The sequence below is a fragment of the Aegilops tauschii genome, chromosome 7, assembly GCF_002575655.3.
Source record: "Aegilops tauschii subsp. strangulata cultivar AL8/78 chromosome 7, Aet v6.0, whole genome shotgun sequence".
Classification (NCBI taxonomy): domain Eukaryota; kingdom Viridiplantae; phylum Streptophyta; class Magnoliopsida; order Poales; family Poaceae; genus Aegilops; species Aegilops tauschii.
This window is the reverse complement of record NC_053041.3, coordinates 613,010,983-613,155,161: the sequence shown is the minus strand read 5'-3', so window position 1 is coordinate 613,155,161 and position 144,179 is coordinate 613,010,983. Positions and strand designations below refer to the sequence as shown.

General features: G+C 43.1%; 8 protein-coding genes across 8 annotated transcripts in view; 3 read left to right on the top strand and 5 right to left on the bottom strand.

Annotated features, from left to right (window-relative positions):
* The first annotated feature begins 75,846 nt into the window (after positions 1 to 75,846).
* On the top strand, positions 75,847 to 77,956 carry LOC109746813 (acetyl transferase GW6a). The gene is made up of 3 exons (XM_020305914.3): positions 75,847 to 76,164; positions 76,394 to 76,572; positions 76,788 to 77,956. Exons 1-3 carry the CDS (start codon positions 75,862 to 75,864, stop codon positions 77,641 to 77,643), a joined length of 1,338 nt encoding a protein of 445 aa, XP_020161503.2. The 5' UTR covers positions 75,847 to 75,861; the 3' UTR covers positions 77,644 to 77,956.
* A 2,956-nt stretch (positions 77,957 to 80,912) lies between these two features.
* On the bottom strand, positions 80,913 to 83,362 carry LOC109746814 (ubiquitin-NEDD8-like protein RUB2). The gene is made up of 3 exons (XM_020305915.4): positions 83,090 to 83,362; positions 81,350 to 81,609; positions 80,913 to 81,241 (listed from the first exon to the last, which is right to left on the bottom strand). Exons 1-3 carry the CDS (start codon positions 83,180 to 83,182, stop codon positions 81,133 to 81,135), a joined length of 462 nt encoding a protein of 153 aa, XP_020161504.1. The 5' UTR covers positions 83,183 to 83,362; the 3' UTR covers positions 80,913 to 81,132.
* A 4,395-nt stretch (positions 83,363 to 87,757) lies between these two features.
* On the top strand, positions 87,758 to 92,816 carry LOC109746810 (uncharacterized). The gene is made up of 9 exons (XM_073505401.1): positions 87,758 to 88,018; positions 88,575 to 88,779; positions 89,044 to 89,245; positions 89,337 to 89,530; positions 89,894 to 90,047; positions 90,258 to 90,422; positions 90,797 to 91,239; positions 91,329 to 91,377; positions 91,770 to 92,816. The coding sequence occupies exons 1-9, from the start codon at positions 87,838 to 87,840 to the stop codon at positions 92,667 to 92,669; spliced, it is 2,493 nt and encodes an 830-aa protein (XP_073361502.1). The 5' UTR covers positions 87,758 to 87,837; the 3' UTR covers positions 92,670 to 92,816.
* A 1,339-nt stretch (positions 92,817 to 94,155) lies between these two features.
* On the bottom strand, positions 94,156 to 95,329 carry LOC109746812 (uncharacterized). The gene has a single exon (XM_020305913.4). The coding sequence runs from the start codon at positions 94,826 to 94,828 to the stop codon at positions 94,388 to 94,390; it is 441 nt and encodes a 146-aa protein (XP_020161502.1). The 5' UTR covers positions 94,829 to 95,329; the 3' UTR covers positions 94,156 to 94,387.
* Positions 95,330 to 103,351: 8,022 nt separating this feature from the next.
* Positions 103,352 to 104,243, bottom strand: LOC109746819 (uncharacterized). Its single transcript, XM_020305920.4, has one exon. It carries the CDS (start codon positions 104,016 to 104,018, stop codon positions 103,545 to 103,547), a length of 474 nt encoding a protein of 157 aa, XP_020161509.3. The 5' UTR covers positions 104,019 to 104,243; the 3' UTR covers positions 103,352 to 103,544.
* Positions 104,244 to 109,177: 4,934 nt separating this feature from the next.
* Positions 109,178 to 110,302, top strand: LOC141027504 (uncharacterized). The gene has a single exon (XM_073504565.1). It carries the CDS (start codon positions 109,178 to 109,180, stop codon positions 110,300 to 110,302), a length of 1,125 nt encoding a protein of 374 aa, XP_073360666.1.
* Positions 110,303 to 131,992: 21,690 nt separating this feature from the next.
* Positions 131,993 to 134,335, bottom strand: LOC109751550 (putative F-box/kelch-repeat protein At1g13200). The gene has a single exon (XM_020310430.3). It carries the CDS (start codon positions 134,333 to 134,335, stop codon positions 133,097 to 133,099), a length of 1,239 nt encoding a protein of 412 aa, XP_020166019.1. The 3' UTR covers positions 131,993 to 133,096.
* A 3,129-nt stretch (positions 134,336 to 137,464) lies between these two features.
* Positions 137,465 to 144,179, bottom strand: part of LOC120969165 (uncharacterized) — a 9,235-nt gene continuing 2,520 nt past the window's right edge. Inside the window, exons 2-5 of the mRNA XM_040396265.3 lie at positions 140,941 to 141,030; positions 140,338 to 140,373; positions 138,140 to 138,428; positions 137,465 to 137,811 (exon numbers count right to left, since the gene is read on the bottom strand). Coding sequence (XP_040252199.2) covers positions 138,177 to 138,428; positions 140,338 to 140,373; positions 140,941 to 141,030 — 378 coding nt within the window. The 3' untranslated portion in view covers positions 137,465 to 137,811; positions 138,140 to 138,176. The remainder of the gene's footprint in view (positions 137,812 to 138,139; positions 138,429 to 140,337; positions 140,374 to 140,940; positions 141,031 to 144,179) is intronic.

The window sequence follows — 144,179 nt, the reverse complement described above, 5'->3', positions numbered from 1 at the left end:
TCCAATTTTGATTATTCTTGTCAACAGATTATATCTTTAAGCATGCGTTCCCATTTTTTATCTAGTTTTGAATGACATATTTGACCATTAAAATTAATTAAGAAATAGCCATGCCAATTATTTAATCTATAATTTTGAAAATTGTCTAAATTTACCTACCGAATAACCATTCACTAGAACCCTCTATTATGATATTTATTAGAATGCATGCTTTAGCAAGCTCCATCAAGATGTTCAAGCATATTAGAATATACATGATCACACATACATACACTATACACATACACCATATAATTCCCAAAACTGTTACAAGTCAATTCATGGGCATGTATAATTTTGTCATTTTTATTCCTTTCCGCATTTAATGGATTTTTACGACAAGATATTTTTAAGGGGAGACATTTATAATGATGAATAATATAAAATTTCTAATAAAGTATTGTTCAAATGCAACACAAAAAATTTCATTTTTAATAATATGCAACAATTATATAACAAACAAAACCATAATTAATTTTTAGCAACATTCGTGTTTGGTTAACTATGCCAACTAAAAAAACATAAAACAACTAAATTACAATATGGTACAAACAAGGTTATAAAGAGACATAAAAGTTTAGTATAAATTTGATAGGTATCGCTCCCCAAAAAGTAATAAAATCAGTTCAGACATAACGCACAATTTCAAAAATCAAAACATCTTCTGCTGGCTCTAGGAAAATATATAAATTCTGTAGTACAATAGACATTGCACGCAAAACTAGCTACTCCAAAAAATGATTGATTTTCGTACGTACAGCTTCTCGAACATGAACCTGTTAAAGTCGTGGCTTTCATTTATCTCTCTCTCTGCGAAATTGTTGTTTTCATTTATCTCTCTCTGCGAAATTGTTGTTCGCTTGAACTTGGGGAAAAGAACATAAATCAGGCCAGGAGCCCTTTTCTATTGCCATAGGCACGAATGGTATCTTTAGTTTATTATTTAATTTTTGTTAGTACATAAGAAGCAACCACGTCGGTGCTTATATACACGCCTATATTAGGATTGATCCTGACTTCTAATCATGTGCAAACTCTAGAAAAGAAATTAAAAATTAAATTCACCTCCTTGGTCTGGTTGCCTCATTTCATTTCCATGGCTTGCACTCTGACTCTCATCCTCATCTCGGTAAACTTTTGTCTTTGAGGATGTCAGTGAGAGTATCAACAAGCTGGTTGTTCTTGTTCATATGCTGAAACTTGATCTTCAGCTTCTTAATGCACTCTCAGATGTAGTGGAACATTGTGCGTATGTGCTATCTCCTCATGATTAACCGATTTTTGCACAATGGGATTGTAGCCCAGTCATCGATTTTCAGTGGTTTGCAAGGTTGGTTGGAAGTATTTTTAGCTACATGCACCTTCACAAAATCGCCGTTCTTGCCGGTATGTATTATGCCTCACATGAAGACAAATAAACCACCTTTTTCTTTCGATAATTCCAATTGAAAGGTTTCAAAGCAAGTAGGCCAGCCCTACCATTTCAGCGGCCCTAGTGCGAGATGGGTTTAGTGGGCCTGACACACACACATGTATTGCCGCCCACCACCGCACGCCGCTACCACAAGTTCATACTAAGTATATATCTGACTTTCACGAGATACAATAATTTCAAACCCTAGAAAGTCTCATCATATTTTATGATCTACGAATACATAGCAGTTTTGATAAATAAAAAATATAGACGCCTTACATGCAAGAACAACAGAGAAATCCAATACCAAAATATCTAATCGTCATGTGCTAATTTGTTGATATTGGTCGCCGTTAATATGAGGCAACCACTTGCGCAACAATTTTGTGTGAGGATATCTATCACAACATTTGCGATCAACAAGGAAAGATTGGTAATCTAGAGGAGGAACAAGAGGAACAACATACCTGTGGACATGGGCTGCTATCAACGCCTCACCGGCCAGCCGATGAATATGTTGCATCCTCAGCTTGTTGTCGAAGACCATCGAGGCCTTGCCTTCCTTGGATACTTTTAAGATGGAAAAAAGGTTGGGGTCCTCCTTGGGATAATTAAGATGTTAAGGTGGTGATACAAAGAAAAATTTCATTCCTTGCAAGAATATATATGTGCACTGTATTCGTCCGTGCTCCTCCAAATTTTGGATGGAAAAGTTACTAAATTTTAGCTGAAAGGAAAAGTTACTAGTAGGATGCTGACACTTTTTTGCAAAGGGAATATTGTATTTTATTTAAATCAACCCATGCTCCTGTTTATTGGTATTTTACTATGAAAGTAAGTTTCTGACATGAAACAAAGTTTCAGCAAGTTTTTGATATGAAACTATGCACCAGAAAGTTTTCAGCCAACTTTGACATGTATTTTTCACCTAAGAAACTATGGGGTTTGACTTCTAGAAGAATCCAAGTGTGCTAAATTATGGAATGGCGACACCATCTGTAATTGCTACAACCTAGTCCTTCTTCCAATGCAATGATACACAAAGCTTTTATGTATTCATGAAAATAAAATAAAATAGAGGTACTACTGTTTGATTGGTATTTTATTTTTAGACAATAGGAAACTATCTTATTCTTTGAAATTTTGAATCATTTTACCATTTGAGTAACCGATTTTTTAATTCATAGTTATTTTTCATAAGGGATTATATAAATGAGTTCAATGTAACACTATCCAATTATCAACCACAAACCTAAGGCTAAAAATGTGTACAAAAGGGTTGTTCTTTTTAAGTTAAAAGTTATAACTACATTAAGAAAACTTTCAACAAATCCTTCAAAAAGAGTTAAAAGTTATAACTACATGTATCACAACCCGTGTAGCTAAATTTCTTAAACATAAACCATAAGTTTTAAATATAAATCCGACGACCCGAAGAAACCCTAAAAGTACAAATATTACAATTTATTGTTCGATTAAGAAAGGACTATCTGGGTGTTACTATATTCATGAACTAGCGTTAGTCTCACTGAGGAAAAGGTTTCTTATGTTTCAGGTTGTTGCTAGTATATTCGACATTCCAAGTCCTTCACGTAGTGCAGTAAGAGTTGCAAAGTCATGGGTGTGATAGGTGCAATGATGCATGATGTATGTCATCGTGTTGTAATGAGAATGACCTAGCAGGGTGCATGTCTCGGCGCTTTAACTCTAGTAGTCCTGGATCATTGGTTATCATACATATTACAATATGAAGTACCAAGAACAAGGTTATTTTTTGGAATATCTGGAAACAAAGAAGCAAAAAATATTTTGATGGTGTCCCCCTCCTTAAATGCTTGGCTTAATCTCTTTAGGGAGGGCTTGAGCTAGCTTAAGTTTAGGGTCTCCTCTGACTTGCCTGATTTCCTAGACTCTTATTAATTCTATAGTAACGTAGCTTGTATGTACACTGCAATCTACCCTTACCCCTGCTTGGCAAATGCCCATGGCCTTGTAATTACTTAATGTTAATAATGGTGGGAGCCTCCCCTATTGTCTTTCTGCTAAAAAACAAGAACATTTCTATTACATGAAAACATAGAAGTCCCTCAAGGCCATGTGGGAATTGAGTGCGGACTTGACCCTAAATGCACTTTCTTTGTTCATTGTTGATATAATCTGCAGAATGACGTTTGCAAGTAAGTACATGGAATGCACTTGCAAGTTACACCAAAATAATAACAAACTTAGTAGTATCTGCAAAGGAATTTTGAAGGGTGGCTAAGTAATTTTATTAAAGTCGGTTTATACAATGGCCAGAAATCAGATTGAATTATGAGTGTATTTGGTTAGGGTTTCAGCCTGAAGGCGTTATGTCGTTGCGATACTTCCATCATCGATGGGACGTATGTTATGAATATTGAGGGTAATATGATACATCCATAACACTGACGCTAAATGTCGCAAGACTAAAAGAATACCACACAAGTGTGGCACTACATTTGGTCACATTGGAGAAACCCGCATGGAAAATTCCATTATGATGGATTTTGAAGTCTTTTTGATTTTGAATCATCTAACACTTGCAACTTTCGTCCGAAAAGTGAAGTGACTAAAATACCGTTCACAGGCCATAAGGAATGAACAACAAACTTATTAGTGATCATACATTTGATGTGTGTAGTCCGATAAGTGTTGTTAGTGGTGGATTTATTTATCTTCAGAAATGACTGAAGTAGATATATGGATATTTACTTGATGAGACGTAAGTCTGGATCTTTTGAAATCATTCGAAAGGTTCTCAAAAATGAAGTAGAAGTTATTGTAACAAGAAAATTATGTTTCTGCAATTTGATTGCACAAAGGAATATTTGAGTTACATGTTTAGCGAATGTCTGATGAGTTGTGAAAGGGGTTTCATAAACTTGCACCTCCCGGAACACCACTGCAAGTGGAAAGTCTATGGAGATGTAATCAAACCATTTATGACATGGTAAGGTCAAAGATGACATAAATAAATTTGCCTTTATCCTTTTAAAGTGATGCTTTAGAGACTGCGGCTTTTACACTGAAAAGAGCTACATCGGGTCTGTTGAAATGAAGCCATGGTATGGTACGCCCAACCATGTTATATCTTTTCTTAAACATTTGGAATATGGGGCTTGTGTAAAAGGTTACAAACCTATTCCAAATCAGACAAGTGCTACTTTGTAGGTTATACCAAAATGTTGGGTATTCCTCCCTCACTATACCGAGGCAAATAGTTTTGCCGCGAAACGGTGTGCTTTTAAAGAGAATGGTTCTTTCAAAAAGGTGAGTGGGAGAATAGTGCAACTCGACGAGATAAACAGTATCTACGTCATCGGATCAAAGGAACGAGACCTTGGAAGTAATTCCAGAGTTTCCTACCGCGACTGATACGGAAGTCTCTACAATAAAATGTATGAACTTCGGTCGAACTTGCAGCTAAACCACGTAGGCAAGGCTCGTGCAAACCTCTCAGGTGCGCAAACGAGATATTGTTGTTAGACAACATTATACCTACGATACACAAGGAAGCGTTGATGGGCCCTGACTCCGGAATTGGCTAAATGCCAATACAACCCGAGTTAGTTTCCATATAAGTGATTCAAGATTAAAACCTTGATACACCTTTCGGAAGACTTAGAGTCTAAAGAATATTTATGGAACTTAAAACTAATACGGACAAAATGTTTTATCCATAAAGCTCGACTTGTTGAAATAACAAGTTCAAGAGTTGACTACGATGAGGTTGTTTTCATCGTAGCGATGCTTAAAGTCGGTTCGGGTTGAACTAGCAATTAATACATATTTCAATCATGAGATATGAAACATGGATGATAAAAGGATTTCCATCTGATGGAAATGAAAGCTAGGACTTGTATATGATACAGTCCAAAGTAATTTGTCGATCCAGAGGATGCTAGTAGGTATGCAAACTTCAGAGTTCCAGCAATGGACAGAAGAGAGCAAAATGGAGTTGGAATCTTCGTGTTTTGATGAAATGGTCAAAGGGGTTTTGACTTCATCAATGGGTAACGAAGATGCTTGTAATTCAAGAAAGTAAGTGGGAGCGTAATAATATTTCTAAAAACCTTATGTGCTTGGCACATTGGTAATTGGAAATAAATTTCTTGACACGAATTAGGACTTCATTTGAAAATAGTTTTTCGATGAAGTGCTTAGGCTAAATAGCCTCAATATTAGGCATGATGATCTATGGAGATAGATTTACCTTATGGGGCTAAGCAATGAATACATATTGACAAGATGCTAAAACCTTTTAGCATTTAAAACGCCAAGGAGTGATTCTTGCCAAAGTCACATGGAAAGAGTTTTTGCAAGACTCGGTGTCCCAAAACACTGATGAGTAAAATACATGATGTAGATTCCACACACTTTTGTGTTTGGATTAATCATGTATTCCATGGTATGTAAAACAACCAGATATGTCCGATACTCCCAAGGTGTTGCGAGTATGGATACCAAAGTGATCAAATTACTGATCATGGGACAACAGTGAAAGATGTCACAGAGTACTAGAGTAAGTACTGATGACATGGTTTTCTCGCAAGCAGAGATCATGAAGAGTTCGTTGTAAAATGTTACATCGATACAGTCTTCATCTTTTCTCCATGCGATTTTCGATTTAAATTAAGGGTTTTGTGTAACACACAATGTGTGGCACAGTTAGTTGGAATTTGTTCAAACTAGTTACTGTGGCGAATTCTATAACAAGGGCTAAGTATGTTGACGCTTTAGAAGTGACAAAGAAGATGTTGAATCATATAGTTCATTCATGAACTTAGTATAGTTCCAAGATGGCTTTTGACAATGGGACACTACTGCAGGTAGTTGCTCCATAACTCAGTCTGAGGAATCCAGGTTCGACCTGTGATTCACATACATACAAAGCCAAGTCCACACAAAATATGAATTTTGTGAAAACGCGAGGACATGCAAAGATACACACGGAACTGAAGTCATCAGATCCGTTGGACATCAGGCTATACCACAAGCGAAGCATAGTTACACCGGTGTGCCACAGGTGTGAAGTGCATTAGCATAAGCTAGATTATTGACTCTAGTGCAAGTGGGAGTCTGTAGGAGATATGCCCTAGAGGCAATAATAAATGATATTATTTATCTCCGAGTTCATAATTATGTTTATGTTCCATGCTATAACTGCTATGGTTCTCGAGTCTGCAATAACCACGAGGCTCGGAGGAAGACTCATATGCACGTGTGGAATAATAAACGGTAAAATGTATTCCTAGTCTGGCCTCTAAGACTAGCTCAAGTGTTGCATGATGGTTATGTTTTCCTGATCATGGGTATGTCTATGTCAGCAACCTTGAGGGCACAATGTTAAGAGAACATTTGTGTTGAATCGACCCGGATTGATGTTATGCTATGAGATTCATTCGTCACAAGTTTATTGGTACATAACACAGAGATGGTTAACGTTTGCATGATTCCTTAGACCATGAGAGTATCGAGTTTCTTCATGCTTGCTTCATGAACTTTGGGGTTTGTTAAACGTCATCCGTAAATGGGTGGCTATTACGGCGGCTTACGGGTTCATGGAAAAGTGTGTCAAGTAACTTGATAGCTCAAGATTGGGATTTGCTCCTCCGACGATGGAGAGATATCTCTGGGCCCTCTCGGTGTTACGGTATCCATCATCGTCTGGCCAGACACTTTGTGATTTGATCACGGGGATGCCGGAACACGATAACGAGAAAAGAGAACAATACCGGTAACGAGGTAACTAGCATAGTGGACAAGTTGTTGATCCACGGGAATGCCAACATGTCTCACCTCGGGTATTTGTAACATATCGCGAAGCAACAGGAATAGCACACGGCAACTGGAGGTTCACTCGAATATTTATTCGTGTGGGTATAGGGGTCAATATGGGTGTCCACGGCTCCGATGTTGATCATTGATCGGAAGGGGTTCCGGGTCATGTCTATACTTCACCGAACCTATAGGGTCACACGCTTAAGGGTCATCTATCTGCTGAATACTAGACAGGGAGTCTGAGAGAAAATCACCGAAAAAGTTTCGGACACCGAAAAGTTTCGGACAGCGGAATCGTACCGCAGAGAGAGGTCATCGGATAAGTTTCGATGATACCGAAAAGTTGTTTCGGGATACACCATTAAGTCAAATTGGTTTCGGCACATGCCTGATAATTCTTGGAGGATGCCAGAATCATTCTGGAAGCTTTTTGGAATTTTCTGAGATAAAAACCGGAAATGTTCCGGAGCTGCCGGAGCCACTTCAGATGCGTTTCGCAGATGAAAATCACTAAAACCGGAATTGTTTTGGAACGCGTTGAAAATCATTTTAGTGGGTACTGGAAATGTTCTTAGCCCACATAAATATTTTCAGTTCGATCAGACGCTGAAAAATGTCGTCGTGAATAGTGAAAATTAGCTTTATGGTTACTTTATGGAAAGCCACCTTTTGGGGCTTTGCTCCAAAAGATCTTGGGGATGACATGGATGGATAGGAGCCATTTTTTGGGCCCCTCATGGGGGTGTGGCCGGCCACATGGGGTATCCCCCCTTGGGGACCCTCTTGTTCCTTGGTTTCACTCCTAGGTCCTTGTGGAAGGACTTCATTCATGTGCATTTTGGGTTTTTTGTGAAACTACCCTACCCCCTTGGGATTTCCTATAAATAGAGGTGGAGGGGCAGCCCTCCACACTCATCCCTTGCTCTCATACACATGCCATGCATTATCTGGCTTCTTCTCTCCCTCCCACGAAAAGAGTTTCGTAGAGCCGTAAGGCTGTCTGGGTTCCGGCAGGAACTAGTTCTGGACGGCGAAGCCCTGCCGGATAGATGACACCGTATGTGTGCAACTCTGTAGAGAGATCGTAGTTTCGGTCTTAGTTCGTGAGTGCCTCCCGAAGGGCTGTCCGTGTGACCGTCCGAGTTTCGAAGGTCCTCCCGAAGGGCTGTCCGAGTGACCGTTCGAGTTTCCAAGGTCCTCCCGAAGGGCTGTCCGCGACACCGTTCGGGGGGCTGTTCGACCGCCTCCCGGAGGGCTGTCTGAGGAGCAGATGAGGGTATACATCCTCGCGGTTGGGAGGTTGTAAATCCTAGCTGCGGGGATCTGCACCGCCGATCGTCATCGACTCTACTTCCCGCTGCGCTACGAGTCGGTAACGAAAAAGATCAAACCATGTATGCAGTCTCCATAGTGGTCCTGGGCTGGTGCGTAGGTCGGAAATTTTTTGTTTTCTGCTGCGTTCCCCTACAAAAATATATTTCACAATGTATCTAACAATAATTATTTATTATGGAATATGTAGATAATTTTCTCTATAAAATTGATGAAATTTACAAATATTGATTGTTCATCAAAAAATTATGTGTAGTATAGTCTCATGGTATATGCGCAGTGAACAAAATGAGGTTTAGTTAAAAGGAGAATAAGAAATAAAAGTTGGTTGTCGAGTAACAAATAAACTTTGGTTGCTAATATTGGCAACATACCATGGGATATCTTTGGCGGATGCAAATGACTGTTCATAGATCTATAAGGAAATTAAAGGAAGCATCAAATATTATGGACAATTTTGCACAAACTATCTACTATACGAGTTTGTTGTATGGAACACCGATGTAATAATTTATAAATAGCTCAAATCCTCTATCAGTTAACTTGGTTGACATGATTTCAGACATTTGGATCCTACTTATAAATTCACACATGGGAAAAACATAGGTCGCATGAGAAATTTCAAATCAAATTCAAGGTTTTGGTTCAATATATAAAACTCTAAAAAAAAATCTTGTGAATCATATATGTACCCTTTGTTGTTTTTGGAATTTCTTGGCTCATTTGGACCACATGTTTTAGAGTAAATTATTTTATATTCAATTGGCTCATTAGATATTTTGGTTGGAATTTCATAATCTTCAAAAATGTCAGAAAAATCTATAGGCGAAACCCGATTTTTAGAAATTGTGACATCCAAGCTAAAGGGTGGATCCTAACTAGCTACAATGGATTACACCAATAGTATGTGTTCTCTACAACAAACACATGGAGCAGATAGTCAATTTCAATAGTTGGTAGTTTGTGTGATTTCTTCGAGACATATCTGTTCATACATATCTCACTATATAGGATCAGGCAATGCAAAAGAAAAAGAAGCATTGTTTGTACGTATGAACGTACCAATGGGGTCTCACTAGAAAGGATATACTCCCTCCTTTCCGGTTTATAGGGCTTATCTCAAATTTTTAATTTTCCCATTTTATAAGTCTCAATTTGATGGTTTTCCATCACCTTTTCTGATTTCATGGCACATTAAATTGTTGCGTGCAAAGGTTAAGAGAAAATTGACATATGCATATACTTCATGCATGCATGCATTACATTAATGTATTGGTAAACACAACTTTTGAGAAAAGCGAGCGCATTAATTGAGTACTTTGTAAACTACGAAAATTATTCCACCACTCTTCATCAACCTTGGTTGGTCAGATTTTTGAATTGAGCCCTATAAACCGAAAGGGAGTAGTACATAATCGAGCGGCAACCACACTAGCGGAGCTATGTCAAATTCAGGGGCAATGTCCCCCAGCCTTGGACCACTTTGTGAAGGATTTTCTTGGAGGGGCTTGGAAAAAAGTTATTATTTTTACCCCCAAATGCTCTGTTTTGCCATTTGCAGCCCCCCCCCCCCCCCCCCCCCACAATTATTTCCTAGATCTGCATTTGGGCGACCACTCCACGTAAGAGGTAGCTAACAGATAACATGAGATGAGTGGCTAACAATCAAACATCCCTTCTCTCCACATTTCTCCAATTTTTTAATGTAAATTTGACTGCTAGGATGCTACCATATTTATACAAAGAACCTTGTTTATATTAAAATCTTTCAATTCCATACTCCAGCTTTTAGGGTTTTCTATGAAACTAAGTTTCGCATAGAAAATTAAATTTCATCAATTCTTTAAGTATGAAACTATGTTTCACCAAGTTTGTAGATACGGATCTTGATTAAATTCATGTAACTTCTAGAGGAGATTTCATCATTGGAGAGGTAGAAAAAAACTAGGGGGGGGGGGGGTTTAAACATGAGTGTTTTGGGGCGGGAGGCTAAAAATTTCTAATATAAACCCTCCCTGGTCTTTTCCTTTAGAACTTGGTCCAAGGTTTGGGGGATAGCATGTTGGGTTTATTACCCCTAATGATATGGACTATGAGATCATGTTGATAAATGTATAAGGTTAATTTAAAAAATAGTAGCAGCCAAAGCCCAAAGAGGTAGAGTGTGGTTTCATTTTTCAAAATAAACGGGTTGTTTTGGCAAATATGCTAGTATAGCCTAACTTGTGCATGAATTTTGCATGTTGTTACATCCGGTGTATAGATTTGCCCGCTACACGTGATACATTGTTGACCTCGTGGGCCTCAAACGAGCAATTATTACTTATATGAATAATCTTATGGACTTGTTTTACATGATTAGGTGGAATCTTTTATGTGAAATTCAAGGAGGGGGAGGGGTGATCGTTTTATGTAGGAAATTGAGATTAGTAGGAAAGAGGAAAAGTTAGCATATAGATTTAGTTTGTAACAAAACTGCATGTGTGTCTAGGATTATTGGTCTCAAATATGTGAATAGAGATAACAAAGAAAATATCGACAGTGCAGTGCTCCATTCGCTCAGAAACAATAAGGTATATAATAAAACATACAATACATATTTCAGACTTTCATCAGTAGGATGTACATGTATTATGATGTATGCATTGAGGCTGCAAAAATCAAATTATTATGTCTATTTTACACAATAAGTTTAACCTATACTTTCTCTTAATATTTTTAGGCATACTATAAGAAAAAATTAGACAATTGGAAACAATCTCATTTCTGACCATTGTCTCATTTTAATATTTGAGTAACCTATTTTTTATTCATGGTTGTTTTGCATAAGAGGTTATAAAATGAGTTCAATGCAACACTGTCCAATCATCAATCACAAAAGTAAGCTTAACACTACACACAAAATGTTGCGTCATTACTACATTTGAAAAACCCCAAAGATTTCAAAAATTGAGCCGATGGAAAATTTCTTTGGAATATACACCACAAAAAGTAATTCTCCAAAAAATGAATTGAGAGGATAATCCCACAGATCACAACCGACATTACAAAATGTCTTAAGCATAGATTTTATTTTCTAAATAATAAGCCTCTGAACCAAATAAAAATCCTCTTAACCAAATATTTTTCGTTTCATTATTTCAAAAGAATGGAATAAGTGGGTGTTACTATTTTCATGAAATAACTAAAGTCTCACTAGGAAAAGGTTCCTTGGGTTACGTGTTGGTGTTATAATATTCGGTGTTCTAGGGCCTTAATCAAGTTTATGGAGAAAAGTATCAATCGAATAATACTAAAATAAAATTATATATATATATATATATATATATATATATATATATATATATATATATATATATATATATGTTTCGCGATGTATCTAATGATAAACCCACTATCCATTAATACATTGTGTTTTGGACTTTTTAAGCCAAACCGTATAAAGTTTGATCAAAATTACAAAGAAATTATTGACATCCAGAATACCAAATGAATACCATTAGATTTCCACGCAATATATTTAGTATTTGTAGATTTATATCATATTCTATAAAGTTGGTCAAAGTTTGTGAAGCTTGACTTTTGCGAATACCAATGCACACTATATTATGGGGCGGGCAGAGTATTATTTTGTATTGTATATGTAGATAAGTTTCTCTATAAACTTGATCAAAATTTGCAAATCTTAAATTTTCTGTAAAAGTATGCACTATAAATTTTTTGTCACTTCCAAAGTTTTGGCTCAAAATTTGAACATCTCAATAAAAACATAAAATAAATCCAGTAAATCATAGATGAGCCTGGATTGTTCCAGGAGAACTTCAAATCATTTGGAACACATGTTTTGGAGGAAATGATTCTTTTTCACTCACTCATTTTTTTTTTTGAGAAAATGCTAAACCCACAAGCAGGACCCACCCACTGGAAATCTTGTCAACCGAGCTAAACGATAGTTTAAAACTGGCAGCAACGGATTACACCAATAGTTGGTGCTCTGTGTAACAAAACTCGTAGAGTAACTAGTCAATGTAAAACTGACCCAAAAGTTGGTGGTCTCCGCGATTTCCTCGAGATCTCTATCTATCTATCCATGCACATCCCACTGTGCAGAGAGAATCAGGTGGCGCACAGAACCAAAACAGTGGTCGTACGTACGAACGTACCGCTGGGGTCTCGCCAGAAAAGGAGATACGCGATCCAGCGGCGACCACACTGTTTGCGGCTTGTAGTACTACGCACCTTCACAGCACTGCACACCGCATGCGGCACACAGTTTCCTGATCCTTCCCTCTGTCCGGGTCTCGCCGTTTACCCACCATGCATTTTTACTGGCATGTGCATGTGTGGTGGACGTGCCACGACAGGACTTGGCGCCACCTCAGAGGTGGCTGACAGTGGCGGGGGACGAGTGGCCGGCTGGCTTGCATGTGTGCATGCATGCGTGCTGATTGGACGGTCTGGATTGGCGCCACGCTCTTGGCCTGGCTCGCCATGCATTGTACTCCAGCTAGTACGTACGTACGTACGTTCTCATTGGCTTAGCTGGCCAAGCTAATAGCTGGTGTAGTGCTCGTATGAGCTAGGGTCATGTCGTACGTGAGCACACGCATTGAAACCTCCTTGTCCACAAGTGTTCGTCGACGAGCAAACACGTCGCCTGATTAGGGGCGACATGACCGGCACGGTCGCCACATATAGAGGTGGTTAAAGCTGCTGGTAAACTCAAGTCAATACAACCTAGCTAGCTATAGGTATAGATATATGTGGTGCATGTGTACGTCCGTCCATCAGTCCCATGCATGCAGCTGCTGACAGGTACTACGTGCGCCGTATCGTACCGACCCACGGACGGACGGTGCAACATGCATTGAATGCCAACAGTTAACTAACAATGGTTTTGTTTAGTGCCGGCAGTCAGGCCATGCCGGCAATAGTTAACTAAACTGTCAAGGAAGCATTAGGCAGGAAACCTAGCCTGTTCATACCCTGTCGAGTGACTCATGACTCGAGTCTCTCGTCTCTCCAACAAAGTATATATAATCTACTCTTGGGTTACAAAAAGTACTATGTTTGGCAAATGCAACTAGATTTGACTTGCTCGTCCACGTACGCGTTTGCCAGGAATATTCACACGCCAAGGTCAGCAATTACGCCGGAAATGCTTGGCAGCTGACCCCCGAGAAGCATGCATGCATGGTTATTAGTAAACCACAAACTTTCGACCCATATGACACACAATTATTGATATACAAATAGCCAGACGACGCCACACTCTAGAAGACTCTATAAACTATATATGCATGGCAAGGTCGGCAGGCACACAAGTGAGCGAGGCATGCAAGCTAGGCAGGTAGGCACTGTACTATACTCCTATAGGCCGGTACCTTGGACTATTCAGCCCCCAGGCAGTATCGCTAAACAAGCAAGACATCGCTAACCAATGCACACATACTATATCTTTTTGTGTCAAGCGAAGGGGTGCTTTTGGTTGTGAACTAATTTTAAACCACAGTTTGGTCGTTGACGGCTCCCGAGAGAAGCATGCAACGCAGTGCCCTCTAGGCTATTGCAAGCTGGCAAGGGTTGGACTATTCATGAGATACAATAGCACTAATCCAAGTACTCTGAACTAAACATTGTGTGATGGTTGCTTTTGTAGGCAGCAGTTCTGCTAGCTTTAGGTGCTCTTCCAATTTCAGCTGCCGATGATCTTTCTTTCCGGAACGAGGAAAAAGATTTGCGTGTGGATTAATAAAGAAGAATGTTGCCTGGTTAATTCGGAAAACCGGGCTAAGACCACCATCTTGGTGTCACTAAGCAAACTTTGTAACCTGTGATAGATGATTAAAACTCTATATGTAATCTCTGGTTTCTATTAAAAGAAATCAGAGAGAGGGAGAGAAACCCTCTCTTCAATAAAAAGAACAGTCCAAACTAAACGTCACTATTCAATGTGTATACTTGCGTCAATCAGACATGTACTTTTTGGACCCCCCCCCCCCTCACTCTCCCCAACACACTCTCTCTCTCTCTCTCTCTATCTATCTCTCTCTCTCTCTCTCTCTCTCTCTCTCTCTCTCTCTCTCTCTCTCTCTCTCTCTCTCTCTCTCTCTCTCTCTCTCTCCTTTCCATATGTCTTTGCATGCTTGTATTAATCTATGCCAAGCGAACACAATCTTTCTTACAAAAAGCAAGCATGCATTAGCTAGGAAAGTTGCAAGGCCACCCGTCATCGGTTGGAAAGCAGCCACGAAAGCTCGCGAGAGTCAAAAGAACGTGTGTCGTCGATGCAAACCAAGAAGCAACCGCATTGCATGCACTTGAGACACCGATTAGTCAAGTTAATTTGTTTTAGTGACTAGTTAATCCCCTGGTTACTTGACTAAATTGGTCCACACTCCACATTTGACTCCACCCTGCCTAGCATAATTTACCTATTTTGGGATCACTTGTTACTATAAAATTTAGCTTAGGTACCTACCTCTAGCTACTAGATGCCATCACTTTGCTAAACAATTGTGTTGCTTGTGGCCGTGTTGTTTGTGCAAAGTTCTTGACCGTTGAATAGGGCTTAATTTATGTATAAATAGAGTTCAATTAGCGCGGCTTTCTAACTAAACTGGCCAGACAAATACACTGAGAGCTCAGCTAGCACGTCACAGGCAAATTCTTTGCAATGATGTGTAAAGAGTGCGAGTACATAAATTAATGTCCAAGGAAACATCCTTATCATTCCTCTAAATATGTATAAACATAACAAACGAATAGACCAGTGGAGTTCTTTTTGGACCAAACATATACAAGTTAAGTTTGTTTTTAGCTGTACGCTGATTATGACAATGACTTAATTGACAACGACTGATTGAAGCATATTAACTACAATCCCTACTAGCCATTGATGGAGAGAAGCCAAGAGATTGCTCAAGCACACTAATTAAACACAACTTAACACGAGTCCTCGCTATCATGGGCCACTCCGTGGTTGTTGTTGTGGACTCTAGTTAGTAGTAAAAAACACCGTTTATAACATTAAGATTTTCCTCTAGCATCTATAAGATCATATGCTTTTGATGTAATGGTACCTCCAGATGTAGTTAAAACTTAAGAGTCAAGTAAAGAAAAAGTGAAGATGAAAGGAAAAGAAGGATTGGATGTTGCTAAATATGCTTGCGGTTCTACTTCCATCTGATTGGCTCATAAAGGTACCTAAGCAAATTTTGCCATGCAGCCAAAACTTTACATATCGATCTAGACACGTCTACGTGGCATCAATGGAAGGCATGATATATGTTGTACATCGATATATCCACCAAACAGTAAACAACAAAAAAGCTCTTTTTGAACAGAAGCGCATGCTAATAATGCAGGTGTGCTTCTTTGGGGTATGCGCATACAACACTGAAGTAGCCGTGTTAGTTATTTCCTTTTGCATCTTCACCCCCACCCTAAGCATTGGGACATATTATAAGCAGGTGCAAACAATAATTAAATAATATACAGCTTCATTATTTTCTTGTTAACATGTCAATAAAAGTCATACAACTGCAGAACTTTGAAACATTCTTTTGAGAGAAAATTCGAAGTTCGTCGGCGCAATCTACGATGTCATTTATTTTGGAGTGGAGGTGGTCATTATTGGTAATATTATGCTGTTAATAAATCATCAGACCCCAGCTCTAATTTTGGTCCTGGATATTTTAAGCAGTTTTGTTTGTAGACCCGATCAACGGTTTTGATATATATATTATGCCGCTTCTTCGATGGTATGGTTTTAAGTTGTTTAATCTATCTATCTATTAATTAATTTGACATGTTGGTGAGATGAAGGATGCTCTAACAGATCACATATCCAGAACTGCGCTTCACATGGAATATATGTTTGGATGCCCTAGAATCAGTTGGTTCTGCCCTATGTATTCTTATTTGCATCGGTACATACAATAATATATAAGCAGAGCAACTTAATGACATAAGTTAGCTTCGCTTACAAACATCAATCGGAATCTTACTTTGTTTAACGGAGTTCGTTATGCTTTATGTTACTATATAAGATAGGTAGCTAGAGGTTGATTTGGCGCCTTTAATTAACTATTAGCAGCGACCATTTCCCATTAATTAATAGCATAAGTGAAATTGAGCCATGGTCTTCATGACTAATTAGGCCCCAATTTAGTCACATTCACATTTGGGAGACATAGATGAACTACCAAAAGAGACCCTTGTCGATGTTTAATTTGTGTTGACCTTGTATACAATAGTATACTTGCTAACAATGTTGGTGAATAGGCTAGGAGGACCATGTTGATTGACTCTGGAGATATTGATGAGACATGATGTACCCAAGTTAGGCCCCGAGGTGAGTAACAAGTTAACAACCCTACTTCCATGCACCCAATTGGCCTTCTATATCTCTCGACAAAATTACAGTAGCATTCACGACTAATGTAGCAAAAGCTAAACCAATACCGACGAGTATGATGGTGTTGTGTTTTCGAACACTACTGTAAGTTTATCCTTAAAAGAAATAGTTCAACTGAACATTAAAACCACCAACTATGAACTATGTCAACATGTGAGGTCCTCTATCACAATGCAGATTATTAGCCTCAAGTTGTTTCATAACAATTGTTAAATATCTAGTACTTTTATGCTGAACATTCTAGTGATTGTTTTTATTAAGTTCCACAAGTTTATATTTTTAGCTCTAACCCATTAGCAAGTCTATCATAGATATTAACATTAAATCATGCACAAGTCAGGTCCAACGTTTGTACAAGTATAAGTGAAGCTCAATGAGTTTAAAGTGTCCCCTCTCATGTTTATGCTGAAAAATATAGGTGAAGTGCATAGAGTATACTAAAATGAGCAACAATAACTTTCATATGTGATAATTATCTCTAATAAAAAAACATGATGCTCCAAGAACTTACACATACTATGAGGAAAAATAAAAGCATAGGTTTAGAAAGCCATACATATAATGTTGAGGAAGATGGGTTGTGGCATCCTCAAGTTTAGTGCTTGAACATTTTGGGAAAAAAATGAGCATGCATGGCATCCCCAAGCTTGAATTATTTCGGTGTCCTTAATTTTCCTTTCGTCATCAATGTCTCCCCTAAATATTAATAACTTCATTCTCAGCAAAACTTGAACGGATTTGTGAGCAGGTTTATGCATAAAACAATAACATCCAAGCATGCCTTTGCTACAAAAATTTGGACCACTCATACTTATCAATTTCTGCAGAATATACCAACATATATGAGTCCTCATGATCCAAAAAGTCATATCTATATTTCTTAACACAAGTTAAGCAATATTATGTCTAAACGGCACAACCAACAAAGACGTAATTAAAAACATCACTTCGATTGATTAGAAAATTCAGAAAACATCAGCACATATAGAGAACTTATATTTACATATTATGTAAATTGTTTGTGATTCTGTCATGCTACAGAAAAGAGTTCTAATTTTTGTAAGAGCGGCAAACCTGCAGTAACTGCACAACACACTTGTAATCTAATGATGGTAATGTTAATCCATGCCACATTACTAAAGAAAATATAAATAACTCATTGCTAAGTTACCATAGCAAGTTTAACTCATGCAATAAAAATAAAGGATAACTATAGGGTGCCTCCCACAAGCACCTTTTTAATGCCTTTGAGCTAGGCATTATTGTACTAATGGTCAAGTTCTACTATCGTCACTCCCTACTACTTGTGAGTTGCGTTGGGATTTTCCCCAAAGAGGAGGGGAGATGCAGTACAGTAGAGATAAGTATTTCCTTCAGTAAGAACCAAGGTTTATCAAACCAATAGGAGAATCATGCAAAGCCTCGTGAATAGCAACTACACACACAAAAGCAAATACTTGCACCCAACGCGGGCAAGAGGGTTGTCAATCCCCTTGAACTCGTTACTTGCAAGGATTAAATCTTGTATAGATAGATATATAAATTGTAAAATAAAATAAAGGTAAATAAATTGCAGCAAAGGAATTTTGGTTTTTATAATATGATAAAGGTAGACCTGGGGCCATAGTTTTCACTAGAGGCTTCTCTCTCGAACACATAGCATACGATGGGTGAATAAATTACTGTTGGGCAATTGATAGAAAAGCGCATAGTTATGACGATATTCAAGGCAGTGATCATGTATATAGGCATCACGTCCGAGACAAGTAGACCGACTCCTACCCGCATCTACTACTATTACTCCACCAATCGACCGCTATCCAACATGCATCTATGGTATTAAATTCATAAAAAAGAGTAACGCGTTAAGCAAGATGACATGATGTAGACAAAGTAAACCCAATCAATATGAATAAACCCCATCATTTTACCCTTAATGGCAACAATACAAATACGTGTCTTGTCCCCTTCTATCACTCGGATATAGAGCACTGCAAGGTTGAACCCATTACAAAGCATCTCTTCCACTGAAGATAAATCAATCTAGTTTGCCAAACCAAACGGATAGATCGGGCAGAAATACAAAGCTATAACAATCATGCATAATAAAGTTCATAAAAGACTCAGTTACTTCTCATGAATATTTAGATCATAAACCCACAATTCATCGGATCCCAACAAACACACCGTAAAAGAAGATTACATCGGATAGAACTCCAAGAAGATCAAGGAGAATATTGTATTGAAGATCAAAGAGAGAGAAGAAGCCATCTAGCTACTAGCTATGGACCCATAGGCATGTGGTGAACTACACGCATCATCCGAAGGCAGATAGGATGATGTAGAAGCCCTCTGTGGTCGATTCCCCCTCCGACAGAGTACCGGAAAAGGCCTCCAGATGGGATCGCGGAAGAACAGAAGTTTGCGACAGCGGAAAAAGTGTTTTGGGTGGCTCTCTGTTGGTTCGGGAATATTTCTGAATTTATAGAGGTGGAATCAGGTCAAACGGAGCTACGAGTGGCCCATGAGCTCAGGGGGAGCACCTACCCCCCAGGGCATGCCTGGTGAACTCTTGGCCCTCTCGTATATCTTTTGGCCTCCTCCTGAAGCTTCTAGGGCCCCTTTTGGTCATGAAAAAATCATTGTAAAGTTTCATCGCGTTTGGACTTCGTTTGGTACAGTATTTCTGAAAAGCCAAAAACAAGCAAAAATAGGAACTAGCACTAGCACTGGGTTAATGGGTTAGTCCCAAAAAGTGATATGAAATAGCATATAAATGCGTATAAAGCATCCAAGATTGGTAACATAATAGCATGGAACAATAAAAAATGTAGATATGTCGGAGACGTATCACTCCTCGAGGGGTAATTTAAACTCATTAGAGTATCATGAGGTTTTATTATTCTTTTCCGTGGAAAGTGTTCCATTAATTTATCATGAAAAATTGGAATGTGATTTTTCCTTCTTTATATCTATAACAGCACCTACAGTTCTCAAGAATGGTTTTCCCATAATAATTACACATAGAGAATGACTTTCTATGTCCATAATAATAAAATCAAGAGGAACATATTTCATATTGCCCTTACAAGAACATCATTAAATCTTGACTGGTTTCTTTATAGTTGAATAAACAAGATCCAAATTCAATGGACAGTGTGATATTTGTTTTAATCCTAGAATTCAAAATAAGGATTTCGGAAGGGTTGGATATACACTAGGATCAAGATCACATAAAAGCATGATAATCATAGTTACTGATATTAATCTTCATTATTGGTTCTCGTCCATCCACTTATTTCCTAGGAATCATGTAAAATTGTTTGTATTTATCCTCTGTAGAAAGTAAAAACAGCTACCTTGTGCAATATGTTCAGTGAGTTGCTTGTTGCTATCATTAGCATACGAGCTTTGGTTAATTCTTGCAAAAACTTTTATTAATCTAGAGAGGGTAAAATCATCATGGTGAATTTTTATTCCATTTATTAAGGATGGACCAACTTTCATCTAAAGCTTTAAAATCTACACAGTAGGGCTTATTTTATGCATATGATACCATTGAGCCTTCTACCCTTTCCTTTAGTTTCATGAAGTCACCACAGGTGTGCATTAATTCTAGGCTAATATTAGGATTGTATTCTGGTTTTGTAACCATTCTGCTAACTAGCATAGCTTGAGTACCAACTTTTTCTAAGGTAGCCTCTATATGTGATGATTTTCTTGTAAGCTTCTTATGAATTTATTAATGGTAGAAAACTATTTACCTAGGCCTCTCAAAATGGATGCACACTTAGGTGCTTCTATACTAAAGGCTAGATTTTGTTCAATTTTTTACCATCAATTCCTTGATGGAGCTTTCAAGTGTATGTATGTCAACACCATTCAACATAACTGCTAAGTTACCCCTAGGATATTGATTATCTTTGACCTAGTTTTAGATTGCAGATAGTCCCTACCTTTTTCGCCAAGGGTGACCCTAGGTATCGAACCCACGGGAAGTTCTGCTAATAGACATGGATTCAAGCAAGATATCGTCGTCAAGTTTCAATTCCTAGACCTAATATCGCCTATTGTATGGAGAGAGATCAACTAAATGGCAATAGGCCTAGGCATTTGGAATTTACCTAAAACCTTATTTTTGCACTTTGGATCTTTTCTTGATTCCCAACAAAATCCTCGTACACAACGTTATGATGTGTTCTCAACATGTAGATGTGGGGGATGCATCCCGACAAGCAGTTTTCAGCAAGGTATTCTGTGCAAGCACTGAAATTATCGGTAACAGATAGTTTTGTGATAAGATAATTCGTAATGGGTAACAAGTAACAAGAGTAACTAAGGTGCAGCAAGGTGGCCCAATCCTTTTTGTAGCAAAGGACAAGCCTGGACGAACTCATCTATAAAGCAAAGCACTCCCGAGGACACATGGGAATTACTGCCAAGCTAGTTTTCATCATGCTCATATGATCCACGTTCGTTACTTTGATAATTTGATATGTGGGTGGACCGGTGCTTGGGTGCTGTCCTTATTTGGACAAGACACCCACTTATGATTAACCCCTCTCGCAAGCATCCGCAACTACGAAAGAAGAATTAAGATAAATCTAACCATAGCATGAAACATATGGATCCAAATCAGCCCCTTACGAAGCAACGCATAAACTAGGGTTTAAGCTTCTATCACTCTAGCAACCCATCATCTACTTATTACTTCCCAATGCCTTCCCCTAGGCCCACATCATGGTGAAGTGTCATGTAGTCGACGTGCACACAACAGCACTAGAGGACAGACAACATACATCTCATCAAAATATCGAACGAATACCAAATTCACATGATTACTTATAATTAACAAGACTTCTCCCATGTCCTCAGGAACAAACGTAACTACTCACAAAGCATATGCATGTTCATAATCAGAGGAGTATTAATTATCATTAAGGATCTGAACATATGATCTTCCACCGAATAAACCAACTAGCATCAACTACAAGGAGTAATCAACACTACTAGCAACCCACATGTACCAATCTGAGGTTTTGAGACAAAGATCGGATACAAGAGATGAACTAGGGTTTGAGAGGAGATGGTGCTGGTGAAGATGTTGATGGAGATTGACCCCCTCTCGATGAGAGGATCATTGGTGATGACGATGACGATGATTTCCCCCTCTGGGAGGGAAGTTTCCCCAGCAGAACAGCTCTGCCGGAGCCCTAGATTGCTTCTGCCCAGGTTCCGCCTCGAGACGGTGGCGCTTCATCCCGAAAGCCTCTCCCTGATTTTTTTTCAGGTCAAAACCCTTCATATAGTAGAAGATGGGCATCGGGGCTTGCCAGGTGGCCCACAAGGCAGGGGCGCGCCCAGGGGGGTAGGGTGCGCCCCCACCCTTGTGGATGCCTGGTGGGGCCCCTCTGGTACTTTCTTCGCCTAATATTTTATATATATTCCAAAACAATTTTCCATAAATTTTCAGGACTTTTGGAGTTGTGCAGAATAGGTCTCTCAGATTTGCTCCTTTTCCAGTCCTGAATTCCAGCTGCCGGCATTCTCCCTCTTCATGTAAACCTTGTAAAATAAGAGAGAAAAGGCATAAGTATTGTACCATAATGTGTAATAAATATTAGTATAAAAGCATGATGCAAAATGGATGTATAAACTCCCCCAAGCTTAGACCTCGCTTGTCCTCAAGCGAAAGCCAAAATTGATAAATATGTCCACATATTTAGAGATAGAGGTGTCGATAAAATAAAATACAGACATGAGGGCACCATGATCATCTTTAGAACAACAACATATATTGTCATATAATTTCTTATGCCAAAGTAACAAGTCGTTCACAAGGTAAAGTATGAATCAGAAACTTTATTGAAAACTAACAAACTATGATCTCAGTCATTGAAGCAATTGCAATTTATCATAATATCAGAAAGAGTCAACGTAAGAGCTTTTGTATAGCAAGTCCACGTACTCAACCATCTTTTAGTCTTTCATAATTGCTAACACTCACGCGATACTTATGAGTTCAAAGCCTCAGTCGGACACAGAGAAAGATAGGGGCTTATAGTTTCGCCTCCCAACCTTTTACCTCAAGAGTAATGTCAACAATAATACTTTATGATAACCTACATTCGAGTGGATATATATATCTGAATCTTTCTCCAACACATAGTGCTTGCCAAAAATAAAAAGTGTAAAAAGGAAAGGTGAATATCACCATGACTCTTGTATACGGGTAGAAGATAAGAGTAAAATATAGGCCTTCGAAGAGGGAAGTAGAGGTTGTCATGCGCTTTTATGGTTGGATGCACAAAATCTTAATGCAAAAGAACGTCACTTTATATTGCCGCTTGTGATAAAGAACTTTATTATGCAGTCTGTCGCTTTTATTTCTTCCATATCACAAGTTCCTATAAAGCTTATTTTATTTACACTAATAGATCGTATATATTTAGAGAGCAATTTTTATTGCTTGCACCGATGACAACTTACTTGAAGGACCTTACTCAATCCATTGGTAGATATGGTGGACTCTCATGGCAAAACTGGTTTAAGGGATGTTTGGATGCACAAGTAGTATCTCTACTTGGTGCAAAGGATTTAGCTAGCATAAGAGGGAAAAGCAAGCTCAACATGTTGGAGGACCCATGAGAATATAACTTCTATTCGGATATAAGCAAACATAACCCATTGTGTTGTCTTCCTTGTCCAACATCAACTTTTTAGCATGTCATATTTTAATGAGTGCTCACCGTCACAAAAGATGTCCAAGATAGTATATTTATATGTGCAACCTCTCTTTCTTTATTACTTCTATTAATTGCCACAATGACCAAAACTATGTTTGTCAACTATCAACAAATTTTATTCATCATACTCTTTATATGTGAAGTCATCACTCTCCATAAGATCATCATATGATCCTTTTAATTCTTTTTATTTCCTTCTTTTATTTTATTCCCTCAAGATCATAGCAAGAAAACAATGCCCTGAACTCAAAACTACTCTTTATTATATAACTCATGGACTCGATTACATAGATAGATCACAAAGCAAAACTCAAAACTAGATCATACTAAAAACTTTATTCTACTAGATCAAAATATTACCAAAAGGATTGAACTAACAAAAACGATAAAGGTAAAGGTGTGATGGTGATACGATACCGGGACACCTCCCCCAAGCTTGGCAGTTGCGAAGGGGAGTGCCCATACCCATGTATTTAGATCTCTTTCTTCGGAGGTGATGATGTCATATTCTTGGCGATGATGCCCCTTAGGATGCGGTTATCCTCCTCGAGTTTACTATTTTTCTGCTTAAGATCCATTATTTCCTTGCGAAGTTTACCCGTGACGGCTAGAGCTCCAATCACCCATGGATGTTTCATAGCTGCGGGGGAAAAAGCAACGCTCTTTTTCATATTTTCATAAGAGAGAAATCTAGCATTGGGAGGGATGCCCGAATTTGGTATTGCTGAGCTCTGAAGTTCCTCCAGCATGGCTCCAGGTTGAAGACGAGAGGTGGCTTCTTGATCCTCCTCCATGGCATCCACCCTTTTCAAGCCAGCCTCCATCTCTTCCTCCGTTGATTGCCCGAAATGGTCAGCTTCGCTGTTTGCTCTTGGGCCGGGTGTCGGATGAGAGACACGACTCTCCCCGGCCGACTCTTGCGAAGACATCTTGCTCTAAATATCCTGCATAAACAACTCAAAACGAAAACAGGAGATATTGCCGTGGTATGTTGGTCAAAACCTTCGGGAAATTATATAATGAATTTTTACCGACCAAAAGGAGTATTGTGCAAGAAAACGGAGTCTGGAGGGTACACGAGGTGGCCACAAGGCATAGGGGAACGCCCAGGGGGGTAGGGCGCGCCCCTGCCTTGCCGTTGATAACCCACAAGTATAGGGGATCGCAACAGTTTTCGAGGGTAGAGTATTCAACCCAAATTTATAGATTCGACACAAGGGGAGCCAAAGAATATTTGTAAGTATTAGCAGCTGAGTTGTCAATTCAACCACACCTGGAAATTAATTATCTGTAGCAAAGTGATCAGTAGCAAAGTAGTATGATAGTTTTGATAGTAGTGACAGCAGCAATAGTAACAGTAACAGTGATATCAGTGATTTTGTAGCAAGTGTAATAATAACAATAGCAGTAGTAACTTAGCAAGAACAATATAGGATAAATTCGTAGGCATTGGATCGGTGATTTGTTGGATGATATTCATCATGTGACAGTTATAACCTAGAGCGATACGGCACTAGCTCCAGTTCATAAATATAATGTAGGCATGTATTCCGTAAATAGTCATACGTGCTTATGGAAAGAACTTGCATGGCATCTTGTGTCCTACCCTCCCATGGCAGCGGGGTCCTATTGGAAACTAAGGGATATTAAGGCCTTCTTTTAATAGAGAACCAGAACAAAGCATTAGCACACGGTGAATACATGAACTCCTCAAACTACGGTCATCACCAGGAGTGGTCCCGACTATTGTCACTCCGGGGTTGCCGGATCATAACACGTAGTAGTTGACTATAACTTGCAAGATCGGATCTAGAACATAGATATAATGGTGATAACATAAACGGTTCAGATCTGAAATCATGGCACCCGAGCCCAAAGTGACAAGCATTAAGCATGGCAAAGTCATATCAACATCAATCTCAGAACATAGTGGATACTAGGGATCAAGCCCTAACAAAACTAACTCGATTACATGATGAATCTCATCCAACTCCTCATCGACCAGCAAGCCTACGAAGGAATTACTCACTCCCAGTGGGGAGCATCATGGAATTGGCGATGGAGAAGGGTTGGTGATGACGAAGAACGAAGATCCCCCTCTTCGGAGCCCCGAACGGACTCCAGATCTGGCCTCCCGATGAAGAACAGGAGGTGACGGTGGCTCCGTCTCGTGGATCGCGATAATTTTTTCACCCTGATTTTTTCTGGAAAAATAGGATTTTATAGCGTCGGTTTCAGGGTCTGCGGGGCCACTAGGTGGGGACAACCCACCTGGGCGAGCCTAGCGGGCAGGCGCGCCCTGGTGGGTTGTGCCCACCCAGGTGCCCCCCTCAGGTGTCTCTTGGCTCTAGAAATTCTCTTTTATTGTATAAAAAAATCCTCGCAAAGTTTCATTCCATTCCGAGAACTTTTATTTATGCACAAAAACAACACCATGGTAGTTCTGCTAAAAACGCCGTTAGTCCGGGGTTAGTTTCGTTCAAATCATGAAAATTAGAGTCCAAAACAAGAGGAAAAGCGTTAGGAAAAGTAGATACGTTGGAGACGTATCAACCGCTTCCTCATGCACTCTTCGGACTACTTTAAATTTTACTAATTTTTTAAATATTCCAAAATAGAGAAAAAATGCCATTGGAAACGTTTTAGAGTCGGTTTGCTTACCATACCACATACCTATTCCTTTTCGGAGTCTGAAACATTCTGGAAAGTATCCCTTATGTACTCCTCTGGTGTTATGGTATTAATAATATTTGTCTCAACATTTATGGGAGTACCTGAGATATAATTTTTGATTCTTTGACCGTTTACCACCTTCGGGTTAGTGCCTTCAGCGTTGTTAATTTTGATGGCACCGGAATGATAAACTTCCTCGATGATGTAAGGACCTTCCCATTTAGAGAGAAGTTTTCCTGCAAAAAATCTTAAAAGAGAGTTGTATAGAAAGACATGGTCACGTACATTAAATTCACGCTTTTGTATTCTTTTGTCATGCCATCTTTTAACCTTTTCTTTAAACAATTTGGCATTTTCATAGGCCTGGGTTCTCCATTCATCAAGTGAGCTAATGTCAAATAGCCTCTTTTCACCAGCAAGATTGAAATCATAGTTGAGCTCTTTAATAGCCCAATAAGCTTTATGTTCTAGTTCAAGAGGTAAGTGACATGCTTTTCCATAAACCATTTTATACGGAGACATACCCATAGGGTTCTTACAAGCAGTTATATAAGCCCATAATACATCATCAAGTTTCTTAGACCAATTCTTTCTAGATCTATTAACAGACTTTTGCAAGATCAATTTAATCTCTCTATTGCTTAATTCTACTTGACCACTAGACTGAGGGTGATATGGAGATGCAATTCTATGGTTGACATCATATTTTGCAAGCAATTTACGGAAAGCACCATGAATAAAATGTGAACCACCACCAGTCATTAAATATCTAGGGACTCCAAACCTCAGAAAAATAACTTCTTTATGCATTTTAATAGTGTTATGATCAGCACTACTAGTTGGAATAGCTTCTACCCACTTAGTAACGTAATCAACATCAACTAAAATATCTGTATACCCATTACAGGAAGGAAAAGGTCCCATATAATCAAAGCCCCAAACATCAAATGGTTCAATAACAAGTGAATAATTCATAGGCATTTCCTGATGTTTACTAATATTTCCAATTCTTTGACATTCATCACAAGACAAAACATACTTACGAGCATCCTTGAAGAGAGTAGGCCAATAAAAACCAGATTGCAATACCTTGCGTGCAGTTCTATCTCCAGCATGGTGTTCTCCGTAGGCCTCGGAGTGACACTTGCGTAGGATCTGTTCCTGTTCATGCTCAGGTACACAACGTCTAATAACACCATCTACTCCTTCTTTATAAAGGTGTGGGTCATCCCAAAAGTAATGTCTTAAATCATAGAATTTTTTTTTGCTGGTATGTGAAACTAGGTGGTATAAATTTAGCAACAATGTAATTAGCATAATCGGCATACCATGGAGTATTACGAGAAGCATTTATGATAGCTAATTGCTCATCAGGAAAGCTATCATCAATAGGCGGTGGATCGTCAAGAACACTTTCTAACCTAGACAAGTTATCTGCTACGGGGTTCTCAGCACCCTTTCCATCAATAATATGCAAATCAAATTCTTGTAACAAGAGAACCCATCTAATAAGTCTTGGTTTAGCATCTTTCTTTTCCATAAGATATTTGTAGCAGCATGATCAGTGTGAACAGTTACTTTGGAATCAACAATATAAGATCTGAACTTATCACAAGCAAAAACAACTTCTAAAAATTCTTTTTCCAGTAGTAGCATAATTTCTTTGAGCATTGTCTAGAGTTTTACTAGCATAATGAATAACATTCAATTTCTTATCAACTCTTTGCCCTAGAACAATACCAACAGCATAATCACTAGCATCACACATAATTAAAAGGGTAAATTCCAATCAGGTGGTTGAACAAAAGGTGCGGAAATCGAGGCTTTCTTAAGTATTTCAAATGCTTCTACACAATCATCAGCAAAAACAAAAGGAACAACTTTTTGCAGGAGATTAGTGAGAGGCCTAGAAATTTTAGAGAAGTCTTTAACAAATCTCCTATAGAAACCAGCATAACCAAGGTAACTTCTTATACCTTTAATATCTTTAGGACACGGCATCTTTTCAATAGCATCTACTTTAGCTTTATCAACTTCAATACCTCTTTTGGAGACATTATGCCCCAAGACAGTACCTTCATTAACCCTAAAGTGGCGCTTTTCCCAATTCAAGACAACATTAGTTTCTTCACATCTCTGCAAAACTCGATCAAGGTTGCTCAAGCAATCATCAAAAGAAGTTCCATAAGCGAAGAAATCATCCATGAAAACCTCAACAATCTTTTCACAAAAGTCAGAGAATATAGCAGTCATACATCTTTGAAAGGTAGCAGGTGCATTGCATAAACCAAAAGGCATACGTCTATAAGCAAAGGTACCTAAAGGGCAGGTTGAAGTAGTTTTTTCTTTATCCTCTTTTGACACAGGTATTTGAGAAAAACCAGAATAACCATCAAGCAAGCAAAAGTGTGTATGTTTGGACAATCTTTCTAGCATTTGATCAATAAAAGGTAGAGGGTAATGATCTTTACTAGTAGCTTTGTTTAATTTCTAAAATTAATCACCATTCTATAACCTGTAACAATTCTTTGTGGAATCAATTCATTCTTATCGTTAGGAACAATAGTAATACCTCCCTTCTTAGGGACACAATGGACATGACTTTCCCACCTACTATTAGCAATAGATAAATTATACCTGCTTCTAGAAGCTTTAGTATTTCATTTATTACCACTTCTTTCATCTTAGGATTTAACCGGCATTGGTGATCAACAACTGGTTTAACATCAGGCTCCATATTAATTTTGTGCTGACATAGAGTGGGAGTAATGCCCTTAAGATCATCAAGAGTATATCCAATAGTGGCACGGTGCTTCTTTAGAGTTTTCAATGATCTCTTTTATTCATGCTCTAAAAGGTTAGCACTAATAATTACAGGATATATCTTCTTTTCATCGAGATAAGCATATTTCAAAGTATTATGTAATTATTTAAGCTCAAACATGGGATCGCCCTTAGGTGGAGGAGGATCTCCAAGGATTTCAATAGGAAAATTGTGTTTGAAAACATGCATTTGGTTAAAGAATATTTCATCTAATTCCTTTCTTTCATTCATAAACATATCATTTTCATGGTCTAGCAGATATTGTTCTAAAGGGTCGGTAGGACGCACGGCAATAGAAGCAAGACCAATAATTTCATCCTTACTAGGCAATTGTTTATTATGGGGTTGTCTACGAAATTTGGAGAAATTAAAATCATGAGACACATCCCCAAAACTTACAGTAGCAATTTCTTTCTCATAGTCTATCTTAGCATTAACAGTGGTCAAGAAAGGTCTACCAAATATAATGGGACAAAAATCATCTTGCAGGGAACCAAGAACAAGAAAATCAGTAGGATATTTTATTTCCCCACACAAGACTTCAACATCTCTAACAATCCCAATTGGTGATATAGTATCTCTATTGGCAAGCTTAATAGTCACATCAATATTTTCTATTTCAGAAGGTGCAATATCATTCATAATTTATTGATATAAGGTAAAAGGAATTGCACTCAGACTAGCACCCACACCACATAAGCCATGATAACAATGATCTCCTATTTTAATAGAAACAACAGGCATACCAACAACATGTCTGTGTTTATCTTTATCATCGGGTTTGGCAATTCTAGCAGCTTCATCATAGAAATAAATAACATGCCCATCAATATTATCGACCAAGAGATCTTTAACCATAGCAATACTAGGTTCAACTTTAATTTGTTCAGGGGGTGTAGGTGTTCTAGTATAACTCGTACAAACCATAGTTGAAGCTTTAGCATGATCCTTTATCCTAGCAGGGAAAGGTGGTTTCTCAATATAAGCAGTAGGAACAATAGGATCAACATTATAAGTAATGGTTTCTTCTTCAACTTTAACAGGTTCTACTACTTTCACTTCAATGGGAGGATGATATTTAAACCAATTCTCCTTAGGGAGATCAACATGAGTAGCAAATGAAGAAGCTACTATCTCAGAGTCAAGTCCATATTTAGTGCTAAATTCACGAAAAGCATCGGTATCCATAAAAGATTTAACACAATCAAACTTAAGGTTTATACCCAACTCCTTACCTTCGTCGATTTACCAATCTTCAGAGTTGCGTTTAATTCTTTCCAACAAATCCCATTTGAATTCAATAGTCTTCTTCATAAAAGAACCAGCACAAGAAGTTTCGAGCATGGATTGATCATTACGAGAAAGCCGAGCATAAAAATTCTAAATAATAATTTCTCTTGAGGGCTCATGATTGGAGCATGAATATAACATTGACTTAAGCCTCCCCCAAGCTTGAGCGATACTTTCTCCTTCACGAAGCAAAAAATTATAAATATAATTTCGATCACGATGAACTAGATGCATAGGATAAAACTTCTGATGAAATTCCAATTTCAATTGATTGTAGTTCCAAGTCCCAATATCATCGCATAGCCTATACCATGTCAATGCCTTTTCCTTCAAAGATAAAGGGAAGACCTTCTTCTTGACTTCATCCTCAGGCAAGCCTGCAAGCTTAAATAATCCACAAACTTCGTCCACATAGATTCGATGCATATCAGGATGTAATGTTCCGTCTCCTGCATAAGGATTAGCTAGCAGTTTCTCTATCATACCCGAAGGAATTTCATAATAAATATTTTTAGTAGGTGCGGTAGATTGAGGAGCAACTCTTTGCTCTTCCGGTCGGGGTGAAGATACCCCGAACAAGCCCCTCAATGGATTATTTTCCATAGTGACAAGTAATAATAAATTTCAGCACACTATATAAATGTTTCCTTACCAAAGGCGCTTCACTCCCTGGCAACGTCGCCAAAAAAGAGTCTTGATGACCCACAAGTATAGGGGACCTATCATAGTCCTTTCGATAAGTAAGAGTGTCGAACCCAACGAGGAGCAGAAGGAAATGACAAGCGGTTTTCAGCAAGGTATTCTCTGCAAGCACTGAAATTATCGATAACAGATAGTTTTGTGATAAGATAATTCATAACGGGTAACAAGTAACAAGAGTAACTAAGGTGCGGCAAGGTGGCCCAATCCTTTTTGTAGCAAAGACAAGCCTGTACGAACTCTTCTATAAAGCAAAGCGCTCTCGAGGACACATGGGAATTACCGTCAAGCTAGTTTTCATCATGCTCATATGATTCACGTTCTTTACTTTGATAATTTGATATGTGGGTGGACCGGTGCTTCGGTGTTGTCCTTACTTGGACAAGCCTCCCACTTATGATTAACCCCTCTCGCAAGCATCCGCAACTACGAAATAAGAATTAAGATAAATCTAACCATAGCATGAAACATATGGATCCAAATCAGCGCCTTACGAAGCAACACATAAACTAGGGTTTAAGCTTCTGTCACTCTAGCAACCCATCATCTACTTATTACTTCCCAATGCCTTCCCCTAGGCCCACATCATGGTGAAGTGTCATGTACTCGACATTCACACTACACCACTAGAGAAAAGACAAGATACATCTCATCAAAATATCGAACGAATACCAAATTCACATGATTACTTAAAACAAGACTTCTCCCATGTCCTCAGGAACAAACATAACTACTCACAAAGCATATTCTTGTTCAAAATCAGAGGAGTATTAATTATCATTAAGGATCTGAACATATGATCTTCCACTAAATAAACCAACTAGCATCAACTACAAGGAGTAATCAACACTACTAGCAACCCACATGTACCAATCTGAGGTTTTGAGACAAAGATTGGATACAAGAGATGAACTAGGGTTTGAGAGGAGATGGTGCTGGTGAAGATGTTGATGGAGATTGACCCCCTCTCGATGAGAGGATCATTGGTGATGACGATGACGATGATTTCCCCCTCCGGGATGGAAGTTTCCCCGGCAGAACAGCTCCATCGGAGCCCTAGATTGCTTCTGCCCAGGTTCCGCCTCGAGACGGCGACGCTTTGTCCCGAAAGCCTCTGCCTGACTTTTTCTAGGTCAAAGCCCTTCGTATAGTAGAAGATGGGCATCGGGGGCCTGCCAGGTGGCCCACAAGGCAGGGGGCGCGCCCAGGGGTAGGGCGCCCGCCCCCCTTGTGGATGTCTGGTGGGGCCCCTCTGGTACTTTCTTCGCCCAATATTTTTTATATATTCCAAAATAATTCTCCGTAAATTTTCAGGACTTTTGGAGTTGTGCAGAATAGGTCTCTCAGATTTGCTCCTTTTCCAGTCTAGAATTGCAGCTGTCAGCATTCTCCCTCTTCATGTAAACCTTGTAAAATAAGAGAGGAAAGGCATAAGTATTGTGCCATAATGTGTAATAATAGCCCATAATGCAATAAATATCAATATGAAAGCATGATGCAAAATGGACGTATCATATCCAAATAATGGCACGACCGATCCATATGCATCGTGAGGCTATTGTCCAACAAAGGCCCTTACCATCGGGTTAATTACTAATGCCCTTTGAGATCTGGTTTGGATATCAGAAGGCTCCCGTACCTTTTCCCAAGGAGTGACCCTATATTATCAAACCTACAAGAGGATGTGCACTATGACAAAGAGTCAAACAAGTTATTGTTATCGAATGAAATTCCAACTTTTTAACCGGATCTTTAACAAAAATTTTGGATTTAAATATTGATATGCAAATAGACATGGGTATGAGTTCTTACTCTCACAGCCTTATATTTATGCTTGGGATCTCATATTGATAATAAACATAGCTCTAGAAGACAACCATTATGATGTGCTTGCTACACGATGAAGTGGGGGATGTGTCCAAAGAACGTCTTGACGTGTCCGTGACATGCATCAAGAGTCAGTTGTCCAACCAATGACCCTTGCTCTCGCGTGGGGTTACCTTGGTTATTAAGAATTATTTCAGACAAGAGCATTGGGCATGTAATGACTATACCTCATTTATCCCCAAGGAATTGTTTTCCGCTATCGTACAAACCCCTTCTCTAAGTACTGTTAAATAACATTCCATGCATCCTCGCTTCTTACCTCCTCCTTTATTGATCTACATGATCCTAGGTACCTTCATGGCCTTAGAATGAGAAGAAAACAAAAAGACAACTTTGTTGCAATCTGACACATACAAATAACGTCAAATGCGCAAAGTCATTCCAACGACCCCATGCACAAATACATATGGTCGCAAGGCATTGCCTCAACACATTGCCTTACCGAATTAATTACTCACACACACTAGTACAAAACATGGCTTTCGACACAGGGCAATATTCACATTAGTCCCGGTTCAGTCACGAACCGGGACTAATGTGAGCATTGGTCCCAGTTCGTGCGGCTAAGGCATTAGTCCCGGTTCACCTGGGCCCTTTAGTCCCGGTTGGTGCCACGAACCGGGACTAAAGGGTGCGATGCCCATTAGTACCAGTTGGTGGCACCAACCGGGACTAAAGGTTAGTCCTTTAGTCCCGGTTGGTGCCACCAACCGGTACTAATGGGCTTTGAGGCATTAGTACCGGTTCATGGCACGAACCGGTACTAAAGGGCCCATCAAACTCTCTCTACCCCACCCCCCCCCCCCGGACCGCCTTTTCAGTTTTAGAAAAAACAAAAGGAAATGATGGAAATGTCAAAAAATAAAATAAAATAAGTTTCCCATGTGATATGTGGTCTAGTTGTTGGGAAAATTAACAAATATGAATTTCGACTTTATTTGCAAAATCTCTCTGGAATTTCTTAAAATGGGCATAACTTTTGCATATGAACTCGGATGAAAAAGTTTTTTATATGAAAAATCATCTACTCGAAAAGTTACATCCGAATTTAACCCGGGGAACCCCGTTAAACATTTTTAGAATCCTCAAAAACCTAACAGAAAAAAAGATACGGGGCTTTTAAGATCTGGAGAGGCAAAAAAATTCAAAAAATTTCAAATTGTGGTCAAACAGTGGTCAAACTAATTATTCTAGAATATTAGTGTTACTAAATAATTATTTCAGTTTTTTGAATTTTGGTCAAATCTGGTCAAACAGTGGTCAAACAGTGGTCAAACAATGGTCAAACTAATTATTCCAGAAATATTAGTGTTACTAAATAATTATAGTTTTTTAAAACAATAGTTTCAAACTCAAACAGTGAAATGTGTCACTTCATGCTCAAGCTAAATTCCTGAGGGTTAATAGAATTGACATCTTACTATTGTCAGGAAAACAACAAGTGCGGACTTGGAAACGAGGGAGAATAGAACCGGGAAGTTAAGCGTGCTCAGGCTGGAGTAGTGAGAGGATGGGTGACTGTCCGGGAAGTTAGATGATTTGGAATGATGAGGGGTGATTAGAGATTAGAGGAAATTGAGCAGTGATGAGGGGTGGTGATTAGAGATTAGAGGTTAAACTAATTCAGAAATTTGAAAATAAAAAAAATTAAAAAAATTCGCAAAAAAAATTTCAAAAAAAAATATCATAAAATTTCCTTTAGTCCCGGGACTAAAGGTGGAGCTCAAGGCTGCGTCCACGTGGACGGCCTTTAGTCCCGGTTCGTGTAAGAACCGGGACTAAAGGGGGGAGGCATTAGTAACGACCCTTTAGTCCGGTTCAAAAACCGGGACTAAAGGCCCTTACCAACCGGGACAAAAGGCCCCTTTTCTACTAGTGACATGGCGATCCGATTGCAAGATGAACTCATTGAACATGACATAAAGATGAATGGTTGATTGATAATATGTATTACAATTGTTGTCGGTTGCACCGCCGATTACAAGTATGACTAACTTGGAGAGAATGGTTGCAGTGATGAAGGTGGAGTCGGCTATGGAGATGAGAAGGGAAATGGAGGCATCTAGAATTGGAAGATGGGTTCTGCTTCTCTATTTCGTGAATGGTGGCTCTCCTGTTACGATTCTGGTGTCGACCACTTTATAGAAGTTGATCAAGAAGACGTCCTGGAGTTGGTCACGTGTGGTACAAGCGCAGGTACTAGTGTGTGCGCTCATACCTTGCGCCGTCTTGCGCTCTGGATGGCATGTTTGTGCGTCCAATTTCCTTTCCTTCTTCTCCACACTTCTTGTTTCCTCCTATATGATGATATTGTTCCATATTTGAGCCCATCTCTTGTGGAAACATAATAAAGAAATGATTCTACATTTTCTTCCATTCATTCATTAATGGCAATATCAAAGTGATTATCTCAAAAATTCTGGGATTATCTGGTCTAAACAATGGTAGAATGAGCGCAAAATATCGCTCATCACTTACCTAAGTTATTAAGGATTATTCCAAACCAACGGATTGGGCGTCTAATAACTGCACCTCATAGTACCCAAGAAGTTTCTCTCGGCTACTGTACTGATCCTTATGATTAGCGGCATTTGGCTTCGCTTTCCATGTGCCCTCGCACTTTACCTCCTCCTGGATCGATCTAAGGGATTCCGGGTACCTGCGAAGTCTTAGAATGGGAAAGAGACAAGAGACAAATCTGTTATGAATAAGACATAAAAATATATGCCTTAGTCCATGGCCAGAGGGGATTACTCATGCATCGTAATCATTTTTTAGATGGAAACCGTTGTAGATGGCATTGATATATGAATGATTGTATAGAGTCCTACAATGTCACCATATGAGATGGATCGATTACAAGTTTGCAAAACTACTGGGAGTATGGCTATGGAGATGGAGATGGAGATGGTTGCGACAATGGTGAAATCTAGCATTTCTAAGAATAGTGGTGGTGATCCTATTCTACTCTTCACAATTCTGGAGATTATTCTGTTGTGAATGGGGCTTCAGGCCTTTTATAAAGTGTGTCAGGGATGACGTCAAGGAGTTGTTGGTAGGCAGTATGACCACTGGTACGACCGCTCATGCTCGTACCAGATGTCTTCTCCTCCTCTTGATCCTCTGTTATGCCTACAGTTGACTTGACCTGATCTCGACACTTTATATTTCCATGTATAGCTTCATTTCCTTCCATTTTGTGGTTCATTTCCTGCATAAACAAATTATGTAAACTGATTTGCAATCTTTTGCACTAATGAGTCATTAGTGATAAGATTAGAGTGGTTTTCTTAGAATGTCGAGGATTATCCGATTTAAACAATGGTGGAATGATTGTAAAAAGATACAGTCATCAGATACTCATTTCTAGTTGAAGGATATGGCCTAGGGTATTTCCATAGTTATTCATGTAGGCATTATTGTTGAAGTTGTGTCTAGTGACAAAATTGGCATCTACTTCATTTTTAGTTTATTCAACAAGTAGACCTATAGAAATATCATGAGAGGTGATGAGGCATTATTTACAATAAGCTTGGTCATAAGCATATCAACCTTTGCATTTAAGATCTCAACCTCCTCAATAGAATTGAACTTTTTAGTAGTTATAGCCCTTTCATATTGCCATTAGGCAAATGGTGGGGACAATGTTTGGGCAGTTGGGACTATAACCCTAAGTCTAGCAACAATAGCCATTGCAATTCCTTCTTACTAAATATACCAAAACACTAGAGTGCATCACTCAAGTTATATTACTCTAGGCATAATCCGATGCTAGATCGTCCATTGCATTGGGCATAGTTTTCCATCATGTTGTCCAAGAGTGTCATGGTCATGTGCCACCCATAGTTGAATCTAGCAAGTTTCTTGATATATGGTCAAGTCTAGCCTAAAAAGTGTGCAACATCATCCATCATGTATTCCATGTGTGGAACAATTTCTAAGCATAGTTTTCATGCATTCTCTCCAACCTTGAGCTAAGTTTCCATTATAAATTTTTCTAAAATTCATGATAAGATTTCTTAGTTGAATTATCTTAGCCGGCCGATAGTACTTTCCAATAAAATATCTTTGCATTTGTCTGAAGAATCAATACTACCTGTAGGCAAGGACAACATCATTCTTTAGCTCTTGACTTTAATGATAAAGGAACAATTTTAACTTGACATAATTAGCTTCAACTTCCTTATATTATTTGCATATCAAAAACTTCTACAAAGATTTCCAAGTGTGAAGTAGTGCCTACATGAAAAGTAACTTGAAATTGCTCTTTTATTACTAATTCAATAATGCAGGGCTAATTATTATTTTCAAGGGAATCAACCTTAATTGCAAAATAAGTGTACTCATGAAATCATCATTACCATTAGTTCTGAAGTCACACAACTTAGTATTCTCAATAGAAGAGCCTCTAAAACTAGATAATGGAAAATAAATCATGTGCTGAATTTTTGTGTTTTTTGGTTGTATACATAAAGTAGAAAATTACTTTGGGATAAATAAAATCAACTAAGCAAAGTAAATAACAAGGAAGATGAATAATCGTAATGGGTGCCTACGAGCCTTGCCTAAAAAGTTCAATAGGAAAATAACTAAAGCTTTGTGTTTTCTTCCTGGCAATGGTGCCAGAAAGTTACTTGATGCTACAAGGATATCAATCTTGCAGAAATTGTTGGGCCCCAAGCATAAGGGTTTGAAGCAAGCACCAGGTATACACTAGTTGACAAACAAAGGTATCAATCCTTAGATACAACTCTCTAGTCTCAACCAGCACCACTATCCCCCAAAACTCTAATGAATTTGTGAATTTCACTAGCTTTACTAACCGCAGCAAGTTATGAGCTTATCGTATGGTTGGAAGTGTTTTATATTTTTATAATAAATAATTACGAACAATAAGTGCATGTAGAATTGAAGTTTTGGTTGTTTTCATGAGGAAGATTGGACCGAGGTTCAAAGGTTCACTAGCAGCATCTCTCCAAATAAAGGAGGCATGATACGTCTCCAACGTATCTATAATGTTTCATTGTTCCATTCTATATTATATTCTGTTTTGGACATTATTGGGCTTTATTATACACTTTTATATTATTTTTGGGACTAACCTATTAACCGGAGACCCAGCCCAGAATTGCTGTTTTTTTGCCTATTTCAGAGTTCCGCAGAAAAGGAATATCAAACGGAGTCCAAACGGAATGAAACCTTCGGGAACATGATTTTCGGAACGAACGTGATCCAGAGGACCTGGACCCTACGTCAAGACAGCAACCACGAAGGCACGAGGTAGGGGGAGCGCCCTCCACCCTCGTGGGGCCCACATTGCTCCACCGACGTACTTCTTCGTCCTATATATACCTACGTACCCCCAAACTACCAGATACGGAGCCAAAAACCTAATTCCACCGCCGCAACCTTCTGCACCCGTGAGATCCCATCTTGGGGCCTTTTCCGGAGCTCCGCCAGAGGGGGCATCGATCACGGAGGGCTTCTACATCAACACCATAGCCTCTCCGATGATGTGTGAGTAGTTTGCCTTAGACCTTCGGGTCCATAGTTATTAGCTAGATGGCTTCTTCTCTCTTTTTGGATCTCAATACCGTGTTCTCCCCCTCTCTTGTGGAGATCTATTCGATGTAATCTTCTTTTGCGGTGTGTTTGTTGACACCGATGAATTGTGGGTTTATGATCAAGTTTATCTATGAACAATATTTGAATCTTCTCTGAATTCTTTTATGTATGATTGGTTATCTTTGCAAGTCTCTTTGAATTATTAGTTTGGTTTGGCCTACTAGATTGATCTTTCTTGCAATAGGAGAAGTGCTTAGCTTTGGGTTCAATCTTGCGGTGTCCTTTCCCAGTGACAGTAGGGGCAGCAAGGCACCATTGTATTGTTGCCATCGAGGATAACAAGATGGGGTTTATATCATATTGCATGAGTTTATCCCTCTACATCATGTCATCTTACTTAAAGCGTTACTCTGTTCTTTTGAAATTAATACTCTAGATGCATGCTGGATAGCGGTCGATGTGTGGAGTAATAGTAGTAGATGCATGTTGGGGAACGTAGCAGAAATTCAAAATTTTCTACGCATCACCTAGATCAATCTATGGAGTTTACTAGCAATGAGAGGGAAGGAGTGCATCTACATACCCTTGTAGATCGCGAGCAGAAGCGTTCAAGAGAACGGGGTTGATGGAGTCGTACTCGTCGTGATCCAAATCACCGATGATCCTAGCGCCGAACGGACGGCACCTCCCCGTTCAACACACGTACGGAGCAGCGACGTCTCCTCCTTCTTGATCCAGCAAGGGGGAGGAGAGGTTGATGGAGATCCAGCAGCACGACGGCGTGGTGGTGGAAGTAGCGGGATTCCAACAGGGCTTCGCCAAGCGCTGCGGGAGGAGGGAGATGTGTCACGGGAGGGAGAGGGAGGCGCCAGGGCTTGGGGTTTTGCTCCCATGCGCCTCCCCACTATATATAGGGGTGGAGGGGGCTGGTTTCTTGCCCACCAAGTCCATTGCGGCGTTGGCAAAGGTGGGGGAAAGAAATCCCATCATTTCCCTTCCCCACCGATTGTTATCCCCCTTTTTTAGGGATCTTGATCTTATCCCTTCGGGATATGATCTTATTCCTTCTAAGCTGGGATCTTGGTGCGCCTTGACCAGGAGTGTGGGACCTTGCCCCCACTACCCACGTTCATGTGGGTCCCCCCATGCAGGTGGGCCCCACTTCGGAACCTTCTAGAACCTTCCCGGTACAATACCGAAAAATCCCGAACATTTTCCGGTGGCCAAAATAGGACTTCCCATATATAAATCTTTACCTCCGGACCATTCCGGAACTCCTCGTGACGTCCGGGATCTCATCCGGGACTCCGAACAACTTTCGGTTAACCGCATACTAATATCTCTACAACTCTAGCGTCACCGAACCTTAAGTGTGTAGACCCTACGGGTTCGGGAGACATGCAGACATGACCGAGATGACTCTCCGGTCAATAACCAACAGCGGGATCTGGATACCCATGTTGGCTCCCACATGTTCCACGATGATCTCATCGGATGAACCACGATGTCGAGGATTCAATCAATCCCGTATACAATTCCCTTTGTCAATCGGTACGTTACTTGCCCGAGATTCGATCGTCGGTATCCCAATACCTTGTTCAATCTCGTTACCGGCAAGTCACTTTACTCGTACCGTAATGCGTGATCCCGTGGCTAACTCCTTAGTCACATTGAGCTCATTATGATGATGCATTACCGAGTGGGCCCAGAGATACCTCTCCGTCATACGGAGTGACAAATCCCAGTCTCGATTCGTGCCAACCCAACAGACACTTTCGGAGATACCCGTAGTGCACCTTTATAGCCACCCAGTTATGTTGTGACGTTTGGCACACCCAAAGCACTCCTACGGTATCCGGGAGTTGCACAATCTCATGGTCTAAGGAAACGATACTTGACATTAGAAAAGCTCTAGCAAACGAACTACACGATCTTGTGCTATGCTTAGGATTGGGTCTTGTCCATCACATCATTCTCCTAATGATGTGATCCCGTTATCAATGACATCCACTGTCCATGGTCAGGAAACCATAACCATCTATTGATCAACGAGCTAGTCAACTAGAGGCTTACTAGGGACATGTTGTGGTCTATATATTCACACATGTATTACGGTTTCCAGTTAATTCAATTATAGCATTAACAATAGACAATTATCATGAACAAGGAAATACAATAATAACCATTTTATTATTGCCTCTAGGGCATATGTCCAACAGTCTCCCACTTGCACTAGAGTCAATAATCTAGTTCATATCACTATGTGATTGTCACTCAAAGTTCACATCGCCATGTGACTAATACCCAAGAGTTTACTAGAGTCAATAATCTAGTCCACATCACCATGTGATTAACACTCAATGAGTTCTAGGGTTTGATCATGTTATGCTTACGAGAGAGGTTTTAGTCAACGGGTCTGCAACATTCAGATCCGTGTGTGCTTTACAAATCTCTATGTCATCTTGTAGATGTAGCTACCATGCGCTACTTGGAGCTATTCCAAATAACTGCTCTACTATACAAATCCGGTTTACTACTCAGAGTCATCCGGATTAGTGTCAAAGTTTGCATCGACGTTACCCTTTACGACGAGCTCTTTTACCACCTCCATAATCGAGAAAATTCCTTAGTCCACTAGATACTAAGGATAAGTTCGACCGCTGTCATGTGATCCATTCCTGAATCACTCTTCTACCCCTTGACTAATTCATGGCAAGGCACACTTTAGGTGCGGTACACAGCATAGCATACTGTAGAGCCTACGTCTAAAGCATAGGGGACGACCTTCGTCCTTGCTCTCTCTTCTGCCGTGGTCAGGTCTTGAGTCTCACTCAATACTCACACCTTGTAACACAGCCAAGAACTCCTTCTTTGCTGGTCTATTTTGAACTCCTTCAAAATCCTGTCACGGTATGCATTCATTTGAAAGTACTATTAAGCGTTTTGATCTATCCTTATAGATCTTGATGCTCAATGTTCAAGTAGCTTAATTCAGGTTTTCCATTGAAAAACACTTTTCAAATAACCCTGGATGCTTTCCAGAAATTCTACATCATTTCTGATCAACAATATGTTAACAACATATACTCATCAAAAATTCTATAGTGCTCCCACTCACTTCTTTGGAAATACAAGTTTCTCATAAACTTTGTATAAACCCAAAATCTTTGATCATCTCATCAAAGCGTACATTCCAACTCCGAGATGCTTACTCCAGTCCTTAGAAGGATTGCTGGAGCTTTGCATACTTGTTAGCATCTTTCAGGATTGACAAAACCTTCTGGTTGTATCACATACAACCTTTCCTCAAGAAAATCGTCGAGGAAACAATGTTTTGACATCCTATCTGCAAGATTTCATAAATAATGCAGTAACTGCTAATATAATTCTAACAGACTCTTAGCATCGCTACGAGTGAGAAAGTCTCATCGCAGTCAACTCCTTGAACTTGCCGAAAAACATCTTAACGACAAGTCGAGCTTTCTTAATGGTGACACTTACCATCATTGTCTGTCTTCCCTTGAAAATCCATCTATACCCAACAGCCTTACGACCATCAAGTAGTTCTTTCAAAGCCTATACTTTGTTTTCATACATGGATCCTCTCAGATTTTATGGCCTCAAGCCATTCGTCAGAATCCGGGCCCACCATCGCTTCTCCATAGCTCGTAGGTTCATTGTTGTCTAGCAACATGACTTCCAAGACAGGATTACGTACCACTCTGAAGTAGTACGCATCCTTGTCGTCCTATGAGGTTTGGTAGTGACTTGATCTGAAGTTTCATGATCACTATCATAAGCTTCCACTTCAATTGGTGTAGGTGCCACAGGAACAACTTCCTGTGCCCTGCTACACATTAGTTGAAGTGACGGTTCAATGACCTCATCAAGTCTCCACCATCCTCCCACTCTATTCTTTCGAGAGAAACTTTTCCTCGAGAAAGGACCCGTTTCTAGAAACAATCACTTTTGCTTCCAGATCTGAAATAGGAGGTATACCCAACTGTTTTGGGTATTCTATGAAGATGCATTTATCCGCTTTGGGTTCGAGCTTATCAGCCTGAAACTTTTTCACATAAGCGTCGCAGCCCCAAACTTTTAAGAGACGACAGCTTAGGTTTCTCTAAACCATAGTTCATACGGTGTCATCTCAACGGAATTGCGTGGTGCCCTATTTAAAGTGAATGCGGTTGTCTCTAATGCCTAACCCATAAACGATAGTTGTAATTCGATAAGAGACATCATGGTATGCACCATATCCAATAGGGTGCGGTTATGATGTTCGGACACACCATCACAATATGGTGTTCCAGGCGGTATTAGTCGTGAAACAATTTCCACAATTTCTTAATTGTGTGCCAAACTCGTAACTCGGATATTCATCTCTATGATCATATCACAGACATTTTATCCTCGTGTCACGACGATCTTCAACTTCACTCTGAAATTACTTGAACCTTTCAATAATTCAGACTTGTGTTTCATCAAGTAAATATTCTCAGCATCTACTCAAATCATCTGTGAAGTAAGAACATAACGATATCCACTGGGTGCCTCAGCACTCATTGGACTGCACACATCAAATGTATTACTTCCAACAAGTTGCTCTCTTGTTCCATCTTACTGAAAACGAGGCCTTTCAGTCATCTTGCCCATGTGGTATGATTTGCATGTCTCAAGTGATTCAAAATCAAGTGAGTCCAAATGATCCATCTGTATGGACTTTCTTCATGCATATGTACTAATAGACATGGTTCGCGTGTCTCAATCTTTTCAAAAACGAGTGAGTCCAAAGATCCATCAACATGGAGCTTCTTCATGCGTTTTATACCAATATGACTCAAGTGGCAGTGCCACAAGTATGTGGTACTATCATGACTATCTTATATCTTTTGGCATGAACATGTGTATCACTACGATCGAGATTCAATAAACCATTCATTTTAGGTGCAAGACCATTGAAGGTATTATTCAAATAGACAGAGTAACCATTATTCTCCTTTAATGAATAACCGTATTGCGATAAACATAATCCAATCATGTCTATGCTTAACGCAAACACCAAATAACAATTATTCCGGTTTAACCCCAATCTCGATGGTAGAGGGAGCATGCGATGCTTGATCACATCAACCTTGGAAACACATATCGTCATCTCACCTTTAGCTAGTCTCCGTTTATTCCGCAGCTTTTATTTCGAGTTACTAACACTTAGCAACCGAACCGGTATCTAATACCCTGGTGCTACTAGGAGTACTAGTAAAGTACACATTATTATAATGTATATCCAATATACTTCTGTCGACCTTGCCAGACTTCTCATCTATGAAGTATCTAGGGTAGTTCTGCTTCAGTGACCGTTCCCCTCATTTCAGAAGCACTTAGTCTCGGGTTTGGGTTCAACCTTGGGTTTCTTCACTAGAGCAGCAACTGATTTGCCGTTTCATGAAGTATCCCTTCTTGCCCTTGCCCTTCTAGAAACTAGTGGTTTTACTAACCATCAACAATTGATGCTCCTACTTGATTTCTACTTTCGCGGTGTCAAACATCGCGAGTTGCTCAAGGATCATCATGTCTATCCCTGATATGTTATAGTTCATCACGAAGCTCTAATAGCTTGGTGGCAGTGACTATGGATAACCATCACTATCTCATCTGGAAGATTAACTCCCACTCGATTCAAGTGATTGTAGTACTCAGACAATCTGAGCACATGCTCAACGATTGAGCTTTTCTCCCTTAGTTTGCAGGCTTAAGAAACTTGTCAGAGGTCTCATACCTCTTGACGTGGGCATTAGTCTGAAATCCCAATTTCAGTCTTTGGAACATCTCATATGTTCTGCGACGTTTCAAAACCGTCTTTGTTGCCACAATTTTAAACCGTTCAACATTACGCACTGAACTATCACGTAGTCATCAAAACGTGTATGTCAGATGTTCGCAACATCCACAAACGACGCTCGAGGTTCAGCACACCGAGCGGTGCATTAAGGACATAAGCCTTCTGTGCAGCAATGAGGACAATCCTCAGTTTACGGACCCAGTCCGCATAATTGCTACTATCAACTTTCAACTAAATTTTCTCTAGGAACATATCTTATTAGAACTAAAGCGTAAGCTACGACATTATTTGCAAAGACCTTTTGACTATGTTCATGATAATTAAGTTCATCTGATTATTTAATGAACTCCCACTTAGATAGACATCCCTCTAGTCATCTAAGTGATACATGATCCGAATCAACTAGGCTGTGTCCGATCATCACGTGAGACGGACTAGTCACCATCGGTGAACATCTCCATGTTGACCGTATCTACTATACGACTCATGTTCGACCTTTCGGTCTCTTGTGTTCCGAGGCCATGTCTGTACATGCTAGGCTCGTCAAGTCAACCTAAGTGTTTTGCTTGTGTTCCGAGGCCATGTCTGTACATGCTAGGCTCGTCAACACCCATTGTATGCGAACGTTAGAATCTATCACACCCGATCATCACGTGGTGCTTCGAAACAACGAACCTTCGCAACGGTGCACAGTTAGGCGGAACACATCTCTTGAAATTTTAGTAAGGGATCATCTTATTTATGCTACCGTCGTTCTAAGAAAATAAGATGTAAACATGACAAACATCAAATGTAAATCATAAAGTGACATGATATGGCCAATATCATCTTGCGCCTTTGATCTCCATCTTCGAGGCGCGGCATGATCACCTTCGTCACCGGCATGACACCATGATCTCCATCATCGTGTCTTCATGAAGTTGTCTCGCCAACTATTACTTCTACTACTATGGCTAACGGTTAGCAATAAAGTACAGTAATTACATGGCGTTTTCATTGACACGCAGGTCATACGATAAATTAAGACAACTCCTATGGCTCCTGCCGGTTGTCATACTCATCGACATGCAAGTCGTGATTCCTATTACAAGAACATGATCAATCTCATACATCACATATATAATTCATCACATCCTTTTGGCCATATCACATCACATAGCATACCCTGCAAAAACAAGTTAGACATCTTCTAATTGTTGTTGCATGTTTTACGTGGCTGCTATGGGTTTCTAGCAAGAACGTTTCTTACCTACGCAAAAGCCACAACGGTGATATGCCAATTGCTATTTACCCTTCATAAGGACCCTTTTCATCGAATCTGATCCAACTAAAGTGGGAGAGACAGACACCCGCTAGCCACCTTATGCATCAAGTGCATGTCAGTCGGTGGAACCTGTCTCACGTAAGAGTACGTGTAAGGTCGGTCCGGGCCGCTTCATCCCACAATGTCGCCGAATCAAGATAAGACTAGTAATGGCAAGCAAATTGAACAAATCATCGCCCACAACTACTTTGTGTTCTACTCGTGCATAGAATCTACGCATAGACCTGGCTCTGATACCACTGTTGGGGAATGTAGCAGAAATTCAAAATTTTCCTACGTGTCACCAAGATCACTCTAGTAGATGCTAGCAACGAGAGGGGAGGAGTGCATCTACATACCCTTGTAGATCGCGAGCGGAAGCGTTCAAGAGAACGGGGTTGATGGAGTCGTACTCGTCGTGATCCAAATCACCGATGATCCTAGCGCCGAACGGACGGCACCTCCGCGTTCAACACACGTACGGAGCGGGGAAGTCTCCTCCTTCTTGATCCAGCAAGGGGGGAGGAGAAGTTGATGGAGATACAGCAGCACGACGGTTGGTGGTGGAAGTAGCGGGATCCCGGCAGGGCTTCGCCAAGCGCAAGCGGGGAGGAAGAGGTGTCACGGGAGGGAGGGAGGCGCCAGGGCTTGGGGTGCTGCTCCCATGCGCCTCCCCACTATATATAGGGGTGGAGGGGACTGGTTTCTTGCCCTCCAAGTCCATTGGGGCGTTGGCAAAGGCGGGGGAAAGAAATCCCAGCATTTCCCTTCCCCACCGATTGTTATCCCCCTTTTTTAGGGATCTTGATCTTATCCCTTCGGGATATGATCTTATTCCTTCTAAGGTGGGATCTTGGTGCGCCTTGACCAGGGGTGTGGGGCCTTGCCCCCACTACCCACGTTCATGTGGGGCCCTTCATGCAGGTGGGCCCCACTTTGGAACCTTCTAGAACCTTCCCGGTACAATACCGAAAATCCCGAACATTTTTCGGTGGCCAAAATAGGACTTCCCATATATAAATCTTTACCTCCGAACCATTCCGGAACTACTCGTGACGTCCGGGATCTCATCCGGGACTCCGAACGACTTTCGGATTTCCGCATACTAATATCTCTACAACCCTAGCGTCGCCGAACCTTAAGTGTGTAGACCCTACGGGTTCGGGAGACATGCAGACATGACCGAGACGACTCTCCGGTCAATAACCAACAGCGGGATCTGGATACCCATGTTGGCTCCCACATGTTCCACGATGATCTCATCGGATGAACCACGATGTCGAGGATTCAATCAATCCCGTATACAATTCCCTTTGTCAATCGGTACGTTACTTGCCCGAGATTCAATCGTCGGTATCCCAATACCTTGTTCAATCTCGTTACCGGCAAGTCACTTTACTCGTACCGTAATGCATGATCCCGTGACCAAACACTTGGTCACATTGAGCTCATTATGATGATGCATTACCGAGTGGACCCAGAGATACCTCTCCGTCATACGGAGTGACAAATCCCAGTCTCGATTCGTGCCAACCCAACAGACACTTTCGGAGATACCCGTAGTGCACCTTTATAGCCACCCAGTTACGTTGTGATGTTTGGCACACCCAAAGCACTCCTATGGTATCCGGGAGTTGCACAATCTCATGGTCTAAGGAAATGATACTTGACATTTGGAAAGGCTCTAGCAAACGAACTACACGATCTTGTGCTATGCTTAGGGATTGGGTCTTGTCCATCACATCATTCTCCTAATGATGTGATCCCGTTATCAATGACATCCAATGTCCATAGTCAGGAAACCATGACTATCTGTTGATCAACGAGCTAGTCAACTAGAGGCTCACTAGGGACATGTTGTGGTCTATGTATTCACACATGTATTACGATTTCCGGATAACACAATTATAGCATGAACAATAGACAATTATCATGAACAAGGAAATATAATAATAACCATTTTATTATTGCCTCTAGGGCATATTTCCAACAGTCTCCCACTTGCACTAGAGTCAATAATCTAGTTACATTCTGATGAATTGAACACCCATAGAGTTCTGGTGTTGATCATGTTTTGCTCTAGGGAGAGGTTTAGTCAACGGATCTGCTACATTCAGGTCCGTATGTACTTTACAAATATCTATGTCTCCATTTTGAACATTTTCACGAATGGAGTTGAAGCGACGCTTGATATGCCTGGTCTTCCTGTGAAACCTGGGCTCCTTGGCAAGGGCAATAGCTCCAGTGTTGTCACAGAAGAGAGTCATCAGGCCCGACGCATTGGGAATAACTCCTAGGTCGGTAATGAACTCCTTCACCCAGATTGCTTCTTGTGCTGCCTCTGAGGCCGCCATGTATTCTGCTTCACATGTAGATCCCGCCACAATGCTTTGCTTGCAACTGCACCAGCTTACTGCCCCACCATTCAAAATATACACATATCCGGTTTGTGACTTAGAGTCATCCAGATCTGTGTCAAAACTAGCATCGACGTAACCCTTTACGACGAGGTCTTCGTCACCTCCATAAACGAGAAACATATCCTTAGTCCTCTTCAGGTACTTCAGGATATTCTTGACCGCTGTCCAGTGTTCCATGCTGGGATTACTTTGGTACCTTCCTACCAAACTTACGGCAAGGTTTACATCAGGTCTGGTACACAGCATGGCATACATAATAGACCCTATGGCCGAGGCATAGGGGACGACACTCATCTTTTCTCTATCTTCTGCCGTGGTCGGGCATTGAGCCGTGCTCAATTGCACACCTTGCAATACAGGCAAGAACCCCTTCTTGGACTGATCCATATTGAACTTCTTCAATATCTTGTCAAGGTACGTACTTTGTGAAAGACCAATGAGGCGTCTTGATCTATCTCTATAGATCTTGATGCCTAATATATAAGCAGCTTCTCCAAGGTCCTTCATTGAAAAACACTTGTTCAAGTAGGCCTTTGTGCTTCCCAAGAATTCTATATCATTTCCCATCAACAGTATGTCATCCACATATAATATGAGAAATTCTACAGAGCTCCCACTCACTTTCTTGTAAACACAGGCTTCTCCATAAGTCTGTGTAAACCCAAACGCTTTGATCATCTCATCAAATCGAATGTTCCAACTCCGAGATGCTTGCACCAGCCCATAGATGGAGCGCTGGAGCTTGCATACCTTGTTAGTATTTTTAGGATCGACAAAACCTTCCGGCTGCATATCATACAACTCTTCCTTAAGAAAGCCGTTAAGGAATACCGTTTTGACGTCCATTTGCCATATCTCATAATCATAGTATGCGGCAATTGCTAACATGATTCGGACAGACTTCAGCTTCGCTACGGGTGAGAAAGTCTCATTGTAGTCAACCCCTTGAACTTGTCGATAACCCTTAGCGACAAGTCGAGCTTTATAGATGGTAACATTACCATCCGCGTCCGTCTTCTTCTTAAAGATCTATTTGTTTTCTATCGCTCGCCGATCATCGGGCAAGTCTGTCAAAGTCCACACTTTGTTTTCATACATGGATCCTATCTCGGATTGCATGGCTTCAAGCCATTTGTTGGAATCTGGGCCCGCCATTGCTTCTTCATAGTTCGAAGGTTCACCGTTGTCTAACAACATGATTTCCAGGACATGGTTGCCATACCACTCTGGTGTGGAACGTGTCCTCATGGACCTACGAAGTTTAGTAGTAACTTGATCCGAAGTACCTTGATCATCATCATTAGCTTCCTCTCTAGTCAGTGCAGGAACCACAGGAACATCTTCCTGAGCTGCGCTACTTTCTGGTTCAAGAGGTAGTACTTAATCAAGTTCCACTTTCCTCCCACTTACTTCTTTCGAGAGAAACTCTTTCTCCAGAAAGGACCCGTTCTTGGCAACAAAGATCTTGCCTTCGGATCTGAGGTAGAAGGTATACCTAATGGTTTCCTTAGGGTATCCTATGAAGATGCATTTTTCCGACTTGGGTTCGAGCTTTTCAGGTTGAAGTTTCTTGACATAAGCATCGCATCCCCAAACTTTTAGAAACGACAGCTTAGGTTTCTTCTCAAACCATAATTCATACGGTGTCATCTCAATGGATTTCGACGGAGCCCTATTTAAAGTGAATGCGGCAGTCTCTAAAGCATAGCCCCAAAATGAGAGTGGTAGATCGATAAGAGACATCATAGGTCGCACCATCTCCAATAGAGTGCGATTACGACGTTCGGACACACCATTTTGCTGAGGTTTTCCAGGCGGCGTGAGTTGTGAAACTATTCCACATTTCCTTAAGTGTGTGCCAAATTCGTGACTCAAATATCCCCCTCCACGATCTGATCATAAGAACTTTATTTTCCTGTCACGTTGATTCTCAACCTCACTCTGAAATTCCTTGAACTTTTCAAAGGTCTTAGACTTGTGTTTCATTAGGTAGACATACCCATATCTACTCAAGTCATCAGTGAGAGTGAGAACATAATGATAGGAAAATAAAGTTCTTACGATCAGATCGTGGCATCTGTTGGGGAACGTAGCAGAAATTCAAAATTTTCCTACGTGTCACCAAGATCAATCTAGGAGATGCTAGCAACGAGAGGGGAGGAGTGCATCTACATACCATTGTAGATCGCGAGCGGAAGCGTTCAAGAGAATGGGGTTGATGGAGTCGTATTCGTCGTGATCCAAATCACCGATGATCCTAGCGCCGAACGGACGGCACCTCCGCGTTCAACACACGTATGGAGCGGGGACGTCTCCTCCTTCTTGATCCAGCAAGGGGGGAGGAGAAGTTGATGGAGATCCAGCAGCACGACGGCGTGGTGGTGGAAGTAGCGGGATCCCGGCAGGGCTTCGCCAAGCGCAAGCGGGGAGGAAGAGGTGTCACGTGAGGGAGGGAGGCGCCAGGGCTTGGGGTGCTGCTCCCATGCGCCTCCCCACTATATATAGGGGTGGAGGGGGATGGTTTCTTGCCCTTCAAGTCCATTGGGGCGTTGGCAAAGGTGGGGGAAGAAATCCCATCATTTCCCTTCCCCACCGATTGTTATCCCCCTTTTTTACGGATCTTGATCTTATCCCTTCGGGATATGATCTTATTCCTTCTAAGGTGGGATCTTGGTGCACCTTGACCAGGGGTGTGGGGCCTTGCCCCCACTACCCACGTTCATGTGGGTTCCCCCATGCAGGTGGGCCCCACTTCGGAACCTTCTAGAACCTTCCCGATACAATACCGAAAAATCCCGAACATTTTCCGGTGGCCAAAATAAGACTTCCCATATATAAATCTTTACCTCCGGACCATTCCGGAACTCCTCGTGACGTCCGGGATCTCATCCGGGACTCCGAACAACTTTCGGTTAACCGCATACTAATATCTCTACAACTCTAGCGTCACCGAACCTTAAGTGTGTAGACCCTACGGGTTCGGGAGACATGCAGACATGACCGAGATGACTCTCCGGTCAATAACCAACAGCGGGATCTGGATACCCATGTTGGCTCCCACATGTTCCACAATGATCTCATCGGATGAACCACGATGTCGAGGATTCAATCAATCCCGTATACAATTCCCTTTGTCAATCGGTACGTTACTTGCCCGAGATTCGATCGTCGGTATCCCAATACCTTGTTCAATCTCGTTACCGGCAAGTCACTTTACTCATACCGTAATGCATGATCCCGTGACCAAACACTTGGTCACATTGAGCTCATTATGATGATGCATTACCGAGTGGGCCCAGAGATACCTCTCCGTCATACGGAGTGACAAATCCCAGTCTCGATTCGTGCCAACCCAACAGACACTTTCGGAGATACCCGTAGTGCACCTTTATAGCCACCCAGTTATGTTGTGACGTTTGGCACACCCAAAGCACTCCTACGGTATCCGGGAGTTGCACAATCTCATGGTCTAAGGAAACGATACTTGACATTAGAAAAGCTCTAGCAAACGAACTACACGATCTTGTGCTATGCTTAGGATTGGGTCTTGTCCATCACATCATTCTCCTAATGATGTGATCCCGTTATCAATGACATCCAATGTCCATTGTCAGGAAACCATAACCATCTATTGATCAACGAGCTAGTCAACTAGAGGCTTACTAGGGACATGTTGTGGTCTATATATTCACACATGTGTTACGGTTTCCAGTTAATTCAATTATAGCATTAACAATAGACAATTATCATGAACAAGGAAATACAATAATAACCATTTTATTATTGCCTCTAGGGCATATGTCCAACAGTCTCCCACTTGCACTAGAGTCAATAATCTAGTTCATATCACTATGTGATTGTCACTCAAAGTTCACATCGCCATGTGACTAATACCCAAGAGTTTACTAGAGTCAATAATCTAGTCCATATCACCATGTGATTAACACTCAATGAGTTCTAGGGTTTGATCATGTTATGCTTACGAGAGAGGTTTTAGTCAACGGGTCTGCAACATTCAGATCCGTGTGTGCTTTACAAATCTCTATGTCATCTTGTAGATGTAGCTACCATGCGCTACTTGGAGCTATTCCAAATAACTGCTCTACTATACAAATCCGGTTTACTACTCAGAGTCATCCGGATTAGTGTCAAAGTTTGCATCGACGTTACCCTTTACGACGAGCTCTTTTACCACCTCCATAATCGAGAAAATTCCTTAGTCCACTAGATACTAAGGATAAGTTCGACCGCTGTCATGTGATCCATTCCTGAATCACTCTTCTACCCCTTGACTAATTCATGGCAAGGCACACTTTAGGTGCGGTACACAACATAGCATACTGTAGAGCCTACGTCTAAAGCATAGGGGACGACCTTCGTCCTTGCTCTCTCTTCTGCCGTGTTCAGGTCTTGAGTCTCACTCAATACTCACACCTTGTAACACAGCCAAGAACTCCTTCTTTGCTGGTCTATTTTGAACTCCTTCAAAATCCTGTCACGGTATGCATTCATTTGAAAGTACTATTAAGCGTTTTGATCTATCCTTATAGATCTTGATGCTCAATGTTCAAGTAGCTTAATCCAGGTTTTCCATTGAAAAACACTTTTCAAATAACCCTGGATGCTTTCTAGAAATTCTACATCATTTCCGATCAACAATATGTCACCAACATATACTCATCAGAAATTCTATAGTGCTCCCACTCACTTCTTTGGAAATACAAGTTTCTCATAAACTTTGTAAAAACCCAAAATCTTTGATCATCTCATCAAAGCGTACATTCCAACTCCGAGATGCTTACTCCGGTCCTTAAAAGGATTGTTGGAGCTTTGCATACTTGTTAGCATCTTTCAGGATTGACAAAACCTTCTGGTTGTATCACATACAACCTTTCCTCAAGAAAATCGTCGAGGAAACAATGTTTTGTCATCCTATCTGCAAGTTTTCATAAATAATGCAGTAACTGCTAAATATAATTCCAACAGACTCTTAGCATCGCTACGAGTGAGAAAGTCTCATCGCAGTCAACTCCTTGAACTTGCCGGAAAACATCTTAACAACAAGTCGAGCTTTCTTAATGGTGACACTTACCATCATTGTATGTCTTCCTTTTAAAATCCATCTGCACCCAACAGCCTTACAACCATCAAGTAGTTCTTCCAAAGTCTATACTTTGTTTTCATACATGGATCCTCTCGGATTTTATGGCCTCAAGCCATTCGTCGGAATCCAGGCCCACCATCGCTTCTCCATAGCTCGTAGGTTCATTGTTGTCTAGCAACATGACTTCCAAGACAGGATTACGTACCACTCTGAAGTAGTACGCATCCTTGTCGTCCTATTAGGTTTGGTAGTGACTTGATCTGAAGTTTCATGATCACTATCATAAGCTTCCACTTCAATTGGTGTAGGTGCCACAGGAACAACTTCATGTGCCCTGCTACACATTAGTTGAAGTGACGGTTCAATGACCTCATCAAGTCTCCACCATCCTCCCACTCAATTCTTTCGAGAGAAACTTTTCCTCGAGAAAGGACCCGTTTCTAGAAACAATCACTTTTGCTTCTAGATCTGAAATAGGAGGTATACCCAACTGTGTTGGGTATTTTATGAAGATGCATTTATCCGCTTTGGGTTCGAGCTTATCAGCCTGAAACTTTTTCACATAAGCATCGCAGCCCCAAACTTTTAAGAGACGACAGCTTAGGTTTCTCTAAACCATAGTTCATACGGTGTCGTCTCAACGGAATTGCGTGGTGCCCTATTTAAAGTGAATGCGGTTGTCTCTAATGCCTAACCCATAAACGATAGTTGTAATTCGATAAGAGACATCATGGTATGCACCATATCCAATAGGGTGCAGTTATGATGTTCGGACACACCATCACAATATGGTGTTCCAGGCGGTATTAGTCGTGAAACAATTTCCACAATTTCTTAATTGTGTGCCAAACTCGTAACTCGGATATTCATCTCTATGATCATATCACAGACATTTTATCCTCTTGTCACGACGATCTTCAACTTCACTCTGAAATTACTTGAACCTTTCAATATTTCAGATTTATGTTTCATCAAGTAAATATTCTCAGCATCTACTCAAATCATCTGTGAAGTAAGAACATAATGATATCCACTACGTGCCTCAGCACTCATTGGACTGCACACATCAAATGTATTACTTCCAACAAGTTGCTCTCTTGTTCCATCTTATTGAAAACGAGGCCTTTCAGTCATCTCGCCCATGTGGTATGATTTGCATGTCTCAAGTGATTCAAAATCAAGTGAGTCCAAATGATCCATCTGTATGGACTTTCTTCATGCATATATACTAATAGACATGGTTCGCATGTCTCAATCTTTTCAAAAACGAGTGAGTCCAAAGATCCATCAACATGGAGCTTCTTCATGCCTTTTTATACCAATATGACTCAAGTGGCAGTGCCACAAGTATGTGGTACTATCATTACTATCTTAAATCTTTTGGCATGAACATGTGTATCACTACGATCGAGATTCAATAAACCATTCATTTTAGGTGCAAGACCATTGAAGGTATTATTCAAATAGACAGTAACCATTATTCTCCTTTAATGAATAACCGTATTGCGATAAACATAATCCAATCATGTCTATGCTCAACGCAAACACCAAATAATAATTATCCAGGTTTAACCTCAATCTCGATGGTAGAGGGAGCATGCGATGCTTGATCACATCAACCTTGGAAACACTTCCAACACATATCGTCATCTCACCTTTAGCTAGTCTCCGTTTATTCCGCAGCTTTTATTTCAAGTTACTAACACTTAGCAATCGAACCGGTATCTAATACCCTGGTGCTACTAGGAGTACTAGTAAAGTACACATGTATATCCAATATACTTCTGTCGACCTTGCCAGCCTTCTCATCTACGAAGTATCTAGGGTAGTTCTGCTTCAGTGACCGTTCCCCTCATTTCAGAAGCACTTAGTCTCGGGTTTGGGTTCAACCTTGGGTTTCTTCACTAGAGCAGCAACTGATTTGCCGTTTCATGAAGTATCCCTTCTTGCCCTTGCCCTTCTAGAAACTAGTGGTTTTACTAACCATCAACAATTGATGCTCCTTCTTGATTTCTACTTTCGCGGTGTCAAACATCGCGAGTTGCTCAAGGATCATCATGTCTATCCCTGATATGTTATAGTTCATCACGAAGCTCTAATAGCTTGGTGGCAGTGACTATGGATAACCATCACTATCTCATCTGGAAGATTAACTCCCACTCGATTCAAGTGATTGTAGTACTCAGACAATCTGAGCACATGCTCAACGATTGAGCTTTTCTCCCTTAGTTTGCAGGCTTAAGAAACTTGTCAGAGGTCTCATACCTCTTGACGTGGGCATTAGTCTGAAATCCCAATTTCAGTCTTTGGAACATCTCATATGTTCCGCGACGTTTCAAAACCGTCTTTGTTGCCACAATTTTAAACCGTTCAACATTACGCACTGAACTATCACGTAGTCATCAAAACGTGTATGTCAGATGTTCGCAACATCCACAAACGATGCTCGAGGTTCAGCACACCGAGCGGTGCATTAAGGACATAAGCCTTCTGTGCAGCAATGAGGACAATCCTCAGTTTACGGACCCAGTCCGCATAATTGCTACTATCAACTTTCAACTAAATTTTCTCTAGGAACATATCTTATTAGAACTAAAGCGTAAGCTACGACATTATTTGCAAAGACCTTTTGACTATGTTCATGATAATTAAGTTCATCTGATTATTTAATGAACTCCCACTTAGATAGACATCCCTCTAGTCATCTAAGTGATACATGATCCGAATCAACTAGGCTGTGTCCGATCATCACGTGAGACGGACTAGTCACCATCGGTGAACATCTCCATGTTGATCGTATCTACTATACGACTCATGTTCGACCTTTCGATCTCTTGTGTTCCGAGGCCATGTCTGTACATGCTAGGCTCGTCAAGTCAACCTAAGTGTTTTGCTTGTGTTTCGAGGCCATGTCTGTACATGCTAGGCTCGTCAACACCCGTTGTATGCGAACGTTAGAATCTATCACACCCGATCATCACGTGGTGCTTCGAAACAACGAACCTTCGCAACGGTGCACAGTTAGAGGGAACACATCTCTTGAAATTTTAGTGAGGGATCATCTTATTTATGCTACCGTCGTTCTAAGCAAATAAGATGTAAAACATGATAAACATCACATGCAATCAAATAGTGACATGATATGGCCAGTATCATATTGCTCCTTTGATCTCCATCTTCGGGGCGCCATGATCATCTTCGTCACCGGCATGACACCATGATCTCCATCATCGTGTCTTCATGAAGTTGTCACGCCAACGATTACATCTACTTCTATGGCTAACGTGTTTAGCAATAAAGTAAAGTAATTTCAACTAGAGAGGGAAGGAGTGCATCTACATACCCTTGTAGATCCCGAGCGGAAGCGTTCAAGAGAACGGGGTTGATGGAGTCGTACTCGTCGTGATCCAAATCACCGATGATCCTAGCGCCGAACGGACGGCACCTCCGCGTTCAACACACGTACGGAGCAGCGACGTCTCCTCCTTCTTGATCCAGCAAGGGGGGAGGAGAGGTTGATGGAGATCCAGCAGCACGACGGCGTGGTGGTGGAAGTAGCGGGATTCCAACAGGGCTTCGCCAAGCGCTGCGGGAGGAGGGAGATGTGTCACGGGAGGGAGAGGGAGGCGCCAGGGCTTGGGGTTTTGCTCCCATGCGCCTCCCCACTATATATAGGGGTGGAGGGGGCTGGTTTCTTGCCCTCCAAGTCCATTGGGGCGTTGGCAAAGGTGGGGGAAGAAATCCCATCATTTCCCTTCCCCACCGATTGTTATCCCCCTTTTTTAGGGATCTTGATCTTATCCCTTCGGGATATGATCTTATTCCTTCTAAGGTGGGATCTTGGTGCGCCTTGACCAGGGGTGTGGGGCCTTGCCCCCACTACCCACGTTCATGTGGGTCCCCCCATGCAGGTGGGCCCCACTTCGGAACCTTCTAGAACCTTCCCGGTACAATACCGAAAAATCCCGAACATTTTCCGGTGGCCAAAATAGGACTTCCCATATATAAATCTTTACCTCCGGACCATTCTGGAACTCCTCGTGACGTTCGGGATCTCATCCGGGACTCTGAACAACTTTCGGTTAACCGCATACTAATATCTCTACAACCCTAGCGTCACCGAACCTTAAGTGTGTAGACCCTACGGGTTCGGGAGACATGCAGACATGACCGAGACGACTCTCCGGTCAATAACCAACAGCGGGATCTGGATACCCATGTTGGCTCCCACATGTTCCACGATGATCTCATCGGATGAACCACGATGTCGAGGATTCAATCAAACCCGTATACAATTCCCTTTGTCAATCGGTACGTTACTTGCCCGAGATTCGATCGTCGGTATCCCAATACCTTGTTCAATCTCGTTACCGGCAAGTCACTTTACTCGTACCGTAATGCATGATCCCGTGGCTAACTCTTTAGTCACATTGAGCTCATTATGATGATGCATTACCGAGTGGGCCCAGAGATACCTCTCCGTCATACGGAGTGACAAATCCCAGTCTCGATTCATGCCAACCCAACAGACACTTTCGGAGATACCTGTATTGCACCTTTATAGCCACCCAGTTACGTTGTGACGTTTGGTACACCCAAAGCATTCCTACGGTATCCGGGAGTTGCACAATCTCATGGTCTAAGGAAATGATACTTGACATTAGAAAAGCTCTTAGCAAACGAACTACACGATCTTGTGCTATGCTTAGGATTGGGTCTTGTCCATCACATCATTCTCCTAATGATGTGATCCCGTTATCAATGACATCCAATGTCCATGGTCAGGAAACCATAACCATCTATTGATCAACGAGCTAGTCAACTAGAGGCTTACTAGGGACATGTTGTGGTCTATGTATTCACACATGTATTACGGTTTCCAGTTAATACAATTATAGCATGAACAATAGACAATTATCATGAACAAGGAAATATAATAATAACCATTTTATTATTGCCTCTAGGGCATATTTCCAACAATGCAGGCAGGAGTCGGTCTACTTGTCGCGGACGTGATGCCTATATACATGATCATACCTAGATATTCTCATAACTATGCTCAATTATGTCAATTGCTCAACAGTAATTTGTTCACCCAGCGTAATACTTATGCTCATGAGAGAAGCCACTAGTGAAACCTATGGCCCCCGGGTCTATTTTCCATCATATTAATCTTCCAACACTTAGCTATTTCTTTTGCCATTTATTTTGCTTTCTTTACTTTGCATCTTTATCATAAAAATACCAAAAATATTATCTTATCATATCTATCAGATCTCACTTTCGTAAGTGACCGTGAAGGGATTGACAACCCCTTTATTGCGTTGGTTGCGAGGATTTTATTTGTTTGTGTAGGTGCGAGGGACTCGTGTGTGGCCTCCTACTGGATTGATACCTTGGTTCTCAAAAACTGAGGGAAATACTTACGCTGCTTTACTGCATCACCCTTTCCTCTTCAAGGGAAAACCAACACAGTGCTCAAGAGGTAGCAAGAAGGATTTCTGGTGCTGTTGCCGGGGAGTCTACGCAAAAGTCAACATACCAAGTACCCATCACAAACCCTTATCTCCCGCATTACATTATTTGCCATTTGCCTCTCGTTTTCCTCTCCCCCACTTCACCCTTGCCGTTTATTCGCCCTCTCTTTTCCTTTTGACTCTTTTCCGCGTGCTTCTTGTTTGCTCGTGTGTTGGATCGCTTGCTTGTCATGATGACTCTATCTAGATTTGGTGATCTTCACCTTAAAAGGTTAGAAGAGATCGAAAGCAACGTCAGGAGTTTTATGGTCTTACAATTTGAGCATAATAATTTCTTTAGAAACGAGCTTAAGGAACAAAAAAGCTTTATGGGTTATATGAATAAAGAGCTCGATGATATGTCCAAAGAATTTGATGGTTTGAAATCTCAGATTGCTCATCTTGAGAAGTTAATAGCTGAAGTTTCGGATAAGCAGGCCACCTTAGTTAATAAGATGGCCGCTAAGCCAGAATTTTTTTGGGAAAATAAAGTGGAAGATCTAAAAGTTATTGGTGTGTCCCCTATTAAATCTTTGTTTGCAATATGAATCTTGATAATGATGGGACTGAATATGATCCACCTTTACCTAGAAGGCGTTCCAAAAATGCGGAGTTTTTAGATCTTGATGCAAAAATTGGTAAAAGCGGGATTGAAGAGATCAAAACTCTAGATATTAATGAACCCACTATTTTGGATTTCAAGGAATTTACTTATGATAATTGCTCTTTGATAGGTTGTTTTTCCTTGTTGCAATCCGTGCTAAATTCTCCACATGCTTATAGTCAAAATAAAGCCTTTACCAAACATATCGTTGATGCTTTGATGCAATCTTATGAAGAAAAACTTGAGTTGGAAGTTTCTATCCCTAGAAAACTTTATGATGAGTGGGAACCTACTATTAAAATTATAATTAAAGATCATGAATGCTATGCTTTGTGTGATTTGGGTGCTAGTGTTTCCACGATTCCAAAGACTTTGTGTGATTTGCTAGGTTTCCGTGATTTTGATGATTGCTCTTTAAACTTGCACCTTGCGGATTCCACTATTAAGAAACCTATGGGAATAATTAATGATGTTCTTATTGTTGCAAATAGGAATTATGTGCCCATAGATTTTATTGTTCTTGATATAGATTGCAATCCTTCATGTCCTATTATTCTTGGTAGACCTTTCCTTAGAACGATTGGTGAAATTATTCTTGGTAGTACTTTTCTTCGAGGGCTAATAAATTTTTGCAATAAGTATATGAGTTCTTTATGACTAATGTGAGTCCATGGATTATACACACACTTACCTTTCCGCATTTTTCTAGCCTCTTCGGTACCGTGCATTGCCCTTTCTCACCTTGAGAGTTGGTGCAAACTTCGCCGATGCATCCAAACCCCGTGATATGATACGCTCTATCACACATAAACCTCCTTATATCCTCCTCAAAACAGCCACCATACCTACCTATTATGGCATTTCCATAGCCATTCCGAGATATATTGCCATGCAACTTTCCATCATTTTGTTTATCATAACACGCTCCATCATTGTCATATTGCCTTGCACGATCATGTAGTTGACATTGTATTTGTGGCAAAGCCACTATTCATAATTCATTGCATATCCCGGTACACCGCCGGAGGCATCCACATAGAGTCATATTTTGTTCTAAGTATTGAATTGTAATTCATGAGTTGTAAGTAAATAAAAGTGTGATGATCATCATTATTAGAGCACTGCCCCAAGTGAGGAAAGGATGGTGGAGACTATGATTCCCCCACAAGTCGGGATGAGACTCCGGACTAAAAAAAGAAGAGGCCAAAAAAAAGAGAAAAGGCCCAAACAAAAGAAATGAGAGAAAAAGAGAGAAGGGACAATGTTACTATCCTTTTACCACACTTGTGCTTCAAAGTAGCACCGTGATCTTCATCATAGAGAGTCTCTCGTTTTGTCCTTTCATATACTAGTGGGAAATTTCATTATAGAACTTGGCTTGTACATTCCAATGATGGGCTTCCTCAAATGCCCGAGGTCTTCGTGAGCAAGCAAGTTGGATGCACACCCACTTAGTTTCTTTTGAGCTTTCATACACTTATAGCTCTAGTGCATCCGCTGCATGGCAATCCCTACTCCTTGCATTGACATCAATTAATGGGCATCTCCATAGCCCGTTGATTAGCCTCGTTCATGTGAGGCTTTCTCCTTTTTATCTTCCCACATAACCCCTACCATTATACCTATTTCCACCATAGTGCTATATCCATGGCATGCGCTCATGTATTGCGTAAGAGTTGAAAAGGCTGAAGCGCATTAAAAAGTATGCACCAATTGCTTGGCTAAAACCGGGGTTGTACATGATATGAATATTTTGTGTGGGGAAGATGGAGCATAGCCAGACTATATGATTTTGTAGGGATAACTTGCTTTGGCTATGTTATTTTGATAAGACATAATTGCTTGGTTAGCATGCTTGAAGTATTATTATTTTTATGTCAACGTTAAACTTTTATCTTGAATCATATTAAATCTGAACATTCGTGCCACAATAAGAAGAATTACATTGAAATTATGGTAAGTAGCATTCCACATAAAAAATCTGTTTTTATCATTTACCTACTCGAGGACGAGCAGGAATTAAGCTTGGGGATGCTTGATACGTCTCCAACGTATCTATAATTGTTTATTGTTCCATGCTATATTATATTCTGTTTTGGACATTATTGGGCTTTATTATACACTTTTATATTATTTTTGGGACTAACCTATTAACTGGAGGCCCAGCCCAGAATTGTTGTTTTTTTGCCTATTTCAGAGTTTCGCAGAAAAAGAATATCAAACGGAGTCCAAATGGAATGAAACCTTCGGGAACATGATTTTCGGAATGAACGTGATCCAGAGGACTTGGACCCTACGTCAAGACATCAACCAGGAAGGCAGGAGGTAGGGGGCGCGCCTACCCCCCCGGGCGCGCCCTCCACCCTCGTGGGGCCCACGTTGCTCCACCGACGTACTTCTTCCTCCTATATATACCTACGTACCCCCAGACTACCAGATACGGAGCCAAAAACCTAATTCCACCGCCGCAACCTTCTGCACCCGTGAGATCCCATCTTGGGGCCTTTTCCGGAGCTCCGCCAGAGGGGGCATCGATCACGGAGGGCTTCTACATCAACTCCATAGCCTCTCTAATGATGTGTGAGTAGTTTACCTCAGACCTTCGGGTCCATAGTTATTAGCTAGATGGCTTCTTCTCTCTTTTTGGATCTTAATACCATGTTCTCCCCCTGTCTTGTGGAGATCTATTCAATGTAATCTTCTTTTGTGGTGTGTTTGTTGAGACCAATGAATTGTGGGTTTATGATCAAGTTTATCTATGAACAATATTTGAATCTTCTCTGAATTCTTTTATGTATGATTGGTTATCTTTGCAAGTCTCTTCGAATTATCAGTTTGGTTTGGCCTACTAGATTGATCTTTCTTGCAATAGGAGAAGTGCTTAGCTTTGGGTTCAATCTTGCGGTGTCCTTTCCCAGTGACAGTAGGGGCAGCAAGGCACGTATTGTATTGTTGCCATCGAGGATAACAAGATGGGGTTTATATCATATTGCATGAGTTTATCCCTCTACATCATGTCATCTTACTTAAAGAGTTACTCTATTCTTTTGAACTTAATACTCTAGATGCATGCTGGATAGCGGTCGATGTGTGGAGTAATAGTAGTAGATGCAGGCAGGAGTTGGTCTACTTGTCGCGGACATGATGCCTATATACATGATCATACCTAAATATTCTCATAACTATGCTCAATTCCGTCAATTGCTCAACAGTAATTTGTTCACCCACCGTAATACTTATGTTCATGAGAGAAGCCACTAGTGAAACCTATGGCCCCCGGGTCTATTTTCCATCATATTAATCTTCCAACACTTAGCTATTTCTTTTGCCATTTATTTTGCTTTCTTTACTTTGCATCTTTATCATAAAAATACCAAAAATATTATCTTATCATATCTATCAGATCTCACTTTCGTAAGTGACCGTGAAGGGATTGACAACCCCTTTATTGCGTTGGTTGCGAGGATTTTATTTGTTTGTGTAGGTGCGAGGGACTCATGCGTGGCCTCCTACTGGATTGATACCTTGGTTCTCAAAAACTGAGGGAAATACTTATGCTGCTTTACTGCATCACCCTTTCCTCTTCAAGGGAAAACCAACGCAGTGCTCAAGAGGTAGCAAGGCACATAAAGATAAGCATAGGTATGTGTAATGAACGATAAAATTATTGATGGCAAATAACAGCATATGTTGTGATGGCTTTACATAGCCACTACATCATGTATCTATGGACCGCCATCCATCTGCATCTATAGGTAATACTCCACCCAGAGACGGAAATTCATCATCCATCTTGAAGTACTAACTAATGAAACATAGCATTGCATTGAGTAATATGATATACAACAGTAGATAATAATATTCCTCTCACTCAACGCTTATCATCGTGGAAACAAGTCAACTATCCTTAGTGAGGTAAATCTATGTAATAGAACATGCCTGGAATAAGGTCCTCACGCAGCCGCCTCGTCCCCAAAAGACCCCTAGGGTTCTCTGCCTCCCGTCGGCACCGCCGCTGGTCCGCTTCATCTCCGGTGGCCTTAGGGCCATGGAGGCGTGGTGAATCCCGGCCCTTCCCGGCGGGAGGGCACTGGTTTTGGATGTTCCTTGTAGTTTTGTTAGGGTTTGTGTCCTGCTCAGGAAGACGAGACGACGACGGATCCATGGATATGGAATAAAATTCTCCCCGCCTAGCTCCTGTCCAAGTGGTACATCTAGCATCGTTGATGGGCGTGTAGAGGTGTGTCTCCAGCGGATCTATCCTTGGTGAATTTGCTTGGATCTAGTGGTAGTTCATCTACGTTCATTTGTCTTCAGGTTGTATTCTTTGATCTACGTTACTCTTCAGCGGCGACTTTTGTTGTTCTAGTGCGTTGGTCCTATGGGGCCTTAGCACAACGACTTCCCGACTATCTACTACAACAAGTTTTTCCTGGCTCCAGAGAGGGAGGGGTGATTACGGCAGCGTGCCTTCGTCTTGCTTCAGTGCTTTTCGTCGTCGCTAAGTGGTCTACGGATCTGAAGTAAATTTTTATTATTTCTGTTGTTTGTTGTACTGCCATGATTGAAGATGAATAGATTGGAACTTTTCCCCCAAAAAAGAGGTAAATATGTGTAAGCTTTTTTGCTCTTGCCATCACCAGAAGTACTTCGCTTATAAAGACATACTCCATCTAATGCACATCACTCCCACTATTGTTATTTCATCTAAACTGGCCAATGATTAGTCTAAAGAATCAAAGAGCAATATATATATATATATAATCAGACCATACAATACTAATTCATTATGTTGTAATAGATCACTACAACAGTTCATCATATGGATCACAATCATATTAGGAAGCTATTGTGATCATTGTGTTCAGGCATGGCCGAGAAGACGCTACATAGCTACTGCTACAAACCCATAGTCCAAGGTCGAACTACTCACACATCATCATGGCAGCAATGTAGATCAGTGTTGATGGAGACGGAGATGAATCCCCCTCCGAGAGAGTATTGTATCAGGGTATGAAGATAATTTCTGCCTCAATGTCATGAACATACGGTGGAGTAAAAATGCATGATAAATACGATGGAGGTTAGGAGGTATTTATAAGCATCGCAGAGAAGGGTGGGCAATGGAGGGCGCCTAATACCTCCTTTTATTGATTCGGTAATGGAACAGAAATGTGTATCTCGCACCTATTTCCCCAGAGGTGACTGCTACGTCTCCAACGTATCTATAATCTTTTATTGTTCCATGCTATTATATTATCTGCTTTGGAAGTTTATGGGCTTTATTAAACACTTTTATATTATTTTTGGGACTAACCTATTAACCCAGAGCCCAGTGCCAGTTCCTGTTTTTTCCCTTGTTTCAGTGTTTCGCAGAAAAGGAATATCAAATGGAGTCCAAACGGAATGAAACCTTCGGGAAAGTTATTTTTGGAAAGAAAGCAATCCAGGAGAATTGGAGTGCACGTCAGAGGATCAACGAGGAAGGCACGAGGCAGGGGGGCGCGCCCACCCCCTGGGCGCGCCCTCCACCCTCGTGGCTCCCCGGACGTATTTCTTCCTCCTATATATACCAATATACCCTAAAACGATCGGAGAATAGAATAGATCGGGAGTTCCGCTGCCGCAAGCCTCTGTAGTCACCAAAAACCAATCGGGACCCTGTTCCGGCACCCTGCCGGAGGGGGGATCCCTCACCGGTGGCCATCTTCATCATCCCGGCGCTCTCCATGACGAGGAGGGAGTAGTTCACCCTCGGGGCTGAGGGTATGTACCAGTAGCTATGTGTTTGATCTCTCTCTCTCTCTCGTGTTCTTGATTTGGCACGATCTTGATGTATCGCGAGCTTTGCTATTATAGTTGGATCTTATGTTTCTTCTCCCCCTCTACTCTCTTGTAATGGATTGAGTTTTCCCTTTGAAGTTATCTTATCGGATTGAGTCTTTAATGATTTGAGAACACTTGATGTATGTCTTGTCGTGCGTATCTGTGGTGACAATGGGATATCACGTGATTCACTTGATGTATGTTTTCGTGATCAACTTGCTGGTTCCGCCCATGAACCTATGCATAGGGGTTGGCACACGTTTTCGTCTTGATTCTCCAGTAGAAACTTTGGGGCACTCTTTGAAGTACTTTGTGTTGGTTGAATAGATGAATCTGAGATTGTGTGATGCATATCGTATAATCATACCCACGGATACTTGAGGTGACATTGGAGTATCTAGGTGACATTAGGGTTTTGGTTGATTTGTGTCTTAAGGTGTTATTCTAGTACGAACTCTAGGGCTGTTTGTGACACTTATAGGAATAGCCCAACGGATTGATTGGAAAGAATAACTTTGAGGTGGTTTCGTACCCTACCATAATCTCTTCGTTTGTTCTCCGCTATTAGTGAATTTGGAGTGACTCTTTGTTGCATGTTGAGGGATAGTTATGTGATCCAATTATGTTATTATTGTTGAGAGAACTTGCACTAGTGAAAGTATGAACCCTAGGCCTTGTTTACTAGCATTGCAATACCGTTTACGCTCACTTTTACCACTTGTTACCTTGCTGTTTTTATATTTTCAGATTACAAAAACCTATATCTACCATCCATATTGCACTTGTATCACCATCTCTTCGCCGAACTAGTGCACCTATACAATTTACCATTGTATTGGGTGTGTTGGGGACACAAGAGACGCTTTGTTATTTGGTTGCAGGGTTGCTTGAGAGAGACCATCTTCATCCTACGCCTCCCACGAATTGATAAACCTTAGGTCATCCACTTGAGGGAAATTTGTTACTGTCCTACAAACCTCTGCACTTGGAGGCCCAACAACGTCTACAAGAAGAAGGTTGTGTAGTAGACATCAAGCTCTTTTCTGGCGCCGTTGCCGGGGAGGTTAGTGCTTGAAGGTATATCTTTAGATCTTGCAATCGAATCTTTTTGTTTCTTGTTTTATCACTAGTTTAGTCTATAAAAGAAAACTACAAAAAATGGAATTAAGGTTGCCTCATATGCTTCATCTTTTTAATGTCTTCTGTGAAAATAAGGATTCCGATAATTGTGCTCAATTGCTAGAGGAAGAATGCATTAAAATGTTTGGCACTAAATTTTTGAATGATGAGCATGATTGCAATGTTGTTAGTATGAATTCCTTGAATACCCATGATGCTAATGATATGCAAAGCCACAAGCTTGGGGAAGCTATGTTTGATGAAGATGATATTTTTTGTCCCCCAAATTTTGATGAGCAAATTTATTATGATGAAAGCATGCCTCCTATTTATGATGATTATTGTGATGACACATATGCTATAAAGAATAAAGATAACCATGAAACTTGTCATCATGATTTTAATTTTCAATTGGATTATGCTTCACATGATAGTTATTTTGTTGAGTTTGCTCCCACTATTATTCATGAGAACAAATTTGCTTATGTGGAGAGTAATAAAATTTCTATGCAAGTAGATCATGAAAAGAATGCTTTATGTGCTGGTTATATTGTTGAATTCATTCATGATGCTACTGAAAGTTATTATGAGAGAGGAACATATGCTTCTACATATTGCAATAATATCAAGTTTCCTCTCTATGTGCTTAAAGTTTTAAAGTTATGCTTGTTTTGCCTTCCTATGCTAGTTGATTATTGTTCCCACAAGTTGTTTGCTCACAAAATCGCTATGCATAGGAAGTGGGTTAGACTTAAATGTGCTTGCCATGTGTTTCATGATGCTCTCTTTATGTTTCAATTTTTATCTTTTATGTGAGGATCATTGAAATCATAATGCCTAGCTAGGGGCTTTAAACGATAGCGCTTGTTGGGAGGTAACCCAATTTTATTTTAGTTTCTTACTTTTTGGTTCTGTTTAGGAATAAATAATCCATCTAGCTTCTGTTTAGATGTTGTTTTGTGTTTCAATTAGTGTTTGTGCCAAGTAAGACCTTTAGGATCTTCTTGGATGATAGTTATTTGATCTTGATGAAAATTCCAGAAACTTTCTGTTCACGAAAACAATTGTTTAAAATCACAAGAACGTGATAAAATACTGATTCCAATTGCAGAAGATCAATAAACAAATTTTCTAGGTCTTCCTATTTTGGCTGAATTGTTTGAGTTCCAGAAGTTTGCGTTAGTTACAGATTACTACAGACTGTTCTGTTTTTGACAGATTCTGTTTTTCGTGTGTTGTTTGCTTATTTTGATGAATCTATGGCTAGTAAAATAGTTTATAAACCATAGATAAGTTGGCATAAAGTAGATTTAACACCAATACAAATAAAGAATGAGTTCATTACAGTACCTTTAAGTGGTGTTTTGTTTTCTTTCGCTAACGGAGCTCACGAGTTTTCTGTTGAGTTTTGTGTTGTGAAGTTTTCAAGTTTTGGGTAAAGATTCGATGGACTATGGAATAAGGAGTGGCAAGAGCCTAAGCTTGGGGATGCCCAAGGCACCCCAAGGTAATATTCAAGGACAACCAAAAGCCTAAGCTTGGGGATGCCCCGGATGGCATCCCCTCTTTTGTCTTCGTTCATCGGTAACATTACTTGGAGCTATATTTTTATTCACCACATGATATGTGTTTTGCTTGGAGCGTCATTTTATTTTCTTTTGTTTTGCTTGCTGTTTGAATAAAATACCAAGATCTGAAATTCTTAAATGTTGGAGAGTCTTCACATAGTTGCATAATTATTCGACTACTCATTGATCCTCACTTATATCTTTCAGAGTAGTCTGTCGTTTGCTCTAATGCTTCACTTATATCTTTTAGAGCACGGTGGTGATTTTGTTTTATAGAAACTATTGTTCTATCATGCTTCACTTAGATTATTTTGAGAGTCCTACAAAACAGCATGGTAGTTTGCTTCAACAATAATAGGCATACAAGATTAGTAAAAGAAAAATTCTTATCAGTGTGTTGAATACTATGAGAAGTTTGATGCTTGATAATTGTTTTGAGATATGGAGATGGTGATATTAGAGTCATGCTAGTTGAGTAGTTGTGAATTTGAGAAATACTTGTGTTAAAGTTTGTGATTCCCGTAGCATGCACGTATGGTGAACCGTTATGTGATGAAGTCGGAGCATGATTTATTTATCGATTGTCTTCCTTATGAGTGGCGGTCGGGGACGAGCGATGGTCTTTTCCTACCAATCTATCCCCCTAGGAGCATGCGCGTAATACTTTGCTTTGATAACTTGTAGATTTTTACAATAAGTATATGAGTTCTTTATGACTAATGTTGAGTCCATGGATTATACGCACTCTCACCCTTCCACCATTGCTAGCCTCTCTAATACCGCGCACCTTTCGCCGGTATCATACACCCACCATATACCTTCCTCAAAACAGCCACCATACCTACCTATTATGACATTTCCATAGCCATTCCGAGATATATTGCCATGCAACTTTCCACCGTTCCATTTATTTTGACACGCTCCATCATTGTCATATTGCTTTGCATGATCATGTAGTTGACATCGTATTTGTGGCAAAGCCACCTTACCTAAATTCTTTCATACATGTCACTCATGAGTCATTGCACATCCCGGTACACCGCCGGAGGCATTCATATAGAGTCATATTTTGTTCTAAGTATCGAGTTGTAATTCTTGAGTTGTAAGTAAATAAAAGTGTGATGATCATCATTATTAGAGCATTGTCCCAGTGAGGAAAGGATGATGGAGACTATGATTCCCCCACAAGTCGGGATGAGACTCCGGACGAAAAATAAAAGAAAAAAAAAGAGGCCATAAAAAAAGAGAAAAGGCCCAAACAAAAAAATAAAATAAAAAAATGAGAGAAAAAGAGAGAAGGGACAATGTTACTATCCTTTTACCACAGTTGTGCTTCAAAGTAGCACCATAATCTTCATGATAGAGAGTCTCTTATGATATCACTTTCATATACTAGTGGGAATTTTTCATTATAGAACTTGGCTTGTATATTCCAATGATGGGCTTCCTCAAAATGCCCTAGGTCTTCGTGAGCAAGCGAGTTGGATGCACACCCACTTAGTTTCTTTTGTTGAGCTTTCATATACTTATAGCTCTAGTGCATCCATTGCATGGAAATCCCTACTCACTCACATTGATATCTATTGATGGGTATCTCCATAGCCCGTTGATACGCCTAGTTGATGTGAGACTATCTTCTCCTTTTTGTCTTCTCCACAACCACCATTCTATTCCACATATAGTGTTATGTCCATGGCTCACGCTCATGTATTGCGTGAAGATTGAAAAAGTTTGAGAATGTCAAAAGTATGAAACAATTGCTTGGCTTGTCATCGGGGTTGTGCATGATTTAAATATTTTGTGTGGTGAAGATAGAGCATAGCCAGACTATATGATTTTGTAGGGATAACTTTCTTTGGCCATGTTATTTTGAGAAGACATAATTGCTTAGTTAGTATGCTTGAAGTATTATTATTTTTCTATCAATATAAAACTTTTGTCTTGAATCTTTCGAATCTGAATATTCATACCACAATTAAGAAGAATTACATTGAAATTATGCCAAGTAGCATTCCACATCAAAAATTCTGTTTTTATCATTTACCTACTCGAGGACGAGCAGGAATTAAACTTGGGGATCCTGATACGTCTCCAACGTATCTATAATTTTTTATTGTTCCATGCTATTATATTATCTGTTTTGGATGTTTATGGGCGTTATTAAACACTTTTATATTATTTTTGGGACTAACCTATTGACCCAGAGCCCAGTGCCAGTTCCTGTTTTTTCCCTTGTTTCAGTGTTTCGCAGAAAAGGAATATCAAACAGAGTCCAAACGGAATGAAACCTTCGGGAAAGTTATGTTTGGAAAGAAAGCAATCCGGGAGACTTGGAGTGCACGTCAGAGGATCAACGAGGAAGGCACGAGGCAGGGGGCGCGCCCACCCCCCCTGGGCGCGCCCTCCACCCTCGTGGGCCCCTCGTGGCTCCCCTGACGTATTTCTTCCTCCTATATATACCAATATACCCTAAAACGATCGGAGAACAGAATAGATCGGGAGTTCCGCCGCCGCAAGCCTCTGTAGCCACCAAAAACCAATCGGGACCCTGTTCCGGCACCCTGCCAGAGGGGGGATCCCTCACCGGCGGCCATCTTCATCATCCCGGCGCTCTCCATGACGAGGAAGGAGTAGTTCACCCTCGGGGCTAAGGGTATGTACCAGTAGCTATGTGTTTGATCTCTCTCTCTCTCTCTCGTGTTCTTGATTTGGCACGATCTTGATGTATCGCGAGCTTTGCTATTATAGTTGGATCTTATGTTTCTTCTCCCCCTCTACTCTCTTGTAATGGATTGAGTTTTCCCTTTGAAGTTATCTTATCGGATTGAGTCTTTAATGATTTGAGAACACTTGATGTATGTCTTGTCGTGCGTATCTGTGGTGACAATGGGATATCACGTGATTCACTTGATGTATGTTTTCGTGATCAACTTGTGGGTTCCGCCCATGAACCTATGCATAGGGGTTGGCACACGTTTTCGTCTTGATTCTCCGGTAGAAACTTTGGGGCACTCTTTGAAGTACTTTGTGTTGGTTGAATAGATGAATCTGAGATTGTGTGATGCATATCGTATAATCATACCCACGGATACTTGAGGTGACATTGGAGTATCTAGGTGACATTAGGGTTTTGGTTGATTTGTGTCTTAAGGTGTTATTCTAGTACGAACTCTAGGGCTGTTTGTGACACTTATAGGAATAGCCCAACGGATTGATTGGAAAGAATAACTTTGAGGTGGTTTCGTACCCTACCATAATCTCTTCGTTTGTTCTCCGCTATTAGTGACTTTGGAGTGACTCTTTGTTGCATGTTGAGGGATAGTTATGTGATCCAATTATGTTATTATTGTTGAGAGAACTTGCACTAGTGAAAGTATGAACCCTAGGCCTTGTTTACTAGCATTGCAATACCGTTTATGCTCACTTTTACCACTTGTTACCTTGCTGTTTTTATATTTTCAGATTACAAAAACCTATATCTACCATCCATATTGCACTTGTATCACCATCTCTTCGCCGAACTAGTGCACCTATACAATTTACCATTGTATTAGGTGTGTTGGGGACACAAGAGACTCTTTGTTATTTGGTTGCAGGGTTGCTTGAGAGAGACCATCTTCATCCTACGCCTCCCACGAATTGATAAACCTTAGGTCATCCACTTGAGGGAAATTTATTACTGTCCTACAAACCTCTGCACTTGGAGGCCCAACAACGTCTACAAGAAGAAGGTTGTGTAGTAGACATCAGTGACCCTGGGTTATCAAACCCAAGAGAGGAAGATTTCCTTGAAGCGATGGTCTCTAGCAAGCTTTTGTCAAAGTGTCAAATTCACTTTTGACCGGATCAACAAGAAAATAGTGATTTAAACACTTATAATAAAAAGAGGTACGTGTATGAGGTATTAATGCTTACAACCTTGTATTTGCACTGGGATCAAATAGAGATGTGCTTGTTATGGATCGAAGTGGGGGATGTGTTCAAATAACATCTTGACCGACACGAGGCCTGCATCAAGAATCAGTTGTCCTACCGCAGACCCTATCCGTCGCGTGGGGTTACCTTGAAAATTAAGATAATGAAATCAGACATACTAACCTAATTGTACTTTTAGTAAAACTGCACCAAACTTTTATTTTCACATTCTTTATTATCTAGCAAACTTATCCCATTACACCTACAAAGTAGTTTTATTCTTATTCTAGGTAAAGAGAACGTTAAGTGTGCGTAGAGTTGTATCAGTGGTCGATAGAACTTGAAGGGAATATTAATTCTACCTTTAGCTCCTCGTTGGGTTCGACACTCTTACTTAACGAAAGAGGCTACAATTGATCCCCTATACTTTTGGTTTATCATGTTCCTACATAGGTCCACCATGACAAAGAGAGAGGACATCATTTTAGTCATCCTTAGGATGGCTGTAGGGCGTCTGACTCAACCTCTAGGTCCACCTCAAAGGGAATCCAACATGAACCCCAAGGCATTTGTGGGCCCTTTTACAAGATGACTTGTTCTCTAAGCTTTTGGATGCTCTCACCTCTTCAACCGCTCAACATTCTAGCTAGATTTTCCTTTTCAACATGCCTGGCCTGATATCGGAAGGACTAGGGTCTGGCAATGACATGATTCAGTTCCCTTCATAACTTGCTTGAGGTTGATGCCAATTTCCATGAGGCGTTCATATTCGAGTTTCAATTCGACCACTTAGATCTGGCGCCTCCATTGGGCTTCTAGCCGACGCGCTCGGTCTCTATTTGGCGGGCCTCGAATTAGGCAGGCCACATTACTATATTGGAAAATGGAGTTTGTGGAACCGCCCGATATAACCACTTGACCAGGAGCTCACTCTGATGAGGTCCTTAGGCCACCAAGACAGTCGAGAGTTTTTTAGGAGGTCATGGCGGTTCACGCCACGACAGGTGGATACTGAACACAAGAAGTGAGAACCCTTGCTTTCCCTCCAAATCTTCTATATCTAAATAGCTAGCCCCCACTAACCTACTTCTCTCAACATGCAAGCATGCCACATCATCATTGAACATGGATGGAAAAGGCCCACCTTAACATGCACCCATGCATAAGTAAAAGCTACCTCAACATGCAAACATGCGTGAGAATTTCAATTTATTCATATTTAATACCAAATATTTATAACTATATAGTATTATTACACAACAAATCATTTGTATTTTTAATTTTAGTTCTCCTATTATTTCAAATATTCATGTTCCATACAACCAAATATCATTAAAATATATTGCAAAATATTCCCGCAACAACGTTCAGAGTTTCATCTAGTTGTAACAACTCATATCTACTCGTCTGTTGCCGCAAATGTTTCCTTTCGAGAGGCTGGGTTTTTTTTCTAGATATGAGTGGAAGCAAAGTTGCACCCATGCATAAGTAAAAGCTACCTCAACATGCAAACATGCGTGAGAATTTCAATTTATTCATATTTAATACCAAATATTTATAACTATATAGTATTATTACACAATAAATCATTTGTATTTTTAATTTTAGTTCTCCTATTATTTCAAATATTCATGTTCCATACAACCAAATATCATTAAAATATATTGCAAAATATTCCCGCAACAATGTTCAGAGTTTCATCTAGTTCTAACAACTCATATCTACTCGTCCGTTGCCGCAAATGTTTCCTTTCGAGAGGCTGGTTTTTTTTCTGGATATGAGTGGAAGCAAAGTCGTTGCACCCATGCATAAGTAAAAGCTACCTCAACATGCAAACATGCGTGAGAATTTCAATTTATTCATATTTAATACGAAATATTTATAACTATATAGTATTATTACACAACAAATCATTTGTATTTTTAATCTTAGTTCTCCTATTATTTCAAATATTCATGTTCCATACAACCAAATATCATTAAAATATATTGCAAAATATTCCCGCAACAACGTTCAGAGTTTCATCTAGTTGTAACAACTCATATCTACTCGTCCGTTGCCGCAAATGTTTCCTTTCGAGAGGCTGGGTTTTTTTCTGGATATGACTGGAAGCAAAGTTGCCAGTAAGTAAAGGATTAAGGAAATAAATCAAAAAAATGATGTGTAAGTGTTTTCCCGAGATTCAGATAGTTGGTGCTATCCTACTGCTCATTGGTGGAGGTTTGAACACAATGTCCTAAGGCTTGCTACCACATATTTGAAAGCCTCGACAATGTCGCCCACAAAGAACTCACAAAGCGTATGCCCACCTATACGACCATGGCTTTTAGCACAGGGGTCAAAGCCTCACTCTTTGCCATCTCTATTCTTCACAAACTTCTTGGTTACTTCATACCTTCAAGGTTCCCAAGCACACCTAGCCTATCTAGGAGGCACACATCATTCAGAAGTAAGAAGATAGATGTTGCTTGGTGATGAATTCCTTGATTGTTCTTTAAAAGGTTATCTCATCCACACTCAAACTCTCACATGATGGATCCTTTTTTTTGGAGAGGTTGGGTGTTCAAAGGATAGGCTTGGATAACAAAGCGGAGAAGAGTTCAAAGGCTTTGCATAAGGGTTGGTGTTGAATGCCCTTCGAAACTCAGAACAAGACTTGATAGATCTTGAGTGGAAAGACAGATAAATCTGATTGTTTCACATTTCTTCCATACAACCCATAGGTTATGGTCCCAAGTGTTTCCCTTGGGGGAATCAAACCAAACTAAACGTGGTAAGTTTTGAAATACTCAGAGGGCCCGACTGAATCGCGTTTGGTGGGCCCAAATGGTTATAGATACATGGATTGTGCTATTGGATGCCTTTCGGAGTGTCTGAGTGAATCTCACTCGGAGGGACCTAGTAACACGTTGAGTTCAAGTTGGCTGACTCGGAGGTTCTGGACAAAACTCACTCGGAAGAACCGAACATGAGTTAGTGGTTTCTATAGCATCCTCAAATTATCGAATAGCTCTTGGATCATGTTAGTAGGCTACCTCTCTTAAAGGTAGTCAGTGGCTCCACATGGAATGGAGTTGGAGAGTCGGAACAGTTCAAGACACGATGAGATAGGCTAGGAAGAATGAGATGGAGGGGGTTTGGAGATTGATCTCTAAGCAATTTGCAAGAAAAGCTTCGCCTCACAATCCCGACATCCCCATTTGATAGTATAAGTATACCTAAGGACTCAAGTGATCTTTGATCACTAAAAGTTATGAAATTGTCCTTAACCATGCCGACACTTGATCCTTTAATACTGAGGGGCTCAAAAACCATCTTCGAAGCATACTATATTTTTTGGACGTAAGTTGACCATCATGTAGAGAGAATATTTGTAATGGATCTTAAAAGCCAACAGGGGGTCAAGCAGTTAGACATAGGTTGAGACCCTGAAGGTGAGTAACAACCTTTACTTCTTGTGTTCTGGCCTTCTTATATTCTCTCAAAGTCTAGCGAATGGCTAAACTAATATCAGTGAGTATGGTGATGTAAGATCTTAGGAAAATATCTCAATTTAGCTAAATTCACTCTGGTTATTTTAGGAGAATATCTAAATTTAGCTAAATTCACTATGGATATCTTTGGAAAATATCTAAATTTAGCTACTTATAAACCATACGCACACGGATTTTCCGAACACATTACCGGTGCATAACCGCTGGTGGATTTTTCCGCTACTCGGATAAAAACCGCAAGGGCAGCTCTGTGAAATTGTTGGAAGTAAATTAATTCATTTGAAAAGGAGAAGTATAAATAGCAGAAGGCAGCCAGTTGCCATTATTCAAAAGGCGGCATTGTTCTCTCTTTGCACCGATCGATCACACTTGTTCTCCCCGGCCCCACGTCAAAAGTAGTGGGGATTGAACCCAAGGGTCATCCCTAAGCCCCTCCCCTTCGTCTCCCCGCAGTATAAATATGGCGCCGCGCCCCTCATCGGAGCAGAAACAGAAGCAGATAGCCATTGAGAAGGCGGAAGAGGCGAGCATGGCCGGGAAGGTGGGCATGGAGAGGGCGGCGGTGGAGGTCACCGTGAGGGAGCTGGACGTGGAGCGGGACCTGCCGGCGGTGGAGGAGCTGGAGCGGCGGTGCGAGGTCGGCCTCTCCGGCGACCAGGCCGACGGCGGCAAGAAGAAGAAGAAGAAGAGCATGTCGCTGTGCGTGGAGCAGATCGGCGACCCGCTGGCCAGGGTCCGCCACGCGCCGGAGCACGTCATGCTGGTACGTACGTAGCAGTAATTATTAACTAACTAATCGCCTTCCTTGATCATGATCCATAGATTAATGCAGGCATGCTTGACCCCTGCTGTAGCTAGCTAGTAGCACTAGCTCATGCGTATATAGTTGGCTCATGATCGATCTGCATGCGGTGTAATTAAGATCGGTAACTACTCGCTAAGTAAATAACTAACTTGTGATCGATCGATCCATGGATGTCTTGTGCGTATAGGTTGCTGAGTGCGGGGTGGAGATGGTCGGCGTCGTCAAGGCCTGCATCAAGATGGTCAGCCGCGGCCGCGGCATCGGGTCTTCTTCCTCCTCCGGCTCGGTGGCGAAGCAGCAGCAGCCGGCGACGGCGTACGTGAAGGTGGCCTTCATCCTCGGCCTCAGGGTCTCCCCCTCCCACAGGTACTTTTGCTTCCCTCTTTTCAGTTTTCACACGGCCATGGCGGCCGGCACCGGCACGCGTGCGCAATGCATGCGCAGCCTAATCGCCGATATTTTTTTCCGTGCTTGCTTACAAGTGCGCTTTCTCTTCTTGCCTAATCCCGACTGGTAGAAGTTTCTTCTTTTGAGCAATGGCGTGCTGACGGCGGCTGTGTCTTTTTTCGGTTGTGTAATAGGCGGCTGGGGATCGCGACGGCGCTGGTGAAGGCGGCGGAGGAGTGGAGCCGTAAGCGGGGCGCGGCGCACGCGACCATGGCGACCACGGAGTCCAACAAGGCGTCGCTGGCGCTCTTCACCGGCCGGTTCGGGTACAAGCAGTTCCGGCGGCCGGTGCTCCTCGGCCGCCCAGTGCACGCGCGGTGGCTGCCGGTCACGAGCCGGCACCGCGTGCTCCAGCTGCCGCCAACGCTGGCGGCCGCGGCCTACGCGCGCCTCCTCCCGCCGCAGGACACCGAGTTCCTCCCCGCCGACCTGCCGGCACTCCTCGCCCACAAGCTCACCCTCGGCACCTTCGTGGCCATCGAGAGCTCCGACGGCCACACCGCCGCGGCCGGCGCGCCGTCGCCGTCGTTCGCCGTGCTGAGCGTCTGGGACCAGACCCGGTCGCTCCGCCTGCGCGTGGACGGCGCGCCGGCGCTGCTCCGGCACTCCCTGGCCGCGGTCCGGGCGCTGGACCGCGCCGCGCCGTGGCTGCGCGTGCCCTCCGTGCCGGACATCTTCCGCCCCTTCGGCGCCTACCTCATCTACGGCGTCCGCATGTCCGGGCCGGAGGGCCCGGCCCTGCTCCGCACGCTCTGCAGCCACGCCCACAACATGGCCCGCAACAACCCGGCCTGCGGCGTCGTCGCCGCCGACCTCAGCCCCGACGACCCGGCCGCCGCCGCCATCCCGAGCTGGCGCCGCTTCTCCTGCGACGAGGACGTCTGGTGCATCAAGAACCTCTCCGACAGCAATGCCGCCTCCTCCTCCTCCGACTGGCCGGCATCGGCGCCGCCGGGCAGCGTGCTCTTCGTCGACCCCCGCGAGTTCTGACGTAGCCGCCGCAATGCCATTGGCATGCACGGCGCAGGCAGGAGCAGGCAGAGTCGTCCTCTGCCCAATTTTGACAGACATGTACATTGCACCCGGTGGCAATTACCCTGCCTTTGCCACCGGTGGCATCAACTCCCCCAGGCTTAATTCAGTCGTGCTACTCAAGTAGAAATTTTAAAACTAGCTTAAACTTGATTTATTTAGTTTGTTTTTCAAGCAGCCAGGATGAACAATGCATCGCTAGCTACCTTGTTTATGTTAAATTGATCATGGTGCATACATGGCAGAATGAGTCAATATTTTCATCTTAAAACCGCACCGCGCAGTTGCAATTTTTCCCCAATGAAAAATTAAAAGGCAGCGCTCCTGTCAATTCCTCGAAGCAACGGTGATCGAATACAATGTGTAGTGAGCCAATAAGAAGAGATATCTTCCTGCAATCACCTCCAAACTACTGGGCTGGCTCATTTTTCATCTCAAACTTTTTTTTTTACTCACTTAAACCCCTAAATTACTGTATCCACAAACTCTTATTTCCTCGACAATTTCACTATCGCATAAACAGCTTCTGGAATTCAAAACTTTGAAACAATTTTATTGTCGCGCATGCATGATTCAAAAATATGAATTGGTATGATGATCAGTGCATAAAAATAACCTATAACCTATTTACCGCACCAGTGCATAAAGATAACCTATTTACCGCACCAGTGCGATTTTCCTTGAAACCAAAATGTAAAATGCATGTAATTCGTTCTGTATAATATTTAAAAACTTCTAAACTTTATTGTGGTACTTCCTAGAAAACTAGTCCGGAGTCCAACGAATTTGAAAACAAAAGCAAGCCAAGTCATTGGACTACTCAGATTGTGCCTCTGCATAAGAACAACACAGGATTGCATCCTGCACTAGTGGACACTTCACTAGAGATAATGCACCCAATTAACCATTTGGGTTCTGTGATGAGCTACACAGGACAGTGACATACCAAGATGCCCATCATATACTCACCTCACAGGAAATCTAATCTAAGAACATCAAAAAGACACATTCAACTACGCGTTAATTAATCAACAGTTTTAGGGAAAAACAAGCAGGATTCACCCGACTAATTTAACATATGACATCAGACAAATCTACCTTTGACTAATCAACCAGACCACTTGAAAGAGGTGATGCTGGACTTGACTGGCCACTAGGCCGGTCCAAGTCCCATCTAGTAGTAGTAATTAAGTGATTCCAGCTACTAGTAACAATTAAGAAACTTAACCACCCCTCCTACCTACCTGGTCTTGCACACATTCATATATCCCAGTTGCAAGAGGCAGATCTTCTTTAATCCTGCGCAAGATCAAACAAATATTCCAAGATCACGCGGAAATCTCAGCGCCGCGCCAATGACAAGCTCCATCAACTTTCAGTTCATGGAGGAGATGATGATGATGATGCCATGATGATGGTGGCCTGATGGTGATGATCTGATCAATGCCTGGTCCACTTGGACAAGAACCAATGAGCCAAGTGCTCCTCGTATGGATCCTAATATGGAATAGTATTATTGAGGAGCTCACTCACCTGCAGGATGGTCCATCCTATGTCCATGCATGGACCTGTCTATGGCAAAAGCAGGTGAAAATTACTTAGGTTTAGGGGAAATGCTTAAGGAATTGCCGCGATTAATGGTCCTGGGCTTCCAGCCAATCGATGAACCTAGGCGAAAGATAATTTGGTTAACATATATAACAATGGAGGCTTTTATAAAGTGGAAGTGTTTTTGCACAAAGTTGCAGCCATTCAGGAGCAAGGAGGAGAGTAAGAAATGTCATGTTCATGTGCTAGGGTTCTTTCTTCCATCTTTGGTCCCCAACAAATTACAAAACCCAGGAGGGGCCTACATGGCCACCTCACCAGCAATTAAGCGGGCGGTGCGGAAATTAGAAGCCGGGGGTTAAGGGTATGAAACGTGGGAATTTGAAACCATCTCTTGTGATTCTTTACTTGTTGACATCTTCCCTGAAAGGAGGTTAGAGGAACTGAATTAGCATGTAGAAATATGATGGTGGGACAACAGCTATGGGAAAGGGGCAGCAATCTTATAGACAGATCAGTATGTCATTCACTCAGTGTCATAGAATCCTCTCTTTTTACAGCATTCTCATAGAATCCTTCTAGCTTTGCCTAACAGAACAAATAGGTTAAGACTATATGTGTAAAGAGCTGGCATGCACCTAGGACTAATAAACATAAATAATATTGCAATTAAATAAAAGAAAAATAGAACTGATGATCTTGTCAAAAAAGAACGCCAGAGACATAAATCGCCTTCTACAATCAGGTTGCGGGTGCGTGAAGAATGAACCGACCAAAGAAAGGGCAAAATTCCTAATAGAATATCAAAGATATGTTGGAAGGAATATTAAAAAGACAAAACAAAAGGAATATTTGAACCCTTTTTAATGTGACATAGTTTTCCTTATGCTCTTTCAAAAGAGAAATCTAATGTCATTACCAGACAGGAACATCTTAAACGAAAATTTTCTAGACCAGCAGGAGGAACATTCCTTTCTGCTATGCAGTGTTTTTAAAAGGAAGGCACTCCAGCTGCTGCATCAGAAATGCACTAGGGAGCTAAACTGACAAGAGATCTATGTCTGCACTCAAATGATTTCTTCAGGTGCGTTGAACAAGAATCTGTGGAGGTTGCAAGAACTGTGAAAAAGGTGGCTGAACCACACCACTTGCACAGTAAATGTATTGTCCCAATGAGGAATCAGATGCACAGATCACACTTGCAGGGCACTGTTCAAAGCAGCAGTTCTAATGTCTCATCTCACTGTATATTGTATACAACTTGTCATAGAACAAAAACTGTAACAGACTGGATTCCTATGTGATGATGGTGCCAATGGACACTTATCAGTGGATAGGTATGAAATAATGTCTCTGTTTCTTTTATTTTTTTTAGGGAAAAATAACATCTCTGTTAAATGAGAGGCATCAGATGCACAGATTCCTGTCCAAAGTTGTTGTTGGTTCTAACTGTTTATAAATGACTTCCATCTTAGAATTGGATTCACAACTGTGGAATCCTATTTGATGATGCCAATAGATGCTTTGCACAGGATAGTCATAGAAAAAGCCTTTAGTTCTCTGTAAACCGATCTCAACTTACCAACCTTAAAAACCTTATGCGTTATGATCAACTGATCTCATTGCTATACTATTGGTGATCACATGGAGTTGCTACAATCAACCATAAGAATGAGATCTTGTTAAGAAAAGGTTGTAGAAGATATGATTCAGAGCAACCAGAAATCAGATGACAACAGATAAGCATATAGTTCAAACAATTCCATCCAAGTACAGGTGACAGCTGACTTCACAAATGCGTCAATTACATGGCACTTCAATCAACCGGCAAATTCACAGATCCAGGTCTGCAACAAGTTCTGGTAGAAATGGCCTATAAGGTCCACGTCGACGTTGCATCTACTGACCGCCCCTCAGAGCAAGCACAAGATGGAGCACTGAACCACCTTCGATGTTGTAGTCCTTGGCAGTTTTGTCATCAGCGAGTTGCTTCCCAGCATAGATGAGCCTGCACATGAGACAGATTTATTAAGATCAGCGAATGCAATGAATGAGAAGCTTGGAGCTTAAATGTAGATTTTCCAGCATCATTCATATTCAGGGGCATCAAGAGTACCTCTGTTGAACAGGTGGAATACCCTCTTTCTCCTCGACACGTTCCTTGATTCTATCGATTGTGTCAGTGGGCTCAATATCAATCTCAATTTCCTTCCCAGTAAGTGTCTTCACCTTGATCATAGTTCCACCCCTGAGCCTCAGGACCAAATGGAGCGTCGACTCTTTCTGAATGTTGTAATCAGCTAATGTTCGCCCATCTTCCAACTGCTTTCCAGCAAAAATTAGCCTTTGCTGATCTGGGGGAATGCCCTCCTTGTCCTGAAGTAAATAAACCATGTGTGTCAGTTACTCAGTTGTATCTTTGTTATGAGGAACTCTGTTGTATTTTAGTGATGCAGTTCCAGACAATGGCTCTGTATAAAGGATAAGCAGGAGCACAAAAACAACTCCCCATTCAAGTTTGATTCAACACTTGGCATCAAGATCTTTATACAAAGAAACTCAATAGCAAATACAGTACTTCATAACAAAAGATAAAAACAACGAGAAGTTACGAAAATAGCTCAGTCAGCGGTCATCACTCAAATTACTTGTATTCTCCCCTACTCGCTTCCCACACGTTTCTCCCGTGCACGACCACCCCCCCCCCCCCCTCCCCCTGCCCTGTTTCGATTTTTTTTCCTCCCAGCAGTTTTATGTAGCCCCCACACTTGTTGGCTTACCAAATAACATCCTGTTTTCTTGGGCAAGTCAATAAGTATTGATTAAATTGGAAGATTAAGTCAATTTTTGGTACATAATCATATATATCGATAAAATGGCAGGTAATCAAATATGGACAGCCACCGTGGCAATGAACATGCAATTACCTAGTGCTGGTGTAAAAGACACGAGTGTATGAATAAGCTAAGGCTGTGCATTTATAGCATATCAAAGGGCAAAAATACAAAGTTGATCTCTTGTCCCAAAATATACGATATGTAAACAAGCCAAGCACGAGCAAATACGACTAGAGAGCTTGGCTCGAGCTGGATTCACTCTGCAAGCCTCAAGAAAAGCTCGAGCTCGGCTCGCCAAGCCTGAAGCTGAGCGTGAGCTCAGCTTGTCTATGGTCAAGAGTGAGCTCGGCTGGTGCAAGATCAAGTTAAATTTGTGAACAGCCTTCATGCTTGCTCAAGAATTTTGCATATGCATCAACAAGGCTTGTGTTGAACAGTCGAGAAAACAGTTCTTCAGAGACACTGCCTAGCCAACACCTTGTGTTCAATCACTTTCGCTAACCATCATCTCAGATTCAGTCAGTTTGATTGATCACTATTGGTGTATGGATTATCAAAACTACTTTAGCATCCGAAAACCGGCACCTACTGGCAATCATATAGACACATCCTAAGGCCGGCCATGCTCTCCCCAAAAAGGACTAGAGTCCAGGGCCATATTAGCACATAGTTGGTTCCCCCAATTTCTTTGATGGCTACGTCGCTACAACATCGCACCACGGTTAGCACGAACACGCAATTCACAGCGCAGCAGAGCAATGGGAGCGGGCAGCTCACAAACACCAAGCACCAAAGGCTAATTCTGCTTGCAAGGCGCCAAAATCGATGGTCACCGCGTGTAACGCCCCCGTCGTAGACGAAGATCCCCAGAAACCATCTGCCGCGGAATCACCCCAATCCTACCCCACCCCCCGGGGCGGATTAAATCTAGCTGCGCTGGCGATCTAAGGAGGGGTGATTCGCCGCTGACTGGGTGCGTGGGCGAAAAGGGGAAGGGAGAGGGGCGGGGGGAATCGGACCTGGATCTTGGCCTTGACGTTGTCGATGGTGTCGCTGCTCTCGACCTCGAGCGTGATGGTCTTGCCGGTCAGCGTCTTCACGAAGATCTGCATCTTCGGACCCACTCCCTCTCTCCGGTCTCCGCTCTCCGCCTCTCCGCGAGGTCGATGGATCCGCTAGGGTTTTGCGCGGAGACGGAGCGGAGGTTTAGGTCGCTCGCTCGCTGATGATTGATTGATTGGGGACGACGACGACGATGATTGATTGAGGGAGGGTGCGGCCGTCTGCTTTCGCGTATATAGGGCCCGCTAAGCCCAGGTCGGGCGGCCATGGGCCGGGTCCGACTGGGTAGAGAGGCCGGTCACGACAAAGGACATGTTTAGGGAGTGAAAAACAAGCGCCACCAGTGATGGCCAGCCCAGCAGGGACGTGAACGTTGGTCGTCTCCCTGACGTCACGCTAATTTCATTTTTTTTTCCTTTTTATTTACTAGGACAATGACCGTGCGTTGCAATGAGATATAAATATTCTAGTAATACCTTACTTGGTGATTACCTAACCAGATTAATGTGACTGTGTAAATAAATGTTTACCAAATCCTGCCCATGCACACACACAAAATCCTGACAGTGATTTACTTTCATAAGAATTTTTATAGGTAAATTGTAGTGAAATTAGTTCAGAACGTAAGTACAATAAGATGATGGATTATCATATAGAGGAAAGGTTGGACGAATGCGTGGTGGGAAGAAAAGTGAAACATGGAACCTTATATTATTTTGAACTAGTATAAGCAGAGATATAGGTTTATATTTTAAATGAATATATTTGGAAAACATATTTAACTTTTATAGAAATAGTGCTTTTGATTAATTTTGAAGCAAAGTAGAAAAGACATTGTTGCCATGAAAATGTTCCAAACAATGGAAAAAAATCCTGCAATTGAGAAAATGTATATGCCCTTTTAAAAAAATGTGTATACAATGCAAAAAAATGTTTTGTATCATTAAAATTTGCAAGTGGAAATATAAATAAATGCTCCCGCGTTGCAAAAAAGATGTGTGTGACACACAAAAAGTGTTTATGTAATGTAAGGAAATGTTCAAGTAGTTTTAGAAAAACAATTATTACCATAAAAAATCCGCATGTATTTAAAAAATTATTGACTATGTATTCAAAAAGTGTTCCAAACATGTATTAAAAGAAAAATGTACACAATGTTTTTAAAATATTTCAGCACGTATCAATTTTTTTACGTGTACACTATATATATATATATATATATATATATATATATATATATATATATATATATATATATGTATATATATATATATGTATGTATATATATATATATATATGTATGTGTATATATATATATATATGTATATATATATATATATATATGTATATATATATATAGTGCTAAAAGTGTAGCTTTGTGTTAAAAAAGAAAAAATCTACAAAGAAAACAAAAAAGAAATGGCGAGAACTGAAGACCAAGAAAAAACAAAGAAAGCAAGCGTATAACAAAGGAAAAATAAATAAAAAACAAAACCTAGTGATCCTGCAATCCTGCCCCAATCAATCGAAGGCAGAGGGTTTCTCGTGCCACGGTTGTCATCGCCATCTAATAAATTTTGGTCCCCTCGCCTGCAACTGCCACCTTGGCGTTGGGGGGGGGGGGGGGGGGGGGGGACCTCGGATCTTCAAGACCTCTATATTCGTCAATGCCTAGTGACCATCATAGCTTTGTGAGAATAAACTTCCTTTCGTTCTTTTGGGAGCGCCATGAGGTTAGAGAGTTTTCTGTCCTCGCGGACTCTACTATTCAGATCTGATGAGTTTATGTTGCCGTGTCAGACTTTTTTGTTGGTTTAATTCTTTCTGGAGGTGAAATCTTTCATCGACACCATGGTGAAGATATAGTGATTCGACGACCTGCACTTCTAGGGGATCATCCCGGCCCAAGTACGTTCATCGCTCTAAGGCTTCCCATCTTTTTAGATGGACGACTCAAGGCGCTTTCAAAAACCATTATTGGCAATGTCCGTGTGGGTGAAAGAGTGACAACATCGTTGCTCCCAGTCAAATTGCAGCCTCTTTAACGAAGTCTTTGGAGTATTTCTTTGAGCAGAGATTGATACCGCGAAGAAGGTGTTTATAAGAGATTTCATTGTAATTCTTAGTCATAGGAGTTACTTTGTATTTCTTGAATTTTAGGTCCAAAACAGTGTATCTGTAATTGTTATGAGTATTAATAAAGTTGCAGGTTTTTTCTAAGAAAAACGTTAAAAGAACAGGAAAACCAAATTATATGGAAGAAAAGAATCAAAGAAAACTAATGAAAATGAAAGACAACCATAGAATAATAAAACAAAAAGCAAAGAGAACCCAACCCAAACAATGAAAAACGGACAAAAGAAAACCAACCCAATAAATTAAAAAAGGGTAAAGAAAACACAGGGGAAAAAACCTGACAGTGATTTACTTTCATAAGAAATTTTATAGGTAAATTTTAGTGAAATTAGTTCAGAACGTAAGTACAATAAGATGGTTGATTATTATATAGAGGAAAGGTTGGATGAATGCGTGGTGGCAAGAAAAGTTAAACAACGAACCTTATATTATTTTTAAGTAGTATAAGTAGAGATATAGGTTTGCTTTTTAAATGAATATATTTGGAAAACATATTTAACTTTTAAAGAAATAGTGATTTTGATTATTTTTTTAACCAAAGTAGAAAAGACATTGTTGCCATGAAAATGTTCCAAACAATGGAAAAAAATTCCTGCAATTGAGAAAATGTATATGCCCTTTTTGTAAAATGTGTATACAATGTAAAAAAATGTTTTGTACCATTAAAATTTGCAAGTGGAAATATAAATAAATGCTCGCCCGTTGCAAAAAAGATGTGTGTGACATACAAAAAGTGGTTACGTGATTTAAGGAAATGTTCAAGTAGTTTTAGAAAAAAAAGTATTACCAATAAAAAATCCACATGTATTTAAAAAAGTATTGACTATGTATTCAAAAAGTGTTCCAAACATGTATTAAAAGAAAAATGTACACAGTGTTTTTAAAAGATTTTCAGCATGTATCAATTTTTTTAGGTGTACAGTGAAAAATATATATTGTGTGCTAAAAGTGTAGATTTGTGTTAAAAAAGAAAAAATCTACAAAGAAAACAAAAAAGAAATGGCGAAGAACTGAAGACCAAGAAAAAACAAAGAAACGCAGCGTATAACAAAGGAAAAATAAATAAAAAAACAAACAAACCCGGTGATCCTGCAATCCTGCCCCAATCAATCGAAGGCAGAGGGTTTCTCGTGCCGCCATTGTCATCGCCATCTAAGAAATTTTGGTCCCCTCGCCTGCAACTGCCACCTTGGCATTGAGAGGTGGGGGGGGGGACCTCGGATCTTCAAGACCTCTATGTTCTTCGTCAATGCCTAGTGATCATCATAGTTTTGTGAGAATAAACTTCGTCTTGTTCTTTTGGGAGCGCCATGAGGTTAGAGAGTTTTCTATCCTCGCGGATTCGGCTATTCAGATCTGATGAGTTTATGTTGCCGTGTCAAGCTTTTCTGTTGGTTTAATTCTTTGTGGAGGTGAAATCTTTCATCGACACCATGATGAAGATATAGTGATTCGACGGCCTGCACTTCTAGGGGATCATCCGGGCCCAAGTACGTTCATCGATCTAAGGCTTCCCATCTTTTTAGATGGACGACTCAAGGCGCTTTCAAAAACCATTATTGGCAATGTTCGTGCGGGTGAAAGAGTGACAACATCGTTGCTCCAGTCAAATTGCAACCTCTTTACCGAAGTATTTGGAGTATTACTTTGAGCAGAGATTGATACCGCGAAGAAGGTGTTTATAAGAGATTTCATTGTAATTTTTAATCATAGGAGTTACTTTGTATTTCTTGGATTTTAGGTCCAAAACAGTGTGTCTGTAATTGTTATGAGTGTTAATAAAGTTACATGTGTTTCTAAGAAAACCGTTAAAAAAGAGGAAAACCAAATTATATGGAAGAAAAGAATCAAAGAAAACTAATGAAAATGAAAGAAAGCCATAGAATAATAAAACAAAAAGCAAAGAGAACCCAACCCAAACAATGAAAAACGGATAAAAGAAAACCAACCCAATAAATTAAAAAAGGATAAAGAAAACACAGGAAAAAAAAACCCGCACAAACTGCTACAGTAGTGGGCCGGCCATGTCGTGCCACACCTGAAAAAAAAAAGCTCCTGCGAGAAAAAAGTCAACAATCCGAAAGATGCGCCATGTGCTCTGAGAATATGCTGGGCGTAGAAGAACCTGTCACGTTTTCTCCAAAAAGAGAAGAAAAGAAAAAGAACCTATCACTTTCCGAAATGAAAGAGTGCAATGAAGAAATGAGATGCACACTGCCGGCATGTGTTGGCTTTGCTTTTTTGGTTTTTGCCTGAGGAGAACGGCATCTTCCAAAAATGTACAGTACTGTAGACCTTATTTGAAATTTTGCCAACTTCGATGGCTGAAGGAAGAAATCGAGTCACAAAGTAAAATGGCACAATTGATCAAATTTGAAGAAAACGAGTTTTTCAATAAATTCAATCAAACTTTACAGTGTTTGATTTGATTTGAGACAAGAATTTAGGGAACCACAGGAGGATGACTTGGCTCCCTTGGATTCTCTCCGGGCCCCACTCCCCACTGTGCAGCTCCGTTCACACCCCGCGCTGCCGCCGCACACAGAGAGAGAGAGAGAGAGCGCGCGCCATGGCTCCTCCGCCTCGTCGCCGCCGGCACCTCCTCCTGCCCCCGCTCCTCCTCGCCGTCGCCGCGCTGTGGGCAGCGGCGCCGGCCGCGGGCGCCGTGGAGTCGTGCAAGGCGTGGCTGGTGCAGTCCATCCCCACCGACATGCCCCAGCTCCGCCGCGTCCCGGGGGTCCTCGCCACAGGTACCCCCTCCCCACCTCCCCCGAGTCAGCGCGGCTGTTCTCGCCGTGGATCCACGCGGTCTGGCTCCTGGGGCTTCCGTTCCTCGATTACCACGCCATTCCTCATCGATGTGTAGGATAAGGCGTTCCAAACGTTGAAAAATGTCTAAGTTCTGTATGATGGCATTTTGTTTCAACTTGCTGTGAATGCAAATGCGTTCTTAATTGATAAGACACACATTCCATGGATGGGTTCGCCTGTGCGGTCAATTTGCCGTGCCCATTGCAATTCCTGTGTGCAGGTGTCAGTGTTCTCAACGGGGATTTTGGCTGTTCTTGCCAGTATGAGTGGTGTTGCTTGATTTCAGGATAGCTCGGCGCTTCTCGCCGCGCGGTAGTATGCGTGTTGTTGACATCACTTGTGCGTGTGTTTTCGTCATAATTGATCCTGGTCCGACTTCATACGAAAATTTTGTGGAGGAATGGAATGGATTTTATCTGTTTCTGTTATTATACTTGCTTTATTGATAGTTTGATGTAGATTGACTGACTTTTTGTTCTTGCTGCTGATCCGCAGCGGACGTGCTCCAGTGGCTATCAGGGAACACGACAGAGAGCCTTGACATCCTTGCGCAATACTGGCAGTTCATCGCACACCCAAAGAACCCGAAATCAGGGGAGTACGGGTTCTCCGAGAGTGAGATGGCGAAGTTTGGGGCTGACGAGGGGCGCCGGGTTTACAAGGCACTGGAGAAAGCGGCAGATCGTAAGGTCAAAATCAGGCAAGGGTTGATGTCAAATTTTCCAGTCTTACGTGTTAGTATCATTACAGTGATTTTTGTGCCATAGGAAGTTAGTTGTCCTGATTATATCAGTGAATAGCAACACCGGTACATGCCATGACAGTGATTATGCTGGATGGCACTGTGCAGTTAGCTGCCATGGAAGCATTCAAGCGAAAGGAATTAAAGAACGATAAGAAGGAAACTTAGTAGGTGTGTGCAGAAGTCTAATTCATTTTGTTAACGACGGTATCATCTTTGCAGGATCGCGCAGCACACCGGATTTGCTCCTGATTTCGACCAAGAGAGTGCTAACCTCGCTGCAGGAAGGCCAAATGTTCAGAATGTAACCGTACTTTTTGAGGATTGGTGGGGATCCGGCGTTCTGCATGCAAAAGTCTGGATATCTGACAAAAAGGATGTGTATATTGGATCTGCAAACAATGATTGGAAGTCCCTTACCCAGGTACACTGGAAAGCAAACTCTGTATTTACATTGTAGTAGTAGTTTACAAAATAGTTTTGAATCTGTTTGATACTAGTTTGACTTACTGCAGGTGAAGGAGCTGGGGATTTATTTCGTTGGTTGTCCACAGATAGCAAAAACTGTTGAGGTGTATTTTCAAAATCTTTGGACACTTTCAACACTCAATTCAACTACTTACACCAAAATTGCCTGGGATAAGAAGTGGCAGACTTTTAGAAAGGTGCCATGCTGGTCACATTTCCTACAACCTGAACAAAGATGCAGGTTTGTAGCCTTATTGGTAATTGATAATCAGTTACTACCCAGTATAAAAATAAACTATCTCCTACCTACATGACATCATTTAATCGATAACTTCCTGGCAGTTGTACTTTGTATGTTGTGTACCTGTGCTAACATTTTGGTCAAACTGCTGACAGCATTTAGCTGTGTTCCTTTTATGTTCACCATTGATAATGTGCATACTGTTGCTTGATGTTAAACGGATACAATATTTACTGTTATTTACTTGAAGGCATGTTATGGTTTCATAAATTTCCTAAACATTATTAGTAGGCATAAGTACTCTAATTCTTCTGACAGTTTCCCTGGGCTGAATAATTGAAATATCCTCCTAATATGCACCAGGTCACCTCTGCCACTTTCTGTCGATGTCCCGTATGTTGACGGCTATCCATCACCTGCCCATCCTGAACTGCTTGATGTTTTAATTGAAACCCCTGGGCTCAAGAGATCCACTAAAGAACACCACTTGAGCTATCTTTCGTTTGCTCCACCTGAGGTAATGTCACATATTTTGTTCTTTTTAAAGTGAAAGGAAATAGCTTTCATTAGCTCTATGATTCATTTGGCATTAACAATCCATTTCCAGTTCACGTGGCATTTTATCATGCTATGTGAAATTAAAACACGCGGATCACTTTTCCAAGGAATAATCTAGTAAGTTGTAACACATGTTCTGATGCTGATTCAAGCTGTTCATGTTTTCCAGCTGTCGTTTGATAAGTTCCAGGCAGATGAGCAAGGTTGGGTCGACACCATCAAATCTGTCAATTCTGGGGGAATGGTGAGGATAAGTACTATGGACTGGCTTGGACAATCACAGTATGCTTCTGAAACTGTGTTCTGGCCATCTTTGTCATCAGCGATATCAGAGGTATTTAAAGCTGCATTTGTTATGCCAATTATGCGGGCAACACAGGGCCTCCTGTAGTTTCAGTAAAATCGGGATACTTGGATATAATGCTACCTATTCTGCAAGGTGACATTTAATATACAGGATCAAATTTGTATATTGACTGAATTTTTTTGGCACTATCATGACTACATGAGCACCATTATCAGTACTATCCAGTTGGCAATTTGCCATAGCTTCAACACCAGAACTTTGTGGAATTGTACCTTACATCGCTCTAGTTAGCCTGGTGACATTTTTTTTCATTCAAAAAAAAAAAACTCCTGGACAGTTTATCCCTGTACTTGTCAATGCTGAATTCATCCACTAACTGAATATAAACTGATGATTGATAGGTAATATTCTCCAAGAATGCAACCGTGAGGCTGCTCGTAGCCTACTGGACACACTTCATCCCGAGCACCGAGAAGTACTTGAAGAGCCTCCTGTACTCAAACATCCTCTGCACATCCTCCAAATACAACCACTGCGGCGGCAAGGTCGAGGTCAAGTACTACTTGGTTCCCGGGTACAACGAGACCGGACCTGCCTTGGCTCACGGCGCCCCGACAGGGAACCGTTACCCCGACTTCACCCGGGTGAACCATGGCAAGTACGCCGTCAGCGATGTGAGGGCGAACATCGGCACCAGCAACCTCATCTGGGACTACTTCTACACGACGGCTGGAGTGAGCTTCGGAACGTACGACCCCTCCATCGTCTCGCAGCTGCAAGACGTCTTCGATGCGGATTGGGATTCTCCCTACACTATGCCCGTTAAACCTCTGGAGGCGTCCAGGTGAAGAGATCAGTTCATTTTCTTTGCTTAGTCAGGTAATCATATTTCTCTTATTAATTTGCTTAGTAGTACATTGTAATACCTTGTAGTTGTTGCCCCATAGCAAGTTGTGGCTGTGGTATTAGTTGTATGTTAGCTGTGAGCTTCACATATGTTGCTTCTGAATGAATGGCTGTGAACTTGTTCAACCTGCTTGTGTCCTCTTATATTCAGTAGTACTATATAACAAGGAAAAAAAAACTCAATGAGTAAATAAAAAAAGATAAGTAGAAGAAAAAAGTCAAGTGTGTCAACTGCTTTGTTGAACGACCATTGGACTCTACCTATATGATAGTACGATGGGGACTTGATTCTGTGTAATCTAATAATAGCCTTAACTAGAAATTTTCAACGACAACACCTTCAATGTTCCTTTCGTGTGATACATCATGCACTAATTTTATGCTTTGAATTTGACCTTGACAACTAACTACTCCCCCAGTAGACCCATTCCCTATTTCATGATGCTCCTCATGGCTCCTCCCTCCCAGGCACCACGGCAAGCCATGGGCTCTCGCCGTCGTTCGACCACCGCCCTAGCCCTGGCGTCATTGCTATGCCTCTACCACGCGCCGCGCGGGGCCTTCTCGCTCTCCTTCAGCCTCGACTTCTCCGACGCCGGTGCCGGTTCGTCGATCATCGTGGGCGGCGACGCACTCATCAGACCACCAACTCTCCAGCTGACGAAAAACAGCCGGGCGTCGTACCGGCACAAGGTGCCGCTGTGGAACGGCGCCACCGGCGAGGTGGCTAGCTTCGCCACCGCCTTCTCATTCCAGATCACCCCGGACAAGGACAGCCCGCCGCAGCAGCCAGGCGATAGGATGGCCTTCTTCCTCGGCCATTTCCCTTCCGTGGACGTCCCGCGCAGCAGCAGCAGCGGCCTCCGCCTCGGCCCGGCCATCGTGGCGGTGGAGTTCGACACTTTCCTCAACCATTTCCGCATCGACATCAGCTCCGCCAACTCCACGGCCTCCGCGCACACGACGGCGGCATGGCCAGGCAAGAACCTCACGACGTCCAGTGTCATGGAGGCCACCGTGAAATACCAGAGCGACTCCAGGATGCTGGCCGTTGCTCTCCTCATCGACGGTGCCCTGTACCAGGTCAATGCAACCGTTGATCTGCGCAGAAATCTGCCGGAGGAGGTCGCGGTCGGCTTCTCCGCCGCCACCTTTGCCGGGATGCACGGGATACTGTCGTGGTCGTTCGGTTCCACTCTGCCGGAGTCCAAGCAGGAGGCATCTCCTCAGCCTGCTGAACCTCCTCTCCCAACCAGCAGCTACGACCACAAGAAGATAGCATTGGTCACGACGAGGTGTGTCCGAATCGGATTTCAGTTTCGGTTCAAGGCATCACCGGGCCGTGTTACCTTGGCTGTCCTAGCATAGTATTTTACATGCATGTGAAGAACCGCTGTAAAAATGCCCGCGGGAAATAGAGAAAGAAACAAAAGAGTTTTATTTTGAAGTTATACATCACCCTCGGCATACTGAATTGTGTGGATCACGGCTTTTGGCATGCCATAAGCATTAATCATTTGATGCCAACTTGGGAGGATGCGATTTGAATAATTTGTGAGCTTTTATGATGCATCATTAATCAATGGGTGACCACTGCAATTGATACTGCATCATGACAAGTACTAAACCCTTGCAGTATGGTTATAGTATGAACCAAAAAATGCATCTTTGAGTAACATATCTTCTCAGATCTAAACCAAGTCGTGTTCGATAAATCCTCTACCAATCTATAGCGTAACAGCACATGACAAACATTTCAAAAGCAAAATTTTCGCAACGGATGATCAGCTTGCATAAGGGTTTGAGGAGAAAAGCACAGTTGATGTGGAAGAAAACGCAAGTAGGGTCAAGCAAAACACTGTCCTCGTCTTCCTTCCCTAATCCTAGGCGGCTAGGGCAAACTCTCTCCTCCAAACGCCGCTGCGGCAAGCCTGTGGATTCGCCTCTCCTTTGCCCGCTGCTGCGGCGGCCGGTGGCGGGGAGGGGAATCCCAGTGTCTCCGGTCCGATTAGTAGTTTAGGTTAGGGTTTCTAGTCGTGGGTGCGGTGCTCGGTCAGATGGCGGCACTACTTCTTCGAGTTTGTCTTCCGGGCTTTGATCCTCCTCGAGTTCGTCCGTCTGGATGTACTCGATGGAGCTCCGGCGTAGATTCCTCCCATCTCTTTGGGGCGGTGAGGTTAGGTTTCTCGTCTTGTGGCGAGATTTGGTGCCAGGTGCTTCAGATCTATGAAAGGATTCAATGGTGACGACTGCGGCTCCAGGGCGCTGGCCCTTAGGTGCACGTGCATGAAGACTTCCCGGCTGTCATCGACAAGGTTAAACCGGCTCCGGTAGGGAGCGGCAACAACGGTGCGTCGACGGCTCGTTCTGGCTGCAGTAGTGGTTGTTTAGGGATCTTGGAATCTCAATGTAACTTTTATTATGTTCGAGATACTTTGTACTTCTGCTGAACTTTGATAATAGATCTAGATCATTTTCGCAAAAAAAAGGTCAAGCAAAACAAAATAACTGACATTTTGCACTATAAACTGAAAACCGTTTCACCTACCAGTGATGATGGCGATTGAGCGAGAAGGAAGAGCTTGGAGTCGAGCGGTGCTACTAAAGTTAGCAAGTGACATTTTCCTCGGCGGATTGGCCAGGTGGTCTAGCATGAGAGAGTAGCATCCCGTTCCCGTGTTCGCCCTTTTTCTTTAATACTCCCTCCATCCCATAATATAAGAGCGTTTTTGACGCTCGTAGGGAGTATATGATACGATTTGAGAAAAAAAAGCATCCACCGGTCAGTGCCAGTGTGCCACTATCACTGCAAACGAAAGAGGCGTCCCTTCCTTGAAAATCCAAACGAAAGAGGTGTTCCTGAATCCTGAGCCACAATTTATATTAATTCCTGCTCTGTTCGTTTCTTATATTCACAATGGAAATTAAAGTGTTCCAATTACAATCGTTAGAACCCTGAATTTCATCCTACTACCGTACTACGTCTCTTCCATCCACAATCAAGGGGAGATGCAGAGAGTGGCATTTCACAAATTAATTTACAGTTGTGCTTCATGTGCCATGGCAAGAGTCATGCAGGCGCCGCTTCATAGGTCTGCGAACCAGTCGTCCTCGTCGTCGTCGTTGAGGTAGCGCCGGTAGCGGTCGAGGTCCTCGTCGGCGAGGCCGTAGCGGCGGCGCCAGTACTCGAGCCTTTCCTCCGCCTCCCGCATGTTGCTCATTACCTTCTGGTACGCCACGTTGATCCGCTGGAAGTCCACGCTGTTTTCTTGGCGCACGACGTCCGGGTGGTACTGCAGCGCGAGGCGGTGGAAGGCCTTCTTGACCTCGCTCCTGGATGCCCCCGGCGCCAGCCTCAGCGTCCGGTAGTGGTCCTCTTCCAGCCCCCCGCCGGCCTGCCTCGCCGGCGCCGCCCCGCGCGCGCTCCCGCATCTCACCGACGACGACGCCGTCCCACACCGCCGCGCCGGCGCCACTGACGCCGACGGGACGCGCAGGTTGAGTACTACCCCTCCTCCGGCGGCCATGGCTGCACGCACACGCGCCAAGAGATCACGAGACGGCGAGATCAATGGATCGGAACGAGTGGGGATGGAGCTGTGGGATCTTTGGATCTCCCGATGTGTTCGCGCTGTTGACCGCGTGGTGGAGCTGGAATGGTTGAGAACTTGGAACGGATGTGGCTGCCGCGTGGGATTTATAGGGTGGAGGAGGAGGCGGTCGGCTCGCCGGAAGGAGCGGCGCGTCTGGGACACGGTTGTCTTGCCGGAGTTTCCCACGTTGCCATTGCTCGCACGTTTTGGCACGGAGGAAACTTGGCGAGGGGGAGACACCGCGGCGTTACTATCCGTTCCGGTTTTTTTTCTTCTTTCAAATCCCCCGTTTTGACTGGATTGAGATACCCCGTAGGAAGGCAGCTGTTTTTGGCCGTTCTTGAGGAAAAAGAAAAGAAGGCTTTCATGTCAAGTTTTTGAAGTGAAAGATGTGTTTTTCAGTTTTCACTTTTCAGCACTCAACAATTGACCAAGTCGTACATACATACGTATAAACATATCACAAACGACATGGAGTTTCTCTGTTCCCTCCTGGTTGGATGAGCACCTTGATGAACAGTACATTTTTTTAAAATAGAAAAAAAATATCTAAAAATTCTGAATTTTATATTTTTTTTACAACGCACATGTTTGAATGTTCTACTTCCCTGCAAATTTTTGTGAGGAAACAACATTCGATGTGCTCAGGGCTAAAAAACAAAACCGCTACTCTAAAAACCTCCTTTTTGAAGCATTTTAGGCTGCCAGTTTTGTTTTTTCTACCCAAAGCATCATGAATGTGACCACTTCACGAAAATTTACACGTTAGGGAGAACACTCAAGAATGTTTGTCAACAAAAGAATCAGATTTTTTTTAATAGTTTCAGGATTTACTGTTCACCCGGCTGCATTGCACCTGGGAGCATAATGGTACTTTCGATCGATATTACAAACCTCAACTCCGAACCTGGATGATTTACCTCTATTATGTAAAATCGGATAAATACAACTCGCCCCCGTCTGGTGCATCAGAACTTCTCATGCATATGGCTCTGATTTAATTTTTTAGAAGTTCCAAATTTTAAAAATATATGCAATATAAAAAAACATCAACGTATGATATAAAAAGTTCAAGTCAAAATTTAAAATATAACTGAAAAAATTGGCATTAATGCTGATAATGGGCCAAATACAAAGCCCAACTTACACTGGATACTATGTAGAGCCAAATATCTATCCTTTTATCGTCGTGTCTTATGATTTTTCATTTGATTTTTTGCCACATGCTAGATACAAGTGTTACCTATGGCTATGGGACTGTTTTCCTTTTACAATTTTCCAGAACTTTAAAGGTTCAAATTGATGTCATGATGGCTACATTCTTTCCACACCAATTAAGAAAGGTGAGAAACAAAGGTCAGATTTTTTAAGTCCAAGGAAAATGTACTTCTTTTTGTTTTTTGTAAATATTAAAAATGTAATAAAAATTTAAAAGTATGGGAAAGATAAACATCTGACCAAAATAATCGATTCCAATTATGTGAGAAGTTCTAGGAAACCCCCAAAAGATCTCTCAAATCATGAAGTGAGAATTATGTAGATAAAAATCTTGGTGATGTTGATTAAGAAAGATTACGTATGTGATTTACAAATAGATTTAAATTGTCTTATTGGACGTATCCCCGTATCACGTATGTGATATGGATCCAAGTATCCACTCAACGTAGCTCACAACACAGAGCAAAACAAAAATGCTACACCTACGTGTGATTTACTAAATTGCTTTGAAACCCTCCTAACTACCCAGCCCTTGAATTCAACTGCATGGGTCCCCTCTCCTAATTTCCATCCGTTCCAATCAAACAATTCGACCAAAGCTCACCCGTTGATCCCGTATGGAGCAGTACATAGGTGTAGCGGGATTGCTCCAAACACACCGGATGCACACATAATACAACAGCTACCTAAATTACTGTCCCCTCAAGCCGGATTTGTATTTCACCAGGGAGGAACTACGTGAGGCATGATATTCCTTCCTCGGTTTCTTCGGCATGTCACCTCTGTCCGGGCACATCATGCTCTTGTGTCCAGCTAGCTTGTCTGCAAATGCTGCAAAACCGGGTGGCTTGTCCCTGCTACTGGTTGTCCTCCTACCTTCCACCGCTTCTCAAGAGCTGACAAACCCAGTTAGGTTTCCGATGGGGGAAAGTTGTGATTCTACTGCCATATAGTTACATTTTCTATCCCCTCACCATACATTCTTGCACCAAAGTTCATGAGGGAAACTTCTCTTTTCCGTTTCTCGCAAATAAAAAAACATTTGAACTTGAAACTTTGCAAATCAACATCACACGAGTACTACCATCTGCATAAATGCTTTTGAATTTTTTTGTCCAACAAACATATTTTAAATTGATGCAACTTATTCAAAATTTGCAATTTGACAAATTTGTGATTCACCAAAAAAATCAAAAATATTTTATGCACAAAATGACACTTGTGTATCGTTAACCTGCAAAGTTTCAATGTCAAATGTTCTCTTGTTTGGAAGAAACAAAAATGATAAATTTTCTATATAAAGACAACATGGATCTTGATGCAAACTTGAAGGAGTATTGGAAATCCACAGTTGATGATGGTGCTCACTTCGGCATCAATGTCAGAACCATTGGCTGCCCGACCACCACTATCCGCTTGATGCACTTCAGATTTCTGCTATCGCACAGTCGGGCCTCGAGTACTTTGATGCCACACTCCAAAACAAGCGGAGTAAGAATGTGCATCACACTATGTAAAATTTCTGTTGCCTTCTCGTACACAACCATGTTGTTGCGGTCGCCCAGACGAACCACTTCCAGAGCATGCGTATATAGGTTTGTGTGATGGTAGTCAGGGCCAGCCTATTATGGAGGTCCTAGCGTGAATGAGATACAATGGATCTAACAACTATAACATAGTGACATAAATACTTCATCAATATATATTACATATCATGAAAATTATTTTAAAAAGCATTAATATCAAAAGACTTCGGCTACAGTACACCCCCCTCCCCGTTCCACCAAAGCTCTCCCGTTGATCCCGTATGGAGCAGTGCATAGGTGTAGCGGAATTGCTCCAGACACACCGGATGCACACATAATACAACAGCTACCTAAATTACCGTCCCCTCGAGCCGGATTTGTATTCAGTAGGGAGGAACTACCTGAAGCATGATATTTTGGTTACCTCATGTGTACCACTGGTGCCCACCTACGCCACAGTTGGGGCATTGTACTTCATTCCTCGGTTTCTTTGGCATGTCATCTCTGTCCGGGTACATCATGCTTTTGTGTCCAGCTTGTCTGCAAATGCTGCAAAACCGGGTGGCTTGTCCCTGCTACTGGTTGTCCTCCTACCTTCCACCGCTTCTCAGGAGCTGACAACCCAGTTAGGTTCCCAATGGGGGAAAGTTGTGATTCTACTGCCATATAGTTACATTTTCTATCCCCTCACCATACATTCTTGCATCAAAGTTCATGAGGGCAAACTTCTCTTTTCCGTTTCTCGCAAATAAAAAAACATTTGAACTTGAAACTTTGCAAATCAACATCACACGAGTACTACCATCTGCATAAATGCTTTTGAATTTTTTTGTGCAACAAACATATTTAAATTGATGCAACTTATTCAAAATTTGCAATTTGACAAATTTGTGATTCACCAAAAAAATCAAAAATATTTTATGCACAAAATGACACTTGTGTATCGTTAGCCTGCAAAGTTTCAATGTCAAATGTTCTCTTGTTTGGAAGAAACAAAAATGATACATTTTCTATATAAAGACAACATGGATCTTGATGCAAACTTGAAGGAGTATTGGAAATCCACACTTGATGATGGTGCTCACTTCGGCATCAATGTCAGAACCATTGGCTGCCGGACCACCACTATCCGCTTGATGCAGCTTCAGATTTCTGCTATCGCATAGTCGGGCCTCGAGTACTTTGATGCCACACTCCACAACAAGTCGAGTAAGAATGTGCATCACACTATGTAAAATTTCTGTTGCCTTCTCGTACACAACCATGTTGTTGTGGTCGCCCAGGCGAACCACTTCCAGAGCATGCGTATATAGGTTTGTGTGATGGTAGTAAGGGCCAGCCTATTATGGAGGTCCTAGCGCGAATGAGATACAATGGATCTAACAACTATAACATAGTGACATAAATACTTCATCAATATATATTACATATCATGAAAATTATTTTAAAAAGCATTAATATCAAAAGACTTCGGCTACAGTACACCCCCTCCCCGTTCCACCAAAACTCACCCGTTGATCCCGTATGGAGCAGTACATAGGTGTAGCGGAATTGCTCCAAACAGACCGGCTGCACACATAATACAACAGCTACCTAAATTACCGTCCCCTCGAGCCGGATTTTTATTCAGCAGGGAGGAACTACCTGAAGCATGATATTTTGGTTACCTCATGTGTACCACTGGTGCCCACCTACGCCACAGTTGTGGCATTGTTCTTCCTTCCTCGGTTTCTTCGGACGGGCACGTCGTGCTCTTGTGTCCAGCTTGTCTGCAAATGCTGCAAAACCGGGTGGCTTGTCCCTGCTACTGGTTGTCCTCCTACCTTCCACCGCTTCTCAGGAGCTGACAACCCAGTTAGGTTTTCAATGGGGGAAAGTTGTGATTCTACTGCCATATAGTTACACTTTCTATCCCCTCACCGTACATTCTTGCATCAAAGTTCATGAGGGCAGACTTCTCTTTTCCGTTTCTCGCAAATAAAAAAACATTTGAACTTGAAACTTTGCAAATCAACATCACACGAGTACCACCATCTGCAGAAATGCTTTTGAATTTTTTTGTGCAACAAACATATTTTAAATTGATGCAACTTATTCAAAATTTGCAATTTGACAAATTTGTGATTCACCAGAAAAAATCAAAAATATTTTATGCACAAAATGACACTTGTGTATCGTTAACCTGCAAAGTTTCAATGTCAAATGTTCTCTTGTTTGGAAGAAACAAAATGATAAATTTTCTATATAAAGACAACATGTATCTTGATTCAAACTTGAAGGAGTATTGGAAATCCACAGTTGATGATGGTGCTCACTTCGGCATCAATGTCAGAACCATTGGCTGCCCGACCACCACTATCCGCTTGATGCAGCTTCAGATTTCTGCTATCGCACAGTCAGGCCTCGAGTACTTTGATGCCACACTCCACAACAAGCGGAGTAAGAATGTGCATCACACTATGTAAAATTTCTGTTGCCTTCTCGTACACAACCATGTTGTTGCGGTCGCCCAGACGAACCATTTCCAGAGCAAACGTATATAGGTTTGTGTGATGGTAGTCAGGGCCAGCCTATTATGGAGGTCCTAGCACGAATGAGATACAATGGATCTAACAACTATAACATAGTGACATAAATACTTCATCAATATATATTACATATGATGAAAATTATTTTAAAAAGCATTAATATCAAAAGACTTCGGCTACAGTACATCCCCCCCCCCCCCCCCCCCCCCCACACACACACACACAAATCAATGGCGGAGATTGGTCCATACTCCTTCATAATTAAGGGCATCATCCACTATTGAAACCCGTATGACCCATTTGAATATGTGTGCATCGATCGTACACTTAACACGGTTGTATTCATATGAATTTTTATGGGCGTCATCGCCTACTAATCCTCCTGCTCGCCTCGTCCTTGTCTGTGGCTAAAGGCACCAGCGCTGCATGCCTTTGGGCCGGGCGACGCGTCCTTATCCAATGCGCCCACAACTCATCCATGCAAGATGCTTTGCTAGATGCAGGATGCGATCTCCCCCGTTAGAATTGGAGTAAGGTTTCAATATATGTCCTTGTGATTTCTTCTCCATGTAAAGTATTAGAATTCTGTCTTTTCTATGCAATTCATAAGTATAGGAACTTATATTATCATGGACTAAATATATGCATTCCTGTGTTGACATTGCTTAACTGGGGCGTCCGGTGTCTATGCTTGACAACGACAGCAAAAACCGGCTACCCGCGCACGTCCATGGAACGACAGCCATGCAGGGTTGGCCATCAGGCATGGAGTGTGAAGGGGCAGGATGATGGTGTCCATGCAAATAATGATTATAAGATTTGTGCGCCCAATCATAAATAACTATTGAATAAATACAACATGCTGAAGAGCACCCGGAGGAGGGGGGGGGGGGGCAATTGCCCTAGTCCACCCTATAATATTGTTGATGTTATATTCCGTAAATCACGTTTTTGTAATGTATTTAGATTTGTAGATGTCAACCGTGATTTTATATACCATCTGACACCACTTATCATGGTTCTCTAGATGGTGGCGCCGCACCAGGTACTTCACACCTAGCAGGTCTATCTTGTAGCGAGCTGATATGTCTTCAACGTATGTATACTTTTTTTTATTGTTTGATGCTATTATAGTATCAATCTTGGATGTTTTATATGCATTTATAAGCAATTATATATCATTTTTTGGGACTAACCTATTAACTTAGTGCCCAGTGCCTTGCCTGTTTTTTTTTCCAGAATATCAATACCAAATGAAGTCCAAACGCCACGAAACTTTTTGAATATTTTTTCCGGACATAAGAGACTCTGGAAGTTTTAGGAGAGGACCAGAAGATGGAGCAGTGGCCCACAAGGCAACTTAGTGCCCAGTGCCAGTTGCTGTTTTTTTGCCTGTTTTTGGTTTTTCAGAATATCAGTACCAAACGAAGTCCAAATGCCACAAAACTTTTTGAATTTTTTTTGGACATAAGAGACCCTGGAAGCTTTAGGAGAGGACCATAAGATGGTGCAGTGGCCCACGAGGCACCAGGGCGCGCCCTGGTGGCTCATGGGGCCCACGTGGCTCCGTTTGACCTAACTCCGCTACTATAAATTCTCTAAAATAAAAAAACCAACAGGGAGCCAGTCAAAATACTTTTTCTGCTGCCGCAAGTTCCTATTCTGACGAGATCGCATCTAGAGGCCTTTTCCGGCACTCTGCCGGAATGGGAATAAATCATGGAGGGGCACTACATCCACCTTGCTGCCCTTCTGATGATGTGTGAGTAGTTTATCATAGATCTATGGATCTATAGTTAGTAGCTAGATGACTCTCTTCTCTTTTTGGTCTTCAAAACAATGTTCTCCTCGATGTTCATGGAGTTCTATTCGAGGTAATCACTTTTTGCGGTGTGTTTGTTGGAATCCGATGAATTGTGAGTCTATAATCAGATTATCCATGAATATTATTAGAGTTTTCTCTGGACCCTTTTATGCATGATTATTATATCTTTGTATTTCTCTCCGATCTATTGATTTGGTTTGGCCAACTAGATTGCATTTTGTTGCAATGGGGGAGGTGCTTTGTGATGGGTTCGATCTTGCGGTACTCAATCCCAATGACAGAAAGGGACATGAAACATATTTGTATGGTTGCTATTAAGGATAAAAAGATGGGTTTTATTCATGCAAGAGGTTACTTTGTCTACATCATCTCATCTTGCCATTAAGAGTGTATTGAAACTGACACATGTGATATTGTTTTGAAATTACAATTGCAGTTGGTCTGATTGTTGAAATTGAAACTGAATATTTGAATTGTTATGACATTGGGAAAGTAAATCGGGTGAGATGTTGTGAAATTGCAATTTCTAATATGTGATACGTGACATGTTGTGTAAATCGATATGTGATTTGACATTGAAATGTGTGACCTGGCATTGAAATATTTGTTTTTTAATTGAAATTCGCTAAAATTAAAATATTTGAGAGTGTATTGAAATTTTCATACGTAAGATTGTGTTGAATTTGCAATTTCAATTGATATGATTGTTGTAGTTGAAACTGAAATATTTGAATTGTTGTGACGTTGGCTTGAATGAGTGGTAGGAGGCATGAATCAGTGGAGTGACAACTATACCTAACATTGCATCATGGCTAATCAATATGGATATGGTACTTGAAGAACATATCTTCTCGGATCTAAATCAAGCCGCGTTCCTGAAATCTTCTACTCATGTAGCAGCACATGACAAACATTTTAAAAGAAATTTTTCGGTATCTAATGTGCGCGCGTCTTGTTTATCGCCCATAGAACACAAAGTGGGTAGATAAGATATGAGCAATTACAGTCCTTGCTCAGCTAGTCCGCTTGCATGGTTAGGGGGCTAAGAAGAATAGGAGAGAACAGTTGCTTCAGAATGAAATGCAACGAGGATCAAACATCCAGTGGCCAGAAGCCCAGAACCGGAAGTTCATGTCTTTTTAACTGGAAAATGCAGGCAGGATCAAACATCCAGGGAGGACGAACGCAGTTGCTAGCATTTCACCTGCAAGAACTGGATATTGATAGACTTTTCACCGTAAAAAACCGAACTGTTTCACCTACACGCATTCAGTAGTAGGTGCCACTATCACTGAAAATGAAAGAGGCGTCCCTTCCTTGAAAATCCAAAAAGGGAAGAGGCGTTAATCATGAGCCACAATTTAGAATAATTCCTGCTATGTTTTATTGTATTGACAAGGAGATTGAAAATGTTCCAATTACAATTGTCAGAACCCTGAATATCTGCGTCTCTAGCTCGCCTCCACAATAAAATAGAGGAGAGAAGCAGAGAGCGACGGTTCACAAATTATTTACAGTGCTGCCTCTGCCATGGCAAAGCGGCCCTTGAGATTTCAGAAGTCGGAGAACCAGTCGTCCTCGTCGTCGTCGTTGAGGTAGCGGCGGTACCGGTCGAGGTCCTCGTCGGCGAGGCCGTAGCGGCGGCGCCAGTACTCGAGCGTCGCCTCCGCCTCTTGCATGTTGCGCATCACCGTCTGGTACGCCGCGTTGATCCGCTCGAAGTCGATGGCGTCGTCTTGGCGTCCGTCCCCGCCGCCCCCGCGCACGACGTCCGGGTGGTACTGCAGCGCGAGGCGGTGGAAGGCCTTCTTGACCTCGCCCCTGGAGGCGCCCGGCCTCAGCCTCAGCGTCCGGTAGTGGTCCTCCTCCAGCACCCCGTACGGGGCCGCCGCCGGCATCCTTTCCCGCGTCGCCCCGCACCTCACCGCCGGCGACGACGACACCCTACGCAGCTGCCCCACCGCCGGCGACGCCGAGGCCGACGGGCCGCGCAGGCTCAGCGCCACTCCTCCTCCTGCGACAGCCATGGATGTGCTGTGCGGTGCGCGCACGCGCGGCAAGAAACGGAATCGCAAGGTCGATCGACGGGGACGAGCCGCGACGGAGCTGTGGGAGGCTGGGAGATTTCGGATCCGGATGTGTTGTTCCCTCGGTTGACCGCGTGGTGGAGCTGGAATGGTGTGTGGCTGCAAACTTGGAATGGATGAGGCTGCCGCGTGGTGGCGCGCGGGGTTATATAGGGAGGAAGGAGGAGGCGGTTGCGGTTGCGGTTGGTTCCGGCGGAAGGAGCGACGGTTGGCTTGCCGGTGTTTTCCACGTTGCCATTGCTCGCACGTTTCGATCTTGGCGCGAGGGAGAGGGACACCGCGGCGTCCATATCCGTTCCGTGGCCGCACGCCGCGTGCCTACTATTCCTACCGCCCGTCCCCCGTTTTGACTGGATTTTCATAGCAAGAGGAGCTGTTTTTGCTGTTATGGGAGAAAAGAGAAATATTTCACGTGGAGCAAAAGATGTGTTTTTCATTTTTCAGCACTCAATATCTTTTATGAAAGAAAAAGTTGATTTTATTCCTCGGGAATAGTATTACAGTCTGCCAATACAAATTTCGAAGCAGTGTCTATAACAGAACACAACCAGCAAGCGAGGCTACCTTCAGAATGTTCAATATTATTAGCTGGATTACGAGGGATTCTACTATGACTATGCTCACTTTTTAATGTAATAAACCACGAAGAGCCGAGAGCTTCTTGATATCCCCTCGTGACTGATCTATCAAGACAGCAATTGCCACCGAACTATCGGATTGGATAATTATTACCATCTCCGACCATTGCATGTTCAATGACATGCCTTCTAAGACGACGCTAATTTCAGCTTCGAAGGCATTGTTGCGGAGGAATATAAATCGATATGCCAAGAAAATAACCGCAACCTTGTTATCCCTTAGAATCATTCCCCTACCTACTGCACTAGTGTCTTGAATGAATGAGCCATCGACGGAAAAAGCCACCCAGCCAGAAGCCAGCTTAGGCCTGGGTAATCATTGCTTCTGCACCGGCACGGAAGCGGGAGAAATATCATCCACTGGCCCAACACTCAACAATTGACTAGGCACATATTGCAAACTTCTACTCCCAAACCGGATAATCTACCTCCTTATTATGTAAAACCGTATCAGGGATTGTTGTGAGGTGAGAACACTTGCTTGTGATCTCACTTAAAAAAACCATCTTAGACTATAATGCCTCTTTTGGTTCGTAAAATAGGAATATCATAGGAAAATTAAAGTTATAGTGAACTAGAGGATACCCCGCGTATTACTGTAGGGATAGGGATTGGTTGATGAAATTTTGGGTTGATAACATGAGAACCAAAATTTAAAATACATATGACTTGTTATATTCGATTATCTAGATTTGCAAAGTATTTAAATATAAATGAATAACTGAATGTTTTTTTTCATGCATGGTTGCATGTTGTGGTGGGTCTTACTTCATTCATAATTGCATGATGAGGTGGCATGCTTGTATGTTAAGATTAATAAATTAGCGGCGATCACACTCTTATGTATATAGGATACTAGGTGATTTCCCCGCGCCTTGTTGCTGGATTTGAATGATTAATTTTGGATTTTTGTATGAATGAAATTATCTAAATTAAGAACTATTATTTTCAGAAGTAATTGTGTCTAAGCAAAGAGCATGCATGTATGATGGACCATTGGAAATGGAACAATTAAATTGGAGTATGCGCATTGTTGAGGAAATCATTAACTGGTAGTTGCTCAATTGGCTGGCGAGTACGTAGGGGATTAATAGGTTAATCGGCAAGTTAATCCATTAATCATACGATTTATTAGTTTATCGGCTACTCGGTGACCCTGGATTAATCGACAAGTTAACTAGTTAATTGGACGAATTCTTGAACACGGAGTATGCATGTGCTACAAAATAGTTTTAGTGAATGATGATGTGGCATATTTGGTGATGTGGAGGGTTGCATGTTGAGAGAATTATAGTTAGTGGAGATCAACTATTTAGGTATTATAGATTATAGATGAGGTGACATGTGTCAGAAATCCTGTAGGAAAAGAGATAACATTTGATTTATAGAGTAGGATTATTTTTCTGTTAGGTGCGAGGTAATTTTTTCTTAGAAATGTGAAGGATATGCCTGAATCATGTGTAGTAATAGGAATCCATTGATGCAAACCAAAAGATTCCAAAGAAAAAAATTCTATAAAATTTCTAAATAATTCTTGTAAATCAAAGGATGACTTAGAGGATATATTTTCTTTGAAACAAAATCATGGGGGGAGGAGTCCCCGCTTGTATATTGATCTCATTTAGAAAATAGATGACCCGTTTTACGTGGGAAACCCAACCAAAAACTATTAATCATGTTTACATGGTAAAACATGTCAAAAACCCGAACAAATCATAAGAGTATATATTATCGTCAAGTCTTGAAATTCCCTTACTGCAGTGCAATCTTGTGTACTACCATTCAGGCAATTTATTCTCTTGGCACAACTATCGTCGTGGCATAATTTAAGTGATTTATGTACTACTCCCTCCGTTTCTAAATATTATTTTAGAGATTTCAGTACAAACTACATACGGATGTATATAGCATATTTTAGAGTGTGGATTCACTCATTTTGCTCTATATGTAGTCCCTCATTGGAATCTCTAAAAGGAATTTTATTTAGAAATGGAGGGACTAACTGATGGCAAAATAACCCTATGTTTCAATTTGATGTGTGAAAACTTTGAGTTATTTCGAATATCCATTTCAGAGCCCAGGCTCATCTGCATCCGGCCAAGAAAAAAACACAAAAAAAATATCAAAACAAATTAAAAAAATCCAAATTTTGGCATGGTAATTTTTTTTTTAGATTTTTTTGCATGGTAGATAATTTGGCGCGTGAGGTGCGCTCCAAATATCAGATTATTCGTACATATGAGTAGCGCTCAACAAAAAAGACAAATTAGGTCAGAACAATACATAAACAGTAAATTTTTTAAAGACCCCAAATTTGTTATTTTTGCCGAGAGCTACTCAGATGTCCAAATGATCTAAAATTTGGAGCGCACCTCACGCACAAAATTATTACCATGCAAAAAATTTAGAATTTTTTAAAATTTTCTAGTATTCGTTATTTTTGATCAAGTTTATACAGAAAAGTATGTACATACATATTACTCCATTCGGTCCGTAATACTGACGCTGGTTTAGTACAAAGTTGTAATTTGTACAAATGAAACTACCCTATCTACGATGGTTTTGCATGCGATTTTCGTACGACAAGAGAGAGGTCTGTTTCTTGATGTTTGGGCCCACAACACTAGACCAGTCTGATCGCACAAATTTCATATGAAATTTGATCGTAAGTATAGCAGCTCTTCGTGTACTAAACCAGCGCTCATCCCTTCAGCACGCCATATGCATCTTGAATGCGCTCAGCCTTCCCCGGCAGCAAAACAATCAGCCTCCCCGCAAAAAAAGAAAAAAAAAGAAAAAGCAAAACAATCAGCCAGCGACGGGGGGATAAGAATTCTCGTGCCTATCCTTGGCAGGGACCTCGATCGGTGCGAGCTGGCCGGAGACGAGTCCATCCTGTTGGGAAACCGGGGCCACCAGGGTGGCGCGGCCTCGTGCGTATCGCACGGGCTAGCCCCTCCCGTTTCCCTCACTTTACGTTAAGTTGGTACTTATCCCTTAACCCTTTACCTCCTATATAAAGCAACGAGGAGCCATCATTGTAATCGTTGATCATTGATTAATAAAGCTGGTCTCCTTCATATCTTTCTGTGTCATTTACTTTCGCGTGTTCGACTACTTCGACTACTTCGTCTACGACACTTGCCCTCGCTCCGCAACCTCGGACCGGACTCGCCGGCGGAGTTGCGGAACACGTTATCAGCACGCTTCGCTCCATCAACTCTCTGTCAAGCCTGCGTCAAGCCTGCATCACGCAGGCTTTCGTCGATCTCGCGGAGGTATAAGATCCGATCCCCACTCTTTGATAAAATGGATTCCTCTCGTTACTGTGATTAGATTATATTTCGGATCAATCTACCTATGGTGTGGATTTCTCTCCCAAGAATTGAGCGGACGAATACGTCGCCGACCAATGTCGATGTTCTTGGATCAAGAGAGATTAGTTGACTACACCCTAGGGGGACGGTGATTACACGTACTCCAGATGAGCACGGCACCGCCGCGTTGTACCCGACGTACACGCGTCGTGACGTCCCGAAGACGCCATGGCCCTGCTGGCCGTCCCCGTCGCCGAGCGCTCGACTGCCGTCGCCGCGCTCGCGTGCCTACTGCACGCGCCGCCCTGCTGGCCGCGACCTCGCTGGTCGCCGCCGCCGCCGTGCTGGCCGTAGCCCCGCTGGCCGCGCCGCGCAGACCCGCCGTGCTGGCCGCCCATGGGCGTAGCCGTGGCAACGCACCGCCCGCCGTGGCCGTGGTCGCGCGCGCTGCGAGCCGTGGCCGTAGCCGCGCCGTGCTGGCCGTGCCGTGCCGGGACCGCGCCGTGCTGGCCGCGCCCACGTGCGAGCCGCCGCCGCGCGAGCCCACTGGCCGCCGCCGCACCCCGATGCGGGCGCTAGGGGAAACCCTAGCGTCGCTACGCACCAGGCCGCTGGCGGCTGGGCCGGCCCGCTGGCTCCTGGGCCGGATGGGTCGTGGCCGTGGGGGTTCCTCCAGAGAAAAAAAAGGGGGGGCGCCGTCTGTAGCGCGGCAATTTGCGGTTTAGCCCCCGTAGTTTTCAGATTTTACGCGAGTTTTTATTGCTGCTGTAATATTTCGCGTAGAAGCCCCTAGAACTGTCTGTTTTCGCTGAAAACACGTATTTGGGCTTAAAAATTCCTCGGGAATTCAATTTTTGGACTAGTTTTCACATACTAGATACGCTTAACATGCTATCTTTTGTAACATGATATTATAGTATGATTTTACTGCTGTAGATTAATTGTTTAGCACTCTTAATCATTTAGTAAGTCATATAATAGCATGTTTTAAATATTGGAATGTCATTTTATTGAATAAGTTTATCAACATCGCTTTGTGCAAAAGATTACCTGCTGTAACGTCATTTTATTGAATAAGTTTATCAACATCGCTTTGTGCAAAAGATTACCTGCTGTAATCTCATGATTTTTGCATAAATCGCAGATGGCCGGAATTGTCAACAAGGAGTTTCCTGAGTTGGCCCAGACAGGGCTGAACTACCTGTCATGGTCCTCGGACTGCGAGATCTTTCTCCAGGGCAAAACCCTCCTGAGGGCGATCGGTAAGGGGGCCCAGCTGGCCGTCACTGATCCCAAGTTCGAAACTGAGAATGCGCAGGCTCTGCACTTTCTCCGTCATCACTTGTCACCTACTCTGAAAGATGAGTATATGAAAGAGCGCAGTGCTCCTGGCCTTTGGACCGCTCTTAAGCAGCGGTTTGAGCGGCTGAAGTACACTGTGAAGCCACGTGCAGAGGCAGAGTGGATCCGTCTGAGGTTTGCGGACTTCAAGACGGTTGGGGAGTACAATTCGGCTCTGCACCGGATTTGTACGACTCTTCGGTTGTGTGGTACTGAGATTACCGACTCCCAGAAGATTGAGAAAACCCTATCCACTTTCCACCCCGACGCGGTCCAGTCCTCACGGAACTACCGCCAGGGGAACTACACGAGGTATTCAGAGTTGATTGACGTCCTCCAGGTGGCCGAGGCGCAGGACGAGGTTCTCAAAAAGAACTTTGTTGCGCAACCACTTGGGGGGAGTTCTCGCCAGGAGGTGAACGCTTTCAAAGTCCGCAAGCCTCAACAGAAGAAGAGGGGCCGGAAGGGCAAGAAGAAGGGCCCTCACCCCCCCGTCCCGGCTAAGCATAACAAGCCAGGCAAGGGAGGGCAAAGGCCTCAGGACTGCTTCCGTTGTGGCTCGGTGGAGCATTTCTCCCGCCAGTGCCGCGCACCACAGGAGGTCGTTGATGCATATAAGGCTCGGAAGGCGCGTGAGACGCACCTCGCCTTGGTTCAGGAGGGAGCTCCACCGGCGCCCATGGCGGCACCCGTGATGATCGCTACTCCCCCTGCTGCGCCCATAGAGGCGACCCCCGTGGTGCCCATCGCGACAGCTTTGGCGGTCTCTACCGACGCCCACGTCGCCATGGAGGTTGACCACATGGCCGCCTCGGCGGCGCCGCCACTAGACATTGATGCTGCCTCCAAGATGATTTCTAAGGAGGATCAGCTCACTAGTATGGAGATTGCGGCGGAAGTGAATGGCTTCTTCACCGAGTCCACTTAGCATACCTCTTTGGTTATCATGATTCCGTGATTTGATACAATAAAATTGAATAAATTCGATTTGGTTGTAAGCTCTATGAGAGCATAAACTTATTCTTTACTTTGGCGATTGGATGACATTTATTCATTTATTCCATTATTTATACATGATAGCTTGTTATGTTCTGAGATGTGTGCATTTATTTCTAATGTATTTTCTTCCTCATTACATTAATTAGATGTCATACTTTAGAACGCGTGTGGCGCCCGAATGGAGGAAACGTGCCTTGCCAATAGCGCCACCACTCATACCATTTTACGAGAAACTAAGTACTTTGAGTCCATTAAAAAATCTCCGGGAAGTATTATGACAATCGCCGGCTGCGGTTCTCACATAGTTGGCTCCGGACGAGCCACTATTATACTCCCCATGGGAACAACTTTGATCATTAATGATGCGTTGTTGTACCCGGAGTCGACTCGTACTCTTTTGAGCTTTAGAGACATCCACGCTAATGGTTTCCATGCTGAGACCGATATGAAAACGGCAAGGAGTGCCTACTCATCACAAAGCGGGATGCAGGTGGTAAACATGTTATCGAAAGGCTTCCTTCGTTTGACACAGGGCTATACTACACTAAGATCGTAGCACCGCCCGTGTACACTACCCTCAAGACCGTTTTTAGAAGCTCTGAACTCTTCTGCCTCTGGCACGATAGGTTAGGCCACCCCGGACTTAGGATGATGAGAAATATAATTAACAACTCACATGGCCATAATGTTAACGTGAAGAACTTCCCGAATCCCGATGATTTCGTGTGCTCCGCATGCGCTAAGGGGAAGTTAGTCATTAGGCCATCGCCCCTCAAGGTGAGGGATGAAATCCCCGCGTTCTTGGAACATATCCAAGGGGACATATGCGGTCCAATTCAGCCCCTCACGGGGCCGTTTCGGTACTTCATGGTGCTCATTGATGCTTCCTCTAAATGGTCCAATGTTTGCCTGCTGTCAACAAGGAACCATGCCTTTGCAAAATTGATCTCACAGATCATACAAATGAGGAATAATTTCCCGGATTATCGTATAAAGTCTATTTGAATGGACAACGCCGACGAATTTACTTCAAAGGCGTTCGATGATTATTGCATGGCAATGGGAATCAAAGTTGAGCACTCGGTACCACATGTTCATACACAAAATGGACTTGCCGAGGCATTGATTAAAAGAATTAAATTCATTGCCCGACCGCTCCTTCAGGGTTGTAATTTACCAACTACATGTTGGGGCCACGCGGTGTTACACGCGGCTAATCTCTGTTGGAAATATGCCCTAGAGGCAATAATAAATGGTTATTATTATATTTCTGTGTTCATGATAATAGTCTTTTATTCATGCTATAATTGTATTGTCCGGAAATCGTAATACATGTGTGAATACATAGACCACAACCTGTCCCTAGTAAGCCTCTAGTTGACTAGCTCGTTGATCAACAGATAGTCATGGTTTCCTGACTATGGACATAGGATGTCATTGATAACGGGATCACATCATTAGGAGAATGATGTGATGGACAAGACCCAACTTAAGCATAGCATAAAAGATCGTGTAGTTTCGTTTGCTAGAGCTTTTCCAATGTCAAGTATCTTTTCCTTAGACCATGAGGTCGTGCAACTCCCGGATACCGTAGGAGTGCTTTGGGTGTGCCAAACGTCACAACGTAACTGGGTGACTATAAAGGTGCATTACGGGTATCTCCGAAAGTGTCTGTTGGGTTGGCACGGATCGAGACTGGGATTTGTCACTCCGTGTAAACGGAGAGGTATCTCTGGGCCCACTCGGTAATGCATCATCATAATGAGCTCAATGTGACTAAGGCGTTAGTCACGGGATCATGCATTGCGGTACGAGTAAAGAGACTTGCCGGTAACGAGATTGAACTAGGTATTGGGATACCGACGATCGAATCTCGGGCAAGTAACATACCGATTGACAAAGGGAATTGCATACGGATTGATTGAATCCTCGACACCGTGGTTCACCCGATGATATCATCGTGGAACATGTGGGAGCCAACATGGGTATCCAGATCCCGCTGTTGGTTATTGACCGGAGAGGCGTCTCGGTCATGTCTGCATGTCTCCCGAACCCGTAGGGTCTACACACTTAAGGTCCGGTGACGCTAGGGTTGTAGAGATATATGTATGCGGAAACCCGAAAGTTGTTCGGAGTCCCGGATGAGATCCCGGACGTCACGAGAGGTTCCGGAATGGTCCGGAGGTGAAGAATTATATATAGGAAGTCCAGTTTTGGCCACCGGGAAAGTTTCGGGGGTTATCGGTATTGTACCGGGACCACCGGAAGGGTCCCGGGGGTCCACCGGGTGGGGCCACCTGTCCCGGAGGGCCCCGTGGGCTGAAAGTGGAAGGGAACCAGCCCCTAGTGGGCTGGGGCGCCTCCTTGGGCCTCCCCCCCATGCGCCTAGGGTTGGGAACCCTAGGGGGGGGGGAGTTCCCCCTTGCCTTGGGGGGCAAGGCAACCCCTTCCCCCCCTTGGCCGCCGCCCCCCCAACCCTAGATGGGTTTTGGCCGGCTCCCCCCTCCCAAGGGGTCCTATAAATAGTGGGGGGGGAGGGAGGGCAGCAAACACACAGCCTTTGGCGCCTCCCTCCTCCCCTACAACACCTCTCTCTCTCGCGCAGAAGCTCGGCGAAGCCCTGCCGAAGAGCCGCTACATCCACCACCACGCCGTCGTGCTGTTGGATCTCCATCAACCTCTCCTTCCCCCTTGCTGGATCAAGAAAGGAGGAGACGTCGCTGCACCGTACGTGTGTTGAACGCGGAGGTGCCGTACGTTCGGCACTCGGTCATCGGTGATTTGGATCACGGCGAGTACGACTCCGTCATCCACGTTCATTGGAACGCTTCCGCTCGCGATCTACAACGGTATGTAGATGCACTCCCTTCCCCTCGTTGCTAGTAGACTCCATAGATGCATCTTGGTGAGCGTAGGAAAATTTTAAAATTATGCTACGATTCCCAACAGTGGCATCATGAGCCAGGCCTATGCGTAGTTACTATGCACGAGTAGAACACAAAGAAGTTGTGGGCGTTGATGTTGCCAATTCTTCTTGCCGCTACTAGTCGTTTCTTGTTTCGGCGGCATTGTAGGATGAAGCGGCCCGGACCGACCTTACACGTACGCTTACGTGAGACAGGTTCCACCGATTGACATGCACTAGTTGCATAAGGTGGCTAGCGGGTGTCTGTCTCTCCTACTTTAGTCGAAACAGATTCGATGAAAAGGGTCCTTATGAAGGGTAAATAGAAATTGGCAAATCACGTTGTGGTCATACGTAGGTAAGAAACGTTCTTGCTAGAAACCTACAAACCACGTAAAAAAACTTGCAACAACAATTAGAGGACGTCTAACTTGTTTTTGCAGCAAGTGCTATGTGATGTGATATGGCCAGAAGATGTGATGAATGATATATGTGATGTATGAGATTGATCATATTCTTGTAATAGGAATCACGACTTGCATGTCGATGAGTATGACAACCGGCAGGAGCCATAGGAGTTGTCTTTATTATTTTGCATGACCTGCGTGTCATTGAATAACGCCATGTAATTTACTTTACTTTGTTGCTAAACGCGTTAGCCATACAAGTAGAAGTAATCGTTGGCGTGACGACTTCATGAAGACACAATGATGGAGATCATGGTGTCATGCCGGTGACGAAGATGATCATGGTGCCCCGAAGATGGAGATCAAAGGAGCATGATGATATTGGCCATATCATGTCACTGTTTGATTGCATGTGATGTTTATCATGTTTTTGCATCTTATTTGCTTAGAACGACGGTAGCAAGTAGGATGATCCCTTATAATAATTTTAAGAAAGTGTTCACCCTAACTGTGCACCGTTGCGAAGGTTCGTCGTTTCGAAGCACCACGTGATGATCGGGTGTGATAGATTCTTACGTTCGAATACAACGGGTGTTGACGAGCCTAGCATGTACAGACATGGCCTCGGAACACACGCAATACACTTAGGTTGACTTGACGAGCCTAGCATGTACAGACATGGCCTCGGAACACGGAGGACCGAAAGGTCGAGCATGAGTCGTATAGAAGATACGATCAACATGGAGATGTTCACCGAGCTTGACTAGTCCGTCTCACGTGATGATCGGACACGGCCTAGTTGAACTCGGATCATGTTTCACTTAGATGACTAGAGGGATGTCAATCTGAGTGGGAGTTCATTAAATAATTTGATTATATGAACTTAATTATCATGAACTTAGTCTAAATCTTTACACTATGTACTGTAGATCAAATGGCCCACGTTGTCCTCAATTTCAACGCGTTCCTAGAGAAAACCAAGCTGAAAGATGATGGCAGCAACTATACGGACTGGGTCCGGAACCTGAGGATCATCCTCATAGCAGCCAAGAAAGATTATGTCTTAGAAGCACCGCTAGGTGAAGCACCAATCCCTGAGAACCAAGACGTTATGAACGCTTGGCAGCAGCGTGCTGATGATTACTCCCTCGTTCAGTGCGGCATGCTTTACAGCTTAGAACCGGGTCTCCAAAAGCGTTTTGAGAAACATGGAGCATATGAGATGTTCGAGGAGCTGAAACTGGTTTTTCAAGCTCATGCCCGGGTCGAGAGATATGATGTCTCCGACAAGTTCTTCAGCTGTAAAATGGAGGAGAACAGTTCTGTTAGTGAGCACATACTCAGAATGTCTGGGTTGCACAACCGCTTGTCTCAGCTGGGAGTTAATCTCCCAGATGACGCGGTCATTGACAGAATCCTCCAGTCGCTTCCACCAAGCTACAAGAGCTTTGTGATGAACTACAATATGCAGGGGATGGAAAAGACCATTCCCGAGGTGTATTCAATGCTGAAATCAGCTGAGGTAGAGATCAGAAAAGAACATCAAGTGTTGATGGTGAATAAAACCACTAAGTTCAAGAAGGGCAAGGGTAAGAAGAACTTCAAGAAGGACGGCAAGGGAGTTGCCGCGCCCGGTAAGCCAGTTACCGGGAAGAAGTCAAAGATTGGACCCAAGCCCGAGACTGAGTGCTTTTATTGCAAGGGAAGTGGTCACTGGAAGCGGAACTGCCCCAAATATTTAGCGGACAAGAAGAAGGCTGGCAACACCCAAGGTATATGTGATATACAAGTAATTGATGTGTACCTTACCAGTACTCGTAGTAGCTCCTGGGTATTTGATACCGGTGCGGTTGCTCATATTTGTAACTCAAATCAGGAACTACGGAATAAACGGAGACTGGCAAAAGACGAGGTGACGATGCGCGTCGGGAATGGTTCCAAGGTCGATGTGATCGCCGTCGGCACGCTACCTCTACATCTACCCACGGGATTAGTTATAAACCTCAATAATTGTTATTTAGTGCCAGCTTTGAGCATGAACATTGTATCTGGATCTCGTTTAATTCGAGATGGCTACTCATTTAAATCTGAGAATAATGGTTGTTCTATTTATTTGAGAGATATGTTTTATGGTCATGCCCCGCTGGTCAATGGTTTATTCTTGATGAATCTCGAACGTGATGCTACACATGTTCATAGTGTGAATACCAAAAGATGTAAAGTTGATAACGATAGTCCCACATACTTGTGGCACTGCTGCCTTGGTCACATTGGTGTCAAGCGCATGAAGAAGCTCCATGCAGATGGACTTTTGGAGTCTCTTGATTACGAATCATTTGACACGTGCGAACCATGCCTCATGGGTAAGATGACCAAGACTCCGTTCTCCGGAACAATGGAGCGAGCAACCAACTTATTGGAAATCATACATACCGATGTGTGCGGTCCAATGAGTGTTGAGGCTCGCGGAGGATATCGTTATGTTCTCACTCTCACTGATGATTTAAGTAGATATGGGTATGTCTACCTAATGAAACACAAGTCTGAAACCTTTGAAAAGTTCAAGGAATTTCAGAGTGAAGTCGAGAATCAACGTGACAGGAAAATAAAATTCTTACGATCAGATCGTGGTGGAGAATATTTAAGTCACGAATTTGGTACACACTTAAGGAAATGTGGAATAGTTTCACAACTCACGCCGCCTAGAACACCTCAGAGAAATGGTGTGTCCGAACGTCGTAATCGCACTCTATTGGATATGGTGCGATCTATGATGTCTCTTACCGACTTACCTCTCTCATTTTGGGGTTATGCTTTAGAGACTGCCGCATTCACTTTAAATAGGGCACCGTCTAAATCCGTTGAGACGACACCGTATGAATTATGGTTTGGGAAGAAACCTAAGCTGTCGTTTCTAAAAGTTTGGGGATGCGATGCTTATGTCAAGAAACTTCAACCTGAAAAGCTCGAACCCAAATCGGAAAAATGCGTCTTCATAGGATACCCTAAGGAAACTATTGGGTATACCTTCTACCTCAGATCCGAAGGCAAGATCTTCGTTGCCAAGAACGGGTCCTTTCTAGAGAAGGAGTTTCTCTCGAAAGAATTGAGTGGGAGGAAAGTGGAACTTGATGAGGTGATAGTCACCCCTTCCGAACCGGAAAGTAGCGCAGCGCGGGAAAATGTTCCTGTGGTGCCTACACCGACTGGGGAGGAAGTTAATGATGATGATCATGAAACTTCAGATCAAGTTACTGAACTTCGTAGGTCCACAAGGACACGTTCCGCACCAGAGTGGTACGGCAACCCTGTCTTGGAAATCATGTTGTTAGACAACGGTGAACCTTCGAACTATGAAGAAGCGATGGCGGGCCCGGATTCCGACAAATGGCTAGAAGCCATGAAATCCGAGATAGAATCCATGTATGAAAACAAAGTATGGACTTTGACTGACTTGCCCGATGAGCGGCGAGCCATAGAAAACAAATGGATCTTTAAGAAGAAGACAGACGCAGATGGTAATGTGACCATCTACAAAGCTCGACTTGTCGCTAAGGGTTATCGACAAGTTCAAGGGGTTGACTACGATGAGACTTTCTCACCCGTAGCGAAGCTGAAGTCCGTCCGAATCATGTTAGCAATTGCCGCATACTATGATTATGAGATATGGCAGATGGACGTCAAAACGGCATTCCTTAACGGCTTCCTTAAGGAAGAGTTGTATATGATGCAGCCGGAAGGTTTTGTCGATCCTAAGAATGCTAACAAAGTATGCAAGCTCCAGCGCTCAATCTATGGGCTGGTGCAAGCATCTCGGAGTTGGAACATTCGCTTTGATGAGATGATCAAAGCGTTTGGGTTTACACAGACTTATGGAGAAGCCTGTGTTTACAAGAAAGTGAGTGGGAGCTCTGTAGCATTTCTCATATTATATGTGGATGACATATTATTGATGGGAAATGATATAGAATTCTTGGAAAGTATAAAGGCCTATTTGAATAAGTGTTTTTCAATGAAGGACCTTGGAGAAGCTGCTTACATATTAGGCATCAAGATCTATAGAGATAGATCAAGACGCCTCATTGGTCTTTCACAGAGTACATACCTTGACAAGATATTGAAGAAGTTCAGTATGGATCAGTCCAAGAAGGGGTTCTTGCCTGTATTGCAAGGTGTGCAATTGAGCACGGCTCAATGCCCGACCACGGCAGAAGATATAGAAGAGATGAGTGTCATCCCCTATGCCTCGGCCATAGGGTCTATTATGTATGCCATGCTGTGTACCAGACCTGATGTAAACCTTGCCGTAAGTTTGGTAGGAAGGTACCAAAGTAATCCCGGCAAGGAACACTGGACAGCGGTCAAGAATATCCTGAAGTACCTGAAGAGGACTAAGGATATGTTTCTCGTTTATGGAGGTGACGAAGAGCTCGTCGTAAAGGGTTACGTCGACGCTAGCTTCGACACAGATCCGGATGACTCGAAGTCACAGACCGGATACGTGTATATTTTGAATAGAGGAGCAGTAAGCTGGTGCAGTTGCAAGCAAAGCGTCGTGGCGGGATCTACATGTGAAGCGGAATACATGGCAGCCTCGGAGGCAGCACAGGAAGCAGTCTGGATGAAGGAGTTCATTACCGACCTAGGGGTGATTCCCAATGCGTCGGGCCCAATGACTCTCTTCTGTGACAACACTGGAGCTATTGCCCTTGCGAAGGAGCCCAGGTTTCACAGGAAGACCAGGCATATCAAGCGTCGCTTCAACTCCATTCGTGAAAGTGTTCAAAATGGAGACATAGATATTTGTAAAGTACACACGGACCTGAATGTAGCAGATCCGTTGACTAAACCTCTCCCTAGGGCAAAACATGATCAACACCAGGACGCAATGGGTGTTCGATTCATCACAATGTAACTAGATTATTGACTCTAGTGCAAGTGGGAGACTGTTGGAAATATGCCCTAGAGGCAATAATAAATGGTTATTATTATATTTCTGTGTTCATGATAATAGTCTTTTATTCATGCTATAATTGTATTGTCCGGAAATCGTAATACATGTGTGAATACATAGACCACAACCTGTCCCTAGTAAGCCTCTAGTTGACTAGCTCGTTGATCAACAGATAGTCATGGTTTCCTGACTATGGACATAGGATGTCATTGATAACGGGATCACATCATTAGGAGAATGATGTGATGGACAAGACCCAACTTAAGCATAGCATAAAAGATCGTGTAGTTTCGTTTGCTAGTGCTTTTCCAATGTCAAGTATCTTTTCCTTAGACCATGAGGTCGTGCAACTCCCGGATACCGTAGGAGTGCTTTGGGTGTGCCAAACGTCACAACGTAACTGGGTGACTATAAAGGTGCATTACGGGTATCTCCGAAAGTGTCTGTTGGGTTGGCACGGATCGAGACTGGGATTTGTCACTCCGTGTAAACGGAGAGGTATCTCTGGGCCCACTCGGTAATGCATCATCATAATGAGCTCAATGTGACTAAGGCGTTAGTCACGGGATCATGCATTGCGGTACGAGTAAAGAGACTTGCCGGTAACGAGATTGAACTAGGTATTGGGATACCGACGATCGAATCTCGGGCAAGTAACATACCGATTGACAAAGGGAATTGCATACGGATTGATTGAATCCTCGACACCGTGGTTCACCCGATGATATCATCGTGGAACATGTGGGAGCCAACATGGGTATCCAGATCCCGCTGTTGGTTATTGACCGGAGAGGCGTCTCGGTCATGTCTGCATGTCTCCCGAACCCGTAGGGTCTACACACTTAAGGTCCGGTGACGCTAGGGTTGTAGAGATATATGTATGCGGAAACCCGAAAGTTGTTCGGAGTCCCGGATGAGATCCCGGACGTCACGAGAGGTTCCGGAATGGTCCGGAGGTGAAGAATTATATATAGGAAGTCCAGTTTTGGCCACCGGGAAAGTTTCGGGGGTTATCGGTATTGTACCGGGACCACCGGAAGGGTCCCGGGGGTCCACCGGGTGGGGCCACCTGTCCCGGAGGGCCCCGTGGGCTGAAAGTGGAAGGGAACCAGCCCCTAGTGGGCTGGGGCGCCTCCTTGGGCCTCCCCCCCATGCGCCTAGGGTTGGGAACCCTAGGGGGGGGGAGTTCCCCCTTGCCTTGGGGGGCAAGGCAACCCCTCCCCCCCCTTGGCCGCCGCCCCCCCAACCCTAGATGGGTTTTGGCCGGCTCCCCCCTCCCAAGGGGTCCTATAAATAGTGGGGGGGAGGGAGGGCAGCAAACACACAGCCTTTGGCGCCTCCCTCCTCCCCTACAACACCTCTCTCTCTCGCGCAGAAGCTCGGCGAAGCCCTGCCGAAGAGCCGCTACATCCACCACCACGCCGTCGTGCTGTTGGATCTCCATCAACCTCTCCTTCCCCCTTGCTGGATCAAGAAAGGAGGAGACGTCGCTGCACCGTACGTGTGTTGAACGCGGAGGTGCCGTACGTTCGGCACTCGGTCATCGGTGATTTGGATCACGGCGAGTACGACTCCGTCATCCACGTTCATTGGAACGCTTCCGCTCGCGATCTACAACGGTATGTAGATGCACTCCCTTCCCCTCGTTGCTAGTAGACTCCATAGATGCATCTTGGTGAGCGTAGGAAAATTTTAAAATTATGCTACGATTCCCAACAATCTCATCAAGTTTGAACCGTCCGCCTACAACATCCACTCTCCTGTTCAACTTGCGCAAGGGTCGGCACCGAAAATTTCCCACCTTCGTAGGTTCGGTTGCCAGGTATATGTACCAATACCACCCCCTCAGCGATCGGCGATGGGCCCGCTCCGTAAGTCGGGGATATACGTTGGTTATGAGACTGTGTCCATAATCAGGTATCTGGACCCCATGACAGGTGACTGTCACACGGCTCGTTTTGCTGATTGCATTTTTGACGAGGATCTTTTCCCGACTTTAGGGGGAGAGAATCAACCCCTTGATGCTAAAAGTCGAGAAATCACGTGGCAGGCCACGGGGATCCACGCTCATGACCCGCGCACTGCTGAGACTGAGAGAGAAGTCCAAAAGATAATAGATTTGCAGTCTTTAGCAAATCAACTGCCCAACCACTTTAGTGACTTAAAGACTATGACAAAATCGCATGTGCACGCGCGCAATGCACCGGAAAGGGTTGAAATACTGAAGAAAAATGATGGTATACCCGCTCCCGTCCAAAGGCCTAAAAGGACGAGAAATCCGGCTTCTCAAATCCCAAGTACTCGGGGACGCCTGACGAAAAAGGATAAGAGAGATTTATCACAGCCTGTCGCCAAAGTACCCCAAATTGAAACGGGGAGCCAGTCGAGACCTGGCACAAGTACGGAAAATTCAGTGCATGACATTCCAGACTTAAACTTTCCCATAGGGGAAACACCTAGCGGAGATGTGAGCGCACACATCGGCGCGGGAAATCTAAAGGACCTTGCTCCCATAATGGGAAATTTGGTAGAGCAAGTGTTTGCGCCGGATGCGCTCCATGACGAAATGGCCATAAATTATATTTATACAGGGGAGTCCCTGAACCGAGCAACGGTGATTGTCGACATCAACTTTGCTACGAAAATTGCCTCAATCATAGATCTTGACCCTGAGCCTAACACGCTCGCTGATTGCAAGAAAAGGTTGGATTGGAAAGATTGGCAGCAGGCAATTACTGCCGAATTATTATCTCTCAACAAAAGGAAGGTGTTCGGACCAGTTTGTCGAACTCCTCCCCACATTCGCCCTGTTGGCCATAGGTGGGTTTTTGTTCGAAAGAGAGATGAAAATAATAAGGTAGTACGGTACAAAGCAAGGCTCGTTGCTCAAGGGTTCACTCAACGACCATGTGTCTATTTTGAGGAGACTTATTCCCCAGTCATGGATGGAGTTACCTTTAGATACTTGATCTCGATGGCAGTAAACATGGGCTTGAAAATGAAACTAATGGATGTTGTCACTGCTTACCTATATGGTAACTTGGATTCGAACATATACATGAAGGTTCCAGAAGGTATCCCTGTTCCGAATCATGATAGAGCAAACAGGGGTCTATACAGTGTTCAACTTCAAAAGGCACTGTACGGACTCAGACAGTCTGGTAGAATGTGGTACAATCGCTTAAGTGATTTCCTTCATGAGAAGGGCTACACGAGCAATAAAGATTGCCCATGTGTTTTTATACGGCGATCCCAAGATGGATTCTGTATAATCTCGGTGTACGTGGACGATTTAAACATAATCGGTACGCCTGAGGATATTGAGGAAGCGAGTTCCTACCTGATGTCGGAATTCGAGATGAAGGATTTGGGTAAAACCAAGTTCTGTCTAGGTCTGCAACTTGAACATTCCCCTGATGGGATTTTAGTGCACCAGTCGGCCTACACCCAGAAGGTGTTGGAAAGATTTGGATTTGATAAGGCATATCCTTCTAAGACCCCGATGGTCGGAAGATCTTTACAGCCAGACAAGGACCCGTTCAGGCCAAAGGAAGAGGGGGAGGAAACTCTGGGACCAGAGGTTCCTTACCTGAGTGCAGTTGGAGCACTCATGTACCTCGCAAATTGTACACGACCAGACATTGCGTTTGCCGTTAGTTTGCTTGCTCGGTACAGTTCTGAACCTACCAAGAGGCATTGGAAAGGTGTCAAGGACGTCTTCCGTTACCTGCAAGGGACCAAAGATCTTGACCTGTTTTATAAAAGAAATCAAGACCTATCTATTATAGGCTATGCCGATGCTGGGTACCTATCGGACCCGCATGATTGCAAATCGCAGACTGGATATGTTTTCCTTTGTGGTGGAACTGCGTTTTCCTGGAAATCGTCCAAGCAAACACTTGTGTCGACTTCCACGAACCACTCGGAAATCATGGCACTATTCGAAGCGTCAAAAGAGTGTGTATCACTTCGGCGGATGATCGGCCACATTCAGCAGACATGTGGGCTGAACACCGTACAAACCTCTACCATTATCTATGAAGATAATGCTGCTTGTGTTGCACAAGTCCAGATGGGTTATGTGAAGAGTAACCTCACAAAGCATATTAGTCCCAAGTTCTTCTATGCACATGAGCCGCAACAGTTGAACGAGGTGAGAGTTTTGCATACTAAGTCCTATGACAATCTTGCTGATATGTTCACTAAATCATTACCGCCATCAACCTTAGAGAGGTGTGCGCGTGGAATCGGTATGATGAGACTTAGAGAGATGCAAGGTTCAGGGGGAGAAACTTCACAAGCTCGTCGCTAAAATCTCAATCCTGATGATCGAGTACTCAACTTGATGGTTGAGTGAATTGTACTCTTTTTCCCTTGAGTGAGTTTTCCTGATGTTTCTCACACGAGGTTTTTGACGAGGCAATTCGTGCAATACAACAATGTATACTGTGTGCTCTTTCTCCATATTTTTTCCCACTGGGTTTTTCGGAGTTTTGAGTCATGGATATACGGATAATTACCCAAGGGGGAGTGTTGGGAAACCAGGGCCACCAGGGGTGGCGGCGGCCTCGTGCGTATCGCACGGGCTAGCCCCTCCCGTTTCCCCCACTTTACGTTAAGTGGGTACTTATCCCTTGACCCTTTATCCCCTATATAAAGCAACAAGGAGCCATCATTGTAATCGCTGATCATTGATTAATAAAGCTGGTCTCCTCCATATCTCTCTGTGTCATTTACTTTCGTGTGTTCGACTACTTCGACTAACTCGCCCTCGCTCCGCAACCTCGGACCGGACTCGCCGGCGGAGTTGCGGAACACATCCAACGTCGCCGTCCCTGAAATGTACGGGAGCGGGAAGCTTCCGTCCCGGCCTCTCGGGGCCGCATCGATCACCCGGCCGGAGAAAAAGCACCAAGCCGAAGGGGAGCCCGGATAATTGAATGAAGGTTGGGACAGAACTCCAAAATAACAGATCCTTTCCTACTAGTTTGCTCAACTGAGACCACTCGACCGATCTCATCCACTTGAAAATTCGTGTAAAAGTTGGTCATTCTACTTTCTAATAGAGTCGTGAGTTCCGCAGCTCTGGGCCTTCCCCCCTTGTGTCTTACCAAGGACTGAGTTCCCACTTGTGCTCGTCGTATTCCCTCGAGGAAAGCGGAGGCCCTCGCGGAAAGATCAAAGAAAATGACCATTTTAATAAGATAGGGATTCGAGATATCAGCATTTTCACATGTCCTTGTCAAGCTGCATAAAGAAGCCACAGAAGAAATCAAGCCAAAGGCTTCTCACTTTCTAAAGGTGGCCTCGCCCTTTAGCTCTTCCTTCGGTTTGGCTCCACGAAGGCGCCGCCTAGACTAGGAGCCCCACTCATATTCAAAAGGCGCCCAGCTTTCAAGACGATGTGTACCGACGACCGGCGCTAGCGCCCAAGGCGACAGGAACAGGGGCGACCCTTGGCTTGTCCGGGAGCGGCTCGGTCGGTTGGTATACATCCTCCCTGACCCTGTTCCGACCAACGGGAGCGGCTCCACGTTTCTGCGTACGGTTTCTTCTACGAACCCAGCCGCGAGCGTACACACACTTGGCAAGTAAGGTTAACTTTTTTTTGGGAGGATTTGCAAGTAAGCCTTGAATCTTGGGGGCCTCGCCGTTTGGGACCTCCACCGTGCCGGCCTGGCCTTGCGTGCCCGATGGATTTTGCTTCAACGCACCAACTGAACCCGTCCCTGGAGTCGCCTTTCCACGCGACCCGGAGGTCCAGGCCGGGAGCTCCTAACCGGCGCTCTCAGCGCCGGTTTCTCGTATCGGCGCCCGATGCCGATACGACTGGGCCGGCCCAGCAACAATCCATTGGTACAGGGGTAGCGCGAAAAAAGCAAAAAAAAAAACAAACTGAAATTCGTTCTCAGCAAGTATCGAACTCTCGCCGTTAGAACAGCGAACAAGAATGCTAACCACCCTAGCTTCTTCGCGCTACTAACCATATACAGGCAAAGGACTTTAAGTACACTACTCTAGCGCTTTGATTTTTAATTTTTTTCAAAACATTTGGGAAAAAGTTCATGAATTACAGAACAGTTCATTTTTTTGAAAAAAAATAATCATTTTGAAAAAACGTTCACGATTTTGAGAAACAATTCTATCGATTTTGAAATAGGTTCATCGTTTGAAAAAATAGTTCACGAATCTGGAGAAAAAGTTCACAGATTTGAAAAAATTTCATCAAAATTCAAAAAAGGTTCATCGATTTTGAAAAAAGTTCTTCAATTTTGAAAAACAGTTCAAGAATTTTAAAAAGTTCATTGATTTTGAAAAAAATGTTCATCGGCATTGGAAAAAGTTCATCGAAATTCGAAAATAGTTCATCAAATTTGAAAAATAGTTCATCAAATTTTAAAAAGTTTATGAATTTTAAAAAAAGTTCATCGATTTGAACAAAACGTTCATGTACTTGCGAACCAATTCATCAGACCAAGACAAAGAAAAAAAGAGAACGAAAAAATGGGAGGAGAACGAATAATAGATGGAAATATTATAAGGTAACTAGATCCCTGTCGGCGGCAGGGTGGTTACACTGGCGTTCTTTGACGGGGGAGGTACTAGGTTCGAATCCTAGCAACACCTATTTTTTGCGGATTAAGACACAAACGAAGACACGTTAGATGGGCCGGCCCAGCCTCACGCGGGGGTGTGCGCCCGTTTGCGCCCATGCCTGTAACGGGCGCAACAGGCGCCGTTTAGGGAATGCCGTCCAGGCCATTGTCCGTGCGTCTACTTCCTGGCATCTCGGTGATGCCCGATCCTGTCTCTTCTGGATGGACAACTGGGTGTCCGGCCGCTGCATCGCTAAGCTTGCCCCTCTTAGAGCAATTTTAACGGGCCGACGACGGCGTTTTTGTTCGCTTTTTGTCCGTTTGAGTCGACTCGGCGGACACAAACGTCCGGCGCTGTGTTTGGGTCGGCGTGAGCGCCCAACGCTGGCCCGACCCATTTCATCGGCACGCCAAAAAAAGAAGTATTGCAAGCATTTTGAAAATAAATACATGCATTTAATTAAACATAAAAGCCGGCCACGAAGGCCGGCGAAAGTCCACATTACATTAATTAAAACACTAAACTAGACGACGCGCTGCCCTAGGCGTCCTCGTCGGTGGCGGCGTCTGTGTCGGGACCGGTGAGGTCGATCAACGTCGGCGCAGGGCCGGCCCAGGGGAATGCCGTGTTCCAGACGACGGTGATGTCGGGCTTTGCCGCCGCTGCCTGGGCCTGGTGCGCCTCCTCTTCGGCCTCGCGCTCGAGCATCTGCAGGCGCTCGCCCTCCCGGCAGTCCTCGGCAAGCCGAACGCGGCGCCAGTGGTCGAGGTAGGCCGCCTCCTGCTTCTCCGTCGCCCCGAGCCAGATCGGCGGAGCGCTGACCCACTCGCGGACTACTCCGGTCCAGGAGTAGCGCTCGAGGTAGGCTGGCTCCTCCGGCTCGGCTTTGAGCGGGGACGACGGGGCCACCAGCGGCACGACGTAGTCGCCCGCCGCGGAGAAGGCCATGGCTACCTCGAAAGCCGCCTCGTCCGCCTCCCTCCACCGCCCCTCGTCCTCGCTCTCCTTGATGGCCGTCTGGTAGGCGGCCTCGGCCTCCTGGTCCTCGTCGCGGACGACGAGCACGGGCGGCGGCAGGCTGTGGTCGACACCGCGGACGCCGCGTCGCCTCGCCTCGTCGTGCTCGAAGGCGAACCATCGAGCCCAGTTGAGCGAGTCGACGACGAAGCTCGGGTCGGCGCGCTGCTCCGACGTCAGCAACGCCCGCCGACGCCGCACGTCCTCCGCATGGGCCCTGGCCGTCCGCGGCGCCGCCGGCACTGGGATCCTCTCCGGATCCAAATGCCAGTCGTGCGGCAGCGTCACGTCCGGGTACGGCAGAGGCACGCGGTGGTGCTAGTGCCACTCGGCCTGGTGCAACGGCACGTTGATGCGCTGCCTCTGCCAGGGAGCGCGCGCCGGCGCGTGGAGGGCGGGGAGGGCGGGGGCTTTGCCCTTGCGGCTGCTGCCGATGCCGGAGAAGAAACCCATGCTTTCGGTGGCTAGGGTTGTCGCCGGCGTGGGGCAGGGGTGGCCAGATGGGGACGGGGGGCGAGTTATAGTGGATGAGGACGGCCCCGCCGCACGCCCGGCTTAAAAAAGGACGACCGCCGTCGCTGACGCGTGGCCCCAAGATGGGTGGTCGTCATAAATTATGTTGACCGTCGTAGTTGGACGGCCGCTAGGTGGGGACGTGGCGGACGGCGAGGAGCGTCCGCTTCGCGTCCGCGCCGACGCATTTCAGGCGCAATTTTGGGCCGGAAATGGGTCGGCGCGGACGCCGGGCGGACACGATTTGAGTTTGGGTCGGCGCGTTGTGCCGCCACTTTTGTCCGCGCCGACCCAAACGGACGCGGGTGGACGAAATGGGTCGCGCCATTGGAGTTGCTCTTATATCTACACGATGGTCCATCTTCGAGGTCGTAAGATCTGCACTGTCCATAACAGGCCACATCTCCGAGCTTGGGTCAAAGGCATCCATGCTTCATCGCAAAAAAAGGCATCCATGCTGCCCTAGGCCCTGACGTCATTGTTCAGTACGTCGACCTATGGCTCTTGCTCCAACATACCATACTCCCTGCACCCCGGCAAGCTTGTCTTCATGTCTATCTTTATGTGGTTGGCTTCCCAAGAGTGATGCTAGACCGTGAAAAGACTCACGCGCCATGGTCTACCCCACACGGATACATGCCCCTCTGCGGCCAAGAACCGGAGAGCATACATCACCTCTTGGTCGGCTGCTCCTTCTCCCGCCAACTTTGGCACGAGGAGCTCGTGTGGTGCCGTTCAACGGCTGCTCCACCCCGCCCCAATCCCCCCTTCCTGGAGTGGTGGCGAGATGCCCTAGCCATGTCCCCATCTTCCTGCCGAAAAGGGCTCTCATCCCCCCTCCTTCTGACGGTTTAGCTTCTATCGAAGCATTGGAAGCGTCTTTGATGGACTACAACCCTCCTTGACCAATCTCCTACAGCTCGTCAATGACGAAGCTCGTGTTTGGGCGCGAGCGGGTGCTTTGGGCTTGGCCAATATCATTACCAAGTAATCCACATGTGGTAGTTTCTAACCTTAGGGATCTCCTCCCCCTCTTCTCTCCCTCGGTCTTCCGTTGTGTGTTGGATCCAGAGTCCTTGTATTCTTATTCAATTCTTCTATCAATGAAAGATACGTAAGCTTTGCATATTCGCAAAGAAAAAACTCTCCTCCTTGCCGCAACTCGCCCGGAAATTCCGTGTATCTTCAAGTTCAGTGATTAGGGCATCCTTGGCTTTTGCCTGAAATAGAGACCTGAACACATCGGCAACAATCTTTTTTTTTTTGAGTGAAACAATCTTTTCTTTCACTGAAGTATAGCATGTTTTAGCAGAAACCACGAAGTTACAATCACATCAAAGTGACAGCGCCATGCCAACCATTCAACTTATTATTAGCGTAAGGTTAACACCTTGTTTTTTCAAAAGCTATAACAGTTTCTTTTGTGCTGTAAATTTCCTGTGCTAGGTGTTCATTCCGAAAAATTAGTTGCATGGTAACACTGCTGATTCACACTTGAAAAGAAATGTGGCCAGTCTTAAGTTAGCGAAACTGACACAATGTATTTAAGTTACAATTTTTTTATCGGGAGAAAAATGAACCAAGAACCATCATTTTTATCTTGCTCCAGGAGTTCACATCCTTAACAACTTTCTTTCTGCCGCCAAAACGTAAAACCCTGGACACAAAAAAATTAGACACAAAACTTTGCTAATTAAGTGACAAGAAACATGCACAAGTTGATGTGACATCAGGAGCTATATGAAAGCGCTACTTAGGAGTTGGGGTGAGATTGCATACTGAACAGCAAAGATCAAACAATTAGCCTATGAAATAAAAGTTTAGAATGTGCTATCAGCAAAGATGAAATGGAATGTGCTACTGCGACCATCCAAATGACATGGCATGTTCTACTAGTAGTATTACTAAGTAATTTAACTTATAAACCTTGAAGAACCGCTAGGCAGGATGAAGCCAGCCACGTCGCCTTTAAATACTCGTGCCATCGCCTGTAAATTCCTTGTCCCGCCAAGGGCATTTTAGTCATTTCACCTTTGGGTATAAATCCCAGCAACTCCCGTGCAATGTAGAACCCTAGCCGCCTCCCCATCTGCCGCCCCGCCCGACCCACTCACCCCGCCGCTCTGCCCGTCCCGCTCGCCCCGCCCGTCCCGCTCGCCTCCCCCTCCTCGTCGCCCCCTCCTTCTCCTCCCATCGCCGCCCCTCCCCCACCCCCTCCCCCCTCCCCAGCATCTCGTCCGCCCCGGGTGCGGGGGCGAGCTGCTGCACCCACTCCCCTCCTCCAACTCCCCCACCCCTCCTCCAATGGCACTCCCTCCCCGGCTCGAGCCCTAGGGAGCCCCAAGCGCCGCCAAGCACGGCGAACGGCGGTGGCCAGGACGTTCGCCCTCAGCGATTTCGACGTCCGAGTCAAGGTAAGAAGCCCTGTGGTGTTTCTCCTCCAACCTCAAGATCCCATCTTGCTCGTGCGCCTCCTCCCTCATCGATCTACCCCGCTAGGTTATTCTCACCCCTTACGCCCTCATGGCCCTGCGAGCAGTGGCTGCGCAAGAACGACAACGTTGCACGGGATTGAACCAGAGGGATGGCCCGATGTGATCTACCCTGTCCATAGGATAATTTTTACATGTGTTTTGGGTACGGATCTGGGTGCTCTTCCACCAGATCGATTTTGTGCCTCCATTGCTTCCATTATCTACTCATTTGTTCATGCTTGCCTCTTTTTTTTTCGTTTATAGGATCACCGGTGCTGATTTGCTGCCTCGTCTTCTGCTATGCGTTTGCTCACTGTGTTTGTTCCTAGGTGAGCCTCTCTCTTTTTCCCATGCTCTTGACTTGCTCGATAAAATGCTTGTGCGGCTGCAAGCTATTTTCTGCCTTGGGTTAGATTCCTTTTGTTTTTTTTTGACAAACATGTGAATTACTCCTGAGTGAAAAAATGGAGGAGAAGAGGAGAGGAGGAATTACTTCGTATGTTTACGCAGCATGAAATTTCTAAAGTTAGTTTACAACTTGTTAGTCAATTTTGGTTGTCTTGCAAAGTAAAAAAATCATGTAAATAATTTGCTTATTCGCTAAGTAAATTGGTATTCTGTTCGTTGGGTCCATCTAATCACTTTCTCGTGCATCCAGGTCGGCACTGCTGTTGTCACCGGGCAGAATGGCCGATTGGCCATGGGCAGGCTCGGAGCCCTCTACGAGCAGGTAACTGAATTTTCTGACCAAGGAGCTTTCTAAACCTGCAAAAAAATCATTCTGACAGTTGCTGACCGGTAAATATGTGGAACTATTTCAGGTGAAGAAGCTTAATTTCCAGGGGTATGAGGTGATTCTGTTCGCCTCAGGCCGTTGGCATCGGGAGGCAGAGGCTCAAGTACCGAAAGCTCATCAACAGCTGTGTTGCAGAGAGTTTTTTCTCACAGCAGTTTACTGACGGTCATTGCCTCTGGTTATCGTCACTGCTTGTGTGCTGATAATTCTCCTTGCTTGAAGTTTTGCCGATCTGCAGAACCCACAGTTGGACCTGGATGGGAAGGCCCGCGCTGCCGTCGGCCAGAGTGGCCTCATGGCTATCTCCGATACACTGTTTAGCCAAGTGGGTTTGCTAACTGTTGTTCTTTCTTTTGTTGTTGTTGCTGTTGTTGAGGTTAACGGTTTCTGACATCAAACTTACCTTACCGCAGCTTGATGTGACATTGTCTCAGCTTCTTGTTATAGATCATGATTTCCGGGATCCAAGTTTTGGGCTCCAGCTTCATGAGACTGAATTTTGTTCAAGGTAAAACCAGCCAAGCCGGAGATTGCTACAATCCTAATTTCTTTTGCAATATATAGTTGAGAGGACTCGCCCTGCTACTGTCACTATGGTTGCTATTGCCGATTATAAAAATTATATTCTTCTATGCTTTAGTGAAGTTGGGAGGAAAGTGTTGTGGAAAGGCAGAAGCTTTTGTAGTTGTGTTGTTCTTAATAATGGCATTGAAGGCCCAAAAACATAGATTTGGACAGGTTTTATCTATGTAAAAAACACAAAAGAAGAGCTGCATGATATTTGTTTCTCCTGGAGTTTCTTCTTATCAAATAATTCAAATCTAATTTACACTTCATAAATATTACATGTCAGACTCTGAAACTTGTTGAAAACAATGTTTGTTTGGTTGTAGAAAAACAAAGCAGTTTTCTGAACCCTGCTACTATCACTATGGTTGCTATTTTCATTTTTGTTGCAGAACAGTTCTCTCATGGTGTTTCTATTAGCTGCGAGGAACGTTGGGCTAGCTTTTGTCTTGAGTCTCTTAGGTGTTATTGAGAGGTTGTACTTGCCAGTGAGCTAAATGGCCCGTTGGAACAATGTGACTGCTTGTTTGACCTTTTAAAATGGTTTGGTGGTGCAGATAAGTTTGGTCACAGCCCATTGGATTTAGATTTTAGGAGCCGTGTGAAACAATTTCTTAGGTAGGTTTTCTTTTTCTTAGGCAGGGCATATAGGTAGCATGGGAAAAAAATTCTCGAGTAGGTTTATTTGTTTGTTATTATATTTGGGTACTTATTTTCTGATGTTTTTTAGGTTCTCTGTATAACATGGTAAAGTTGCTGGTATGATTTTGGAAGCAACACTAATTTTTTTCTGTCGACTTTGTGGACAGGCTAACAGTGAAAATTTTATTTGTAAAATATGGCGATCCCTATAGTGGTATTTCTGAAGCTTCGCTATGCTTGCTTTCCCACCAACAAGCAGTAATCCAATCACTGGTGCACCAGGTACTATATCATGTGAGAAAATCGAACTGCTCATTAATAAGACAGGATTTTCGCTCACATTTATCATGCTTCGCCACTCACAAATAAATACTTGGGCAATTGCTCTGTTTTATATTGCGAGCCTTAATTTGCGGTGGCAGTAGCATTGTTTGCGTTTATTTGAAAACCAGCACTGAATCACCATTATGCCTTACAGTTACAGTGGCTCTTTTTTATATTGTATTTGCTGTTAATATGGTATCTTCTAAACTATGTTACAGAATTTTCAGTTGTGTTTATACTACATTCTTTTATAAATTTACAGCGGCCATCCACCAGGATGATGCTGACAGCCAAAGAAAGCTCCTTCCCCACCGCTGACAGCCAAAACCGCTCTTGTGCTCATCAAGGTCCCTTTCATCTCTCTAACCTCTGTGTTAACTCCGTCTGGTTCTAGGCCAATTAAGGTTTTTTGGTTTTGTTTTTGCTTCCACTCTGTTTGATTTAAGCATGGTGGTCAGATCCTCTTCAGATGTCCAGTTGAGACACCTACCCATTTCTTCTCTCTTTTTTCTCTTGAGAGGAGAGGAGAGGATGCTAACTAGCGAAGTACTATACTACTACATTTCAAACCATAATAAGGTCCTTCGGTAAAAATAAAACAAGATTTGCAGCGTCGCAGTAGCAAAATTCCAGCATCCACTAGCCACACAAAAAAGTATGAGAGGAATTCAAGGATTAGTTTATTATTAACCTATGTAGTGTATGCACTGGTAGTTGATGGAGTTTCAAGCAACAAGCATGGAGCACCTTCCTCTTTCTATCATGTCACTTACCTGATAATTTGGTAATTCTCTCTGTAATGTCATTCATATACCTGATAAAGCCAATTTCTTTGGGGCTCTCTGTCATTCATATGTTCAGTGATGCAATCTGAATTATTATGTAGAGGTTACTCCAGTCCTCACTATTCTTCTATTTGTCTCTGTGTAGTGTTTTACTTTTTTATCAGCGGCATAATAGATAACCATATCTACATTTGTCTCTATCTTCTGTCAGGTTAGTCAATGTATAAGACTGCGCTTTTGTGTGTCCTTTCCTTCAAGCTGTCATTCAGGAGAAGAGAGGAGCGAGGCCTCGATCCAGACTCAGGAGGAGGAGGAGACGAGGAGCAACACCTATTTTTATTGTCCGTCAAGCCCCATTATACTTTGCGGTTCCAGCCACCTGATCACTAACCTGAATGAGTAAGTAGACCATTATATATGATGGTCTTGCTTCCTTTTGTGATCATGTATCTATGTTAGATCCGGTGAGAAAAGACGGCTTCCAAGCAGAGGATGCGGCAGTGTTGGCCACGTTTGGTTTTCATAAGCTAATAGTCTATCCCTTCCTATCTACTTCCTTTGTGTACCACATTGTAACTAATCATCTATGTACCAATAGTAAAGACTTGGGTGTCTGAATATTCTCACAATAGTTGTCTCCCTCTCGCCCTTTGCGCCATTGGCGCAACGAGTCATCTAGTGAGGGGTAAAGAAAAGAGGATAGACATTACAACGGCAAAGCAAAGCGGCATGAACATTCAGTTCAGACATGGCTTGTGAAGAATGGAGGGTCCTTGTCTTGTTGTAGCTTCTCATGCGACGGAATTGAAATTATGCTCTCTTGGAGGCAATAACCAGTAAGAATCATACGATATTGTCTCTTTCCAATCTTTACCATTCCTAAGAACTTGCCATCAATATCGCAGTGTAACATGTGTTTATGATTAAACTGGATCAAAAGCTCATGCTCGTTGAGCACAGCCATTCCATTGAACCATATCATCACTGTATCAAGTGGCGACTTCCTCTTCCTTTCGAGAGAAGTTAATTTCAATTTTTGTGATGCCTCCACTTTCGTTAGGTCAATCCGGTACTTAAAGGTCCAAATTTCGGCTTCATAATCCTGCATCATCCAGACATCCAGAGTGTTGTTGTTTTTGAACAAAAAGCCTGAGAAAGCAAGCGTCCCCTTCATGTCGAACAACTGTCCCTCATGGTACATACCAGAATTATTCAGTTGGGCCGGACTATGCATCCACCGGAATGATTCAACTTCCGTGTCAAATACAATAATGTCTTCACCATCTCCTGTAATCTGCGTGGCATCATAAGGGTAAGGAGGACGCCAATAAAGATTGCCCTGGTGCTGTACTGGCGCTGAACGGAGCAGCATCTCCAGTAACTTCCATTCCATGGAAACCGAGGAGACTGTTGGCATTCTGACTCTGATGTGCCTCGGCTTGTCAGATCCAACTGTGAGGACGTATAAATTGAATTCAAAAAGGCCTTTTGAGACCCAGAGCACCCTGTATTCTTTTGTTGGACAGTGCATGTAGAAACCAATTACGTAGTTGTGGATGAGTGGGCCAAATGGAGGCTGCGGTAGGAGAGCATGCTGGCGAAGGACTGGATTGCAAATGTAGAATTGATGTCTCAATCTCCCGGAGACGATGATGAAACCATCACAGGTGCCTTCAAGAAAAATCACATCACGGTGTTTGAAACCCGGTACGAAAGGCCAGAGCTGTTGATTGGTGGTTCTCGCACCGGCACCGCGGACGACGACAAGGCTGGCTGGCCGCCCGTCCCCGTCGATGATTGGGAGCGATGGCTGGCTGCGATGATGTTCGGACATAAATTCAGGCGTGGAGGTGACACTGCGCCACAATGTGCAGACGGCACGGCAGCGGCCGACGTCCTTGGGCGGCAACCGGATGAGTATCCTGTCGATGATGTCCTCGGGAAGGTGATCGAGCAAGGTCGTGCCTCTCTTGCCCGGCATGGTGCTTGTTGGAGTCCGGTCAACTAAAAGGAAGGCGCACGTACGCTTTAGTGAATTGCTCCGGCGACCAGCTTCTTAGGTTAAGGAAAACAAGTAAGCAACCCACACCAGGAATAATAGACAGGTTTACGCTGCACGGCGTCGAACGCTGTTAGCCGGCCGTCGCCTCTAGGAACACAGAGGACAAGAACGCGGCCAGTTTGGGCGGCGAAGTTGGTGCTCACCTGCGTAGGGGAAGAAGGCGGCAGAGAAGGGTCTCGGTGGGAAGCGGAAGTGCAGCTCGGTTGAGACGACGACGAGTTAGGCGACGCAGGCTGGGGGTCAAACTTTACAAGAGATGTCGCTCTTCGTCCACGCCCAGGCCTATTTATTGATGAGGAGTTCGTCTTGTTTTTGCATGGTTCTGGTCCGTGTCGGACGGAGCTCGAACGAACTTTTAGGGGGGTTCGGCTCACCTGCTGGGTTCCCAGCAGGAATTATTATGCAGGGCGAATAGGTGAGTGCCACGTGTCCTTGTGGGCCAAGAGCTTCAATTAACTTAGATTTAATTTGTTTCTCTTACTGCTTGGGTCCATCCTCACCGTGAGAATGGTTGCCAGCGCCAATGGTTCTTGCTCGTCGGCCCGCCGCACCGTTGGCCCTTCTACCTCCACTCGAGGACGTCGTGGATGCCGGCGGCCACCCTGTCCGCCGGGTCCCATGGCAGCGCCCCTGCTGGTGGCCGAGGTACCCTGCCGTGCTGCCCTCCGGCCAAGGCCCCGTACAAGAGAAGAGTAAGCATAAGCGTAAGAAATAGAACGGCAAGAAGAAACCCGTCCCCTCGCCGGAGCTGCTCAACCCACCTGCACCCGTCGCGCCCGAGCCCACGCCCAACACCGTCGAGGATATATTTGGCCCTGCACTGTCCGCCAACAATCTGATCTGGTATCTGATTTTTCTTTTGTGCAGAGCGGGAGCGGCCGGCAGTACGGGCACTGGAAATCTGGAAGATCGGCATACAGACCGCCATGGGTGCGCTTCTGCTGTCATTGCTTGTGAAAGTAAAACCCAGAAATCGATCCATTTGTATTCATTTATCGACTCCATGTTTCAATCATTACGCTTTGGTTGCTATGATAGCGATCCATCATTTAGGCTGGATCTCACCGAAACGGATATTAACACAACGATGCTTCACCAGACTAAAAAATGTCGGCTTCTGGTCTCCTCATTTACAGTGCTTGGCCTCGATTAATTTCAGAATTCCAGAGCCGGATCCAAATCGACTAGCAGTAGACGACCCAACAACATCGCCGATGGGCCTGCAAGAAGAACCCATCCGCGGCTCTGCTCTAGCAGGCAACCTCGTATTTTTCTTTCGCATAGAGGGCAGGTGACGAAGGACCGAAGCAGTAAGAAGAAAAAAAATCTAAGTTAGTTGGAGCTCTTGGCCCACAAGGACACGTGGCACTCACCTATTCATCCTGCACAATAATTCCTGCTGGGAACCCAGCAGGTGAGCCGAACCCCTTTTGGGGCGGTCAAAGCCATGTCGACCATCTAATTCAAAGATCAGGAGAAAATATGATTACTGCTGAGCAATGCTCATTTAAGAAAACGTGCTAATGATTCTATGACAAGTGAATGTAAACTCGCCGTAGTTTGAGCCTGGATATGCACGTATTCCATCATATTATTGAGGCCCGCGCTAGGCGCCGCTCGACGGGTAGAAATTTCAGCTGGTCGCCGCACAACCCCACGATGCATGCATTCCTTCTTCTTCCTCCCGCTGCAATTTCCGGCATGCCGCATGAATGAGCCCTCTTGCATGCGTTCCTTCTTCTTCTTCCCGCTGCAATTTCCGGCAGCGCCTCATCGCCCCCTCCCCTCCCGTGGCCTTCTGCTTGCAGGTCCGCGTGCCAACTCGCCGTTGCCGGTGCAACTCCCTGGCTCGGCGGTTTGTCGTGCTGGTGTCTCAAGTGGTTCTGTCCCTATGCAGCAATACGTGTTGCCGGTTCCAGCAAAGCAGCTCGTAGGTTGTAGAACCCCCTCGTCAGCTGTTGCTCCGTCGTAGTTGTCGCCATATCAGGTTGCAGCAATGGTGACTGTCCGTTGCAGCTCGCCATGGCGTATTGTAGCTTCCACCGACGCAGGTTGTAGCTTCCCCCAAACGCCGGTTGCAGCAAAAAAACATCTTAGTCGCCGTCGGGGTCGCATCATCATCATGAATGCTGTAGCAAAAAAGTCGTCGCCGGTGGTAATACGGTTGCAACTCTAATGTACGTGGTTGTAGCTTCTGTGGTAAACGGTTTTAGCATTCATCAATGACGCTTCGCCGGTTCCAGCTCGGATGTACGCGTGCGATTGTAGCATTGCAGCCAACTGGTTGTGGCTACTGCGACACACAATTGTAGCATTCGTCGACGACGGCGTCCCCCCGCTTCAACTTCGGCGAACAAGTGTTTCAAGTTTGGCGAACATGGTTGTAGCCTTTTTGGTAAACGGCTTAGCATTCATTGACGACGCCTTGCCAGTTGCAGTTCTTGTGTACGCGGTTGTAGCATCGCCGGGAGCTGGTTGTACTTTGTGTGGTATGCAGTTATAGCATTTGCGATGCCGTCGTCCATGTGTTTATATATGCGGCTTGTAGCAAACCTCCGAGCGCCGGCAACTCACGTCACCCCCCCCCCCTCCCCCCGGAGCGCAGCACTGGAGATGGTGAGGATAAAGGAGAAGGCTAGTCCACCGAGGAGAGTGCAACGCGAGGTACGGACAGCGCCCTGCCCGTGGCTAGAAGGCAGAAGTGGTTTTGATGAAGAATAACATAAAAATGAGAGGTAGAGAACGATTCGTTAGAGGATAATGTAAACAAAAAAAAGATAGGTTGTGGAGCGCACGATCTCGCTTGATCGCGCGGTGCCAGCGCGGCTGGCTTAATAATCTTCCAGCCAGCCGCATACTTTTGATGGAAGCATATCAAGAAAATATTATAGGGGTTGATGAACAGCTTATGTACGTGCCAGGCTAGACAACGAAAGCGTATAGCTGATGAAAAGTATGATCAATTTTCTTATAACATAGGCATGCATAAACCTTCTCTTAGAAAATACCAGCAGAAGTCCGGAGAGCCTGCGGCCAAGTCACATGGCATTGGAAACATTGAACCATATTATCTCTTAGAGAATAATAGCTATAGCTTTTTCAAGTCCAGAGAAACAACAAACCACATTGATTCACACAAATTCAGCCAGGCCAATCTAAGAAAGTCACAATTTATACAAACAAACATTGATGACGAAGCCACACATACAAAGTTACAAACACATTAGTCTTCCGGCCTAATTACAATCAGAAGCACCCATATATGTTGTTCTTACATACCCCATGGGAGCAGCGCCTATCATTCAAAGTGTCTGCTCCAGAGCTCATTCATGGGCCATTGTAAATTCTACAGATTAGACCGGTTCTCCTGCTTTCGCATTGTATCAACCCCCTCTCTGTCACAACGAGAGAACCATGGTTAGTTATCATTTCCAACAGGGGGAGCCTTCATCACAAGCATTTTCCAAAAGACAACTTCAAACTCCTCTCAATTTCATACAAGTTTTGCTTTTACGATTTAATCTGTGTTATGATACGCTTGTGTTCTTAACCAAGAAAGCGTAAATCCTAGAGTACCTTCATTCGATCAAAAGCTAGAGCAGTAACAATAGTATGAAACTATGAACTTACTGGCTATTAATAGAAATTTGGCTACTACCAACTTAAAAGATAGCAAAGGAAGATTGGATACGAAAGGAGGAGCTGTTAAGTGCCTTCACTTACATCCCGTCTACTTGGCAGGGACGTGCACCTGTTGTCGTCAATGTGCGAGATATTCCTCATAATCTGAGTCACTCTCGGAGTCAGAGATCCATCCGTAGGAGGGGCGCCTTGTGCGCTTACTTCCTGCAGATGCCAGATCTGGCGACGCCGCTCTGGGAGAAGGCGGGTCAACGAGCATGGGGACCACTTCCTCTGTCTGCTCAACTGCTAGCACAGCCTCAGATGGTGGTACAATCGCAATGGGAATGAAATCTTCTAAAGGCTCCTCCATCATTTCTGCTTCTTGTTGCTGCATTACCAACCAATTAGAATTGGACAATATGCTTGAGCTTTATTGCTGGAGAGAATAAGAAACCACAACTAAAGATTGATAACCCAAAGTCTTGGTTTAGAGGTAAATCCAATTTATCACAAGTAAAAGCAGTTTGTGCACCCTAAATGTTTTCCTTATTACAGAAGTACAGATGGTCATCATGTTTCAGCTGTATTACAAAACCAACAAAAAAAAATACTAAATAGTGCAATGCTAAGACGTACAATGCCAATTCAACAGTAAATTACGTCATCTTAAAAAACATATAAGGCATCAAACAGCTCACTTCTTTCAGCTGGCAATGTTGTCAAAATAAAATAGCTTTTTTTACGTGAATAGCACATAACATATTTTACACAAGACCAACAAAACAGCTAAGCAGTGACAAGTAATCTCCACAAAATAAAGGAAACATCAGCAGGTAACCATTCTATAACTTCAATTGCCACTTAACTTTCCATTTACCATGTTATTCAAGCATGAAAGGTGCTTCATGTATCAAATAAGAAGTGATCTGTGGTTCACCGGGTTGCCAGCAGGTGCTGATACCTGCCCACCTACCCAACTCGCATTCTTGATGCATACCAATTTAATAAATAGCGTGGCCCTTCTCCAAATGGTATACAAGTTATAGCGTGCTATATTCAAAATAGCGTTTTAAAAAAACATGACAAATATATCCCAAAATAGAGAGAAAGCAAGCGTGTCTGCTCTAGTTTATTATTGATTCCATGAGCAAAAGCTAAGCAGTAGTGAAAGATAGTGGTGGCCCAAGTTTGACCGAACCTAGCTTGGATGCTAGAAGCTCACTTGTTCTGAAACATTGGGCCTGCCCAACTTCGGAATTTGCAACCTTTCTACGAGTTAGATTTTCTAGACAAATTGACAGATGTTCGTCTCACACTCTCACCAGAACAGAGGTTGCTCGTCTCGCACTCTCACCTGGTGGCTGAGTTGCGACCACCCAGCGCAGCAGGTGCTGGAGCTGGAGGCGCTTCCGCTGCCCTAGCCACGAGCTATCGACCTGGGTGGGAAAACATGGGATTGTGAGGTGGCTAGGTTAGGTTGATGGGCATGGGCAGCAGGGGGTGAGGATTACGTTTTGTGCATTGCATCTGAGAGAGAGTTAAGCAGATGCCTGATGGGTTGCTAGCCTGCTATATGTTTCAATCGGTTCCATGCTAAAACTCTACAATATTTTTGCATTTAGTGCCGAAATAGTACGCTATAGCGGGTTTAGCGTCATAGCAAGCAAAATAGATAAAATGTAACATGACCCTCCTCGCTATAGCAAAGCTAAAACGCGGAAATAGCACACTATTTTTTCATTGGTGCGTACGTACACACAATCCGCTTTAACGAATTGTCATGGGCTGTCTAACCGATGATTAGTATTTTGATATCGCATAAAAGTACAACAAGGATATTGGAAAAACAATCAACATAAAAAAGGCAACGTGTTAAATCATACCCACGGATGGTGGGATACACAATCACTTGATAGGTGAATGGGGACAAATTTTGTTTGAGGAACATGGGTCTAGATATATGATCTAATAGCACTAGCAATGACATTTATGAAGCAATGCTCACTGCTATTTCCATCTTGTTCTGTGAAAAGTACAGCTAAACGGTTCATCATTATCGCATTCCCTTTAGAAGACGTCGGCTAAGTTGATGCTACGATAACTATTTGATAGCATCATAATGAAAAAAATAATCATCCTAAGATTGAGGTTGTCAATTCGATTAAATATGCCCATGGTAGCCTTGCATTTATTGGTCAGTAGGAAACTAGACTTGTAAATTAGTAAAAAAAAGCATACAGTGGCACACTGATATCACAAGAGACTGACACGAGAAAGTAAATGGAGAGGGGGCTTACATGAGCCTCTTCATTCTCATTGTCCTGCTGCAGCCCCTGCAAACAGTTCATAAATATCGAAAAAAATGTGTTACTTTGTACCCACATGAACCTGTGCAAACGCAAACAAATGCACGCTAAGACTAATATAACATGGGAATGATTGATGGAAGGGAGAGTCTCAATCCTGGGGTGGATGGTCCATCAACTTACTCCTCATTTTATATTCTTACTTTAGTCATTTGAAATAATATAATGAGAAGGCAACTTAGTTACATTCATAAAAACAAGATCAGAAATTATAACGTTGAAATAACCTTGTAATAATAATCCATGTACTACGAGTCTAGGACCAACTTTTTTCTTATACTAAATTCCTTAAGGAAAAAAACATGAGGAATTCATGGCCAAAAAAGGATAAGGAAATACTACATATGACCCGTATTACTCAAAATAAAATCTTGGCTTGGGATGACAGTTACCAATTAAAAAAACACCACCCTGAATATATTGGTATATAGGTCACAGAGTGGTAAATTGGTACCAATGGCACACAGACACAGAAATTGAACCAAAAAGTATGAGACATCGATTAACACGAGAGTATGTGGAGAGCGGGCTCACCAGCTGAGTTTCCTCCTCGTCGTCAATGAGAACCATCAGAATGGGCATGATATTTTCTAACGGTGAATCTAACATTGCTGCTTCTTCTGGCTGTATTACCAACCAATACCATGTAAGAATCGGACAATATGCATAAGCTTTGTTGCTGGAGCATTAATAGACCACAAGTAAACATTCATAAACCCGAGGTCTTGGTTAACAGGTAAATCCTATTTGTTACAAGTAACAGCAATTATGCACCTCACATGTACCGATGGTCAACATGTTGATGTAAATACTGATGGTCAACATGTTGATGTTGTAACACAAAACCAACTGTGAAAATACTACATGCTGCAATGTTAACATGTACGATGCCAATTAATGAGTCAATTATGTCAGCTTAAGGGAACATGCAAGACATCTACCAGACCACTTGTTTCTGTTGGTGTTATTGTCATTTTTATGAATAAACAAACTTCTACAAGAAAACACAATGCCGTTTACACAAGATCAGCAAAACAGTGACAAATAATCTCCACAAAATCAAGGAAATTAAGAGATAATGGATGTGCAAATCTAGGTGAAGGAATCAACATGAAAAAACATTGAAGGATCATAAATCTGTAAGTTCAGCATGTAAACCATTATGTATCTTCGATTGCCACTTCATTTTTCATATAGCATATTACAATATTTATTCTAGCACGAGAAAAGGTGCTTCATATTGTTAAGGAAACCGAAATGGCCGAAACAAAGTTTACTCGAATGGGAAGCTAGTACATATACAAGAGAAGGCCTGGGTCTTGGGCTTAAAGCTACAAGGGCTAAAAGCTATAAATATTTTCTTAAGCCCCCCCCCCCCCCCCCCCCCCTCTCAAACTGAAGGTGGATCTAAAACATTGAGTTTGAGAATATGAAGACAATGTTGTTCTCTGGTTTGGGACTTTGTGAAGAAATCTACCATTTGAAGCTCTGATGGACCGTATGGAAGACGAATAGTTGATTGTTGACAGTGATAGCGAGGTAAATAAGGCGTCCACACCAATATGCTTGGTTAGTTCATGCTTGGCTGATCACTGGCAATCTAGATAGCATCAGTACTATCGCAAAGAACAAATGTGGGTGCATTACATGAAACTCCATAATCAGCCAAGAGCCATCGAAGCCGTACGATCTCTGTTGTGATAGTGGCCATGGCACAAAGCTCAGCTTCGGCACTAGAACAAGACACAACTGTTTGTTTCTTGGACTTCCATGCAATAAGAGAAGTGCCAAGAAAGAAACAATAGTGAGGCTAGAGCGACGGTCAATAGGTTCACTCGCCCAAGTTGAGTCAAAATAAGCATGGGTGTAGCAGAAGTGTGTGTATTAGTATGACCCAAGTGTGTGATCAAATCCTGAGTATAGCGAGAGAGAGAGAGAGAGAGAGAGAGAGAGAGAGAGAGAGAGAGAGATAGTAACCATCATTAGTGCGTCAACTTCAATTTCTAGAAAATAATTGAGAGAACCCAAATCTGGCATTTTATATTGCTCACTCTTGCTTTTTATTAACAGAAGCAATATACTTTTGATCATGTCCAGTAATCAACATATCATCCATATAGGGAAGAAGCAAGGTACAACCATGGTCAGATGTATGAGTGAGAAGTGCAGGGTCAAGCTCACTAGAAGAGAAACCTGCAGCTTGGACCACACAATCGAACCGCTGAAACCAAAGATGAGGGGCTTGCTTGAGCCCATAAAGGGCCTTTCGAGGGCGACAAGCTTGCCCATTATGGAGCTCAATACCTAGAGGTGGCTGCCTATAAACTTCCTCATGTAGACCACCAGGAAAGAAAGCATTTTTTACATCCATTTGAAAGATTTTCTAATACCAAGATGCAACCACAACAAATAGAGTGAACAGAAATATTGAGAGGAGCCGGAGCAAAAGTATGATCACACTATCTTCCATGAGCCTGCTAATAACCTCTAGCAACAAGTCGAGCCTTATAGCGCTCGATAGAACCATCAGACTTTGTCTTTACCTTGTACACCCATTTGCAAGTGATTGGAACCACCGAGGAGGTAATGGTACTAGATCCCATGTACGAGTACTCTGAAGTGATGCAAGATCCTCAGACATAGCCAATTTCCACTCTCGCAACGTAACTGCCTCTTGAGAAGTACTAGGATCACGCGTTGCCCCTACATAGAATCAAGCTCTAGAGAGGTGTGATCATGGATGGCATAGCTTCTTGTTTGAGAAGACTCATCAGCGCAAGGATCACTAGTACTAGCCAAAGGAGAATAACATGAAAGAAATAGAAGATTGGGCATGCATCTGATGATACTCTAAGACGATAAATATAATGAATAGGAAAAGAATCGAGACATGGTGGAGCTGGCAATGAATGTTAGGTAATCCAAACATAAGTTAGTATTAATTAGGTAAGTTTGAGATTACCAGTACGTATAGTCATGTTTGAGTCCTGTTAGGATTAGTATGAAGTGCGATCAGCGTGGCCGGTAATTAGGAAAGTATGGGCCTTCGCCAGTCCGGTTAGAGCTAGCTTTGGCGTATGGTATTTGAAGTTGGTGTTCAAATAGGATTTGTGTGTGGCTAGCTAAGGCGTCCGTGCGTGTATATATGCACGGGTGTTGCGTCGTTTGTAATCACCAGAAAAAACGAAAAGCAATAAAGAGATTATTACGAGGCACGACACGTGCCTCTAGCCAACTTCGAGTTGCTGCGTTCGCGTGCGTGTGTTCTGGGCCCGGTGTTTGCATGAGCGCCGGCGCGATATCAAGTGCTACAGCTAGTTCTTATACGTCAAGGCGAGTTGCGCATATACGACCAGTTGAGCTGCAGCGTGATCGTGTCTTCGATCCTTGGGAAATTCCAACAATGAATGGGTAGGGTGTGGATCTGACGAGGAAGGAGCGGGGTGTGGAGATGGTGGGCAAGGTGGCTCTAAGACTGGCTCATCTGAAGAAGATTTGTGGTAGTGAAAGAAAAGAGGTGGACTCTAAGGAGGTGGAGGATGGTGATCAAGTGGAAGAGGAATAGAAAAATGGTGGTTCCTCGTCAAAAGTTGCATCAGAAAAAAAAAGAATTCGGCGATCATAGCAATGATAACCCTTATGCTCAATGCTATATCCAAGAAAAATGCACCCGGCAGACTGGGCAGTCAACTTGGTACACTCACGATGTGCTAACAAAGCATAGCAAGTACAACCAAAAACACCAAGAGGGTCATACGTTGGAGGATAACCAA

What these genes read in the sequence shown, in the direction of transcription:
- LOC141027504 (XM_073504565.1), top strand. Translation starts at nt 109,178, where the DNA reads ATGGCCGGAATTGTCAACAAGGAGTTTCCTGAGTTGGCCCAGACAGGG.
- LOC109746813 (XM_020305914.3), top strand. Translation starts at nt 75,862, where the DNA reads ATGGCGCCGCGCCCCTCATCGGAGCAGAAACAGAAGCAGATAGCCATT. An exon ending in CGCCGGAGCACGTCATGCTG is followed by an intron (nt 76,165 to 76,393) that starts GTACGTACGTAG and finishes TTGTGCGTATAG; the next exon opens with GTTGCTGAGTGCGGGGTGGA. An exon ending in AGGGTCTCCCCCTCCCACAG is followed by an intron (nt 76,573 to 76,787) that starts GTACTTTTGCTT and finishes GTTGTGTAATAG; the next exon opens with GCGGCTGGGGATCGCGACGG.
- LOC109746812 (XM_020305913.4), bottom strand. Translation starts at nt 94,828, where the DNA reads ATGGCCGCCGGAGGAGGGGTAGTACTCAACCTGCGCGTCCCGTCGGCG.
- LOC109746819 (XM_020305920.4), bottom strand. Translation starts at nt 104,018, where the DNA reads ATGGCTGTCGCAGGAGGAGGAGTGGCGCTGAGCCTGCGCGGCCCGTCG.
- LOC109746814 (XM_020305915.4), bottom strand. Translation starts at nt 83,182, where the DNA reads ATGCAGATCTTCGTGAAGACGCTGACCGGCAAGACCATCACGCTCGAG. An exon ending in ACGTCAAGGCCAAGATCCAG is followed by an intron (nt 81,610 to 83,089) that starts GTCCGATTCCCC and finishes TATTTACTTCAG; the next exon opens with GACAAGGAGGGCATTCCCCC. An exon ending in ATTCCACCTGTTCAACAGAG is followed by an intron (nt 81,242 to 81,349) that starts GTACTCTTGATG and finishes TCTCATGTGCAG; the next exon opens with GCTCATCTATGCTGGGAAGC.
- LOC109746810 (XM_073505401.1), top strand. Translation starts at nt 87,838, where the DNA reads ATGGCTCCTCCGCCTCGTCGCCGCCGGCACCTCCTCCTGCCCCCGCTC. An exon ending in ATTGGAAGTCCCTTACCCAG is followed by an intron (nt 89,246 to 89,336) that starts GTACACTGGAAA and finishes GACTTACTGCAG; the next exon opens with GTGAAGGAGCTGGGGATTTA. An exon ending in AAACCTCTGGAGGCGTCCAG is followed by an intron (nt 91,240 to 91,328) that starts GTGAAGAGATCA and finishes AATACCTTGTAG; the next exon opens with TTGTTGCCCCATAGCAAGTT.
- LOC109751550 (XM_020310430.3), bottom strand. Translation starts at nt 134,335, where the DNA reads ATGCCGGGCAAGAGAGGCACGACCTTGCTCGATCACCTTCCCGAGGAC.